The sequence below is a fragment of the Hyperoodon ampullatus genome (assembly GCF_949752795.1).
Source record: "Hyperoodon ampullatus genome assembly, chromosome: 1".
Classification (NCBI taxonomy): Eukaryota; Metazoa; Chordata; class Mammalia; order Artiodactyla; family Ziphiidae; genus Hyperoodon; species Hyperoodon ampullatus.
The window spans coordinates 219,613,767-219,757,945 of NC_136914.1; the positions used below are offsets into that span (position 1 = coordinate 219,613,767).

Below are 144,179 nucleotides of genomic sequence, written 5' to 3' on the forward strand. Positions count from 1 at the left end.
TGACTAAGTGATACAGAGTAGATTTTCAAAATTTACCCCCAGAACAATCATCTCAAGCCTGGAACTCTATCTCCTGATCATTAAAGCCAACAAGATCATCAAAAATACCTGCAAAGGGCAGGGAAGGATCAAAAGAAGAATAACAAGCAAAGCAGTACTGGGAAGGCAACCTCCTCTTAACTTGTAATTGAGTCACGTCCACTGACTCTTGTTGGGTGATATAAATTAACTCACTTAAGAGACATCCACGCTAGGGACTCTACCAAGGCCCCATGTCCGTGTGTACCCCAACTGGGAATGATGGACAAAGTCCCCTTTCATGCAATCCTCTCCCAATAGAAAAAGAAAAAACCAATTTTAACCACGGAAATAAATAGAGAAGATGATGGCTTTAAAATTAAATGTTGGAAAAACGTCATGCAGCAAAATCCCAAACCCCAAACGTGGTCGAGGATGCCGCAAACCACACACATTTGCACTTCAAGAGTCCTTGAAATAAAGATTCCCAGGTTCCACTGGGGGAGGACCAATTTCAGTCCAAAACACATCCTTATGGCTGGGTTTTTAAAGCCCAGGAAAGTGTTCCTAATGGAAAGGCTGACCGGCCTGTCCACACACCACACCAGCAAGATGGCGGCTCTTTAAGAAAATGAGATTTTCCTTTGCAACTAGGTCAACGTGGAAAGAAAACAACAGTTTCTTCTGGAAAGTTCACAGTTTTCAAATGGGACGTTAGGAAAATAACTTCATTATGGAATGGGATGCCTTATTGCTTTCTCTTTTACCTGAAGCCAGGTTAACTGGTTGAGAGAACAAAGTGGCAGAAAAACAGGAACCACCTGTTGTTCAGAAGTGCTGTCTGACGGGCTGGGAAGACAGACCCTTCCTAGGTAAGCAAGTTCTACTCAGGTGCCACAGGCTCAGGCCCACCGAGCCCAGGCAGGTGCATTGAGAAGTGAGGCTGGCCAGGTAGGGGCTGACAGGTGGAGCTCACATGCCTGGTCATGAGGGGACAAATGCTAATCTGTTCTGGCCACTGTGGCCATGTGATGCCAGTGTCACCAACCTCTGAATTTCCAGGAGGAGCTTGAGAGATGCATGTTTATGTGAAATCTTCTGAATTTTAACACTGAGAACCAAGTCCAAAAAACCTGAAACACAACATAGGCCAAACACAGCCCAGCTTGCTGGCACCATTTGAGATCTCTTCTCTCCCGTGCTAATCGGGATTGAGGCAGAATTTCAACATGTCAAGAGAAGGAAAGAAAAGAGAGGACTCGTTTGTTAGGCGCTATCTTGATACTAGAAGCCGGGAGACTTGGGTTCCTGTCCCAGCTCTTTGACTAACTCCTCGGTATGTCGCTGGGCCAGCTGCCAGCTCCCCCTTCTCCGGGCCTGTGAAAGGAGGGGCTAGGATGAGGTGAATTCCAAGCACTTGGCCACCTACAGCCTGGGATGCTATGCCCTCAGCTGATGGAAACCATTCAATGCGTAAGAGGTGTTTTCTGGGAATCAGAGGTGACCCTGAGTTAATGGTTCAGGAATTCAGGTGGGTGCAGCCTTCTGTACTCCCCTCTTGGTTTTCAGGTGATTTCTCATGAGGAATCTCCCTAACCTCCAGAAGGAAAAAGAGCTAATAAACCGAAGTCTCAGTGAGGCTCCTGTGATAGGGTGACCTGTCTTCCCACCCCTGTGTGCTCCACAGGGATTTGCTGAGGCATTGAGACTCTAGGCAATCTCATCACGCCTCAGCCTCTCAACAAGCCTGGAAGGTAGGTACCCTTGTCCATTTCTTTGCCTGCATTTTGAAGATGAGGCAATGGAGGCTCAGAAGTATTCATCATCTTACCCAAGGTCACACAGCAAGGAGAAGGCCAAGAGAAGGTCACAGTAAACTGAGGGTGGTCTCTATCAGGAAAGGCTGGCCCACCCATTTCTAGGCACTAAAATCCCAAATACTGTAAGAAGAGAGAGTGTTTCAATTAAAAATGGGCCATTTTCAGCATCTTGGCACACTCTACCCCTCCTACAATGTTCCTGGCCACATAGAGACAGCCGTGGGTAGCTCTGCCTTAGGTCCAACTTAACAACTCCTTCTGGGACCACATTTCTGTTGTTTTGAAAGATCAACCAAGTAGCCCACCCTCCTTCTAGATAACTCAGTTTAAAAAAGACCAAAACCAAAAACAAAACACAGATTCGTTACCTGGAAAGAAAATTGCTTTTTCTCCTTTCTCTTTGATGGTATTTTCTTTCAGAACCCCGGATGTGGAAAAGGACAGGATATTGACTGTGTTTGGCAAGTGCAGGGGCCAGGACTGCTGGGCCACCCTCATCCTGGGGCGTATCCTGACATCAGAGGAGACATAGCAAGTATGCCTTTTTCTCCAGAGAAATGACGTTCCCCTGTGCCCTAGGAGAACTGGGTCTCTCTTTCTTTGGAACCATGTGCCTCGAGCAGCCAGAAAGAACCAGAGAATCCACACCGCCTTGTCCGCAGCAGAGGGTCACCCGCCATGGGACCCAAGACTCATTCCGTCATGCCTGAAGCTCCCCTGTGAACTTGGGGGTCTGGGCAGAGGTATCTTCTTCATGACCGAGACCTTAAGGCTTTTTATTTACAGTCACGCTCGCAGTTACCCTTTAGACCTGTTTCTGTTTTGCCTCTTTCCAGGGCTTTCCCCAAAGTTACTTGACAACAGCTGTGTTGGGGGGGCAGGGCCAGAGATGATAACTGCCCCTACATTATAGATGAGAAACCTGAGGCTCAAGGGACTAAGTGGCTTGCCCAGGGCCATCTGGCTGGTAAGGGCTGAGCTGGGTTTCAAGCCCAGCTCCTGGACTCCACTGGGCTGGGCGGCCTGCCTCACTCTGCTCCCCTCTCACCCCCACGTGAAGGCCGAGAGGGCTCCCTGGGGTCCATCCAGTGAGGGCAGGCAGGAGATGCCAGCCCTGGCTTTGAAGCCCATGGCTACTCAGAAACTACCCCACTGGCTTGGAGAGACAGGTGTCATGTCTACAGCCCCTGGCTGAGGTCTGTGGGGAAACGCAGCCTGTATCCCTGGGGGACAAGGTCTGAGGGCTGGACATGAGACCAGGAAGAAAAGGAGAGGAGGAAGAGAGGGAAAAGGACAGCTATGGACTGAATTGTGTCCCTCCTCAACTCACGTGGAAGCTTTTGTCCCCTAATGTGACTGCATTTGGAGATAGGGCCTTTAGGGATGTAATTAAAGATGAGTGATGTCATAAGGGTGAGGCCCTAATCCAATAGGATTGGTGGCCTTAAACCAAGAGGAGGCGAGTCCTCTCTTCCTCCCTGTCCTGTCTCTGTCCCCACAGGTGTTGAGGAGAGGCTATGTAAGGACACAGTGGGAAGGTGGCCATCTGCAAGCCAAGGAGAGAGCTCTTCCCAAAACCAAATTGCCTGAAGCCGTGCCCTGGACTTCAAGCCTCCAGAGCTGTGAGAAGTGAATGTCTGTTGTTTAAGCCCCTCAGTCTGTGGTATTTTTTATGGCTGCCCAAGCAGACTAAGACGAGCACAAACTCAAAGAAGGGGGAGAAAGAGCAACCTCGCTGTGGCCAGCCACCACCCAGGGTGCATCACGTCACACTCACCCCTCTGTTTCCATGCCTGACACCCTCCCCCAGACCCGAATCTCTTCCATCTCCAGGAGGCCTATTCCACAGAGACCTGGGCTGAGATCTACCCCAGTCAGCCCAGGTAACAATTTTTTCCTTAAAACTCCCCTTCACATGGACAGATTTTCTCACTGTTGATTCCGTTGTCCACCAGAGAATGACCCTCAAGGCTTCCTCTGACCTGGGTCATGTGCATTCCTCCTCAGCCTGTTCTATGCTCCAAGAAGGTTAAGCATGGGTCACCACCTCACCCAACGCTCATCCATCGGGGAGGGACTAATTGCTGGGCAGTTGTTGGAAGTATGCATATTGAGGAAAGTCTCCCAAATCTAGAAACAGGCCAGCTCGGGTTTGGATCCCAGTCTCCCACGTGGCAGCTGTGGAACTGTGACTACACTGCCTCAACTCCCTGCACCTGTCTCGGGAGAGCGGTGCGAACATGAAAGGAGATGTTAGGAAGACCCACCCCCGCTGAGTCCCCTTCTCGCCAGGGTCAGGCAGGGAACGGGTTTACTGCTCTGTCCAGTCAGGACACCAGAAGGCCCTCGGATAAAACGGGAACCCCCAGATCCACCAACCTGATTGTAAAATTATTTGAGAGGCCACCAAGTCTCAAATATCCCACCCTCCTCCTCTGTAACGGGTTGAATAGTGCCCCTCCAAACCCCCAAATATGTCCATGTCCTAAACCCTGGAACCTGTGAATGTGAACTTTTTGGGAAACAAAGTCTTTGCAGATATCATTAAATTAAGACTTTCAAGATGTGATCAACCTGGATCGTGAAGGTGGTCCCTCGATCCAGTGACAAGTGTCCTTATCTGAGACGCACAAAGGAGTAGAGATCATAAGGAGAAGACGAGAAGCCATGGGAAGACGGAGACAGAGATGGCAGTGATGCAGCCACAAGCCAAGGAATGCCTGGAGCTACCAGAAGCTGGAGGAAGCAAAGACGGATTCTCCCCTGGAGCCTTTAGAAGGAGCACACCCCTGTTGATATCTTGATTTGGGTCTCGAATGGTGGCAGAATAAATTCTGCTTGTGTTAAGCCACCAAGTTTGTGGTAATTTCTTACAGCAGCAAGAGGGAACTATAGGACTATTCAACAATGAATAATGGCTAATACACCCTCCATCCCTGGTGCAGTGCTGGGCCCACAGCACATAGTTTGTGACTGGCTGGCTTGGTGGAGAGTGCTAGAATGAACATCTACATCGTCTCAGAAGTTGTCCCCTGACAAAGCAACTTCACGAATGTCCTTTGGGACAGTCTTAAAGGGCCATCTCTGCAGGTACCATCCCCCTTTCTCCTCACCCAATGTCAACTCTACCCAAATAGCCTTTCCTCCCCTGGAAACAGGGTGTGGCCACACATTTCTAGAATGCATCGTGACCCTTGGTTCTGCCTCATGGGAGCTAAGTGAAACAGTCCACTGGAGCCTCCCTTTGCACAAACTCTGACAGCATTTCAGCTGTGCAGGACAGACACTGCCCTGCGTTCATCCCGTGGAGCAGGACCCCGCACCAGCTGGAGTCACGCACGACTTCTTAAGGGGCAAGAAAGGATGCTCTATGTTCCTCGCTGCCTGCGAGGGCTGGGGAGCAGGGGTGGTCAGGAGTGGTTAGAAACTTGGTCTGGGGGACTTCTGGGGAGAAGGCCTGAGAAATGAAACTGCTCAGGCTAATTGGACCTTTCAGAAGAGGTGGGCAGTGGGGGGAGGGGGTTTAGGGACCTTTCGATGCCCCCTGTCCAATCTCCAAGCCCTGAAATGCAGCAACATCAACAACCAAACCACTTGATTTACATAAAAGCAGAAGGCTTGCAATGCAAAAGCAGCTCCAGACCAACTCCCTAAATCCTCAAACCACCTTCCACACCAATTTCAGACCCTCCACCAATTCTGTGAAGAAATTCTGGAACCACCTATGCCCTCCCACCTCTTTCCTTCTTAATAGGCAGTGTGCTCCTCTGTAGATGTGGAACTGATCTGAACTCTCCTAAGGTGTGCTTGGGTCCCATGGGATCTTAAATAACCAGGACGCCCTATGTTGTGGGGTGACCAGAGGAATTCGGAATATTCTTATTTTTCTGAAAAGCTCTAAAAACCTCGTCTACAATGGTGCGTGTGCACACACACAGGCAACCACAAATCCCCACCCGGCCGCTGCCCAGGGGCCCCTTCTCGGGTTCTCTTTGGGTCTACAGGTGCCATGTAGATCAGGTCAGGACAACAATGTGTACCTTTCAAGGGCTACCACTGACATCCTCGCCTTCTCTCTCGCACCCACCCCGGTCTAGGCTTTCACCCTGGGGAGCTGCCAAAGGCTCAGCTTCCCCAGAGCAGCTACACACGCCCCGGCTTCCTTTCCCAGGGGTCCCCTTCATGTCATATCTCCTGCACTTGACTAAACTCACCTGCTTTCAGGTCAGAAAAATAAGGGCTTAGTGCTTGATGTGCTTTAAACCTCATTTAGAAGACAAGGGAAAAAGCTGAAACCAGATCCAAGCATTTTTATTACCAGTCTCCTTTACCTGTATACATTTATTGCATATGTAGGTTTGCTTTCTTTTTTCTTTCTGGATCTGTGTACGTGGGAGAGTTGCTTGTTGATTTATGGGATAAGGGGCTCTGTGATTTCAAGCCTTCAGCAATCTGACCTTTAGAGATAACTTTAACTCCAGCTTTAGGGAAGCAAACAGAAGTCACGCTCAGTGATGGGTCCAGGTGAACTCAGGCAGCACCAACACGATCTGTCCTCTGATGGCCTTTGTGGTCAGGGAGAAGTTTGGACAAGAATGTGTGCCTACCATCTCATCCGTGAAAATCTTAATGCATGCGAGAACACCTGAGTGATGGAAAATAAGGTCCAGCCAACAAGACTGTAAAGAGGGCCACCCTGCCCCCTGACCACAGTGTTCCAGCCCTGCAGAGGAATACAGAGTGTGACGGTCCAAAGGTGCTCTTTCGCTGGGAGAGATCAGATTTACTTCCTGCCAAACAAGCATCATTCAAATCCGAATGTCAACCTCTCTCCTTCCCCGTTTCTGGAAGAACCACGTTATTTATTTAGGCTTTGGTTTGGGGCTCTCTGTGGCAACCTTGTTTGGAAGAGTACCGGGCATGCTGGTACACGATGCTCCAGGGGAGAAACGGCGCCAGGAAGGCTTGTCTCGACACATCACATTGGCCGCTAACTGTCTCCAAAGGATCTCAAAACATCCCGCTTGGCCAAAGGGTATTTTTCATGACTTTCATCCCCACCCGCCCAGGCCTTTCAAGTGGACCCTGATCCTGAAAGCATCCCCCAATTTCAGAACCTTGTTATTTGCTACTATCCTTGACCACAAGCCACTTGCATGGGCCTGGCATCCACCTGGTACATCATCATCTAAACCAGGGGTCCGTCAACTTTTTTGTAAAGGGTAACAGATAGTAAATATCCTAACTTGTGGGCCATTTGGTCTCTGTTGAAACTACTCAGCTCTCCGATATAATATGCACTGAAGTGGCCATATACAATAGATAAATGAATAAGCATGGCTGTGTGCCAATAAAACTTTATTTATAGGCACTGAAATTTGAGGGTTATGTAACTTTCACACGTCACAAGACACACCTTTATTATTTTCTTTCAACCGTTTAAAAATGGTTAGCTTGCAAGCAGTACAACAATAGCAGGTGGGCTGCCAGATTTGGCCTGTGGGCCATAGTTTGTCCACAAGAGTTCTGCACAAGAGTGAGACAAGCTCCCCCACTAGCCACACCCCTAGCCCCAGTAATTTCATTGCCAGTTTCTGATTTAACGTTTTGTCTTTGTCTTTTTCATTCCTGGCTCTGGTTACTACGGGGTGATGGCCAAAATGAACCAGGAACTTCTGTGTTTTGGTTAAATCTAAATCCACTTAGAAGCAACCAAAGGGCTAGTCTCATGGGGAATAAAGACCAGGCCAGGAAGGAGTCTAGGTTTCTGATTTCCTCTCCTGCTGTGTTAGTATATGCACAGATACACAGTTAGCCTTTTTCCAGAAGAGGCATCAAGTCAAGTCACAAAACAATGTAAAAAGGCAGCTCCTATTCTGAATAAAGGCTCTGGCCAGCTTCTCCCATTTAAACTTCTGCAGTAGAATTAGCAGCAATGAGAGATGCCTGTAGTCGGCCAGAACCCCTGATGAACTTCCCCACAGAACGGAGAGAGCTTATTTCAACATTTCCAACCCTGTGTGGGAACTTACGCTAACTTCACAACTGCCGAAGATTCACTGGGACCGCCCCTGAACAATTTACAATCATAATCCTTGGACAGCACTGCTTCAGGCCTCCTCTATTTTTTCCATGTGATATTTCCATTTGTCACGGTACCAGTTTTGATTTGCTTAAAACGACATCACATGCAGAGCCAGAGAGGAGCTTCCCTTGCAAAAAACCCTTCGAAACTTTTACATTTTTGGTCTGGTCTGCTTTTTTTTTTTTTTTTTTTTAACTGTGGTAACTTAAACCCTTCACCAGCTTGGCTGGTACAGTTCTGAAAGCATTGAATCGTCCCTTAAAGCTCATCCAGGGCATTGCCTAGCAGTATTTATGAGCAAATGCTTGTTTTAAAAGGGAAATATAATTAACATTGTAAATCATCTATACTTCAATAAAAAAATAAAAGGGGAACATAACAGGTTCACTGTTGTAAACATAATTTCATGATTTAAACAAATTTTGATCATTATTTTCACTGACTTAAAACTTATTTTTGTTTGTTTGTTTGTTTACAAAAGTGGGGGAGACATGGTCCTAGTGAAATTCACAATTAACTAGCAATTTCATGAATAAGTTTCTTTGGTAAAAATGACAATTATAAACACATACACGTACCTATATTTTTCTTTATATCTGTCTCTACATCTATGTCTGTCTACATCTAGATTGCTTGATCGATAGCTAAATAAAACAGCAGCTAATATTTGAGTGCTATGTAGCAGGCACTGTGTTTAGTAAAATCTCACTGAATTCAACTCTCACTTGAGGAAGGGATCATTTGTCACGCCATTTACAGACCAAGAAAACATTTCCTCCTTTATCCTTAATTTATAAATCATCAATCTGTCCCTTTCCAAGTACATTATGCTGAGGATTTTGACTCGTAAGTGATGCAGGCAAGATTCAGTTAAGTGCTGTCAACTAAAGAATTAGAGGGAAAAAGAGACTCAAAAACACACAACCCAACAGAAGGCAGTGTTCTGAGTCACAGGAAGAGAGATAGATTACTTACCTACAAATGTATTTTAAGCCTAATTCCGTCACTGAACTACATACCCTAGAATTCAACTTGGCGAATAAAAGAAATCCACTGCCTTTTATTTCGAAGGTCCCGGGAGGATGGCAAGGGCTGCTGGAGTTTCCAGATGATTGGCACTGACTGTCCTCATATCCACTGTCTTCTGGAGCACCTCATGTGACCTCTGAGACAGGCCTTGGAGGCAATTTTGAAGCCCCTGGGACACTGACACAGCGGCCAAGTTTATTGGTGCTGGGGCTGCCACAGTTGGTGTGGCTGCTTCAGTGGCCAGCATTGGAACAGTGTTTGGCATCTTCATCAAAACCCCCGGAAACCCTGAGGAAAAGAGGACACAGAGGGGCCCCATTCCAGAATGTCACTTAAGACGTGGAAGGGCTTCTGTAGTCCTGGCCCAGCCAAGTCATTTCAAGGCTTCCAAGGAATGAAATGTGAGAGAAGATAAACTTCGCTTTCATCTTCAAAAACATCAAAAAATAAATAACATCAAAATGCAGGCTGGATAAGGACGACTCCAATGTGCATACATAAGTAATAGTGCATTCATCGGTCCCAGGGGATTGCTCAAGCTCACTAGACTTTGTTTGCTATAAAACTGGGGACAGGGGGCAGAGAGGCACTCAAGGATTCCAGCCAGAAAGAATCTCTGTCCCTCTGCATGACGTGTTAGCGCTTCCTTCCTTTCTCAGTCAAGAGGAAAGACATGGAATTGATCAATTTCTCAGGCCCTCCACTCCGTGAAGCTCCACTGAGGCCTCTTAGCAATCTTGGCCAGTTTATAGGTGCAAAAGCCAGCCAATTCACTGAAATATCTTGTTTTAGAAAACCCAGTAGCTATTATGTATCTTGATCCATGATCTACGTCTTATTTCCTCGGCTATTGAAATCTTAGGAAGACCTTTTACACCCACTAGGATAGTGATAATAAAAAGTATGAACAATAACAAGTATTGGCAAGAATATAGAGAACATGGAACTCTCATACACTGCTAATGGGAATGCGAAACAGTGCAACCATTTTGGAAAACGGTCTGGCAGTTCCTCAAAGGTTAAACACAGAGTGACCCTATGACCCAGCAATTCCACTGCTAGGTATACAACCAAGAAAAACGAAAACATACGACTACACAAAACTTGTACACAAATGTTAACAGCAGCACTGTTCCTAATAGCCAAAAAGTGGAAACAACCCAAATATCCATCAACTGATGAATGGATAAGCAAAATGTGGACCTATCCACACAATGGAATATGATATGGCAATAAAAAAGGAATGAAGCACTGACACAAGCTACAACATGAACGAACCTTGAAAACATTATGGTAAGTGAAAGAAGCTAGACACAAGGCCATAGATGCTTCCATTTATGTGAAATGGCTAGAATAGGCAAATAGCAGATGCCAGGGCTGGGAGAAAGCGGGGAGTGGGGAGTGACTGCTAACTGGGACAGGTCTTCTTTTTGGACTGAGGAAAATGTTCTGGATGGTGGTAATGGTTGCACCATCTTGTGAATATATACTAAAAAATCACAAATATACAAAAACAGGTTCTCAGGAAGAGAAAACTGTTTATTAATAGAGTACCATCTGCCAGAGCTGAGCTAAGCTCCTACGGGCAGCCCTCATGGTAAGACCATGACACTGGTGATAACCAGTTTTACAGCTGAGGAAATGAAGGTCCAGATAGAATCCATGACTTGCCTGACATCACCCAGCTATAAGAAATAAACCAATCCAGTTCCCTCCCAATCCACCATCCATTGTCTTTCTCCTGGACTGCATAAGGCTGCAGCCTTGTTTACTTAGACCGTTTCCCAGCCATGTGACCCTTAGGAACCTCAAGCAGACCCTCAAATTCCTGATCTGTAATAGTGGTCTCTCTACCTAGCCCTCCTAGAGCCTCAGTTATACAGTACAAGCTAGCAGACCAACATCTTGTTTCCAGAATGGGGCCTGGGTCCTCAATCCCTAGCTGTTCAAGTCTGTCAGATGGTTTACTGTAACTGCACATTTTAGTTTCCTATGCGTGGTATCAAGGAACTTCCCAAAACATCTGGTGGAGGGAAGCTCCCTGAGGTAACAAGGGATGGAGAAGCTGAGAGTAGGAAAGGGTACCCGGTTCTCAGGGAATCCACCCAACGCCCCTGAAGGCCTAACTTCGCCGCCGTGCTTCTCCATCCGCGCATCCTGCCCAAGGTCGCCACCAGCTGGACCTTGAGCAGCCTCTCAAATCACCCTGCTTCCGGGCTGGAGACAGCAGAGTCAGGTACCCCTCCTTCCTCACCAAGATGCCTGCGACTTTTGGTTCTTCATGTCTCGATGACAATCACACTGTGTTTCGACTCATTCCCATTGTTTCCTTAAGTCTCGGGGTGGGAGGTGGGCTAAGCTAAGCCGGGCAGGGGGAAGCCTTATGCTCCAGGATTCTTACCAAGCCTTGCCCGTGTCGGTTTATTTGGGGTAGGTATCAAAAAAGAAGTATCTCCCATCCGTTTCATGGACCACATTACCTTCCTTCCCTTGATGACAAATCTAATTCTAAAACTAAAATGGCCAACAGCTAGGAGTATAATCTACCTTGTCTATTTACAATATAGCTTACATTGTAAAAAGCCGTAACCTGCCCCTTCGGTCTCAAAAGTATAGAAGATGTACCGTGGATTTACATGGATGTGGAGCACCAGCAAGTCCTTCCTGCAGCCTGGCCAAGGGGGGCCCATTGGTGTAGATGGCCAGAGGGCTGCAGAATAATCTTCCTGAACACATGTGACTAAAGGCTGCTTTCCCTTTTCTTTTTAATTTTAATTTTTTAATTTAAGTATACTTGATTTACGATGTTATTTATTTATTTATTTATTTGGCCATGCCACGCAGCTTGTGGGTTAGCTCCCCGTCCAGGGATTGAACCCGGGTCAAGGCAGTGAAAGCGCCGAGTCCTAACCACTGGACCACCAGGGAATTCCCGTGTTATCTTATTTTTTTAAATCCCATTCTTTTGGGTGGGATTATAACCCTGTCCTGATAATAAATAGCACAGGAGATTGGCAAATGCAGAAAGAGGGCTGAGGCCACGCTTCAGTTGGCTGGTGAGACCCTCACTCTACCACTAATGGCCTCAAACAGAACAAAGATGCCAAGGATGGCACCTTCTTTCCCCCACCCCACCCCGGAGAAATATTTTATTCTGAACTGAAAAGTTGAGTTCTGGCCAAGGACGGCACTTTTTAACCACCAACAGCCCCAGAAGGTTCTGAGAGCATGGCTGAAGTTCAGAAGCCAGATTGTTTTTGTCTCCTTTTCCTGGTGTTGAGGCTGGCAAATGAATATAATGAAGCCGTAAGAGTCACAGATTCACATTTGTTAAGAGGCCAAAAAAGCCCTTTCTCTCTTCAGATTCTGGGTGGCATGGAAATAAGTAAAATTATTTTGAAAGTTTGTTCAAGTTGTCTTTTTGAGATTTCGAAGCAAATTCTACATCATGAGGAAGGCAGCCTAAAAGATTTCAAGGGGCCCAGTATCCAGACCTTCTGACCATCTCCCCTCTCAATACCTCCCAGCCTTAGAACAGCTGCCCATTCGCAGAGCTCCCTCCGATGCCATTCATGTGCTCCTCTGGGAGCGGCTGGGGCCCAGAAAGGAACACGGACTCCCCTGGGGTCCCAGGGAGCAACGGAGCCAGGACTTGAACCAGTCTCTTCTGATTTTCCATTGGACCCACCTGTTGCAGGTACTGCTGGTCCCGGACAACCCCTCTGACAAGTCACCGCTTGTAGCAAAGAACAGACCTCCCCAGCTCTGCTTTCCTTCTGCACAATCACACCACACAGCACGAGTCGGCACCTCCGAACACGGGAAACCATTTGGTAAGACACGAGTATTAAAAAAATAAGCTGCGTGACATTTATTTTGTCTTGTTAACATTAATATCTGTAGAAACATTTTTATTGTCAGTATAAAAATTAACAGGCTTTATTAAATACTTTCTCCAATTTCATAGCATGTTAAAAATCAGTGTCATCTCCATTCATGCTGCATGGCTACAGCACAGTGAGTAGGTGTTTCGAAAGCAAAACACAGCACTTTCATACAGAACGGACAGCGTGGCAGTATTCTGACGCTGGCATGACGTGGGATTCTTTTGGTGAGGTCCTGCTAGGCGGAAGCAATCCCTTAAAAAGGTGGAAGGATCCCCAAACTATCAGCAGAACAACTCGGTGTTTCCATTTTCTTCGATGGGACATGAAGATTCTAAAAGGCTCCTCTGTCGCCAGTGAATCTGGAAGCCATTATGAAGATTCGCCGAAGACTACAGGCTAATCTGATCAACGTGCAACTCAGAGGCAGAAGGCCAGCTGCCGGCGAGCAGAACACTGCTAGCATCTCAGCGAAGGGCCCTCCTTGAGGAATGGACTAAGGCATCTTTTTAAGAGAACGGTGGTACCATGTGTCTTGGGGAGCCCAGTTCAACGTTGATGGGCCCAAAGACAGAGCTGCACCACAACAAAACGCCTTCTTATTAACGAGTTCTTGTTAACATGGGCCTTTAGGTGGTTTAAGAACAATCATCTGACAGCAGAGTTGAAACACAAGTAAGTCAGAACTTCCATTTTCCCCAAATCAGTCATAGTTTGTAAATATTTCTCTTTTCAAAGGATCTGATAACTAGTTAAGTCCAAGCAAGAGGTTAACTAGTCTGATGCGCTGCCGGCATAGAAATGCCACTTAAGTTACCAAAAAAAGCCAAAAAAACAAAAAAAAAACTATAAACAATTGTTTTGTATATTACCAATTCATTAATAAATTAATGTTACACCATTTTCCCTGAAAGCAAAAGTATTTTTCCACCTCTGCTCGGTGAAAATTAAGAAATTCTGTGTAAGAACAGCATTTAGCAAATAGCTATTTAAAAAAAAAAGAGAGAGAGAGAGAGAGAGAGACCAATTCTCTAGGTGCATTGGGACATCCATTTAAAATCAATACAAAAAATAATTCCTTGTAAATATATAATATATATTTATACATAATTTGAATATATTTACATACATCCAGCACCTATATACTGCAATTGTGCTCTATAAGTATGTGCTGACATATATTTTCTCCATTTATTACAAAATTCACAAGAAATGCAGAATGCACGTTTGCCTTGAGTCTGGCTGGTCCACAGCCAGTACCCACAGTGGGTCATCAGCACGTGATGGCCCATGGCGGTCCATCGCCCCAGAAACATACTTCTTCTCCTGGTGAAGATTACAAATTCTTTACACGTGTGCTGATTACTTTTCCAATTATTTACTCCTCTGATGCATATACACACACAAGCCAAGACAACAGGCTCCCAGAGGCAGGGCCTCCCTGCTCAGTACAGCTAGGTTCCTGGTGCCGCCCTGTTTGCGGACGGGGGACAAGCCCATTCATGTTTTAACACTGCCGTTTCTATGTGGATACTGAGGAAGGCAGGGTTCGTAAGGCATGGGGTCCGGAGAGAAAACAGAATCATCTCCCGAAGAGCAAGAACTCCTTGTGTCAGGGTAACTAGGTGAATACTGTTCAAGAGGCTGACTGAGGTCCAAGTATTCCTGAAAGAAGGGAAGAGAGACGTTTTATTTCATCTCGGGTCAGGATAACAAGGTGAATACGGTTCGAGAGGCTGACTGAGGTCCAAGTATTCCTGAAAGAAGCGAAGAGAAGACTTTTATTTCAAACGCAGGCTCTTGAGACGTTGATATGAGAGCTAGGACAACATGGGGCACCCCCAGCAGGTTGAGACCTGCCCTCCCCGGCTTCCACAAAGACCACCCTGAGACCCCAACTTTATCTCCTCTAGGGTGCCCTTCACTTTTCTTCTCAACCCATCTCAAATGAACTATTGGCAAGTCGGGAATGTTAACACCCAGCTGAGCAGTCACCTCGACGGGCACAGACCCAAGGACCTGCTTGTTAGACCACACGGTTCAAATCCGCACCCAGCAAAATGGAAAAAACGCAAGATGTTGTGGATGCCCGGGACCCCTTTCCATAGCTGAGACCATGAATATTTATTTCATGAATTACATTCTACTATTGTAGCTTCCAGGATAATTTAAGGGGAATATGTCTTCATTCCGCGGGTAATTTCACAGATGCAATTCATTACTCTCAGAAGCTCTCTGAGCTGAAAATGTAAACAGGTTCAGAAAAGGCTTGGATATACTCGTGTTCGTTACACCCACAGTGGACTGTTGAAGAACAGTTTAGGAAAATGCAGGTTGCGTTTTAAAGTTCGGAAGGTTGGAAATTCAAAAAGGGCTCTTCTGTGCCCTGAAGCATCCATCGGTGTTGCTGTCAGAAAGCCCACCCGATGGCCCCCAGATAACATTGCTTCCGACTTAAGACAGGGTGAGAGCTTACTGCCTGCTCTTGTGTGGCCCGTGAGCTAAGAACGGTTTTGAACATTTTGAAAGGGTTGGGAAAAAGATCAAAAGAAGAATAACATCTCATGGTATTAAAACTATGTAAAATAACAAAATTCACATTAAACTTAAATTTTAGGGTCCATCCAGTTTTATGTGAACACAGACATATTCATTTACACATCGTCCGTGGCTGCCTTCCTGCTACAACGGCAGAGTTGAGTTGTTGCTTACAGAAACCCACAAAGAGGCCCATAAAGCTGAAAGTTGACTGTCTGGCCCTTGACAGAAAAGGTCTGCAAACTATGAAAAGATTTCTAAACTGGGGAACTTCTGGGTATCACTGCCTCAACTGGGCTAGCATGTTGGGGTGCTTCTGCTCACACCCCCAAAAGCCAAGGAGAATACTATGACGCATGGTTTTGCTGAAGGGGGGCAAAAAGTGCAGACCACAGCACAACCAGCCTCAGTGTTATCAGAAAAGCGCCCACAGAATGTTGGCGACTATACATTTTAAAAGACAAAAAAAAAAAACACAAAACCCAAACCACCCCTGTAATTCATCACCAGGTTTGGCAAGGAAAAGAGTCCCCATCCAAGAATGGGGGATGTGTCAGTTCCAACAACATCAGCAGGAACTGCACAACTGGAAACAAACACGCCCACCACATCAAAAGAGAACTTTTTTGCTTACAATGATAAAAATGAAATTTTGTCCTAAATGGAACCAATTTTCTCCAGCATATGGTAATGATTTTCAGAAGGAAAGAAACTTCGATTTTTATATCCGTTAGACAATATGGCATTCTGCTTTTTAATTTTAGGATGCTAGATGTAAATTTCAGGGTGAAAATGGGCCCACTTTAAATGTAAATATATAAATAAACAGCATAGAGCATGGACACAGGATCATTAAGATGGAACTTTAGTGCTTTCCCAGTTTCTAACTGAAGCCATAAATGTTCAGATCTGATAGGGAAAAAAGAAAAAAAAAAACTAGGGATATCAGTGGATTCCAAGTCTAGGGTTAAAGGAACTTATACTAGAAACAACAATTTTGGCAGGAGAAGAAAGTTGGGTTGTTTTTTTTTTCCCCTTGAACTGTTCCTTTCAACTTCTGAAGGTCAGCTGTATTCATTTAAATGCAATCTCTCCCTTTATCAGCTACAGTCAGACGCACAGATAATATTGCTGGCTTAAGGCTTCAAATCACAACATTTGATTATTCTTTTAAAAAAATCAGCCTGACACTATTAAATGCATTATTTTAAAATAAAGGTATTCTTTTCCTTCTAAAATATTTAGGCAATTTTAACCTTTTTTTGCTGTTATTGAGACAATTGTAGGGTCCCCCCCCGCCCCGCCACTGTTTGGAGAAACACTATTCTACATCCTCATTAAATATCTCTAATTCATCCGCTAACAAGTTCTCCCTATTGTGGGGTTTTTCTGGCCTTGATGGGTTTATCATCTTTCCTGCTCAGACCACTTTGTTTCCACAACCAGAGATGACTCTGCATGGCGAAGGAGCCACTGACATGGCCGAGTGTGGACAATGAGTGACAAAAGAGGGTTTCTTTTGTTGATATAGATTATATTTTCTAGAAAATAAATATTTTAACAAAAGGTATGAATTTTCACTTAAAGATCCTGTAAGTCACTCATTAAAGGAAACTCTGTGTACATTTACGCTGTGACCAGGCAGGGCCGCATCATTATATAGAAGCTGGAATGTGTTATATAGAAGCTGTGTCATGTGTTATATAGAAGCTGGAATGGCACAACTTCAATGCATCCCATCAAGCTCATCAGTAACGGACCATCAGCAGCCCTCACCCTAATGACCAGGGCAAGGGATCCAACCAGCACAGAAACCCCAGCTCCTTCCCACGCAAACCCAAACACTGCAGTCGGACACTTCTTTCCTCTCCCCATCCTCCTACATATACGCACCCTGGACCCACCGCCCACATGCCACAGCGAGGGGCAGCCTCAGGTGGGGTCCTCTGCCTCTGGTTTTGTGAGACAGAACTCTCAAGACGTAGTTCTGAGAAAAGTCAGGATTTGGGAGGAACACATAGGTTCACTCTGTCTGACCCCTGTGGAACAAGGATAAACTGTACCCCAGAGTCCAATAGGGGAGGCTACATTTCAAAAACTGTGCTGGTCTCCCAAGCAAGGACCCTGGGCTTCTGGAAGGAGGTTCTTACCTCATTGGTTGTGAGTGTGAGAATTCGATCCAAGTCTTCTACCAACTGCTTGAAGGTGGGTCTCTGTGAGGGCACCGCATGCCAGCAGTCTCTCATCATCATATACCTGGAAGAGATGGGTTTCCTTGGTGAATTAATTCCCTAAGTACTAGGGGGCATGGCTATAAGCCAGTTTTAATAGTCAATATGGAGAGATGTCCTCAATTATGAAAATGTATCAGAACTTCCCTAGCAACTAAATTAGGGGGTGGTGATCCACCTTGCCAAAAGAGGCACTGCTTAATTCCTCTGAAAAGCGCTTTGATTTACAAAAACATCACGTTAACCAAAATGTTTTAGGAAGGTATATATGCCATCAAAAAAGACACTTCCATGTGTTTTCACGGCTGACTTCTGGTATCCCTGTGGCAGTGACTTATAATAGGGTATCACATTTCCACGGCACTTTTGGACACTGTGGGAAGAGCCCTATAGGAGCAGGCGGGAATCTGGTCTTCCCTCCCCACAGGCCCCTGCCTGGACCAAAGCTGCTCTACTGTTATCTGCCTGACACTCTGAACAAAGGTTCCTCAGTTTTAAAAAACTGAAGTTTGAAAACTACAACTTTAAGGCAAGGTTCTTATGAAATAATCTGCTGTCACTGGGCTGTACCTTCACTTCCTGATTAACTCTTGGATAGGCCTAGGTTCCCAGGCCTTATCTTGATGATGGGTTCCGACAGACCCTCTAAGGCAGCAAAAGCACCAGGAATGACAGGGAACACAATAAAACACAAGAGGGAAGAGATATGGGGACATATGTACATGTATAGCTGATTCACTTTGTTATAAAGCAGAAACTAACGCACCATTGTAAAGCAATTATACTCCAATAAAGATGTTAAAATAAATAAATAAATAAATAAATAAATGCCTTTATATAACATACTATAAAATGTGGCCATTCATCAGATGTCCACTGTACACCAAAAAGCACTCATGGGATTACTGATATAAAATCCCGTGAAACGATACCCAAGAGACCACGGTCTCTGGGACAATCCCTCTTCTTAGTCAATTCTGGGGGTTGGGAGGAGAGACTCCTTTCCAAAGCACTGACTTTACTGCACAAGACCCATGTCACCAACACAATGTAATTCCACTTAAAGTGCGGGGTAGGTTTTGCTAGAAACCAGCTCATGGTTTTAGAGTCAGATCGGGTACTCTAAGGATGGCAACTGGACAAGTTTTTAATTCTCTGCACTAAAATATGGGTAAAATATAGGTAACCAGACGCTAGTTCATTCGCCCCGAGGAATGTGGTTGAGGTCCATCTATAATAGCAATTTTCAATGGTCACAAAGAGGCTGCAGAAGCACCCATTCTCCACTCGCTGTGCAGGGGCCAGGCACAACCCATGAGGAAAGGGGGCAGCCCCACGGCTTTTGAGCTTGTGTATGTGGGAAGCCTGATGTACCTTCCTGTCACTTTGACAACAGCAAGGCACAGTACAGTGGCCCAGGAAGATCACCGGGCTCGCTGTGTGAAGCCAGGAGCCCTCGGCCGGGCAGCCCGACACCCTCTGTGGTTTAAAGCTCGCTCCATACACCTCAGAAGGATGCTCTTTCTTTTGGACAGTCAGGGCTGTCCATGGAGCTTTCTATCTCAGTTCCAGGATTGGGCCCAGAAAGTTTCAGCAATTCTTCTTCTTAGGACATGTTTAAAAAACCAGGGGCCTTAGAAAACCAAAGTATCCAGGAGAAGCGTCACTGGCGGGCAGGGGCTCCTGGGGCATCGGGAGAGACGACGGCCCTTACAGTTCATTGGTGCAGTTTGCTGGCTTATCCATCCTGTGCCCTTCCTTAAGCAGCTTAAAAAGTTCCTCCACGGGAATCCCTGGGTAGGGCGAGCCCCCTAAAGTGAAGATCTCCCACATTAACACCCCGAAGGACCAGCTGCAAAGAAGGGAGAAAACAGCATTAGTAATCCATCTGAATCACAGAGACCTAAACACGCCCAGTTAAGAAAATAAACGCCCACTTACTTCTTACATTCAAAGACAATTGACCCGGGCCCTCCTACAGTTCATCCAACTTGCCCCTTCCTGCCCCCAAAGAGCATCCCCAGATGACAACGAGAGGCTATTCGGATGGAATTTTCCATCCACAGACAAGTGATAGTAAACCCTCACTCTTTTGGGGGGCAGAGGGGAGGGTGGAGATTTGGGGTTTTTTTCCTCCTTCCATCACTCTCAAATAAAACTCTTTGTCTTAATGCAGTGTTATAAACATGAACTTCTAAACTGCAAAGCTCTTTATGCTCCTGTCCAGCTCTTCCACCGGCCTACGTGCCTGAGCCCAGGGCTGTGACCTACAGTATGAGCAGTTGACAGACTAAGGCCAGCATGCTGATTCTGAGAGGTAACAGCTGCCCAAGGTGGCCAGTGGACCATCCGAGCGCACAAAAGTTTCCCGACTTACTAAGGTCATGAAGGGAGTTAGCGCCGGGCTGGGATTAGGATGGAGGAGCCCTGTGCCCCAGACAAACTTCATACGACAGAAAGTGAAAACATCTCACAGGGCACAATTTATTCCTGACCGTGCGGAGACCCACAGTTGGATCCGGAGCCTTGATCAAGAGACTCACAATTCCTGAGCTAATCAGGCCGAGAATCCTGCATTTACCTAGGTCACTGGAAATACACCCTCACTGATTCTGTTGAGTTTCAGAAATGAAACTGCCTTTGGTTTTGTGCAGAGCGAGAAGAGCAGCACAATCCAGGCAGTGTGCTCACTGCAGAACTGGGAATCGTAACACTTTCCTTCTAGAACTGCTGAACACGACCAGTGGCTATAGCATGGGATCCATGCCTGCCCCAGAAATCTTCCCACCCACACAAACAAGAGTAGCTCAACTGATTTTTTAATTCATAAGAACTTGCAAAAAATAGAACAGAGAGAGACCCTCTGTACCTTTCACCCAGTTTCTCACAATGGTAACATCTTTCGACCACATTTCCAAAGCTGGAATTCTAAAATACCAGTTGGAGCCTGGCCCTAATAATATTTTTAAGTGTATCACAATAGAAATATTGTATAGTTTGCACTCTATTTCTGTAACATTATCAAGGATGCTAAGACAAGATCAGAATTTTTTCAACGCATAAACAGGGAGCAAGCAGGCCCTGTCGAGATCATCCCAGTGGACCGTGTCCCAACCAGCTTTCCCCTATGAGGACAAACCTAGGACGGGGAAAACAGGACAAACTACTCTCAAGTAGGAAAAGTTTAAGGGCGCGAAGAACATGCCAACAGCTTGGCAAATTAGATAGTAGCTTTGTACTTGCACATCCGTGAATTAGTTCAAGGGGGAGAACTTCCGCTCTGGCAGGAGCAGGTTAGTGGTTCCACCTCCTGTGCGCTTTGAAGCCGGGCAGATTAGTAACAGAGCATTGGTTACCAGCCTACCATAAAATCCATCCTTTCTAAGGCCAGCTCCTGCACCTTCTCTGCATGTGTGAAATGCAGCAGGGACCAAAGAATGAAGGAAGGCAAAGAATGTACGAGATTTTTACAACCCAGCCCGAGGGAAAAGGCAGAGACAAGGGATTTACTTACACATCACTCTGATGGGTGTACACTCTATCGAAAAGGGCTTCGGGAGCCATCCACTTGACTGGAAGTCGGCCCTGCAAGTGTAGAAGAAATGTACAAACCAATATATTAAAACCGATTTATTTTAGCAGGTTCAACCCGGCTGTGCCCTGTTTATTTTAAGAGCTGACACTCTAATGGTTTTTGCTGGACAGTCATTAGCGCAGAAATAAGCTCCAACTGGGACTACACAGAGCGTGGGAGATGCACAGATTTGGACACGTTAATAAAATGTCGTTCCCTTGGATTCTCATGATCATCTATCTCCCTAGCAGGCAGACACACCCTGACCAACTCCTAGGTGAAAATTAACCCAGAAACTCCCAGGCTCTAACCTTTGCTAGGAAAGTTCTTGACAAGGAGCCTTACGAAGATTCTTGCTGCTGGTTATTCTGTATATAAGACCGATTCACGTTTACCAAGAGTATCTTAACTGTAGTCTAAATGTGCTTATTGAGGAGTTTGTAAAGAGTAAGGCAAAAGAACAGGAATAAAAAGGCACTGGTCCTTCTAGCTCTGAGCAACATCTTTCACCTGGAACATTCCGTGCCACCTCTCCACCCCTTCCCACTTCATCACTGCCACAACTTACATTTGTGGTCTTTTTGTAGTAGTCTATATTGTTGATATCTCTGGCCAGTCCAAAGTCAGCTATTTTCATCACATTGTTTTCTGTTACCAAAACATTTCTGGCAGCTAAATCTCGATGAATGCACTGAAATCGAGAAAGAACTCATTTCAGAATGCTACAAGAATAAAAAGGTAACGTACGCACTTCTTATAATGCAGAGAGAAAATACATCTTAGGTCAAAAATTGGTATTTCTTTTCTAATTAAAATAAAAGACCAAGGCCCCAACTATTTCAAAGAGCAAAGGTAGATAAGAAAACACATGCCCTTTTATCTGCAGTTGACTGGCATCCTTCGTATTATGAACACCTAAATGACCTCTTTTAATGCCACAATTATTTCCTCCTCTGCAGTTCCGGACACTGTTCCTTTCTTGCTCATTTTTTTTTTCTTTTTCGGTACGTGGGCCTCTCACTGCTGCAGCCTCTCCCGTTGCGGAGCACAGGCTCCAGACGTGCAGCCTCAGCGGCCATGGCTCACGGGCCCAGCTGCTCCGCGGCATGTGGGATCCTCCCAGACCGGGACATGAACCCGTGTCCCCTGCATCGGCAGGCGGACTCTCAACCACTGCGCCACCAGGGAAGCCCTCTTGCTCATTTTTGAAACCGTCCCCCCGCTGAGTTCTAAACCCACCCCTTCTCTTGGTTCACTCTCTTTCTCTCTCCCTGATCCCTCAGATTCCTTGGCTTTAGCTTCTCTCTCCCTCAAAATAGAGGACCTGTCCCATTACTTTTGTATATTTCTACATATCCACATGGCTTCCATTCTTAGATACATACAGAAGATATGCAAATTCCTATCTCTAACCTGACCTCTCTCCTGGGATCCAGATTCTCATTTTCAATAGGACATTTCCACACTGACATCCCTTTGGCACTTTTAAATTCAAGGTCTCTACTCTATTCTTATTTTCTTGGTCTTTTTCGTATACACCTGAGATATATACACCAGAATTCTTTAAACACTCCTCCCAAGTTCTTTTGATTTCAAACCCCAAATGCCTCTCCAATTTGTCCACCCGGCTCCGTTCCCACTGCTAAGCCCTTAGTCCAGAGTCTCATCACCCTTCCAACAGGTCTCCGTGCTTCAAACTCAGCACTATTGCATCTTCTCTGCTTCCCTCATATTATGTTTCTGAAGGAGCTGATCACATCTGTTCTAGGCTTATATGAAGGCCAATGCCTGTCTATTCATATTCTCTGTCCAGTTCTCACCCAACACCTGGTCCCCACACGGGGCCCAACCTATGTCTGCCACATACACGGGGGCCAGATGCTGAGATGCTCACTACAGGGCAGCCGATTTATGGTTCCGATACTAACTCTTTGGTCTCAGAAAGCTCTAGTCGTTATCACTTCTATGTTTCCTTTCTACAAATGATATGTTTTTGTAAGCTGTTAAAAGTGTTTTAGCTGTACTTTAATACACCAAGATTTTACCAGGATACATGGTAATTAGGGTCTCAAATCATCACCTCTTAGTTTTCGAAATGGTAAGGTATAAAGAAGTGGGCAGGGCTTCCCTGGTGGCACAGTGGTTGGGGGTTCGCCTGCCGATGCAGGGGACACGGGTTCGTGCCCCGGTCTGGGAAGATCCCACATGCCACGGAGCGGCTGGGCCCGTGAGCCATGGCCACTGAGCCTGCGCGTCCGGAGCCTGTGCTCCGCAACGGGAGAGGCCACAGCAGTGAGAGGCCTGCGCACCGCCAAAAAAAAAAAAAGAAGTGACCAAACATCCCTAACAAGCACTTTTACACAGGTTCTAGGCAAAGGCTAACTATTATATGAAGGAGAGAGTCTTATCAACCGATCTGACATGGGTGAAATGGGGCTGATTTGAGATTGATACTCCACAACATGGCCCATTGAAAAAGAAGCAGACCAAACTCTCTCTGAAGAATAAATGAGGGATAATTTTTTTCTGCCCACCCTTCAACTATTCCTTGTTTTTAATCTGCTTCTGTGGCCCCCTGGATGGGCTAAGATCATTGAAGGGAAGGCAGGAGAGCACCACAGGCATGCCTGTGCCCGGCCAGAATGGAAGCAGGAAATGTGAGAGCTCCCAGAAGCTGCCCAGGGATCCAGCTGGGGCGGGAGCTGTGTTCCTGGTTTTGGAGGCCTCTTCAAATTGAACTTCCAAGCCCTGGGCCAAACTCTCCCAGTGGTGTGCTCCCTGCCGACACAACTCTGTGAGTTTGGCAAGCTGTGTGGTCAGAAGAATCTGACTCCCTGTGCGTGGGGCTCTGACCACACATAAGGGCTCAACTCAGAGTCACTACGGCAGCGACCCCCATTTTCTCCAAGAGAGCCAGAACTCAGCACCAACCTCCCGCATCCCAGGGTGCTAGGAAACACCAAAGCTCACCCTCTGGGCTGAACAAGAAGAGACTTGGAACCAATACCAAGAAAAAGAAAATAATCAAAGTAAAGCCAAATTCCCATCATCTGCAGAAATCTGAGTTATTCTCCAGTGCAAAGAGCTGACCATTTTACATAACTAGGGCTCTCGGACTGTTTGGTGTTCCATTTCTTCAATAAACAAAGGTCAACAGGTCGCTAAGGGAAGGAAAACTAACACCTCTATGATGCTGACAGTGTGCTGGGTGCCTCTGCACAGCTGATCACATTAAATTCCCACAGCAGCCTATGAGATGGGTATTATTATAGCCATTTTACAGATGGGGAAGTTAGAGTTTGCTAAAAAAAGAAAAGACAAACAAACAAAAACAAAAATAGCCGCTCGGGCTTCCCTGGTGGCGCAGTGGTTGAGAGCCCGCCTGCTGATGCAGGGGACACGGGTTCGTGCCCCGGTTTGGGAAGATCCCACATGCCGCGGAGCGGCTGGGTCCGTGCGCCATGGCCGCTGAGCCTGCGCATCCGGAGCCTGTGCTCCGCAACGGGAGAGGCCACAGCAGTGAGAAGCCCTCGTACCACAAAAAAAAAAAAAAAAAAAAAAAACAGCCGCTCAAGTTTAACACCTTGGAGGTTTAACTGGCCTTAGGATTTTGTAAAAAAGAAAAATTAGTGTACTTTGCACTGAAAATAGAAAGGCTTCCATAACTGGTAGAAGGCTCAAATCCCACAGCACCTAATTGTACTACTGTACACATCATGGAGTTTCTTAACTTGTCCACCCCCAGCGTCCCCAGGTCAAGGGCAGGACTCCAGGTTCATCTCTACATTCCCAGCACAGAACCTGACCCAGTAAACGGCCATTGAGCTGAATTCCTAATTACACTCCATCAGCAATGAACCAGATGTCTCACCCAACAGTTCCTCAGGCAGGTCTCTAACAAACTTATCGCCATCCACCGGGAGGGAATGGGTGTGACGGGGCTGACCTGTCCCCTGCTTCTTCATTTTCCACTGTCAGGAATAAGCCCTCCATTTTTGGAAGCAGGCTCCACTCGGGGGACCGTTCTTAAGATCTTGGTCTAGAACCTGCTTCAAACCTGTTCTAGGTCCTTAATTGCCGGTGGCCTTCAGCAAAGAGCTTTGGAAACACAACTACAAAGCCTCAGGAAACAGGACTCCGTCCCCTCTACCCCACCCTGGGTTAGCAAACAAAACCCCAACACAGGGCATCTCAATGGTCCTCTTCTTGGTCCAGGGAGGCAGGGAATACCTGAGAGCAGGATAGGTGGGTAGAGAACAAAAAGGCCAGGTCTGGGACCAGCCACTTTCCTCTCCAGGCTGATGAGTCCCCAGCTCAGAAAGGAGGACAGTGACTCCCTCATACCTGGGCTCGCTCAAAGCTTTCCTGGCACTTCCAAACACTCCCCTGCATCCTTATCCATAAGATGGGGATTTAAACACACCTGTTTCTGTGTTGTTCTGGGGTTATGCACGATACTGTATGTAAAATGCTTGCTCCATGCCTGGCAGACATTAAGCTCTCACAAAGTGGTAGTGATTAGTAATAATGATCATTATTATTATTACAATACTATTAAGAAGGGCATTTTCAGTTTGTCATTCTAAAATGTATCCTTTTCCCCATTTTGCCAAGTTCACCTGATTCTTAGTTCTCTCTCCACCACACCAAGCAGCTCCAAAGCAGGAAGGATCTCGTCCTCGGCTGTAGGGGGTGGTGGGGACCCACCACTGCTCCACAAGCCAGACTCCACCAGCTCCTTTCTCCTATTCCACCTTCCTGAGACTCCTCCCAGGGCCTCTGTGAACCACATTCTGGGTTCCCTCCTCCCTCTCTGACCCTCTCTGACCATGTCTCCTCCGTCTTTTCCTGTGCTTTCAGCCCATCTCTAGATTTGAGAGTTTTCTCAGGGTTTGACTCCAGGCTTCTGTTCCCCCTCTTCTCTGTCTCTCCCCAACCTCCCCACCCAAGGAAAACCCATCCATTCCCATGGCTTGAAACTACACTTCCTTCACTGGCTCCGGTGTCTAGCCCAGCCTTCAGAGCTGAGCTTCAGCCCGCAGCTTCCTGGTTGACATCTGCCCTTGAATGACCCTCAGACATGTTCAAAACGTACCTTGGATTTCCCACCAGAATCTATCCCTGCCACCGCCCCATGCCCCCATCTTCCTCATCCTGATTAAGCTGCACCACCATCCAGTTTCTCAAGCTGGAAATCCAGGAGTCAGTCTTGATTCCTCTTTTTCTCCCTCTTATAGCTACTCAATCCATTAACTGTCCTGATAGCAAAATATATCCCAAAGCAACCTACTTCCCTGGTGTCTATCGGGGCCAATAAACCTCAGCCCAAACCATGGTCACAGGAGCCAGCTTTACAGCACAAACCTGATCAAAATCGCTCCCCCTAGGTGGCTTCCCCAGAGCCCAGAACACAGGGCAGAGTCCTTGCCTGAGGCTGTCAGGCCCTGACGCCCTAGAGGCTCCACACAGCCCGTCCCTCTGTGGGAGGGCTCGACCTTCACCTCCCCCTGCAACCTCCCAGGTCCCCCCTGTTCCTGACCTCACACCGTTGGTTTCCTCCACAGCATGGTCCTCAGCCTTTCACATGCCCACATTTATTGTTGATTTCACCCGCTGCCCCCCATAGTTCCTGCTCCAAGAGGCCAAGGACTATGTCCGTCCTGGTCACCTGGCCCAGGACACCAGGCATCCGAGTCAGGAACGCTCAGGAATGTTCGTTGAAGGATTAATAAAATGACCAGGCCAGTCTCCCACCACTTTGGATTAGGAGCAGCGCCCTGCTGAGTTCAAAAAATCCTTCCTCCCTCTCCCACACCAGGAGGACAGAGGGCGACCAGGACCAGAGGCTCAGGACAGGCAGCCTGCGGACAGGCTGCCTCCCCAGGGTTTTATTTAGCAATAGTTCCAAGCTACAGAAAAGGCGAAAGAGAACAACAGCTATCCAGGTTTGCCAGATTCACTTGTTATGCTTCCTTGCTCTTTCTCTCTATACCCTGTACACACACACACACACACACACACACACACACACGCGTTTTATGGCTGAACCACTTAAAAGTGAGCTGCAGACCTCATTAGCACATACCTCCCACCTTACACAAGACCTCTATCACCACCCCCAAATTTAACATTGAAACAGTCACATTATCTACTATCCAATCACTTTCACATTTCAATTGTTCATAAATGTCCTTTGTAAAAGCGGCAGCCCCACCTCCCATCCCTCCGGGATCACGCATGTACATTCAGTTGTCACGTCTCTTAAGCCTCCTTTAATCTGGAACCATCTCCCCAGCATTTTTTGTCTTTTGTGACACTGACATTTCGAAGCAATGTCTTGTCAAATGTCCCACATTCTAGATCTGATTGTTTCTTCCCGCCAGAGACTTGTCAGCTGGCAAAGTCCTCTGTGCACACGCACGTGTACACAATCGCACAACCCTGTTTCGGTTTCCTAAAATCTATACTTTGGGACATCTTACAGGAAAAAAAAAACTCTGACTCTCTTGAAAATAAAAAAAAACAAAAAAGAGAACATGTGGTGGCTCTGGCCGTGTTCCCGCACGGCTACGGACAGCAGGGGCTGAGGTGCGGCCACCGGTCCCCAAATCCCTACTCGGTGTGATGTGACAGGGGCTGCCTCGCTCACTCATGTGACTGGCATGGCCAGGACCCAGCCCAGGCCACAAGGGGACAGACGGTCCACGCCCACCAGAGGCTCTTACTTCTTTGGGGACCAGAGGAATCCCTGATGCTGCATTAAGCTCCAGCGCAGTTAGGAACTGACCCACCTCTGCCCAAGAAGGTAGCTGTGTACTTCCCCCCAAGCGTGGGCCAGGGAAGGGTGTCTTGGGCCGTCCACAATGCCCCAGGGGATATCTGGGCACCTGTCTAACTGCTTTCACAATAACTCAGATGTTTCAAGTCCACTGCGTGTGGCATGCTCGGAATGCAGGCGATTCACCTCAGGGGACCTGGCCAACTTCTAACCACAGAGGGTCACCCCGCCAAACGAGACAAAATAAATCCAGCGGATGCCCGGCACTCGATGTTACCAAAATATTCCTTCATTTGAGCTTTGTTCTTAGACTATTTAACGTCATTTCAAACTCAAAACCATGAAGACAACACCCGAAGTCCACGTCCCAAGACTCAATAACCACAAAACACATAAAGCCAAAAAATCCTCAGAATTAAAGGCAGCGCCCCCCTAACCCAACTGCTGTCCACCTGGAGAGCCGACTCCCTGGCAGACCACGGCCAGCCGTGCCTGCGAAAAGAGACATCTTTTCTGCTCATCTCTGTGGTGTCACTACTGGTTATGAGGCTTTGGCTTTTAAAGAGTTCATTAAACCCCAATGTGAATAACGCAAGACATAGTCTCCAGGTCGTGCAAGACAGGCAAGGGCTTGCTTCAGCAAACGAGCACGTCCCAGTGGTCTGTTTTCTTCAAAGACGTGTTTCACTGCAATCCACCCAACCAAGGAGAGAGGGAAGGACTCACTTTTTGGGAAGCCAAGTACTCCATGCCCCGGGCCAGCTGGTAGGTGCACGACACCAAGTCCTTGAACGTCATCTGCTCCTCGGGAACCCGGCTGATGTCATAGGAGTACTCCATCCCGGGCGGCCTCCGGGCACGGAGGTATTCCCGCAGGTTGCCCTTTGAGGCATATTCGACTATGACATAGAGCGGCCCTGTGGACGAGAACACAGGTTGGAGAGGCAGGGAAGCCCGGATCTGCCCTGGGGCAGCTCAGCAAAGGAGGTTTACTTATTCCAACCCAGTGCTTTATCATTTTTTTAAAAAATTTAAACCTACAGAAAGCACACACAGAAATAGAACACCTGCATTCTAATCTCCCCCAAATGACAACCAACGCTTGGTCGAGATAGACTCAACAGTCTTTAAGACATAAAACAGCGATACTACAGTGAGTGTCCTTTCCCTGTCTCGCCCAGCCTCTCACCTGCGCCCTCCTGGAAAGCAACAGCTACCAGAAATTTGGTCCTTGTAGTGCATTTTAACTATTTTACAGATACCTATGTATCAATAAACAATGTATTATTTTTAATCACATCAATGAGTAATAAAGACATAGCTTTGCACCATTCCCCCCCCCACACATATTATCTTTCTGGAAGCCAGTCAGGCTGATAAAAATAGATCTAGATCATTCCTTTTAACAGTTACATAGATTCTATCATATAAATACACATTTATTTCTCCATCCCCCTATGGGTTGTTTCCGGGTTTGGGCAATTGCAAACAGGGTGCAGCGAACACCGCTATGCACGTCTCTGTATATATACGTGCAGTAATTTCCCCATGGTATAGACGAGCCTGTTTTTGTGTGTAAATGTTACTGGCACACAACGTGGCCCATTCATTTCTGTATTGTCTGTGGCAGCTTTCTCACTGGGGCAGCAGAGATGGGTAGTTGCCACAAATCCGAAAATATTTACAATCACCCTTTACAGAAAAAGTCTCCTGACTCCTGGTATAGACCTCAAAGGGAAACTGCTGAGGCAAAGACAGGCATCTTCAAGTTCATTAATGATCATCAGACTGATTCGCAAAGTGCCACAGATCATCCATGAGAGAAGCCAGGAGTCTCGCTCCCCTGAGGAAGATAATGTGCCCCTTCCTATCTATCTCCCCTCTTTCAGGCCACTCGTGGGAGCTCAGCCACCTGGTACCCATAACAAGACATGGGTTCCTCAATCCCCACTTTAAGGGAAGAACTTGTCAACCAAAATGTAGGATCTTATTTGGAGAAATCTCTCTTAGCACTTACAAAACGAAAACATAAGGAGGCTGCCTTTTCCGAAAACCCTCCAGGTTATGCCCTAAAAACAGGAGGACGCTATAGGCTTTCCCATCCAGAGTCGCCCAATGCCCACCTTCCCGCCCCCAGAACCCAGGCACAGTCATAACGTCTTCTTTGTGTTCGTGGCCAGGAACACTTCCTGACGGGTTTTGTTTTTTTGTGTTTTTTTTGGCCACACCACATGGCTTGTGGGATTTTACTTATTTTTTTTACTTATTTACTTTCATTTATTTATTTTTGGCTGTGTTGTGTCTCCGTTGCTGTGCAGGCTTTATCTAGTTGTGGTGAGCGGGGGCTGCTCTTCGTTGTGGTGCGCGGGCTTCTCCTCGCGGTAGCTTCTCTTGTTGCGGAGCACAGGCTCCAGGCACGAGGGCTTCAGTAGTTGTGGCACGTGGGCTCAGTACTTGTGGCTCGCGAGCTCTAGAGCGCAGGCTCAGTCGTTGTGGCACACGGGCTTAGTTGCTCCGCGCGGCATGTGGGATCTTCCCGGACCAGGGCTCGAACCCGTGTCCCCTGCATTGGCAGGTGGATTCTTAACCACTGTGCCAGCAGGGAAGTCCCAGCTTGTGGGATCTTAGTTCCCTGACCAGGGATTGAACCCAGGCCCTAGGCAGTGAGAGCTCAGAGTCTTAACCACTGGACCGCCAGGGAATTCCCCCTGAGGGGGTTTTTAAGGAAAACTTTAAACATGCACTTGAGAGGCCCTAGGAGCAAGATCTAAGAGTCCATCCATTTTTAAAACGATGCTGACATTGAACCCTGGGTCATGTGGATGAAAGCTCTTTTCCCTCCTACTCACCATCCTGAGTACAGGCTCCGAGGAGATTTATGATGTTCTTGTGTTTCCCAATCATCTTCATCATCTCCATCTCTGACACCAGATCAGAAAGGTCCTTCTCTGTGGCATCATCTAGGAACATTAGGTAAATTACAGATCAGTTTCCTCTAACCCCTTGGTTGCTACTGTTAGTTGATGAAAATTTGGTTGATACAGCATGAAAGTCAATTTTAGAACCAGAAAAACTTTCCAGATCATCTCCCTCATCTTACTGGTGAAGCGGGAAGGGCCCAGCACTGCCCCGCTCCGTGTCGAATAGCTAATTTGGGGTCAAGAGGGTCAAAAGTCAGAACAAATATATAGGCCTTGGATGCCAAGGCCAAATCTTTTCCAGCAAACCTCACAAACATGGGGGCATTTTTCTCTATCGTGAAATAATTCCATCCTCTGGCAGACCTAAGGTATCTGAGAGAATCACATCAAACTTCATGGGGCCTGAAAGCAACTGTGAGGACTTCCGGGGAGGAAGAGGAAGAGGAGTCTGGGAGCATTTCACATCACTTCAGACTTTCTCTGCACCACGTGCTGCTAAGCTGAGCCCTCGCAGCCCACGGAGCATTCACAGATGGATTCAGAGGACACCCCGGACTGAGGACAAAAGTGCGTGTGTGCGCCTTCTACGGGCTTCGAAAGGGGCTGGGATTCCCCTCCTGAAAAGTTAAGGTTTTAAAAACCTCTGCTCCATAATTTCAAGCAAGAATGGCTTAGGTTCTGCATACACAGGCTCACAGTTAGCTTCCAAAGAGTGGCTAGATTCTGCTCCAGGTATCCCCCCTTTGAGCTAATTCAATATGGGGGAATCTGGGCTTACTAAAAAAAAATGAGGTAAGGGCATGGATAGAAGCCACGCTGCATAAAGCTTTTTAGCTTCACAAAAGGAAGAGCAACACAACTGCCTGGAGTGTAAAATCCACGCAGACTCACGTGGAGGGCTGAGCGCCTGCCCCTCGGATGCGGAGGCTCCACTGCGCTGACACTGTGGGGTCTCCTCTAAGCTCTGAGCCACCCACTGGCTGTAAAAACGGCCACGTCATAAGGGCTCTGTGGCTAATGTCCTTCTCCATCCTAAGGGAAGGCCAGCCTTGAAATAACCAGAGAAAGAGAACTCCCAGACCTCCTTCCCCTGAGCTCCGTAAACCGAATCAGAAGCTCTGTCCACAGAGACCGGGAGCCTGGGCCTTCCGCATACTCGGCCCTGGTACATGGCCAGGGGCTGTCGGGACGGCCGGTGGGAGCCCACAGCTCACTGCACCTGCCACTCACCAAGGCAAAGGCACAGGAGGCAGGCCCAGGCCATGCAGGATGCAGGCAGAGGGCTGGCTGCCTCTGTGGGTGGAGCTGAGACACGCAGGGTGCGAGAACGCAGTCCTCCCAGGCGTCACACCCCAAAGTGGGGAGCAGCTCAAAACACCCTAGTGTGCCTTGGGAGCCATTCAGATCCATAGCTAAAAAAACAAACAGAAAAAAAGCACCCAACACTTTTTTTTTTTTTTACTATTTCCACCTTGCTCCCTCCCCTCAGGGAGAGACGTGGTGACTATCCCACAAAAACCCATGAAAGAGGGCTTCCCTGGTGGCACAGTGGCTGGGAGTCCACCTGCCGATGCAGGGGACACGGGTTCGTGTCCCGGTCCGGGAAGATCCCACATGCCGCGGGGCGGCTGGGCCCGTGAGCCATGGCCGCTGAGCCTGCGCGTCCGGAGCCTGTGCTCCGCAACGGGAGAGGCCACAACAGTGACAGGCCCGCGTACCGCAAAAAAAACCAAAACAAAACAAAAAAAAAACAACCCATGAAAGTAAGAAAAAGCCTAGCCCCCAGGGCGTCCACAATGCGTGAGGCACCCCCCCCCACCATGTCCCGAGAACAGACCTCTCTCCTCCGGGACACGTGGGGAAAACTCAGCTTGGGGTGTCCTTTCTGAGATGCCTCCAACGGGATTTATAATGCAACCATTCCCTGTAACTGCTCTCATAAAAGAACACTGTGGGAGGATGAAGTTAATGGTTAAAAGTTCTTTAAGCTCCTTGGACGCAGGCATGAAGCAGGGTTGGAAGGTTAATGCAGAGACATTCAGGCTCCCACGAACGCCACTCGACGTTTACATCCCTGGGTAACGGCTCACGCGTCCCAGAAGGCTCTGGACCAGCACCAATCCGGTGAGTCCCCTTCCAGTTTCCCAAGCGACTCCCACAGACAACGTCATCCCTGCTTTGTTCCTCCTGCAAAGGAGCAAGTGTGTCCTCCTCTCCCTGAGCCTCCCTTCTTCCTCTAAAAAGGCCAATTTTCCTTCATTTGTAAATGAAGGTTTGGGTCCTGAATCCAACATACCAACACTCATCTAAATTAATCAATTCTACGTGAGTCGATACTTTCTAAGCACTTACAAATATAAAGGGAATGAGGCTGCCACTTTCCAATACAACTGGCTTTTCTTTTTTATAAGTGCACACAGCTCAAGATAAATAGTCTGTCCGAGACGCTGATTTATACTGAAAACTTCTCAACCCCTAGGTCAGCTATGTGCTCTCTAACCCCCTGCCATGACAGAGTTCACATGCCACAAAAGGAACATTCTTGATAAGGCGCCCTCACCCCACCCTTCCCCCACCCTCCCCACCTCCACCCCACTCACCTTTCAACATCTTCACGGCCACAGTGACTGCTTCCTTGGGCTTCTCTTTGTCAATTCCCACTGCTTCAGCCATGACCACTTGCCCAAAGCAACCTTCTCCCAGGGGTTTGCCCAGCGTCAGCCTAAATGTGTAAAGAGGGGATTAGCAAACAGCATCTGGTGTAGCGAGGGAAATTCCAGAACTCAATATAAAAATCTTTCAGCGGCTTACAAAAGCATGGAGCATTTATCATATGGAACTAATGAGACTTGGGGTACACATGCGCTTGAGTATTTTCTTAGTGACGTTTTAGAGAATGTCAATTACTGCTGGAACAGCTATTGAATTTCACATTTGTATTCTCCATTTATTTTCTTTATGGACGGTATCCTTGCAAGTGAGGTGGTCAGCCTTCCTAAGTGCTAAAAACAAGGAGCTTTTGATCTTGAGCCTATCGAATTTTCATAATTTAGGATATCTCAAAGAAAACCATTAAAGCTGTTATTTTTTGTCTCTGTGATGTCTTTAAAAATCGCTATTATTCGAATACCAATGGATTTTATGGTCACATTCTGGGCCAAGTTACAAGATATGAATCTTAAACGCGTTTCAAGGGATCTCTATTTTTTCATTAAAGGAAAAAGGAAATGCTAGAAATTGGGGGAATTTTTTTTGACATAATTGTTTAGAAATCCTTATGATTACCCAAAATTAATAATGAAGAAAATCCAAAGCGAACACAACACACTAAATTTCTAAGCTCAGAAGCTCTACATACATCATACTAATAGCCATATAGACTCCTTGGGCGTTCCAGAAACCAACCGAATGGAAGAGACTTTGGAATACTTATGAATGCGTTTTTTTCATTTAAGCATAACACAGCAAAGTACCAAGCTGCCACTAGTAAGCGGTATTTTTGGTAAGTGCGCAATGGCTTGCAGAAGTCACAGCAAAGACTGAGGGCAGTGTGTGCTATGCTGAGGTCATTCCCTTTCTATCTTGAGCTAAAATTAAATTTAATATCTTGGCAGAAAATAAACATTTGCATTGGAAAAATGGCTAATTTATGTCCTACTGCCCTGCCGCTACAAGCATGACAATCCTTTCTTTGTATAACGTCTGCCTCCGATCTAATAAACTGCTTCTAAATAGGCTTCATTCATTGGAAATCTGCTTCACCTACGGTTGTGCTGAACACTATTTTGAAATGCTCTGCACTCAGATTTTCCACACTCCGGGTACCCCGGGTGGGAGCTAACAGACAGACTGCTACTGTTGCCGGTGGTGTCACAGGTGGCAAAAACTACAGATTGAACCTGAGAGCTGCAGTTTCTTAAAATATGATCACAGCTCCCAAACTCAGTCCTATATCCATAGGATGTGCACACTGACCCCCCTACTTGTTTAATCAAACCAGGGAGCTGGGAGGGCTCACGAGAAACACCCCCTTTCCACATTCTACAGGTAAAGAAATCATTCTTTGTTTTTTCTGGTACCTCACTGGTAAGTGTTCAGTAAACAAGTACTGAATGAATGAACAGTACACAAATAAAATGGAAATCATTTCCGTTAACTCTAACAGAATGATACCGGTACAATAATTTGGTTCTAACGTATGCTGCACATGAATAAATGAGCTGTTTATTATTTAAAGTAACGAGCCAGTAGAAAACAAAGCTGGCTGGAGCTGTGTGAGTCAAAATTACAAGTGCCCTGGAAGCTATCTCTCCTTCCAAAGAGAGCACATGATATCCAGCCCCTGGAAAAGCTTATCTTTGTATTTCCAAATTTGTGTATCAGTTCCTTCTCTAGTAATTAGACACTTCTCCGACATAATATCAGGGAGATAGTGCAAATGTCAAGACCAATAGGGTTGCTGTACATGAGCAAGTCAAAAGCTTATTCCAGCTGATTTGATGCAGATGTATAGTCAGCGATTTCTATCCTCCATTATTCTCAAGCTGTTTGGACTCTGATTACTACAAGAGAGACCCTGGAAATGAGCTGACAGCCCTTCAGTGACCTTCAGAAGGTGAGTCTGGGGGCTGGTAGTCCAAGATCTGTCCACTGACTCGATGCCCAGCTCTGCCATCTTGCTGAGATCTGCAGTTCAGATCTCTCAGGTTATGAAAGGAAATGGAAGGAAGGGAAATTCACATGAGCCAAGAACTGTGCTCAGTCCTGGGAGGTCTGTACCATGACCTTCATTTCATAGAAATGAAGTTCAAAGAGAATCAGGGAACTCACACAAGGTTACCCAGCCACTGGCTGGCAGAGCCAGGATTCCAATCCAGCCCAATAGAATCCAAAGTCCCTGAACTTGAAGCCAGACCAAGAGACACACAGCTCCCAACAATGCCTTCAGCAGAGCCCAGGTGGCCACACTTTGACTGAACATGTGACTGGAACACATCAATATCATCCGATAAGGAAAATACTAGGGACCACAAGAAATTCGATGTCAGGTAACATATTTGAAGATTTCTAGCCCAATATTATATTAATAACTATTAAAAACAGCAACACTGGGTGAAGATTCTTAAGGCAATTTATATGCTAGACCTAATTCTCTAAGGAAATGAACTGTAGAACAGACATGTTCTAGGAACCAGAAGTTGGAATGTCCACTCTGTTTTATAAATGGGATAATCCCACTTTTATTCCATTTGACTGGGTTTGAATTATCTAGAAAGTTAAAAAAAAAAATGCTAACAAGGTACCATTTTGTTTGGGGATCAGCCATGGCTTAGTAGCTCTGTTTTAAAAGAACTATTACGAGAGAGAGAGAGAGAGAGAGAATTAGTTCTTTGTTTTTCTTAGAGTTGGTTATTTAGATACAATCTTACCCACTCCTGTTGACATCATCACAGCAAGACTTCGGCAGTTAAGGGTAATAAAAAGAAAATGTCAGCCCAATATCCCCATTTTATACTTAATCCCCATTCAGGGATGTGCCCCATAGAAGTAAGTACTCACTTATCTCTTGGAAACTCCCATTTTGGATCTTCTGGCAGCTCGTACTCGGAGACCCCCGCCAGCATGGGGGTGTCTGCTGTTGAGGAGAGGCGAGTTGTAATCCTCACCAGTGGGGTATTGGAGTTCATGGAGGAGCTGGACTCAGCAGAAACCTGGATACAAAATACAAAGACACAGATGTAATCCTGGCTCCACCTGAGAAGGCTGGAAGCCGGCCAGAGCCCTGCCAGCCAGTCAGCTCTTAGAAAGGGGGGGAAGGTGAAGGTGGGCCAAAGTCGTGAACTTAGGACCAAAACCCTGGATTCCAACTCCTCTGTCTTCCCATCCATGCAGTATGTGCTAGATTTCATCCAAATTACATGGTCCTAAGGCCAGGTTTCCAAACAACAGTTTCAGAGAGTGCCTGATAAAAAATGTCTTCTTTCTGTCCTAATTCCTCAAGATAATCACTTGAGGACATAGAGACAGACCCCATGGGCTTCACTCTTGCCTTTTTCCCCGTGCCTGTACTGGAGCCCCAGATTATCAATCTCCTGCCCGTAGACCAGCAGGGATGGTGAATCAATGCTGTGCTTATGAGATTCCATAAAAACTTCTGGAAAATCGGCTCTTCAATCAGCTCTATCTTTTGAAATGTAAGCAGAATACCTCAAGGAACTAGCTCTAGGATTTGAACGTGAAAAGCATTCCAGTAGCTCCACATGCCTTTATTCAAGGTCACCAGAGACCCAGGCACTGGGGACCACTAATCTGCTTCTCCCTGGTCCTTCTGGGAACTGGTTGACGCCCAGGCCATTTGGAGAAAATCAACCGCCTCTTGTCAACTTCAGTTTCAGAAACTAGTGGACGAAGAGTCAAGGGAAAGAAAAATACCTCTTTATTCACAATCTCGTGGGAAAGCTCCTCTCCCCCCCGGGAAGCCTGCAGGGCTTCACTGAGTTTTCTCATTTACTCTAATCCATTATAGTCCGCATTTGATAAAATGGTTATTTCTTAAATATATCATCTTCCCTGTGCTGGTTTCTGTAAAGGAAAACACCATCGCGGGCTGCCTGACCATCACCTTATTCCAAGCCGTGAACAAGACTCTGGCCCGAGAGAGCTGGAATCTGGGGTTTGACGCGACCCCTCAAACGTGGTTCTGTCCCCTGCATGACTGCCCACATTAACCCTTCTTCCCAGCTGTGCTTACAAACACTTTTTAAACCAAGGTGGCAAGGACCAAGTAAAGATGAACATATTTAATGGAGATGAACTTTCAAGGTGGAGCCTGGACCATTCCCAAGGGGAACCAGAAGACTGTACTTTCCTGGGAACGTCCTACTTAAAAAATGTTGGTTCTCTCCTTTTTAAACACAGACTGCCCTTAAAAAGCAGGTAGGAAACCTAAGAAGATGTCCAAGAATGGATCAGGAGGGAATCATTTTAGGAATAGGAAGTTGGTTTTAGTATTAATAGCAAGAAGTAGGCAATTTTTAACACAGAATTTCTATTATCTTTTTAAATGTACATGAAAACATTTCTGGGCCTTTTGAGCAGTCTTTTGTCAAAGGTTGTTATTCCTAAATTTTATTATGCAGACAGTATGATCAATGTTTATTCACTGTGAGCATAGTAAATAATTTTTTTTTTAAGGAACTGAACAATCATTAATTTTGGAGCTGAGAGGGGCCTCATGAATAGATATGGTTCTAAGAGGCCGAGGCTTCACACCCAAGTGTCTGGGCCACAGAGGCAAAACAGCAGAAGCAAAAAGAAAAAGACGAAAAGCCCGTGCAAACGACCTCCGCAGTGCGCTGACCTCGGCTGCAGGGCCCACCAGTAACATCCTCAAGGTCTCCACAGCCTTCACTGACCACATATATATGTCTTGCGCTCCAACTGCAGAGAAGGGCTCCGAAAGATTCAAGGAATAAGTTGGGCTAAACATAATTCCCCAAATCCTAACGCCCTGCGTCGGTTTTGAGCTATGGGTGCAAAAGGAGACTGGTGTTCTCAGAGACAAAAAGGTCTCCCACGTGAAGAAGCAAAAATCACCACTCGTTGCAGTGGGAACCGGGCTTGAAGATGACAGGCAAGAAGATTCGGAACAGCAGTCAAAGTCAGCCTGGCAATGAGACAGTTACAGGCCCCAACCAGACGAGGGCTGGCAGATTTCACAGACGAACACGCCCTCCATGGCCAGCAGCGTAGCCCTCCTTGCTGGACCGCAGGGTGGCCAGAACTCCTGTGCATGGTGTGCTGCGCTCGTGGTGAGGGAGAAACCCCTGGGGCAGTGATGGGGGGAGCAGCTCTGGGTGAAGAGGCCCGTCTGGCCTTCCCTGCCATGTCCTCGCACATCACACATGGTTGAGGCTTCAGGACACAACGTAGAGGAGTAGCCTTCCCGTGGCAAGGTGTGAGGACACAGGCACTGAAAACAAGCCTCGGGAAGGACATATAAGAGCCTTAGCCGTGGTCACCTTTGGGGAGAGAGATTATAGGACGTTGAGGGACGGGGTGGACTATGTCTCATTTCAGAACTTCCTAAACCATCTGAATTTCATTCCCATGCATATGTATCTCTTTTACGTTCTACGAAAACAAAGCACTTTTCTTTAATGACAAAAATATTTTTAAGAATAAAAAGGATCTGGACTGAGGCATGGAACTGGGGGGGGGTGGAAAACAGGGCATATGCTTAAAATAAACTGACTTCTAAAATGAGTTAAAATAACGAGATCACTGCTGTCGCCCCTTCCCTGGGCTAGAGGCTGGGCGCTGGGGCGTCTTTGCGTCCTTCCATGTGGGTACCCAGTGACCTCCCCTAGCCAAGCAGCCAACCCTAGCTGGTGCCCTTCCCCTGCAAACCGTTTATAATGTGGGGCCGTGAGCCGGTGGCGGCATCCTGACCAAGTGCACCACCGTGGGCTGTGGGACCCCTGTTCCAACAGTAACTGTGAGAGGTTCAGCAAGTCACTTGACGTTCCTCAGCTCAAGTTTCCTCACCTGTTAAAGGGAGACCGGAACAGTTCCCACATCACAGAATTACCGTGATGGTAAAATGAGGTCACACCCATAAAGCGTTTGGTGCTGAGCCTGGCGCTTGCTGAGAGCTCAGTCAGCTTTCGCTACCAACCCCACAATGGTTTCTCTTAGCATGTTTTTAGAGTCATTTGCTGCTCAGGTCCAAGGGAGCTTAGATGGCCCCTCCCCCGGGGAAGCCCAAGGACTTGGAGCCCAAGGCTGTTCCGTGTGTGAGGTCCTATGACACGGTGTGCAATGGGGGAGAGAGAAACCCCACCGGCGTTAAGGGCAGGACTTGCCTTAATGGTGTGAAAGACTAGGTCCTCTGCTCACAGCCAGGATGCGCCGGGGGCTCCAGTGAGCAAAAAAGCAAACCCCAGAAATTAAGGACCCAGGAGTCAGGGCACGGTCCCAGGGCAAGAGGAAAGCTGGAGAGCAGGAAAGTCCTCATGACTAACAGGGCTTAGAGGCCGCTTCAGAAAGAAAAACGAAACATCCAGTCAGAAGTTAACTGCTCTGCGGCTAACCTGTGACCCCAAAGAAATCTTTGCCCGCAGACCGTGACAAAAGTTCACACCCATATACATCTTCCCCCACAAACAGATTGTCTCCAACAAGGTTTCAAGGTGAGAGCTTTGAAAATGGAAAACCTTTCCAAACTTAGTTGCTGTCACTATGATTAAAGTTATGGAAATTTTGCTCACATTCCGTGTAGAGGTTTAGATTCCATGTACAGATCTGGAAAATACTTTTGTAAAACACACAAAGAGAAAAAAGGTTAAGAAAATGCCCCAAGTGTAAGAAACGACAGAATTCAATCACTCTGTCTGTGGACGTATATCTTAATTTCACCTCCATGCATTTTTACTATGCTTTTAAAATCCCCTCTGAGACTGTAAAATATGACTGGCTTTCTCTTCACTCCGTTTTACTCCGCGTGCTAACGTGTTTGCAGGGCTGGCACGACCCCTTGCAGGCAATTCCTCCGTGGAACACGGTGTTTCTGGAGCTTCTCTCCTTTGGACCACACTCCTTAAGGAAATCCAATGTCCACCTCTGAATCCTACTTCTGCAGCCATGTTAGATGATCACTTTTTTTCTTGGCACAAAAACATCATCCTCCCTATCAGATATGCTTCTTCAATTCTGGGTTTCCTTTTTATCTAATTTTAAAATAGCCCATCGATAGAGATCATTTAGTTATGTACAACAGTAAACATTAACAGTCTAAAACAAGCTCTTTTTTCCCCACTCCCAAATCCTGGCAGGCACTTTTTTAGCATGTTTTTTCACAGTCTCAATTCAGCTTCCTCACTTTCCAGAATCTCTTTACCATAAATTCCTCGTGCCATAAATCAAGCCTTTAACTAAATGTGCTTTTTGTCTATTTCCACGGTACATAAAGGAGATTAAGCAAGGAAGCGGGGGTTTTTTTCTTTTCTTTTTAAAGGGCCACCGAGAAACTATGTTATCTTTTAATACTAGATTCAATTCAACAATGAGAGGGGGTCCACAGAGAACAGAGCAGACAGAGGCACAGATGCCACAGGGAAGAGGTATGAATATCTGTGTGCTTGCTTATTCTGAGGACTCACAAACGGACCACAACCAGCCAGAGAAACCCTCCGACTCTCAGTCCACGGGTTCGCATTCCCAGACCAAAGCACAAGGTCCCAGAGTTAACACAGGTTTGCTATAAGCCCTGCCCATCACTCCCCGACGGCAGGCAAAATGCCTTCACCACCTCAAGCTGAAATAAAGGTCCAAGGCGTGTGGGGATGGGATTTTTTTCCTTCCAAAACACATTTTAGGTAAAGAGGCAGGCTCGTTGATCTGGCATGCGCTTTTCTCCCTTAGCAAGTCTCCGTCTCCCCAAACCTCCCCCCAGGACTCTCCAGAGTAAACCTATCAAACCCCAACCGGCTGGTCTTCCTAGAAGAACGCACCCAGGTCCGAGCTTAGCCAAACTGTTGTGTCTTCTGGAAGCAGAGAGGAGAGAATGGCCAAATGGGGGCTGGGAGGGCCAGGCGCCCACACAAAAGGGCAAATTCCAGTTAAACCATCCATGACCATCTAATTACCCACATGCTTTCTGGAACTGGCGAGGATTCATTAGACCACTTGATGGACCAAAATACAGAGAATGTTCCGAGATCACGCTGTTTAGCTGCTAGGCAGTAAATGAGCTTCTAGAAGTGGGACTGCCCTCACAGAGTTCGGTATGTTTCACAGCCATTCATACCCAGCCCCGAGAACTGGCTCCTGAATCACACACGCCATCTTTGTCCTGTTCATGACGCCCCTGGGAATGTGCCATCTGCCTCAAAGACATTGTTATAAAACATGACCTTGACAGCCCTTGATTTTTCTCTGGCTTTCAACCTATCTGTATCGGCAGCCAAGAGGGTGAAACTGAAGTCTGAAAAAAAAAAAAAACCAAACAAACCTGCAGCCTCTTCTGAGATGCTGGTGGTGGTGAGACAGCATGAGCTATACCCATGTGTATGTCCCCACCCAGGAGCTGTGTTTATCTGCTTATGGAGACAGTTGAAGCTCCATCGTGCCCTATGCAAGTGTCTGTTCCAGAGAAAGAGGCTGATGTGCTCCCTGAAAAACCAATTCAACAAACGCAGGGAGGCTGCTCGCCTCCTGAACAGACGTCCTCAATTCCCTTCACACCCCTCCCCCCTGCCCCCACCCAACCAATCTGTGCAAAACGCGGGAAGGGTAGCCCTCCCTGTAATTCACGGATGTGCAAGGAAGGCTTCCCAACGGCCACGCCGTCCACCAGCAGCCCTGGAAACCTGCACACGAGCCGACAGGCTCACGCAGACGCCCCTCTCTGGACTGGCTCCTGCTGGTCCCCTTGCCTGAGCCCCAGCTCAGAATGTGGGAGGACCCCCGTCAAGGGGAACCAGGAGATGCCCCGTGCTACCCGCCTCCCCCCGACCTAAAAGTTGTTTCTCTTTCCCCAAACATCAAAACGCATAAAGAGTCTCAAAAAAATTCATGGTTACTGGGAAATGATCGCAAGGAATTTCTTCTTAGGTACTGGAGAAAAAGTATTTTTGTCTCAAAAACAAATAAACTCAAATGTCTGTCTTACACTTGGTAAGTCTAGTACAGATTAGTAAATGTCAATGAAAAAAAAAAATTCACAGTAGGATAAAAAATTTTTTTTAACCTTCTCTTGTTCTAAAAAGGGAGCAATGATTGATTGAGTGAGATGCGGTTTGTGCACCGGCGAGGGTCAGGGCCGAGAAGATGAAATTCGGACTCACCACAAAGACACAGAGTGCTACCGTGTGATAAAGAGGGCCGGGCACATGCAGCATGACAAGCGCCTAGCAAATGCCTGGGAAAAACCCATCCCCTAAGACATCTGATTACAGGCTCACCTGTCGCCAGGTAAAGGCATGCTTGGCATCCCTGTGGTATGCTCTCCGTCATCAACAGATCTGCCGGCCTTTCTGGGGCTTTCCATTCCCGCTACAGTCCCATAACCCCCTTTTATCCAGCTACCTGATAAGCGTCTCCTCCACCAAAGGGGCTGTGCTTATGATGGACGAATCGCTCTTTGTGAAGCATCAGGGCCTCCCATACGGGCAGCTGAGATGTGTTAACATTTCCCCAAATAAACTCCCGGAGATTTATTTTTCCAGGGACCTGGTATTTGCCCACTTTGCTCTGCTTCTGTAACAGCACTCGACCTTACGGAAACACAAGGCAACTGCATCTCAAATGAAGGCCCCCAAATGACCTTGGAGCCACGGGCGAAGGCGACGGGCCACGTCTTATATGGAACCTGGGTTAGACTTAGCACTCAGAAAATTATGAAGGAAGGAAGGAAGGAGGGAGGGATAGAAAAGGAGGAAGAGCTCGAATGTTCCCTTTCGTTACACAGGGGAGAAGACGAGAAATGGCCAACTTAGGTGGAGACAACGATGGAGAAGGGCCAGTCAGCCAGAGAGACATAAAACCACAGCCAACAGAGGTGAGTCGAGGGGACTGTACAGGCATCTGCCTCTTTTATATTGAATAGAGAGAAGAGGGCTTCCCTGGTGGCGCAGTGGTTGAGAGTCCGCCTGCCGGTGCAGGGGACACGGGTTCGTGCCGCGGTCCGGGAGGATCCCACATGCCGCGGAGCGGCTGGGCCCGTGAGCCATGGCCGTTGAGCCTGTGCGTCTGGAGCCTGTGCTCCGCAACGGGAGAGGCCACAACAGTGAGAGGCCCGCGTACCGCAAAAAAAAAAACCCCAAAAAACATGCCTTTCTTGGAACCAAGTTCCAAGTACTTCTGGAAACACTGCCTTCACACGTGTTTCCCCTTTCCATCTTCGTGAGCATGAGAGAGAATCAGAGCACTGCCTGCTCTGTCAGCTCTGCAGGGTTTTGGCTTAAAGCAGAGGTGTAGGCTGCATCTTGCCCTGTCTGCCCAAAGCAAAGGTAAACCAATCAGGAGGAACACGCAAGGAAAAAGTAACCAAGACCAAGACCAAGTGCGGGGTTAACAACAGTCTGTTCCCTATTCATTATAAAAATCATTCTGCCACCGAATCCACAGTCACAATGTTAGTGCAAACAATACACTATAGGCATACAATTCTACTTCAAGAATCAAAGAGGTGGAGCCAAAATTCAGTTAAGACAGACCTCATGGGGCAGTGTAGTTCAGTCACCTCCGGGGACAGATTTCTGACCTTGACTTAAAAAAAAATAAGTCTAAGAGAACTAGAGTCCCCTGCTTTCCAACTAGTGGCATGAGCCTGTCTCCAAAAAAAGCGTTCGATCACAGGAACAAAAGGGGCTTATGCTCTGAAGAGACCGCTGCACTTGAGCCCCACCAAATGCACCAGGGCACTGCCTCCTGGGTTATTTCCGGTCACGTGGAGGAGCTCAGAGTCTTGCACCATTGGGCTTTCTTGCCCTTGGAACTAGACTCGGTCGACCCCACTGATGCACCAAGACTTGACCCTCCAAGCTCCAGACCCTGATCAGACGGCCACTAAGAGGCCCATGGGAACCACTGGCACAGGGACACCCCCAGAAGGAGAAGATGGCACGGAGGCAGAGGAGGAAGAGACCCAAGAGCTGGCCAGGCATGAGGGAGGGGTAAAGTTCTTCAAACTCTTTATCTACTTTCTGTTACCTGTCTCCTCAGAGGGATGCGCTTGGTCAGCTTGTGCACAGCCGGCTGGCTGCTGAAGTCCGGCTTCTTGGTTGTGTTCTTCATCCGGCACACGATGACCCCCACCACCATACAGGCGATCAAGAAGACCCCTATGCAGTAAATGGCTATCTCCAGATACTCTGGGGAAGCTGTGATCTCCTTTTCTCTTACTGGAGCTAGATTGCAGATCACAGGAGAGGAACAGATAAGCAGGCCACAGAGTTAGGACACCGGACTGATGCATCCTGGCAGAACTACAGGAATCAAAAGGCGACGACCATTCCCAAGGCAAGACGGGCTTCCCGATAACTCAGCGCTGCGGGAGGGCATGGGCTCCGGGCCAGCCGTGCGCCTCTTCCAAGCGAAGGCGAATAACCAAGGGCTCCTCACTTTACCACCGGGGCCCAGGTGGTCACTATCTCTCTCCTCAACGGGCCTCTGCAACCTTGTGATCGTGGTGGATTGGCTGCCACCAAGTTACAAGGGGCAGGTTACGAGGTCACATTCTGTTAGACATGTGGGCAGGGTAAGGCAGCCAACCACAACCTCAACAAAGGAAGAGCTGTCTTCCTTGATGGTCTCTGAGGCAAACCACTGAAAAATTCTTAAATATGAACGATGCCCACTTTTATTGCTAAAGGAATGGTGCCTCAGTCTCATTTGGGTAAGCTCTTCCAAAGGAAGATGCGACAGTCATTGACCCAGATGAACACAGTTCCATAGGACATGAGATAAATATTCATCTAGTAGGCCGGACTGAAAAAGGTTTGAATTTCTTAATATAGTCCAGTGGATTATTCAACTAAACGAACAAATGCATTTAATATAAAGACTGAATTGCTTATAATATAGAATCATTACGTCCATACGATAAAAAGCTTGTAACATTCCTTCATCAATAACCATTTAAATTTTTGTGTATCTTGTTATACTGATGTCACTGCAACTTTTCTCTTAAAGGAAAAATAGAGATAATGTCGCACGTGAGGATACATATAATTACTTAAGTTAGCACATTCTCAGACCAACTTCCAATAATATCTGCTTCCTCCTTAGTGCTTAACGGTCAATCGACAAGCAGTGTATTTCCAAGGAGTATTTTTCTCAAACTGCATTCTTAGTTAATGTGCTTGTACTGTCAGGCAAATTGGTTAAGAAGTGCCAATCAGGCACTTGCAGAATGCAGTACTGCAAGTAAAAGCAAGCTCAATACAAGAGGCATCTCATTGTCTCAGAGCAAATATTCACAGAGCAGATTCACAACAAAAGGAAAAACGAATGCAATGACATTATTTAATAAAGCTTATACATCTGAAACAGAAAACTATTTGCAAGATAGTCAAAACTCTTAGCAGCACAGCACAAAACGAAATGCTCAATTTATTTTTACTAGATATAAAATAAGCATGCAGGTAGGCACCGCACTTTAAAAATAAGGAATTAATAACTGCAGTGGAACATTATGAGCTAGCAAACCATAGTCTATGCAGTTTCACAAAGGAAATGATGGAGAGACAGATGCATTAAAGGAGATAGGAATTATCAAGAAAGCTTGACTAGGATAGAGGTGTCGGTTAAAGATTCAGACAGCAGCAATGTTTAGGCAACAGGGCTTCAGTGATGTTGATTTCTCTGTAGGGTGGAAATAACATCAAGCCCAAGATGGCAACAGCATGCTTTGCAGTAAAAGCAAACTGAGAGTCCATTCCATTGCATCATGCAGCAAGCCACCGATCCCCAAGGTAGGTAACACACTGCTTCTGTACACCCTACACACGGGGGTGCTTCTCCCCGGGCACCTCAACATACACCCATCTATTTACATCTTGTTAAAAATAGAAAGCAGAACAAAAGTAATAAAAGTACTTACGGGATTTTAGCAAAATGGAATTTGACATGGGAAAAAATTACTTTGGATTTTACAAAGTAATTTCAATGTCTTCCTTGAAAGAAAGGGGGATGGGGTAAATCTATACATTGACCCAATGACTCACTAAAAATATAAGATCCCTTTGGGTTTGAAGGGTGAAATTTCACTTGATCATAAATGTGAGGGTGGGATCTCAATGTGAGTGAATTTCCAAGACAACTTTCTTATCCCTGGGGGATAATTTTTAAACATTTAAAAAAACTCTTTAGGCAAGGGGAAAAGGGGCCATTTCTGAGAACAGAAGCTGTGTTAATTTTATAGCAATCAACCAAGAAGAGGGAAAAAACCATGGAGAGAAAGAGCAGTATATACCTGGCAGAACTGTCAACCATGCAGAGTGAAAGGATATCCCAATAGAATTACCCGCCAAGCACGTATATTCCCCAGCATCCTCAAAAGTTACATTCCGAATATAGAGAACCTCAATTTCTTTGTCCGTGGTATTAACACCGGCGGCCTAGAAAACAAGGAAAGCAAGAGAAAAGGCTAGACGACACAGGAATGATTGTGGAGGGGGCCATGGAACCATGAGGCGTCACACCGGGGGCTCCGGAGGGTACCGGCCACCGGAAGATTCCGACTGCAGCCCATCCACAAAGCCCACAACCAAGAGAGACTGAGCGACACGGAGCAGCTCACCTCCACAGGCCCGTCACCACACTGGCTTCACCACCTAGACATACATGCATGCGATCAAAGGCATGGAAAAATCAACCCACAGAGATCCATTCTCTTGGCCTTTGCTTTGCTTTGCTTTGCGTTGGATATAGGGGTGATTTTCCAAAAGTATGGCACCCAAAAGTCCAAGTTGGGTTCTGGTCCTGTTGGCTGCAGACTCCCACCTCGAAAAAAGGATGGTTCTGTCTAAACTGTCGTGTCGTAAGACAGCACACCACAGATAAGCCCAAGTGGACACCTGGCACCTCCTTCCAGGCCTGTGGGAACCACCAGGGTGAAGGGAGTTTGTGCTGGTTAGCAGGCTCTGGTTATTTTTATTCCTGCGTAACCATCTTGACACACATTGCATTGAAAGAAAATGGAAGAAGGCATGATCTTGGTAGCAAAGAAACAGACTCTTTTTTTTCTTTTCTTAATACAAACATTTGAATGTGAGTCATGACAAATCGAGAAAGGCAACCTGCTGTCTTCAACAGCAGCCAGCCATACATTTACTCACTCAGATGGAATATCCTTGAATTGGGATAACAAAGTCAAGGACAGTATTCCATAAGTATCAGTTACGCAACCAGGAAAATGATGCTCTGTTGAACCAATTATATCGTGCCAATATTTCTTTCAAATGTGGGGCAGAAGAGGTATGAATTCTGCTGCTATGCAAATGCCACAAATTCAACAGGCATGCCGGTGTGCGTTTACAATGGTGCTGATGTGCAGGAATGATAGTAGATGTGCAGCCTGAACGAGATAAACCAGAAGGAACAACTTAAAAACTGGGTGGGGGTGGAAGGTAATCTTTAGAAGAAATTAGAACAAGCACTTTGAATATTGTGGGCATTTTTCCATGGCTGCTGGCATCATACCAGCTGCATCACCAAAGAAAGATTATGATGAATATACCAAGACCACAGAGTTATCCTATAAGCTGCCTGCAGTCTCCCAAAGCACCAAGTCTTTTCAGCTTCTATATCCAGCCTTCTTTAAAACAAAAACAAAAACAAAAACAAAACAAAAACGTTGTTACCTTGCTGTTTTGGCAGGACAGTGAGCCAGGCAGACTGGTTGGCCTGCCCTATATAATTGGAGACCTTACAAATATACTCCCCAGCATCCGCCTCAGTCACATTGAACAGAGCCAGCACTTCTGCATTGGAACTATTTATCCCCGAGTGCTGGAACAGACATAGGAGAACAATATAATGGCCAACCAGGAAGGACTTCACACTACCTAGGGTCCCACCACCAACACACCACAGAAAAACAACCTCCATCTCATCTAAACAGCAACATCAAAGGGCTGTGGGTTTAGAAGGAAGAAAACAAGTCAACTAGTGGACAGCAGAAGTGACCCAGTGGAGAGGGGAGGAAGGGTGGGGTCGATCCCCTTGCAGAACGGGTCCACAGTTCCCCAGGCTGCTCATCTCTTTCCAGCTTTTTGGATCCTTGGTGTTCTCAGCTGGAGAGAACACTTCATGGGTTTAATGTTCTGAGTGGAGCTTCCTATGGTCCTACTGGAAGACTGTTCTTTTAAAGGACATTCTCTATGAGCAGCTTAACGTGGGAGGCGTGGCAGGCAGTGCACTCAGAAGCATTTGTACAGACTTAACTGCTGCTTGCTATCACCATCTTGAAGAGCAAGACAGATCTAAAAAATAAAGAGGCTGGTGCTATTAAAACAAGGTCTTGCAAGGAACCAAGTAAGAACTACAAGGGGAAAGAAAGTTTCCTTGTTCAACATTACATGAGTGCAGGAATACCTTCTCAAGCTTATCACCTAAACCACGTGTGAATGAATTTCAAAGGTTAAGGGGTCTCTCTTAAAAGGAAAATCTACATTGTTTCTAAAAGGTGGCTACTAAAATGTGATCCTAAGGTCATATTAAGGGATATTAAGAGAAAACAACATCAGTGTAACGATAAACGTTGGCACAACGCCTCGAGTTTACAAAGCTCTTTCCAGCTACTTCATCCCGTTTACTCCACGTAACGCCCTGTAGGGGAGATAGTACCACTTCTATAGATGTGCAGCTAAGCCTAAATGTCCCATCTAAGACCTCAGGGCAGATAAAGAGCTCAACTATTCTGATTCCAGCTTTGGCAGTCCTCCCGCTACCCCCTGGCTCCCTTCTGAGGCGTTATCAGCAAGCCTAACGATCTGCTAATTCTTAAACACACCCTGTGCTGAACAAGTAAGAGAGTCGTCTCCTCTCAAACCCAACGGGAAGCCAAAGGACCTGTGGCCGAACCCATCAGGGAGACCCCGGCCGGCCGTGGGCGTCTTTGGATTCAGAACGTGCTCACCTTCAGAACCTTGAGGTAGGGCAGCCCGTCGGGCCCGTATTTACTGCCATTCTTCTCCACGTGTTTGATCCACTGGATGTGGGGCTGGGCGTCGCTGTACACTTTGCAGACAAACTCCACGTCGCCTCCGACCACAGCGGAGGCGTTTGCCGGTAGTCCGGCCTGGAGGATGGGCCGGTGTGGCGATCGCTCTGGGGGAGAGAGGGGTGGAAGGGGGAGCAGGGCCAGGACGGGGGGGAGAGACGAACAAATAAGTTGCGTTGTCCAGAAGGCTGACCGTGAACTCAAGCCAAAAAGGCCTCGAGCCTGCTGGCTGACTCCTTTGAAATAACACCACAGCCCGACACAGAACAAAAACGACTTCAAAGGAGACGGCTGGAGTGCGACCCTTGTGAAAGGAGTACTTATTTAGAAAACTGAGAGAAGAACTTACTACATCATGAGTCACTGGACGTCCGTGGCCACCTGACGAGCAAGGGATAAGATTTTATTCGGACAATCTAAAAGACAAATGGCGGGGAAAAGAGTGCCTCTTCTCTCATTCCACTGGGGACACCATCAGAAGCTCACCTTGGTCGTCAGCTTAACCATCCCAGGGAAGCGACAAGACTAACTTTAAGGTCGCCCTGAATTCCAAAATGGTGCCTATAGGCAGTGTCTCCCCGTGCATTTCTAAGATGCTCTGAGAAGACTCCCATCCATTGTTTCAAAAAGAAAATAAACTAAAAACGAAGGACCAAAGTTATGAACAAATGGTTTCATCTCTTTGCTGTGGCATTCACTCCATTCGGTCATTCTTTGTCCTATGCCCCCATTCACCTCCTCGATAAGTAGTAAGTGTCACTGTGCATCCCATGCTAGATGCACAGACAGACATTCCTCAGCTTATTCAGATGTGGCACCGAAAGAACCAAAAGCGACACCGGGGCTTCCCTGGTGGCGCAGTGGTTGAGAGTCCGCCTGCTGATGCTGGGGACGCAGGTTCGTGCCCCGGTCCGGGAAGATCCCACATGCCGCGGAGCGGCTGGGACCGTGAGCCATGGCCGCTGGGCCTGCGCGTCCGGAGCCTGTGCTCCGCAACGGGAGAGGCCACAACAGTGAGAGGCCCGCGTACCGCAAAAAAAAAAAAAAAGCGACACCGGTTCCCAAACCCTGGCCATGTCTCAGGCTGTCTTAAAGGAGGCCCCACAGAGAAGCTGCCAGGAATTACTTCCCAGCCTCCCTCATCTGCCTCAGTCTCTAGGGAAACTCTCTGGTTCAGAGGTGGTCTCTGCAGAAACCCTGTAGAGGCACCCACATCAAGGTGCAGGAGCAAACACACACCAGGTTCCTCAAGAATCAAGTACCAGACCAGCCTGCTGTGTGATCCTGTCTGCAAAGGCACCATAATCACAACTGGACTGGAACCTTCCTACACAGCAGCTCGGTCAAGAGTCACACACCCAATCATCCGTCCATTCACAAATATCACCCCATCCCCACCTACCTGTACGCACGGGCCACCGCCCAGTCCCCTCTCCGCACTGTGGGTACCACTGCCTTTACCCTCCAGCCTAAAACACCACCAAGGAAAATGAGGACAGGCCAACAGGCCCAACACAGCAAGGATGTCTCCATGGTGCACCTAAGTATCCCCGTGCACAGGGCGGGAAACAGCCAATCAGCACGATGGCTACCTAACCTTTTCTATATCTGGGCTTTCAGATTAAAATGTCATTTAGTGGAATGTGTTGGACAAGAGCCAGACCATGTGTAAATTGATTTTACTGCAATAAGCCTGTTGCTGGTTGTAAAAACTTAAAAAAAAGGAAGAAAGGGAGGGAGGGAGGGAGGGAAAATAGAAAAAAGAAAAAGTGCTGGCAATTACTCTGAGCACATTTCATTCCAGAACCTCCCATCACTTCACAGACACCTATATTTTTACATTAAAAAGATAAAGATTTCAGATCCCCAAAGAAGTCATTCATTTTTCACAGTATCACCCGCACAGGCTAAGCAAAGAGCCCAGAAGTCGAGGCTCCTAGTTTTTGTGGGCAGAAAATCTCAAAGCTGGGATCCTTTCAAGCATCACTAGAAACACTCACTGCTTGGCTGAGACACCATCCTAGCGATGGGCCACTGTGAGCCTCCTGGTCCAGCCTGGCAGCCAGCTGGATGCTACGGGGACCTGCCAGCAGCTGGCAGGGAGAGAGCTCTGGTTCAACCCCGGCTCGCCCCATTCACGTGAGAAGAACAGAATTAAGTCCACACACACTCTCCCCACCAGGCCTCCTCCCAAGAGATTTAAGTCCAAGGATCACTGCCCTCCGGGCTGGACACAGCCAGCCAAGTCCACAGAATAGGCGACTTTGCACCTATCAAATACTGAGGCAGTTTACTCCTTTCCACAGAGAAGTGAATGTCAGGTATCAGTTCATTCTCTGGCTCAGTGTTCCAGTTTGGCGTGCATGTGTTTGCATGTTCAAAGATAAATATTTACAGTGGACCTAAATATTTATTCTCAGAAACAAAGGCACTATAAAATCTTAAATGTCATAAGCCAGATCAACTGAATTTCAAACCAAGTCCCCTTTCTTAAACATGCTTGTTTCTCATAAATCGTTTCACAAGCAAACACTGTGCATGTAATACCAAATAACGATGCCCATGAACAATGAGGTCTTTCATACGGCACGACAGCTCCAGCCTGCGCCAGCCTTCAGCAGAGAACTTCGTCACTGGAGCAACACTGGCAGGGCCCACGACGGAGCTGCAGTCTTGTTTTACTTGTGGTCAGCGTGCTGCTGCGCTCTAGTTATTAAGTTATTCCATTGCTATCCGGACTATGTTCACCAAAAAAAAAAAACCCAAAAAAAACCCCACCACCTTTGCAATGGTTTCATGTTATTGCATTTGCAAATTACAGCGTACCAAATGTTACCGCTTACAGTCTTGAATTCATCCTTTCAAGTTTTCTCACCTTATTCAAAATAACCTCTTAGCCACCCCAACTCCCCCTCGGCCCTTTCTCACTTCGGGTACAAAAACTGCAAGTTGGATCGCTCTGTAATCGAAACCTTACACCGCCTTCCAAAACTTATTACAGCTGCCTTCAGTATAAAATGAAACCTTAGAGAATGTTATTTAAAATGTTTTTAAAAAGTCAGTAGGCCTCATGTTTCGTTTCTCCACATCAGGCTTTGATTTCCTTTGCAACCTTATTCTCTGCCCTTAAACAAGTCGGAGAATGAGGCCTGAAACATCTTGGAAAAGGTCCCTGGATGCCAGCATCTGCCGAGCACGGCGCTCCCCTTTCTCAGATCCTTCAGTGATCACTCTTCCTTGTGTCCATCAGACCCTTAAGAACAGGAATCGTTAGTGAGGGGATGACAGCGATTGGACTCCCGTTCTAACTTCTGAAAAGCTGGGGTGAAAGCAGGGTGCAGATGGCAGCTAGGAGAACAGGCTGGGTGGCAGCCCCCAGGAAGCGGGCAGCTCCTCTGAGGCCCGGCCCAGCGGGCACTTGGGAAGCACCACGGGGACAGGGCAGTGACGGTGGGCAGGAAGACCCTCCAACAGCGAATGTGTTCTCCTCGGCCCTGGGCCACACCAAAGCCCTTGGGTCTGCAACTCTCTGGGGCAGCAAGCTGATATAAAAAGAAGAATTAGTCCGTGAATTATCTCTGGATGAGAGAATAAAACCCAGAGCTGGCCCATCTCTTGTTCTTCTGCGATAACAAAAGTCACATCTTCTCCGCCAGGAAGGATTTCGTTTTAGGCAAGGGTCTCTTACAGCATGTTCAACTCTCAGATATTATAGCAAATAGATTTTTCTCTTTACCGGGGGAGTGAAATACGTATACAGAAAAGCTGACGAGCACCTCACCTCTGTGTTTTTACTGAAATGTTTAAAAATACATATTCTGGGCTCAGCAGGTCGCAGGGGCCAGTTCACGGGCCCAAAAGAGGATGAGAACTCTTAACAATAGAGATTCTAAGGTCCCTGCGTGAGCTCCAAATTAAGACAGAATGGAAGGCAGTCCAAAGGGCGTGGCTGAAGCCAATGGACAGTTGGCTGCCCTGCTGGAATGAGGTTTTACCAAATAAATGTGTAGTAAACACAGCCCAGAGTGCTTTAAAAAACACATTCTCTCCCCCGCATTCTCTCTCTCACTCCCTTTTGTCAAGTGCTCCAAATGAGTCCACTTTACCGAACCAGAAGGCCCAGCTGCTAAGAGTCTAAACATCAGATGGCCTGTCTCAAAATCCTGCTCTGAAGCTAGGACCAGGAAAGCAGGAAGAACACAGCCTGCTTCATTCCAAGGGCTAATTATTGAGAAAGAGAGAGAGAGAGAGAGAGAGAAAATACCTGAGTGACAAAGAATAAATCTTTGTTAATTGACCATTTGAAACTTTATAACATGCCCATCCTCTCCTGGACATAATAATACGTTTGCTCATAAGAGATCTACAACTTTTGCTCTGACATAGCAAAGGCCATAAAAAATGTCCACCGGGCAGAGGGGCCTCCTGTACGGACTCAGTAAATACGCATCCTGGGGATCAGAAGGAGAACCAGCTTCTTAAATCACACCCTATAAATTAATCAAGCCCAGAGTCACTGGTTTCCCAGCACACACTGGTCTTCTAAGTATCTCTCCCCAAAGTTCAGCAGCGCTTGCAGCAAAGAACCATTTCAAAACCCCGCTCTCTGGCAGCAAAACACCAAAAGACTCCCAATCACACCGCTTGCCCAGGACTGATCTGGAAACAGAAAGTCTGCTCTCGGGGCGCCCATTCATTTAAGGAACGTGAAGAACCCTGCCTTCCCTGTCTTTAAGTTAAAATCAAAATTTAATTACCTCTCCTCTGAAACGGCAGTTTCTTAGCAACTCCAAGGGCCTGAATGAGGAAAGAACATTCTGCGATTTAGAGAACAAGTGAAAACAACTGAGAATTCTTGTTTCTAAAGCCCAGCCTCCCTTTTTTCTCAAGAGGAGGCGGTGGTGGCTTTTGTTGCATAAAAAAAACCGCACTAAACCAGTTAGCATGAGGCATGGTTATTAGGGGAGCCGATCAAAGGCCTCTGAAGTTTGAGGAGCCCAAGAACCTGCTAAAGACCTCATGCTAATTACAATTAGTAGAATGAGTTCATTGTCTTGTCAAGACTGTGCCAAATGCCCTCAAACCAGACAGGCTACATCTAGCTGGGTTCTGAGTTTTGTTTTCCCTAAGCTTCCTCCAGCCTCTAGAGACTGGCACAAAAGAAGGTCAGAACCAAAAGTGATCTGGAGGAAAAGGGACAGTTAGGATATAGGATGAGAAGGAGTGCCACAGGAGGAGTACCACATTTCTTTCTTTCTCAGAAAGAATCAAAGTATGCGTAACCAGTATTTTGCTTGTCACCTTCTAGAACAGACTAGGGATGCTGGGTACCTGGAATTACTTTAAAAAAAACAAAGTGGGGGGACGGGAAATGCATTTTGGTAGAAGGTGACTGGTTTGCTGCTCTTTCTCCAACCTGCACGTAGCCTCATTTTCCTCCTGCTTGGACATCTGACTCTGGAAAGTCTTGAGGAACTGGGCTGGGGATCCATCTTCTTCTAAAACATACATGTTTCTCGGCAGAGAGAGCGAAGTCTGGGGAGCAAAAGCTAGTTTGGGAAAAGCCAAAGTGTTTTCCCTCCAGCACTGAGGTTCCTCAGTGACTTATGGAGGCTGCACCATGTGAAATGCTAGAAGCAAAACACCACTAATTCCTTTGTGTTTGCTCGATGAGGTGGAGACGCAGGGTGAAGTGCTGGCTGAGGCTGGAGGGCCTGGGAAGCCCAAAGCAGGCGGAGGCACAGTGCCTTCCTTAATTAATGTCATAGACGGTATTATTTGGCTGGGAGTTGAGTGGCTTCTACCAGCTGGGTGTCAATTTAGGTCTTCTTGGGCAAATTACAGGAGGAGGGCGGTATGTCATTTACACCCCAAATGTTTACGACACCCTGATCTCTGTGCCTTCAAAAGCTTAAACTGGAACTGAAGACTCTCTGGCAGCCACAAAGGCATGCCAATTTTAGGTTCAAAAATGCCCTTCTTTTTGTTAAAAGGAGACATAGCTTTGGGATGATGAAGAAGTTCTGGGAACGAGAGCGGTGATGGTTACACAACGATTGTACTTAATGCCCCTGAACCGCGCACTTACACATGGTTAAAATGGTACATTTTATGTTATGTGTATTTTACCACAACTGAAAAAAAAAAGAGAGAGAGAGAGAGAGAGATATGGCAAAGGTGACAATATCATAGAGTAAGATATAGTCCTAGGATCATGGAAAAGCTGCCTTCTCAATTAGTTAAGCATGTTTATCTTGTCCCATTGACTAAATGAAGGCTTTTCTCTCTTCTGACACAAAGACTCTGCACAAGGTCCCCCCCACCCTTCCCTGTATTGTGCTTGGTTTTCACGCTGATGCGAAACTCAGACAACAGTCTCCCCAGGCTCCCTCCTGAGGAGCTGGGGTAAACACAGCTGAGAGCAGTCACGCTGGGGAGCTCCATCACGGAGCCTCAGCACCCCGCCACTTGCCAGAGCGGGTGCAACATCTTTCAGGAATGCAAGATTATCAGCTGGTGTCTGCAGAGCTGGGTTCCCTTCATGGGAACAGTATGCTAGAAACAATAAAAAAAGAAGAGAAAAAAAAAAAGTCCAGGAATTAAACATACCCTCTTGTCACACAGGCAGAACTCTGATTTAGAATATCTTTTCTCAAGTGATTTGCAAAGAAGCTAAAAACCAAACCATGGAGGAGTCCCAAAGACAGCAGCGGTCAGAACGAAGTTGTTTAGGGTGAAAATGTTGATATCAAAAAAGATCCAGAAATAGGTCCTAGAAAAATATTCACCCAGGTGCCCAAGAAATAGGTGTATGCAAAGCTTGTCAATGGAGCCTCTCTGGTAACTGGAAACTAAAAAATGAACAGAAGTTAAATACCTAGCAAAAGGGGGATGATTAAATAAATTACACTCTGTTCACAACAGACAGCATACAGGCCACTAGGAAGAATGAAGCAAAGAGATATGTACAGACGTGGAGAGATGTCCACGGTAATAATTGACAAAAGTTGGTAAAAGTTGACAGTTTCATCAACTTTCACCATTAAAATCCTTACTTCTAGAGGAAGTCCAGAAAAATCTATCATGCTAATCTCTCAGATGCCTTACTTTGCTCCTGGGGCGTGTCAAGCAGAAGCAAAAGCTTTTAGCCCATCTGAGCAAACAAGAAATGCCTCCCTTTGGTAACGAGCAATAGGAGAAGTGGAACAATAAAACCTCATTTGTTTTCTTAGAGGCAAACTCAGACCCTGAAAATAAAAGTGATTTTAGATAATTCCTTGCTAATAAGCATCATCTAAAGAGAAGTTTCAAAATAGTCACCCAGATCACAAAAGGCTCCAATATGAATTCTACGTCTCTTCTCACCATCCAAGGCAAATGGGAGGCCTCAGGCCAGCCTGCAACCCTGCCCACTGCCCACTGATCACTCAGTGATGGTTCACACACAAGATGGCTTTGTTTCTTTTGGCCAAAATGTAAAATTTAAAGGACTAAATCCTTCACTTCTCAGTCTCAGTCCGGAGTGTATACAGAACCAAATAAAATGAATTCCTTTTTCAAAAAAAGCACAACTTCCAAAAGATTCCTCCCAAATAATATGCAATGCTTATCTTAAAAAAGAGCACTTTCATGCTGAGATGATAGAGAATATGTCTGGGGCACCACCTGACCTGTGATTTGCACATTTATTTGGGATGGACAGAATTCCTACAGGCCTTGTTTGAGAGAATTCTCTAAGGGGGAGGCTCCAGGAGAAAGAAAGTAAAAGGAGAAGTTCTATCAAGATCCAGGAATCTCCATCCCTATTTATCATCTTCTCACTGCGGCAGTTTGGGGTCTCTTGCACTGTGAGCTGAGAACCCCAAGAGGCCAAAGCACGTGTTTCATTCAACCAACTGTCCCAAACACCCTCTAGGCCAAGCACAGGGTACCCCATAGATAGAGGATTAATCATTACAGTACAATCAATAAAGACAATCCCTGTAGAATGCTCTTGCTCTATCTTTTCCCTCTAAACCAAGGCACTGAGGTCCTCATCTCCTCACCTCTCTCTTCTCAGAAGGAGAAACAGAAAAACTTTCCCAGAGAAGCACTAACATCCTCCCCTCAGCCATCTCTTCCCCACTTCCAACCTGACTCTGACCTCACTATGGTGAAACTCTAAATGCTGCCTTTCCAGCTCAAACCTGCTCTTGAACTTGGGAGCACACCCCTGTTACGATAGGTCGATTCTGCCCTACCTTCTCCTGACTGTGAAAATCAACCAAACACAAGACCTGAATGTAACAGCAGGGTGCTCTAAGGGAGGGAGAATCCATAAAAGCACTCTGGTGGAAGTATTGTTTAAAAGGGGAAGAATGTGTTGGCATTTCTACACTCATCTTAATGAGAGTTGGCATAATACGTCTCAACTGGGGTCTTTTGTGAAAAAAGGTGACCGGTCATTGAAGCTGTATATATAAGTTTAGAGGGGAATTCGGAAGATTCCTTGCATTAGAAGTTGCAATATGTTAAGAACCACATACCCCCAAATATAAGTAACTCAGGCTGTTTTTCTATTATTTCAATTCAGCACATACTGATCAAAATCTTGCTAAGTTCTAGCTCAAATTACTGGGCACTCTGACTGCCATGAATGAATTTACATCTTCACGCCAAGCCTACTTGCCCAGAGTCTAATAGCAACAAGCTTTCTCTCCACCCTCTGCGCCCACCTGAATTATTTCCAGCTACGACGAAGAGACCCTCTTACAAAATGCTGTAAGTCACTCACTTGTCTGTAACACTTCTTTTTTTTTTTGCAGTACGCGGGCCTCTCACTGCTGCGGCCTCTCCTATTGTGGAGCACAGGCTCCGGACGCGCAGGCTCCGCGGCCATGGCTCACGGGCCCAGCCGCTCCGCGGCATGTGGGATCTTCCCGGACCGGGGCACGAACCCGTGTCCCCTGCATCGGCAGGTGGACTCTCAACCACTGCGCCACCAGGGAAGCCCTGTAACACTTCTACATCCTCTTTGCCCACACCATAGACTCAATGCCAAAGATCAGACGAGAGCTCAAATATTAGCCCTCACCCCAGTCCCCTCAGTCAGGCCCACTGCCAGAATCTAAAACAATCCATAAGGCTTCCTTCCTCCACTATGGAGCAGAGGGCAACTGATGGCTGGCAGAGAACATGGCAAATATGCTGACACGGCAGTTCTAACATGGTCCCATCCAGGCCAGCGTGTGCCTGCTCCAACCCCAGGAGCTGGCACCCACAGGCATCACCTGCCCTCAATGCCCAGAAGGAGTAACTCTGAGCTGGTATCAGTCCTGCAGGAAAGCACTTTCTGCTGGTCAGTGCATTCGGGGCTGATGTAGCCACCCACTGGCCAGCTTTTGCCCCTGGAATACCTGTTGTGAAATAGGTATGAAAAGCCACTCTGTAGCAACCAAAAAGCTCGTTAAACAGTAGCTACCAAAGGAAGTTTTGAAATCTGCGTCCTGAAGGAAAGGAGAGGACCAACCAACCACCCCTTTAGCCAGGGCTGAGCTGAGTGTACATGTCTCGGCTTAGAGCTATGAAAGGAGGTGTGGGACCCCCTAATGACAGGACTAGACATCACTAGTGGGTCCCATTATTTAAAAGCACCGCCCTCCTACCAAAGCATGTCATCCCCCATTTTACAGATGAGAAAACTGAGGTTCAGAAGTTCCATGACTTCCCAGGCCACAAAGCTAGCAAAGGATGGAAACAGGATTTGAACCACTCACCCACGTAATTCCCACCAGGACCTCCAGAGGTGCTCAGGTGCCCCCCTGAGGGTTGATGCTGTAGCAACGGTTAGGAAGAGGAAGCGGTATTGGCTGCTGGAGCCACAAAAGCAGCAGGACTTGGGCTCCTACACAACCCCCACTACAGCCCCATCATTCCACGTCCACTTTAACAAGCCCACTTAGGAAGGCACCGCTGCAACCTATGCCTGGCATGGCACCTCCATCCATCCATTCTCAGCTGAGGGGCTTTCTGCCTTCCTCCAGCTAGATTTCACAACGTCAAGCTGGCACGCAGAACCAGTATCAGGATAAACACCAAGTCTTGAACTCAGAGCAAGAAATGGAAAAGAATTCACTGGCATCAAAATCATGAATATGGAAAATCAAATGAGGTCTGGCCAGGAAGCTTCTAGGTCAAGATGCTTCAAGTTGAGCATCCCAAGGGGCTCTGTGGAGCTGAGGCCTGGCGAGTGCCAGGGAAATGCACAAGAGCTCCAAGCTGGAAGGTGAGGGTCAGGTGTCCAATGCGTTCAAATCTCCAGATACACAGTATTGTGTAGTTTCATGCCACCTGCACTACAGCCACCCTCTTCACTCAGAGAAACAGAAGCAGTGCCCGGGAGCCATGATGTGACAGAAACTAGGACAGAGAAGGTCTTCCATACGGAGCAAGTGGCTGGGAATGGTCCTAATTTTGAGGGCCTCGCTAATAAACCAACCAGTTAATTAATGAACTAGACCACCATTTCTTCATTTACTGAAACACTACTTTGGTCCAACCTGACACCTCCCACCAAAAAGAAAGGTCCGCTGCACTGCAGAAGTGTGGTTTCAGGGGCTCGGACTTGCCTCAGTCCCCTTCCTAGGGCTCAGGGATCACACTGGGTCCTTTGTCTTCCCAGGACGGGACTGCCCCAAGCAACAAACGATTGACACCACCTCTCCCACGGGACGGGCTGCCGAGCGCTCAACGCCAGGCGTCAGCCCCTTAGTCAGGCCTATGGGTCAGCGCCCGCAATAACAGCCTTCACTCCTCCCCGACACACACCCGGGGGGTGGCAGTCAGCACTAGCACGGATTCCTTCTTGCTTTCGGGCTGAGTCCCATCACGTCTGAAGCTGAGTTACAGCGGATTGATGTCAAGGGCCAGTGGACAGCACTGTCCCTGTCTGCCGCCGAGCAAGTCAGGGCTGGCGGAGGGCCCTGGGTGATCCCCTCAGAGCCAGAAGGGACTCCTGGCCCCGACCGGCTCCCAACCAGCCACCGAGACACTGTGTGCTGCTTATAGCTCTTGCCCCGGGAGGACAAATTTCTGGAAAGTAGACTGTAGAGGAGTAGGCAAGGCTGGCCTCTGCAAATCCAGAGGCCCCGTATCCACCTCTGCTGCTCTGCTGCCCCCCAAAATACCCGATGCCAGGTGAAAAGCTCTTAAGTTATCTGATGGTCTCTGGGAATGCAGAACTGGACATCAAAAGGAGACAGAGTTCATAATTCAAAGCCAAAGAAAGGGTCTATATGAGTCAGAAGGAGCAACTGCTCTTCTGAATACTTCCATCTCTCTCTCTCACTTTTTGGGGTTTTTTGGAAACAAAGAGCTGCACATGGGGTTCACCTTTGAGTCTAGCTGCGGCAGCTGCTGACTCCACAGCAATCCTGAAACAGAGACAGCAGTGTGTGGTGCACGCAGCACGAATCCAGGATTCGACAGGACCCAGCTCTGGAGTTCCTTGGAGACCTTGGCAAAAATCACTTACCCGCCCGGAACCTGGAGGCCCCCAAGTGTAAAATGGGGTGAGAGGTGGAGGTGGAGGTCACAAGACCAACTCGATGAACTTGAAGCTCTCAAACTCTACAACCCTCTTCTGCGAGTTCAAGCAACTATCTCAGTCCTGGGAAAGCCCTGACGACAGCATTAACCAAAGATGGAAACCTCAGCAGGACGAGTGACTGTCAGCCACTGGCCGGCTCTGTCGGTCCCAACACAGCATCCAGGTTGTTCAATAAAACTTCTGGTTGAGGGCTTCCCTGGTGGCGCAGCGGTTGAGAGTCCGCCTGCCGATGCAGGGGACACGGGTTCGTGCCCCGGTCCGGGAAGATCCCACATGCCGCGGAGCGGCTAGGCCCGTGAGCCATGGCTGCTGAGCCTGCGCATCCAGAGCCTGCGCTCCGCAATGGAAGAGGCCACAACAGTGAGAGGTCCATGTAAAGCAAAAAAAAAACAAAAAACAAAAACAAACAAAAAAAACTTCTGGTTGAGTCAATAAAGGCCATTTAAGATGTCTTCTAACCCTCAGAGGAGTTTCCAAGTTTAGAAAGGAGGAAAGTAGCATTTGTTGCTAGCCACCTAGGTACCAGCTGGGTGTTTTCACCTGTTTACCCAACCGATTTCTCATAACCACTATAGTGGGTTGAACTGTGGCCCCAGAAAAGATAAGTCCACGTCCTAACCCCTGTGAACGTGACCCTATTTGGAAATAAGGTCTTTGTGATTGAGTTAAGGATCTCAAGATGAGGTCATCCTGGATTGAAGGTGGGCCCCAAATCCAATGACAGGTGTCCTTACGAGAGAAAGGCAGAGGGAGATTTGAGACAACACAGAGAGGAAGGCCACGGGAAGACAGAGCTGGAGATGGAGTGATATGTCCACAAGCCAAGAACTGCTGACAGCCACCAGAAGCTGGGACAGAGGCATGAACGGATTCGCCCTCGGAATCTCCAAAAGGATCCAACCCTACAGAGAGCCTGACTTCAGACTTCTGGCTTCCAGAACTGACAAGAGAATAACTTCCTATTGTTTTAAGCCATCCAGCCTGTGACGATGTGTTACAGCAGCCCCTAGGAAACTGATACAGCCATCACAGAAACGAGGTAAGCATCACCGCTGAGAGAGGCTCAGAGGAGCTAAGTCACTTGTCCCAGTTCGCTTGGTCCCCAGTGTGTGGGCCGACAGACCCGCTAGGCTCACAGCACTAGGCTGCCTTTATCTAACATTAGTGAGTCTCAGCACCTTCCTTTTCAGACGCGAGGAGAGTGAAACCAAAAGTTAAACGACTTCTGCCAGGCTGCTGCTTCTTGGTGGCAGGGCCCCAGGCAGAATTCTGCGCTTCAGCCTCACTCATGGATGAACTACGGGTGAACACTTGCCACCTCCCAGAGCTCACTATTTTAAGGAGAGCCCGTTTTATTATCACCACAATTACTGAGATGGGGAGCTTCACACTAATTTTCCCTTGCAAGTAAATGGCTGAAAAGTAATGGTGTCAATTTTAATGAGCATCAAGCAAGGCTCCTAAAAGGGCTCCCATAAACCAAAGCATTTCCCGCACACACAACAATGGCTTGCTATTTAATTCCAGAACACAAGAATGTCACTTAAATTACACAGCTTTTACATTAAAGTGCTTATGGGGATGCCTTTCCAAGGAAGAATTTCAATAAAAAGGTCTCACCCAGTTTGATGCGTCGTCATATCCAAACTACAAGCCTATGTATCATAGCAACAAAAATAAAACTTTGGAGAATGGGAAAGAGGACAGGACTTCACTTTCTCTGGGGAAGAGTCTCTGATATCCTGTCAAACAGAGATGTAGCTGAGAGGCTGCTATCACGCAGCCATGTATTAAACTTGGACCTACAGGCCACCAGAAATTCACTGTTCGAGCCTGAACCCCTTTTGTTTCCACTTGCCGAGATGTTCCGGATGTCTGTCTGCCAGCCCTGTAAGTCTGCCTGAGACTCTTCAGCTGACTCAATTCTTATTTTATTACCACTTCTCAAAGCAATTACTAGGGTTTTGAGCAAAGATGAGAGTATTTCACACCTCCATCTTTCCTGAAAATGTCTTATACTCCACTGACTTTTGGCTTCTATTTATAAAGAAGGTTCAAGGCTTGGAAAATTATTGGGGTTGAGCTTTAATGGATATTCCCAACCAGCACTGTGTCATTATTGGCCCACGTTTAGCTGGGCGATCTCCCAAATTTGTGACATAATCAGGCCTTTCTCTGCATTACTCCATACACTACGCTCCCTCCACATTACACCACTGAATCATACGCTCTTTTCAACAAGACTGATTGCCAGGGGATTAACATTAGACAGCACAATTCCATTATTCAGCAGCCCAATTCAAATCCAACCCTAAATTCTAAGAGAGATTTCAGGGCTTCACAGAGATGAGCTGCCAGAAAGCTGAAAGGGGAGGTGGGGTGAGGGGCTTTTGAACGTTTTACATAACAGCTCAACCTAAAACCTGCTATAAGCAAGAGCCCGCGGCTGAAGTGGCCGAGATATGACTCCTGATTCCTGGACTGGCCCCAACCAATCTTAATGAATGATTTGTAGATCTCTGCAAAGCCAGGATCCCCAAAGATGGCTGTAGCACAATGATTTTATTCCCACAATAAATGACTTTTGTCCAAAATTAACTATTTAGAACTTTTAGCCCCAAAACTTTCTTCCCTTTAATAGGAATACTTTCATGTCAAACTCAGGATATGCGAGGTCCAAAGTGAAATCCAAGTGGTGTGCTCCTCTTTTTTTTTTTTTTTTAATTTATTTATTTTTTTGGGCCGCGCCACGCGGCACGTGGGATCGTAGTTCCCCGATCAGGGACTGAACCCGCGCCCCCTGCATTGGAAGCGTGGAGTCTTAACTGCTGGACCGCCAGGGAAGTCCAAGTCGTGTGCTCTTTGATCAATAGACTTATGACACATCAATGCCAAAATAAATGTTAACCATTTTCTTCTCATGTTTGAGTGTTACTTCTCTTTGTGTTTGTTTGGTAAAATATCTGTACATAGTGATTCCCACTAAGAAACATTCCACAAATATCTCTGTGAGAAAAGAAGGCTCTTAAAACTCAGGCTTTTATGAATATCTATAGAATCTATATTATACAAAATCCTTTCAAATTTCACATTAAGGCTTCTGAATAACAAAATGTTGCTTTTTTCACTGAACACTTACAAATGGAGATAAAGGCTGTATCATGCTTTCTAAGGCAGAGTTTCTCATGGATTTAATTTAATCTGATAGAAAATTTAAATGGTTTTCTATTTAATTTTCAGTTAACCTAAAACTTCAATTAACCACATCTATGTAATTTGGTTAATCAAGCTTTTGCAAAGCTTCTTTAATGGCTCTTTGGACAATTCAAATATCTATGGGGTCTCTCTCCTCAAAGAGTTTATATTTTATTGAAGGAGAAGAAATGCCCACGTGTGAAATAATACTAAGGGCACACGCACAGGAAATGATGGCGGAAGGCCTTTGTTTATGGATGCACAGTGGGTGGGCATGAGTTTGTGGGGTTACAGAGGGTCACACTAAGGCAAAATGAATCAAGGTGAGACTGAGACTTGAGCAGGAGTCAGAAACCTGCATGTGGGGATGTGCAAACCGATTAGGTAACCCACAGCAAGGACTCAAGGACAGATGGTCACATTGAGAGTCAGGGTAGACGGCAAAGACAAAAGGTGGCTTCTACAAAGAAAAGATCTCAGCCCACCATCCCGACACGAGACACCTCCTAGGTGTAAGTTTATCAATCCTCCAACAAGACAGAGAAACAGCTTCTTCATCAGTTACAACAAAACCCATCATAATAAACCAGACTTAGGAAGAAATTTGAGTTTCCAGGACAACAAGCTATGTTGTCTTAAGATATTTCATTAAAATAGCTTATTTTAGCACTTTGATTAAAAAAAAGTACTCATAAGCCCATTAAAACAGTTCCCTTTTCACAGAAGAAATAGCTTCTAGGAATAGACGTTGAACTTGTAGTGTCTAATGACTTTCTTCTGATGGAACTGAAGGGTCCCTTGACGTTAACCTTCGTCCAACCAGCTATAAGCTCAGTCATTATAATACCTTTTCCTTTACTCTTCAGCCAGCATTATATAGTTGCCCTTCTTTCAGAAACAACGTTCTCCCACAGCCCAACTGTACCTTTCCCTGCACACGCTAACATTTTGCAGAGAAATCTCAGCTTCCAGAACGTCAGCACGTCTCACACCACATCCACATTACACAAGATGATGCCTGGGAGCCAAGGGGATCACGCAAAACACATAAAACTCAGGAAACAGAACACTGTCAAATGACAGAAGAATCCTTCCCAAATGATAGCGTGTATTTAGAAAGAATGAAGACAAACCAAGTCTCCTGAAAGCACGGGGAGAAACAAGACTCACTTTCACAATTTCAAATGAGTAAAGCTGCAGCAGGCTGGCACGTGGCTGCCACTTGGGGAGAAGCAAACTCACCAACAACATCGAGGTGGTACGTGTGATTGATGGACCCGTAATCGTTCTCCACCACACAGGTGTAATTTCCTTTGTCGGATGGGACCACGCTTTCCATGATGAGGCTCCAATGCTGGTTTCGTACCTGCAAAGATAAGAGTAAAGGTGGTTATTGAATCACCTTAGTACAGAACACCAGGAGCTTTGCTTTCTTGATTTAAAAAGAAGTTGAGGGAGACGAGGAAGGTAGAGAAGAATCACCTGAATTCTAAATTTTCCTCATAATAAATACTCAGACTGGTGACAAAGGAAAACAATAATTATCATCATGGTGAACGTCTGGCAAGCTGACATCATCATGTTAAGATACAAAAGAGTGTTTGCAGTAGGTCTGTCACTCTTATGGGTTTGCGGGGTCCTCCAGGAGCCGCCAAGTAGCCGGGGAACCTAACAGTAACCCACAGTATCAGCACCCCAGGGCAGGTGAGCCTCAGACTGCTCATCCACTGGGAGCCCTCAAACCCTACGGCACCAAGGAACTACGCAGAGCAAACGCCAGTGAACACGTACTGGAAACCAGGCACTTTCCTGAGTGCTCCTTTCCACCGCAGCTAATTTAACCTTAACGATCCCAAGGAGCCCACAAGGTAGGTGCTGTTATTGTTCCGGGAAGCTTCTGGTGTGAAGTCCTCTTAGATCCTTCCCCACAGCGCTTAGATGCTGTCAGGACATCTCAAGAAGTGTCAGCTGGAAACATAGGTCTGCCCCTCCCATCTCTGGCTGAATAGATGCTACATGTTCCTGAGATACACTCGGAATTTCAAATATGGGAGCAATGAATCCTCAGGACACTTCAGTTGTGTATGCATCTGTTTACAAACTCCTTGAGACTTTTCGAAGATAAGCAGCGCGTGAGAAAATACGTTATTGTGATTCTCACCCTCGTTCTGTCAACATGCAAACAGACTAAGATTCTAAGGTTTCCACCTTGCTTTCAAAGTATTTCAATAGACTCAGGCTTTCAAGCAAGCATGCTTTTTCCTTATCAAGGCCAAAATGCAGATTTCATCTTTCAGGTTCATGGCTTTAATATTTCTCTCCAAATCCGTATCATTCTTTAAAGGCATTTTGGACAAGGCATTCTGGAGAAATGGAAAGAAAAAATAAAAAGCCAGGGCCTACTCATCTTATTTCAGGAATTCCAACTGACCTTCTGAATGATTCCCTGAGCACTGCAACTGTTTTCTGCCTTAATCACCTAAAAAACCGATAATGCCAGCAGAGCCCGTGCAAGCACATGAGTGATTCAAGGAGCTAAATTAGAGAATAAAGAAAATCATCTCGCGAACGCTCCATTATAAAAAGGGGAGGGCAGAGCAGCTGTCCACTTTGAAAAGCAGAGCCAACAGAGGTAAGAGGTTAGAAGAACACGCTATAGGACAACTCATTTCATGTCAGCCGTTCGGTTCAGCACAAGCCATCACTGCAGAGCACAGTTACTGATGCTGAGTCCAAAAACAAGATTGCCAGTCATCACTAACAGTCTTAGGAAGCATCATGGGGGTGAAGGCTGGATTCTTCTTCTTCACAGACTACAAGCCCGGAATTAAGACTGCGTTCCGAGCAGTCACTTTGCTTCAGCTGCTGCCTGAAAACGACTCCCCCTGTAAACCATGGGGGTTGTTTCAGTCTAAGGTCCTAGAGCTGTCTCACTGCCCCAGGTGAAATGTCTGGCAGTAAATGAACATGAAGTCATCAGATCTACAATGGAGAGAGTCTGTTCTCTACATTGGAGTTGGCTGGGCCACAGACTTTTAGGAGAACCAAAACAAGAGGCTGTGTCTCCTCTTGGGATAAGCTCCTTCTTTGCAGAATGTATAAAAGGGATGCTCAGGAAGAGGAGAAGATGTGAATGCTAAAATCTCCAGTTTAAGAATTCTCTATGGAAGTCCTGGCCCCCCTGGGGGCTACCCCGGAGCTGTAGGCTCAGAGCATGGAAAAGGTGGGTGCTAGCTCCTTGATTTAACTCGAGGCAGATGAGCCCACAATGAGACCCTCCCTCTCCATAAGCGCTCAGGAGTATCAGGAATGGGACTGTCTTGGCCTCTGAGGAACCAGTCACGTGGAGGGTAACTCGGGCCGATGTCACCAAGCCACGTAATCCAGCATTTAGCCCTGCTGTAAATATTCAGTTCTTTGAGCCCCTGCTCAAATGTCATGCCCATAAGCCCTTAATCATGGCTAGTGCCTGTCTCTGGACCCCAGCCAAACTGTCAATGTCTTTCTTGTGCCTGGATCCAGATTTGGCACAGAGTGGATTCCAAATGGAGCTGAACCTGAACTGTGCAGGCAGGGCATGGTCTGCCTCTGCCCGAGACATTAAATCTTGGCATATACAGCCCCGCATGCCACTGCCTTTTTTTTTTAACCCTAGGGCATATGGTCAGCTCCAGTCTTTCGTCGGGGCTATGGCATTCCACGTAAGATCTACCAGGGCATGTGCTCCCTGGATATTTACTTCCTAGAGATGCACGACAATAATGTTAATAAGTTAACATTTATAAAATGCTTTCACAATGAGAAACACATTTACCCAACAGGGTGTTTCTGCCCTTCCAGAGACCTTGGTACTCAATCAATATTGCCCCATACAGTGCTGTTAATATTTATTTTCTTACACCGCGGCTCCAGGATTTGATTCCTTGACATAGCACCAATCCCCAATTTTATGAGCTGTGGCATTTTCCAATGGATGCCCTTGGAAGCCTCCAACAGGGAGACTAGTTGACACTTTTGTAGGGGACATCCTACCATTAATTATCGGCTGCTTAATGACAAGCTAAGAGACTACAAACAGTAACTCTACAAAGATGGGGAACAGAGGCACAAAGATTTCTGTGCTTTTTTAAACACACCATTTCCATACCAGATTCCGGGTACTCCTAAAGAAAGTGCAAAAATGTAAGATGTCACCTTCAACATGTTTTTCTCAATTCCTCAGCTTTTTAATGCTCCATTGTTTCTGCCACTTAAGTCAAATGAACATAAACCATCTTTGGTTGCACAGAAGAGGGAATGTAAATACTCAATAAACAAATGAAAAGATGCTTAACCTCATTAAGGAGCAGGGAAATGCAAATTAAAACAACGATGAGACACTGTTATTCACCAGTTGATTAACAAAAATTAGAAAGATCAATGTCATTGAGTACTCGTGAGGGTGGAGGGAAATAGAAACTCAAATTGATAACATAAGGTGAGAAAAATCTTTCTGTAAAATAATTTGCTAGTACCCAGTAAAATTAGCAACACACTTTTTTTTTGGACCCAGTTAATTCCACTTCTAGAAATCTTGCCTACACAGAAAAGAGCAGGATTACTTCAAAGCACATAATAAAATTGTTGCTTCAAGCACAGTTTGTAACAGAAGAAAACTGGAATCCATCAACAGGAGACTCATTCATAATGAACAGTTTATTCCAAAAGAATAGCATACAGTTATTAAAAAGAATGAGGTATTCTTATGTTCGGTCCTGGTAAAATATCATCAATAGTTACTGATGAATGAAAACAAGTAGCCTGAATGCAAATATGTATAGTCATGATTCCATTTTGTAAAAAATATACACACACAAGACACACACGACACACACACACAACCTTCTAGGTGCATATAGGCCTGAATCTGTAAGCATGACTTGTATACAAAGTAAAATCAGAAAGAAAACGTACTAAATTGTTAGTGATATACTTTATATAATTAAGTAGTAGGATTAAAAATGTTTACTCCTTTCTCATTTTCACTTTTCAAATTTAAACATAAATCTCACACACATACAACAAAAAAAGTGAGATAAACCCTAGGGTAGTAGTTGTTTTGTGGCAGAATCACTGCATGTGTAACTCTCAGGCAGACAGACCACAGAAGCCAGGGAGAAGAGAAATCCTGCAGTAACCAACACATGCACAATCCCTTCTTTTCATTCCTCCCTGTGGCTAAATCTTCGTGGAATTCATCAGTATTTTTCATCTGCCAAGGAACAAAATGAGAGAGCATGGGGTTTCAAAACTATGTTCACTAAAAACTTCTAAAAATAACATTTCAATACTGAAACCAAGCAGACTGAAGCTAATGGCCTCAACTCTCTTCTTACTTGTAATCCAAAAACTGGATCCACAAACATTCTACACCCTGTCATTGCAAAGACAAAAGGTGGCCCAGACAGGTTTTCTCGGAATTCCTCAGTTACCTAAAGCCTCCACGTTGCACGTAAAACCCCTAGCCTTCAGCTGACAACTGGGAATGTCGATGGAGTTGGTAGGACACCAAAACACCTAGGTGAAAGGTGAAAGGTCAAAGACCCAGCTGTCACCTGGATGTTTACTTTCCACATTGCAAAAAACTCTGAACATTTCCAAACAGCCAGGTGTTCGATAACAAGCAGAATAAACACCCAGAAGCTGGATGGAAAGTTTTGCTCTGTGCCAAATCCAGGAATGATGTGTCCACATGATGGTAAATACCCCCAACACTTCCTCCCACCAGTATCAGGGCTCAAATTATGGAGAAGGACAGCACTCCCTTTCAACCCTGGCCTTCATAAGGTGCCCCATGAACTACAATTCAACGTAGACCAGGTGTCATGAGGATGCGTAAAATCTTACTAGCCCATGCCAGATCCCCATTTTCAGCTGGTTCCTGGGGGACTCCAAACCATCCCTCTGGGATGTGTATATACAAACTGAGCATACATGTGCCAAGGGCTGTGGCACATGCTGCTTCCTATCACCAGGCAGACCTGGAGACAAACACCTGTTTAATGCTTAAACGCCAAGAAATTTGCTTTTCGGGAGGGGTCCAGAGAACAGGGCTGAGTGAGCTCTGATCTTTGAGGACCAGTGGCAGAAACTCTTCCCTCTACTCAGGAAACAATGGATCTCTCCAGAGGAGGTGGGAAGTGAATTATAAAATGCAAGGCTCATCTCTTCGATGCCTGTTCCCTGACGGTGCCCAGAAAGGTGCTCTGCGGACAGACTGCCAAAAGGGCATCCACTGCCTTTTGAACTTAACTCTTTAAAAACGTCATGGCCTTCTTTAAAAAGCTAAACACAGAATCACCATATGATCCAGCAATTCCATTCCTAGGTATACACCCAAAGGAACTCAAAGCAAGGACTCAAACAGATACTAGTATACCAATGTTCATAGCTGCATCATCCACAGTAGCCAAAAGGTGGAAACAACCCAAGTGCCCATCAACAGATGAATGGATAAACAAAGTGTGATATATCCATATAATGGAATATTATTCAGCCATTCTTTTAAAAGAAGGAAGTTCTGATACATGCTACAACATGGATGAACCTTGAACATATTAAGTGAAATAGCCAGATACAAAAGGACAAATTTCCTATGATTCCACTTATATGAGATACCTAGACAGGCAAATTCAGAGATAGAAAGTAGATTAGAAGTTACCAGGGCCTGGGGAAAGGAGGAAGAGGGAATTAATGTTTAATGGATACAGAGTTTCTATTTTGGATGATGAAAAAGTTTTAGAACTAAATGACAAATTTTATGTTATACTTTTACCACACACCAAAAAAAAAAAAAAAAATCTCATACAGGTCACAGAAGATAGAAGAACAGCATCATACCCCTCCCCCCAACTTTACTCTCAACAGTATACCTTGCATCAACTGATATTCATATGCTCTTGGGAAGCCGTTACTACCTACGTGTCTTTCATTTATCGTAACAGTGTTTTGGATTTTTTCTTAACAAAACATGGAACCATATTTGAAAAAAAGCAGTTTAATAAGGGCATGAACTTTGGAGCAAAAATTGCCTGGGTCCAAATAACAGCTCTACCGCCTAGGAGCCCCATCTGCAAAAGGAACAAAAGAACAGTGCCCACCTCTTTGGGCTGCGCAGGGGACAGGGTGCCATGTATACAGGAGGCACCTGGAACAGTCAGGACACAGGTGAGCAGACAACACATGTCAGCAGATACCAACATACACCAGCTCCTCATCACCGTCTGCTTGATCTGACATTAAAGCAGAAGTGTCTTGGTTGAAAAAAAGTTCAACATATTATAAATATATTAAAAAGCACATTAGTAGTGATTTTTCCAAAAAAACATACTTTGGGGTTAAGCATTATACTTAATAACCTAGAAAATGTAAATCTAACCTAACCATCAAAACAACCAGTTCAGTTGTGATAAGAAAATAATTTTTTTAGTTGTCTTTTCTTGGACCTGAAATGTACTTGGAAACTAATAGTCCATACTCTACAATGCTTCCTCTCCTCTGCCAGGCCACTCCGTGGGCATTCTAACCTCTTGGATGCCGTGGGCTCTTGTGCCAATTCTATGGCCATGTTGAGGGAGAGCTTTATCCCATGATCTCTTTTGGGTCTTATGCAGTTAGTACCTGGCTTGAAAGATGGTTTTGTTTTGTTTTGTTTTGTTTTGTTTTTAAGCATACAGTAGTTTATTTATAAACAATATGTAGCTAGATAAAGATATGGTCAGAGGAGTATCTGGATGCAAGCTGGCTGTCTCTGCTCAGGAGTCAGGCTACTCTCTTCTCTCTCTACTCAGAGTGTGGCCCATACACCAGCTGTGGAGCATCTCCCGGGTCTTGTTAGAAAGGCAGAATCTTGGGCCTCCCTCCACACCTACTGAATCCTAATCTGCATTTTTTTTTTTTATTGAGGTATACTTGACTTACCATTTTACATTAATTTCAGCTGTACAACATAGTGATTCAATATTTTTATAGATAATACTTCATTTAAAGTTATTACAAAATAATGGCTATATTTCCCTGTCCTGTACAGTATATCCTTTATTTTTTACAACTTTATTAGAGTATAATTGCATCACAATGGTGTATTAGTTTCTGCTTTATAACAAAGTGAATCAGTTATACATATACATCTGTTCCCATACCCCTTCCCTCTTGCGTCTCCCTCCCTCCCACCCTCCCTATCTCACCCCTCCAGGCGGTCACAAAGCACCGAGCTGATCTCCCTGTGCTATACGGCTGCTTCCCACTAGAAAGACGGTTTTTAACAGTATTCTTCTCCTCTATGCCTAAATCATTACCTAGGAATAAGCTAGCAATTGAGCTGGTCTATTAATTATCTCAGTCATCTTGCTTTTCTACATTTAATTGTAATCGCTGTTCAGAGCCCTACTAAATATCTAGCCTTAAAGGCAACCTCCTTATAAAAAACAAAATCTGTGCTGTTGTTTAAGATGAAAAATGGCTGATGCTGCATTATGGTTATGCTACTAAATCACAGGTTTTAGTGCTGGAAAGGATCAGACGTTAGAGATTTCCTATCCCATCTTCTCATCTTAAGGATAGGTGATGTGAAGCCCAGAGAGCTTAGCCAACCTTTTAACTGATGTTAAAAAGCCCAGGCATCAGCACAATTAGGGAGATATGGTTTTGCTTCAAGTCATGCTTTGTCATTATATAACATCCAGCCAGCCTTTGCCCACATACTAAGAAAAACAGTAATTTGACTCTTAATAACCTAAGAATGGCTCAGCATGAGTTCTTTGATAAATAAGACTGAAACACAGAATACCAAAGAGCTCTATGGGCCATTTTAATTAAAATGAGCTTTCTGTCCTGTTTCATAATTCTCTTTGACACTTTGTTTTGGTTTTTTGTGTTCCTTCTCCCTTCAATGGCCACATATGCATAATACAGTAGACCAGGGCCAAAGTGCCCAGCCCATAAACAGGTGGAAAGAGCTAGACAGACAGCTAGGCCACCAGAGCACAGCCATGGTTTATGGAATGAGATTTATGAAGGAGAAAAAAAAAAAAACATCACAGAAATGCACACCAAAAAATCACAATTTTGTTTATGGAAAATTTCAGGTCTTGCTTTCTGGAAAAACACATCTTGGAAAACTTGACACTTTGCTTCTTCATTAAATAAAAGAGCAAAAGGACGGCAGTGAGAGGAGGGGTCATTTGGACATCAGTCGGGCCCTCCACGTGAACAATTAGGTCTCGGCTTTGGGGGGAAGTGCCGAGGAATGGAAACTACAAACTGTACAATACGGATCCCTCAAGTCAAATGTTCAGAGACACAGTTCTTTACAAGTGTACGTAGGTAACAAAGAAAACATCAGAGGGAAAACCCCCCATCATGACCATGCTCCCCACTCTGCCCTGGAGCTCATCAGCCCAGCAGGGGTGGCCCTCAGGTGGGAGTCCACCTCTGTGACCTTTAGTGACTTCATGGCCTAGGAACCCGGGGACCTGGGGTGGGTCTAACACGTCATTAGCAAGACTTAGGCTTCAGGTAACTATATTTTCCCAGGAGGTAAGAGATCTCTGTCTTTTCCTTCAAGTCCCAGAAGCCCATTGGGCTCAATGGAATTTCTAAGGGTGTCCCATATTCCCAAAACGAATGACCAATGCCACAACTGTTGTGAATCCAGGTTGACTACCCTTGCAATGATGCGCCAAGCCCCCAGGCCAGTCAGGCCCACCGTCCCAGCCTCTTTCTCCAGAGAGAAAGGCCAGCTGGGCAAGAGATGCACCCCCATCACGGCCGGCCAGCACTCCCCACCCCCCGCCCCAAAGGTGTAATACTCTCCCTTTTGTTTGCCCTTTGCATTGAAAAGCAAAACAGTTTTTAGATTTTTCTCCCCACACGCTCAAATTCCATCCCTCTTTCACTCCAGAAATGACTCGAACATCAAACAACAAAAATACTTGGGTCATCTGTGCCTCCCCGGGAGGAGGCTAAAGGTTCCTAGTTTTGCTTTTAGAACATAGTTGCCCTTCATTTAGTGGGATGTTGTCATCAATAATCAAAACCGAACTGCACCTGTGAAAAATCAAGCAGTGTTTCCTCATTCGGCACCCTTAGTCTTCCAGCGCGTTTGTAATCACTAATTCAGGTTTGCAAAAAGTTCCTTATCCATAATAATGATGTCGGTCCTATTTATTTTGAGACCAGGAGCTTCTGGAGGTTCACTGACCCTTTGCACTCATCCCAGACTTTCTTAAGGAAGGAAATGAGTTAACCACCAAGATTTTGACCACCCTTCTTATACTTAAATTGTATTTAAATAAACCATTGGAACTGCATCAGTTATGGTTTCAGAGAACGTTTGGTGGTTAGAACAATCCCAGGGGCCCCGATTTTAGTGGTTTAACTCTTCCTTTACAACCAGCATCACCTAATGAAATCTCTGTCTATTCATTCTTAAAAAAAAAAAAAAAAAAAAGCCAACCTCCAATCTCATTGTACCAGTCTAAGGACTGAACAAAGAGACAAATCGTCCTCCTGCTACTGCTTCCCCCAATGAGCAGGAGCCGTAGAAGACAACCCAAGTATTTCTACTCCACAGCTTCAAAGGCATCCACCTTCCAGCAGATGTGTTTCACATCTGTTTCACACATAAACTGCCCACACGTGCGCTTAGAAATTTACTCGTAGGCTTTCCCAATTATCCTCTGGGTTCTGGCTTCTAGAAAGTAATTTTTCAATGTTAAAACAAAAGTCAAAAATTCTTACAGACGAAAATACTAACCCTTTCAAGATGAGTAACTGTGTACAGTGTTTCAGGAAAGGGCTCCAGGGCACCTTGTGTGGAGGGAAGCCCCATTTGAGCACAGCAGGGATGGGACAGGGACTCACGTGCCTTCTAAAGTGATGTTGCTGTGTTAACACAGGTAAGGGGTACATCAAGGAAAGTCCTCCTGGGTATCACACTGCTGCCACCAAGAAATCCTCTCCCACATGGTTCTTAAGGACCTGGGGCCTGAGTCGATGCATATTCTGTTTCATCCACTGTGCAGGTTTCTCCGATGCTCCAGTGATGCCCATGTCTCCTGATATTCGTGCCCTCAATAATCACCTCCCTTGGTGACTTACTTAATGGCAGAAAACAGCAAAAGTGGTGGGATGGCACTTCTGTGATTAGGTTACAAAGGCTGTGACATCTGTCTTCCTCATACTCTCCTCTGTCTTGTCTGTTCCCCCTGAGGAAGCCAGCTGCCATGCTGTCAGCTGCCCTATGGAGAGGCCCATGTGGCAAAAGGGTGGCCTCCAGCCAACGGCCAGTGAGGAACTGAGGCCCCCAGTCCAACAGCCTGCAAGGAAGTGAATCCTGACAACAACCACATGAGTGGGTCTGGAAGCAGATTCTTCTCCACTGACCCTTCAGATGAGACCCCAGCCTTAACTGAAACCATGATTACCGTCCTGTGAGAGGCCCTGAGACAGAAGACCACCTAAGCCACACCTGGATTCCTGACCCATGGAAACTGTGAGAGAATAAATGCTGTTATTAAAGCTACCAGGTCTTGGGGTAATTTGTTACAAGGCAGTGGGTAACTGATACACCCATTCATGTTCCAAATGCACCAAAGAATTTCACAGTAAGGTCCCTTAAGTCATCCTCATATACTAAATTCGTAAAGTTCTCCCCTTCCACACTAAATGATCTGGAGATTCCATATCACTCTTCTGAGACAAACTTCCTTCAAACTCAGCCTAGAATCCTTTCCTGATTTACCTTAGTCTCCCAAGGAGCCAACATCACCTCTCTGCACATCCACAGCACAACATACTCTTCTAACTTCACCCATATCAGTGTCTTGATTGCCAGCTCTTTTGTCTGCCTTCCTGCTCGACGAGGAGCCCCGATAAGCTAGGGCTGTGCTTTGCCCAGAGCCTAGGACGGTGCCTGCTACGAGGACACTCGATTGACATTTGCTCAGTGGATGAACAAATGCCTGAAGAGGCATCTTCAGGGAAATGGTTGTCAATTTCAACCTCCCCAGTGAGTGATGAGACTATATTTCACCACATTCTATAATGGGCTCTTCAGAATCCTTGAGGATGGAGGACAGGGAGATTGCCTCTGTCATCTTGGAAGTGTTCTTTTTTTTTTTTTAATTAATTAATTTAGTTATTTGGCTGCGTTGGGTCTTCATTGCTGCGCACAGACTTTCTCTAGTTGCGGCGAGCAGGGGCTACTCTTCCTTGTGGTTCACATGCTTCTCATTGCAGTGGCTTCTCTCGTTGTGGAGCACGGGCTCTAGGAGCACAGGCTTCAGTAGTTGTGGCACACAGGCTCGGTAGTTGTGTCTCGTGGGCTCTAGAGCACAGGCTCAGTAGTTGTGGCGCACGGGCTTAGTTGCTCCGCGGCATGTGGGATCTTCCCGGACCAGGGTTCAAACCAGTGTCCCCTGCATTGGCAGGCGGATTCTTAACTACTGCGCCACCAGGGAAGTCCCGGCAAGTGTTCTCTCTTAATAAGTAGTATTTCATACCCCAGTCTCTCATCCAAGTCCATCCACTGTTCATACAATCCTGCTCAGATAGGGCAACTGTACTTACACTTCTCAAATTCTGCTCCAGTTTTAGTTTTACAGACCATAAAACATATAGAAAACAGACTCTCAACTTTCGACCCTTCTATTACTAAACTCTCTTCATATAAAGAACAACACAAATGGGGACTGTACTTTAAAATTACATGCAAGTCCAGGGTAATTTTTTAAAAATATCAAACATGGAAATGATCAATTATGATAATTACTGATTTTTTTAAAAAAGAATATTCCTTCTAGTTCCTGCTAATTTTTGACTACTTAAAAAAATAAAGAAATAAAAATTTAAGAAATAGAATATTTTGAAAGCTTCACTCTACCTTATAGCCGCCAATGCGATGTTCCTGCTTAAATTCCTTCCCGTTTTTCAGCCACCTCATCGTTGGTGTTGGATTCCCCCCAGCTGGACAGCGGAACTTGACAGTGTTGGCTGCTGGGACGGCGTGCAGCCGTTTTTCCATCTTTTCTGTGTTGGTCCAATACGGTGCTCCTGTTTTGGAAAATGACATTATAATGTACATAGATGGATAGCTTCATCTCCATCATTAAACTCCTAACAGGTAAGATCATTTTCTTTTGTATGTGAACGATCTGACGCTTTCAAAATCTTTGGGTAATATTTACATTAGGGAAACATTTTCTGAAGTCTGATCCAGCTGGCCTCCCAGAAGGTCCCTGGAGGTGGGCTGCTTGATAGTTTATAGTTTATGTCTATTAACAGGGAACCTTCTCTCCCTGTTCTTAGCGCCAGAATATAAATTCATGAATCATGTTTTAAAATGCTACTTTAGACACACAGTGACAACACACACCATAACAACAGCTGAGTCCCCCTCAAATGTATCATTTTAGATCACCACACCTATGAAAGGATCACATATACACATAAACAAGTTGTGCCCAAAAGCCCCATCAATTTATCCATTGGCGCTTCACAGGGTAATCAATAGTATAACTTATCTCAGTAGGGTAAAATAATTCAGGGAGGCATCATTAATTTCCCAGCACTTTATATGACAAGTCAACAAGCCATGTTACTAAATATGTTTTAATTTTTAAAATGAAAAAAAAAAAAAGGTTTCTTTCCTCTCCAATGGTGGTTGTGAATGCCCATAATTCTACCAGCATGTCTAAGCAGGTAACTTAATAGGAAGCTGCCAATTAAACATTAAAGTTGTGCCCTCTAAGTAGCCCTCAAAGACAGGGACACTAGTGATTTTTTAAACTCAAAGAAGACACTTTTTCAATTACCACAGGAAGGACATTTTTTCTAAATTAAAGTCACAGCATCAATCGGGAATTCTGCCATAAATTCTTCAAGCCTGCTAATAATGGCTCATGACCACTATTGACTGGGTGCTTCTTATTTGCAGACAAAGTCCCAAAAGCTCTCACGTGTTTACTGTATTAATCATGACACAGTTAAATTATAATCCCTGCTTAGGGATGGGGAAACTGAGTCACGGAGAAGTAATCTGCCCACAGCCACAAAACCAGGAAGAAGCGCAACCAGGATGTGAGCCGAGGCAGTTTGATTTCAGGGCCCACTGTTTGTCTCCCCTACCTACTCTCCAAAGCATTGGAATCCATACCTTTAACCTCTCTGAATGTGCAGGACTGGCGTCCAGGACAGACAGCCTCAGCTGAAGGCACACTGCCTCCGTTATTACTGCCCAGGATTTCCAATGAAATCTTATACAGCAATTTAACTTTTCACATGCGTGATTCTGTCTTAGCAAACAGGTAACCAAAATCCCTGTATCCCCCCACACCAAAGCATCCATCAGCAGGGCCTTTAACATCCTAGAACATTCTAGAACACTAAAACTCCTGAAGACTGATCCATAAGTGCTTATTTCTAACAAGGGTTAGACTGAGCAACAGCACACACCCTCCACAAACCAGAAGCAAAAATGGGCGCAGGAAGGGGCTTTGTCTACGATGCAGATTTAGAAGTCTCCTCCTCAGTTCTGTGGATGACACAGCTTGTTCCTGGCAAGGTAACAATGCCCTTCACTCAACAGCCAGGCTGTCACGGTGGAATCAGAAAGTGGAAAAACTGCATCCAAAACACCTACCCTTCTCTGACTCACCCTTGCTCTTAAAACCTGCTATAAAAGGTGAAACAGGGATTTCTTAACAGGGACATGCTGTATCTTCTTTATCCTTCTGCTTATCTAAGTGTCAAGGTGGTGGGGTATAGGTGGTATCGACATGACGCCAAGGCAGAGCAAAGTGAGGCAAAACTTGTCAGTCATGTGCACCAGAGAGAGAAAGGCCTGTGGGAGGGCGGGAGGGGAGCCGGGGGAGAAAATAGAGCTTCCCTTCTTTCTCTGAATCCAGTTGCGTCTGTAATGAGTAGGCAACTTGGTAGCCACTTGACTTGGGGTGTCAAATGCCCATAAACACACCTATTCTTTTGAGGGTTCCCCAGGGAGTACTCAATTCCTATTTATCATAAGTCTCCCAGGGCCTGGCATATACAGAAACAATTTCAATCATCTTTCATTTTAGAAGCTTCTACTTAGAAAATTCCATCCACAGCCACTAAAAAAGAAAGCATTGAGAGCACAAAATAAATAATGAGCTTTGTCGCTACACAAAGACTTTTACAAATCTGACCTAAATGAAAAGCATACCTCATGCTGTCAGGTGTCTGCATTCATGTTATCTGTTTAAGTAAACACAATAGCCTATTCATACGAATTAGCTAAATATTAATGTAGTAGCTCTTTCAGATACCATCAATTACAGCTGCCCTGATCCTGTGGAATGTCTTTTCATTTTTATATAAAAAGAAATCAAGAGACATGTGCTTATGTACCAATAGGCATGATTTCCATGTTCCCTATGTTGAAAAGCAGGACTCAGCTTTAGCAACTAGGAACGCTGCGCTGCTCCTCCCTCACTGGGCTAAGCTGCTGGTGAGCCTGCAACCCACATGGGGAACCCCAGGCCACATGGGCCTGTACGGTCTTGGCCTGTGGCAATAGCACACTGGCAACCAGCACCTTTTTCTTGGAGCCTGAGGAATTATTTAAGGACAAGGGTGAAAGAATTTGGTTAGAATTTCTGGCAGGTAGCCACTTCCCTGGGGTGAAATTTCAATCATCAAAACTGCACCTATAGGGCTTCCCTGGTGGCGCAGTGGTTGAGAGTCCGCCTGCCGATGCAGGGGACACAGGTTCGTGCCCCGGTCTGGGAAGATCCCACATGCCGCGGAGCGGCTGGGCCCGTGAGCCATGGCCGCTGAGCCTGCGCATCCGGAGCCTGTGCTCCGCAACGGGAGAGGCCACAACAGTGAGAGGCCCGCGTACCACAAAAAAACAAAAAAAAAAATTGCACCCATAAAATCTGTTTGTGCAAAACAGACACACAGCCATGCTCCTCATCTAAAGTCTATGGGCTAATTCAAAAAGAGTCACATACCACAATGTTCACTGCAGCACTATTTACAATAGCCAGGACATGGAAGCAACCTAAGTGTCCATTGACAGATGAATGGATAAAGAAGATGTGGTACATATATGTACAATGGAATATTACTCAGCCACGAAAAGAAATGAAATTGAGTTATCTGTAGTCAGGTGGATGGACCTAGAGTCTGTCATACAGAGTGAAGTAAGTCAGAAAGAGAAAAACAAATACTGTATGCCAACACATATATACGGAATCTAAAAAAAAAAAAAAAAAAAAGGTTCTGAAGAACCTAGGAGCAGGACAGGAATAAAGACACAGACGTAGAGAATGGATTTCAGGACACAATGAAGGGGGAAGGTTAGGGTGGGATGAAGTGGGAGAGTAACATTGACATATATACACTACCAAATGTAAAACAGATAGCTAGTGGGAAGCAGCTGCATCGCACGGGGAGATCAGCTCAGTGGTTTGTGACCACCTAGAGGGGTGGGATAGGGAGGGTGGGAGGGAGACGCAGGAGGGAGGGGATATGGGGATATATGTATACGTATAGCTGATTCACTTTGTTATACAGCAGAAACTAACACAACATTGTAAAGTAATTATACTCCAATAAAGATGTTAAAAAAAAAAAAAGAAACCAGAAAAAAATTTTTTAAAAATAAAGTCTGTGGGCACCATGTGTCTCATCTAAAGGCTCAGAGATCACAGGTGGGTGAGGCGCCATGAAATCTAATCAACAAAGTAGAAGCCAATCACCTACATGACTGTCACTGGAAACCTGAATTCACAACATTCGCCTTCTCTGAATAACGGTAAAGCTTGACTCAACAAAAAGGGCCGTCAGGCCAAGTTTTCGAGGTTCCCTGAGTGGCAGTGATGGGTCACCACCAACTCCGTGTCCAACACCACTCTGGGTGCTAACATCACACAGGCACGATGTGCTTTCATGATGAGGCCTTCCTTTAAGAAGTCAAGCTCACGAATTTTTTTAAGAACATGATGCTGGAGGGGAGGAGTTATTTTATTATTTTACAAGGGCTCTTTCTGAAATAAACTAGTTTTATGGAAAACCTGAAGAATCTGGAAGGTCCAGAAAAATAATGACACTGTAGGAACAGCCCTGCTGTGTTTCCATCATCAATGGCCTATGTCCTCTGCAAACTCTTCCTGGCTTCAATATTTCCTGCTATGTTTGCAGTATGGACACATGGAAATGCCATGGTCCCCACCTCAAGAACTACAATGCAGCTGGAGAGAAACAGGAACCAGGCTCCTAAGAAGCTCCTCTACCTAATGAGGCCTCTCTATCCCAAGGCTGTGAACAGCATTAACAATTTTCATTTGGAGGAGGAACTCACTTAACAAATTAATGATCAAAAGCAGAGAAGACTCTAGCACACAGTAGATACTCAATACGGATGGCCAAGGCCACATCATGTTGCTTGAAAGAGGTGTACGGCATCCACTTTGTACACCTTCCCTGACATAATCTTAGGGATATATTTAATAGAGATGGAATTGTGGTATAAACCCCTGATGGCATAAAACAAGAATTATACTTAAATCAGGAGGAAATAAGTTGACCTAGATGATAGGTATGGCCCCTTCTGCTCTGACACTCTCAAATCTTCTGCTGTAGTATGTAGCAAAAGAACGACATTCTCTTAGTCATTAAATACTAATAACGAGCAAGTTAAGGGAACAGTAAGACCTAGCCAAAATAAATAAATAAATAAATACAAGCCCACCATCAAGGTTTAGCGTATTGACTCATTATCATTTTCTACACCGAAACAGATACTGTATATTAGTAATAATACCAAGTAAGTAGAATTTTAATTTAATACAACAGAAGTCTCTTAACTTGTGGCTGGTTAAGCAGATTTATAACCCCACAGAAACTTCCCTCAACGTTCCCTCAACACAGCCTTTCTTAAACCCCCTTCAACCCACAATAAAGACTCATCATTCCTTCTCTGGTCCACCATCTTCTTGGTTATTTATGTCTGTTTCCATATCCAGGGTGTTTCTAGACTGAAATATATTCCTCTCAATGTCTGCTGACCAGTAAGGGTAGATCACCTGGAGTGTACAGCTTGAGCCATCTTCAGACTATGAAGCAGGCACTCAAGTGTTTATTGAACAGATGGATGGATGGATGGATGGACAGACCAGACGGACAACTGTTAAAAGCCTGAGCTATAAAATGAGGGAGCTGAACTGAATGTTCTGATAAGGCCCCTCCCCGTTCTAACATTCTTTCCAGGTATCTATCTATATTCTACACAGATATTGATTCTGTCAACGAATGATAGGATCAGAGGATTTATTTTGACCCTGCAACCTAAACCTAAGGAGAAAACATGGGCTGCTGAGCCAGCTCCCACGAAAACTCTTACGTATCCCCACCCTGACATCTAAGGTTTAGGGTCTTTTCTTTCTCTCTCTCTCTCTCTCTCTCTCTCTCTCTCTCTCTCTCTCTCTCTCTCTCTCTAACCAAATAGAGAGAATACAGCCTGGTGGTTTAAAGGAAAAACATGGGCTCAAATTACCACTGTACCAAAAGGGACCTCAGTGACCATCTGGCCCAACGGCTGGTGTGATCAATGTCATCCAGAAAGGTTAAGTGATTTGATCAAGGTCACGTGGCCAGAGGCTGGGCTGAGGCTAGACCCAAGTCTCCAGCTCCCTGAGCAGTGCTCTTTCAACCACTCCATGCTGCCCTTTGAACTCTCCCATGGTAATTAAGTCAAAAGTTCAAGATTTATGTGAGCTGTGGCCGCTGATGACTGCCAACTGTATTTTTATTGATGTAAAAAAAAAAAAAAACAGCCTGTTTCAGCTCTTAGATTAAGTCTCACAAACTCTCTAAAGCCTCACTAAGGCCTCTGTCTTAAGTCTATAATTAGTGCCTTTAAAAATATCACTAATCAGGACATTTCAATGCTTTGACCCCTGATGAGGGAAGGAGGCACGTCTCTGAGAGCTCCACCCCATCTTTGCAGTAGACTGCAGTTCATCTGTCTGCAGTTTTGCACAGAGAAAGAGAAAACAATTCTAACAAAATATGGAGATGTCAGTGAAGGTGTGACTGTGGGGCTCAGGGGAGCTTTATTTGAGAAATCTCATTAAAACAACAGCTTGCTGACCAACAAGGCATTCAATAAGAAATACATTAAAACAAACCAGGCAAGGGACCCACATGTGAAACGCCTAAGTCCACTGGGAGACCAAGTGGCTTGCGGGGAGTTTCCAGGCTCTGCCTTCAAAAGAGAACCCACTAGTGGCCGGTGATGCTGCTGGACCAGAGGGGAGGCCGAGAAAGAAAAGACACTCAGTCTGGCCGAATGGATGGAACATCATCACTGGCCTTTGTGATAAAACACCCAAACCAACTTGTAATGAGGTTTTCACTGCAAAGGTGTTTCAAACACTTTAGGCAGCTGGTACATTTTCTAAAAATTTGTTTTCTTCAGTTCCTGGAAACTTCAACACAACTAAGAAACCAGCATTTACCAACTTACGTACGATCTCTTCCAAGGAAAATCCCAATTAGAGCCAAGGAGATGGCGAACTGTTACTATCAGCAGGTCTCTCAATGAAAGTTTAGAATCTCAGGCCAAGAACCTTCATTTCCCCCAGTTGCTTACAAAAAAAAAAAAAAAATTGCCTTTCTCCTTAATACAGAGGATGGGCAGCTGCAGGTCTGAACGAAAATAAAGCCAAAATAGAAAATTACCTTCTCTCTCCTCATTCACTAGAAAGAATCACTGCACCTGATACGTCTTACTATCAATTCCTCTAGTTAAGCAGCCAACCTGCACCTTCTGTTACTCGTGCCCTTCCCAAGAAGTCAGGCTCAAGTTCTCCAGAGACAGTAATCACTTAAACACAAGCCGGAGGTGATAAAAAGTACCTCGAAAACAACGGACAGACATGTCTATTTATTTGCTGCCAGATAACCCATTAAGATACCTAGTACCCAGGGAAGGCAAGGACTAGTTAAGTTAGGCTTTTTTAAGCTAAAGCACAAAGCTTGAACCTTTTCAAAATCCTCAACCTGGATGCATTTCAAAAATTAGCATTTGGGGCTTCCCTGGTGGCGCAGTGGTTGAGAGTCCGCCTGCCGGTGCAGGGGACACGGGTTCGTGCCCCGGTCCGGGATGATCTCACATGCCACGGAGCGGCTGGGCCCGTGAGCCATGGCCACTGAGCCTGCGCATCCGGAGCCTGTGCTCCGCAATGGGAGAGGCCACAGCAGTGAGAGGCCCGTGTACCGCGAAAAAAAAAAAAAAAAAAAAATTAGCATTTGAAATCACAACTTTCTGTCCGGAGAAAGTCTCTTTCACCAAAGGGCATATGTAGCAGCATTATTTCCTGGCAGCCGGGCTTGTAGTGACATCACAAGATTCTTCCACTCAGGGAAACGTCTAGCACCGGTCAAGTGTGAGGTCATCAGCTAGTCAGCTGCTAAAATATGACCAGAGAATACCCTTCACATCTGTGATGGAAGAACCTGACTTAAAGGGGAGGAGGAGTCAGATCAATCAAATCAGCCCATTGCAGGGATTTTCAAAGCACGTGCAGCAGGATGTGAATAGATGCTATATTTTAAAAAGGGTCTTACAGTCAATAAGTTTGGAAAACCCTGGAAAAGGACAAAAAGAAACAGATGTCTTACTACAGAACTTCTCAGAGCTTGTAACAGGCTGATAGACACTGTAAGTCTTCAAGAAAGGTCACAGTATGAGGTATTTTCCAAATTCGTTTCAAAATACAACCCATTTTTGGCAGAGAATTATGCTGAACTAGGGTTCCAAGGGATACTCTTTGAGAAACACCAGCTGATTCTCTTAATGTACAAACCAAACCTGAACGCTGCTCTGTTTTTAATGGGATCCGTAAAAGATATATGTGAGGACGGTAGTTCCACAAAATACTCATTCAACATCCAGGCTAGTCCTTGCCCTCCAGAAGCAATCTACCAGAAAAGGCAGGTCTGAGATACTACATGATACTACACGTGATACAATGTACACTACCTGTGATACACTGTATCACAGAACCCGTGAACAACAGTCAAAGCCACTCAATCGCCCAATGTAAACAAGGAAATCCTGTACAGAGGAGCCCACTTTTGAGCTGGGTCTCGCAGGATGAGGTTAAGTGTTCAGATCAACCTGAACATTGCAGTACATTCCTATAAAAATCAAATCGGACCTGGAGGTTAACGGATACCAGTTTCACGGCCAAAAATGCAACAATCCTGCCTTAATTTTTGACTGTTCTTTTTGCCATTATATTTGACTACCACACTTTTTGTACTCTGTACAGAATCTAAGAAGAACTCTACCAGGCAGATAAACTTGGCTTAACTTGAGAGTTAACTGACAAAATTAGATAAACAAGAATACCAGCAATGAGAGTAACCTACAATCTATTTTTGGAGTCACTTGATGGAGAAGTAACATAGACCAATCCTAAAAGAGAAAAACCCTTCTCAGAGAAGCTCAGAAATATCACTGTCAGCACAGGGCTACGGGAGCATCATTTGTTAACTTCACTGAAGGGGAACTTTCAAAACACACCCCAGTGGCATCTCCAGGCAATCAGAAGGAACCGAAGGAATCAATTTGGACACATGAGTGGTTTCCAGGTGGCTGAAAATGCAAAGAATTCAGTGCTTCTACAATTTTCCCTATTAATCAGGTCAGGCATTTGACACTCGAGGTGGCAAAAAATTGTCTTAATGGCAACATCCCCTTCCCCGCCTTGCCAATTACCCTGGCCATGGCATTCCTCTGTCCACGCAGGCCACAGCTGCTTAATCTCAGCCGCCCCCGGCTGCACCTGTGAATCAGACCGGCCTAATCATACTAACAGATGGCAGAGGCCAAGCAGCCAGCTAAGAACTGCTATCACTTTAAATCGCATCTAATGTTTCACAGGCACCAAACAGAGGCAATTCCCGACAGCAGTATCTGCCTGGTACAGCTAACACCAGCCCTTAATCACCACAGAGCACCCACTTCGGGGCAGAGCTGGTGTCATTCGAGAGCTAATTACAAAGAACCCTGGTTGCAAGGTGAAGGCACGGCAATCCACTCAACGTGGGCTGGCGTTCCTTAAATGCAACACGCTACTACCTGGCCCTAGCTGGGCACTGAGCATCAGGACTAGTATTCAGGATGAAAAGAGAGTCATCAGAGAGAGATTCAGTTCATTCAGCCTACCCTGCTGTTACATTTTATAACTTCCTGCATATTCCGGGTAACACGCTATTAGGCAGGGGACTGAACAACACGGTTCCCAGGCATGCCGACAGAACCGCGCTGAACTGGTGCCCCAGTCAACAGCAATGGCTCCCGCACACGGGTACCACTTTAGAGCCATAAATGACTGTGCGAGCATCCTCCCTTCAGCCCCATCATCACCCTGAGTATTGGCAGAGGGGCGCTGTGACTAGACATGCGACAGGCCTCTGACTGAACTGCAGCTCTGCTTTGGGCTCACTGAACCACAAATTCCCAATGAAAAAAACACAAACAACTCCTCTCTCCACCTTATCTGGTCGTTGGGGGCACTGACTGAACCCGCAGCCAGCCCAGAGTCGGCCCAGAGCAGACCCTTTTCATCACTGTCAGGGTCACTGCCTCTCCTGCCAGAGCCAAAGAACTAATAAGAAGTGAGTGGCATGTTGTAACGTACCAGTGTTTTATTACTAAATCGCAAAGATAATAACCACCTCATTAGAAGGCTGGTACTAATCACCGCCGAAGACACTTTCACTCACCTTATTACCCACTGTTTTACCAACAAGATCTCTAACAATAAACTCCTTCTGGAAGCAGATCTGCATGTGTGAATCCCTAAGCCAGTGGTTCTTACGCTTACTGTGCATGAGAATCACTCCCGAAGTTTCTAATTCGGTGGGTCCGGGGTGGGCCCTGAGAATTTTCATTCCTAGTAAGTTCTTAAGTGACGCTGATGCTAGTGGTCCAGGCCGCAAGCTTTCTCTTGCCAAAGAGTGAAAACTATACAAGTCAAAATACCTCCCTTTTTGCCTAAGCTGCTAGGAGACTCAAGAGACAAATCCAGGGCTTCCCTGGTGGCGCAGTTGTTGAGAGTCCGCCTGCCGATGCAGGGGACACGGGTTCGTGCCCCGGTCCGGGAGGATCCCACATGCCGCAGAGCGGCTGGGCCCGTGAGCCATGGCCGCGGGGCCTGCGCGTCCGGAGCCTGTGCTCCGCAGCGGGAGAGGCCACAACAGTGAGAGGCCCGCGTATCGCAAAAAAAAAAAAAAAACAAAGAGACAAATCCAGTTCCCCACTTAAGCAAAACATGATCCAGGTGCCGGACAACATGGATTTTTCTCTTCTTCCTTGAAAAAGCCCTGGGTCTATTTTAATAACGAATGATCTTATTATTTAGGCCTTGTTTAAAGTTATTAAAGTAATATCCTTTTGAGAAAACGTAGAATATAACATCTAAGCAAAGAATGCCACTGACCAATGCAAAATCACTTTGGAAATATTCCAACCATGTTATTGGAAAATACAACTTGCTATATTTGATCTTCTTTATTGAATAAACACTCACAAATATTTTTCTGAGCAATGTACAAACATGGACTCACTAATCCTCATAACCCCAAAAGATACTGTGATTATTCCCATTTTACAGATAAAGAAACTGAGGCACAAAAGTTAAATTACTTGCCCAAGGTTACCCCACTCAGCAGTGGTGGAACAGCATTTGAACCGAGGCTGCCCAGCTCTGAGAGGCCACATTCTCACTCACCATGTAAAGGCCTCCTAGTGTCAGTTACGGCAGTGCTTTAACTGCCTTTAAATACGCAAACAGCATTTGTTGCCCCCCTTTTCTACCTGCAACGTAAGACACTTCCCTTATTTCTGCTCAGCAAGCAATAGTGTTTCACAAGGCCATGGTTTCTCAACCTTGGCACTATCAACATTTTGGACCAGATAATTCTTTGTTATGGGGCTGCCCTGTACATTGTAAAGATGTTTATTAGCAGCATCCCTGGCCTCTTCAAAGCCACTAGCATCCCCCCACTTCCTGTGCTGAGACAACCAAACATTGCCCAGTGTCCCCCTGGGGAGGGGGAAGGAGGAGAATCACGCCCCCATGGAGAACCACTGGGACAAGCCAAGCACCGTCGACGGTTGTGAAGAAGACCAGGATGTTCCATGGCTCTACTGGCTTTACATCTCCAAATAGTGAGAAGCCAGAGGAAAAAGGAAAATCAAGGAAAGAAAAGTCGTAACTGCTTTCAAAAGAAAAGTGGCTATGACACAATAAGAAAGAACAAACAGTAGAGAAGGGTGTACAGTAACACTGGTTTATTCTCAGATTTGAAAGTCAACAGAGTAGACACAGCGGAGAGAGGTGGGGACCGCAGGCAACAGCATCCCGAAGAGTCGACAGGGAGACAGCTTAGAGTCAGGACTTCCCACTGAGCTCTCCTCTCTCGGGGACCTTCGGAGACAGCAATTACTTACTCTTGCTGTTACTGTTCTCACTGACAAAATCCTCCGAGCCATCTGTGTCGTCCTCATCATCCCCGGATGAGATGGCATCTGTATTCAAAAGAACATAGCCATGGTTGTGTTTTTGCAAAGCCAAAGGTTGCAATCATCTACAACTTAGTCTTTCTGGAAAGGGGATTCAACAACCCAGGAGCCCAGGCAAGAAGTCTGAGACCATGTTTAGTTAAGATGGTTTTAATGGCTTAAATTTTCACTCCATGATGATAGTTCGTCTATATTATGATTCTCAATGTTTTTTGCGTTCACATTATTTAAACATGCTATAAAATTGGATATACTGAAACTGGATTTTAAGCTTCAAATGGTACTCGAGTCCCCAGCGAACTTACTGACTGTGTAATATCCAAAGATTCTTTCCAACACAACCTTTCAGCACTCGGGGTCTACTTCAAGAAAGGAATTAGTCGCTAGAAAAACTTAGCCCCCGTGTGGCCTTCTAACCGTTTACTATTATTCTGAAAGCGGAACTTTAAACTTGGCTGCAAAAGGGGTCCTGTGCAGTCCCTCCTCACCACATGGAAGAAAAGTCAAGGAGAGAAACTCAAATTTTAACAAAAGGAAGCAGAAATCTTCAGCATCCAAATTTCAATTCTATGTTCTAAATGCCAAGGATGCCAGTGGTATGGGGGTAAAAAAAAAAAAAAAAAAAAAAGATGTGTTTTTACTTATAGGAAAGTGTGCTGTCTTCAAAGAAAAATGTTACTGTGCACATGAGAATCCTGTCATTTTTAATGACCAGCCTCTCTGATATACCAGGTCCCGTAGAAGAACTTCAAAAACAGATCAATCACAAACTGTGAAGTTCTGTGCCTGGCATCCAATTAGCAGATCCCACTATGATTTCACTTGTCCAATAACACTTTACCCAGAAAAATGGCTACAGAGAAGAGAGAGAGCAGACAGCTGGCAGGCCAACTCACCTGTGACATTGACCATGAAGTAGACAGTCTCACTGTCTACATTCCTAGCAGCAGTACAAGCATAGAGGCCGGAGTCTCTAGGCGTGGCACCTTTTATCTGCAAGTACTCCCCAATTAGCACTGTCCTATTGTTGGGCCCCAAGTGTACCCCATCCTTAGTCCAACTGATCATGGCGGCATCTCGCAACAGGCAGCGCAACTCTAGCGATTCCCGGGGCGCAGCCACGTAAACTTCTGGTTGGGAGATTTGGTATTTGGTTGATGGCTCTGCAGAAAGGTGGGAGAGAGAAGACGGAGACAGATGGGAAAGAGGGAAAGGAGAGAACGTCCAACAAAGGTCAGTGGAGGCCCCTTGACTCCCAGGAGAGGCAGTTCATGCTTTGCAAATGGCCCCAGGGGTGTCTGCTTCTCCTTGCACCCCCAGAAGCCGCCCTCACCAAGGAGGAGAGGAACATCCAAAACCAACCAGAGGAAGCACCCGGCAAAAGCTGCCCCACTGAGTTTCCGCAAACTGTAGAGCGTTAAACACAAACCCCAAACCCAACTTGGAAAGACACTATACAAGAAAAGTCTGAAGTCGATTATCAATCCAAAGCCTGCTTACACTGTAACCCCCGGGAAAGTCTATCACTGTGGCGTTTTTAATCTGTGAGAACGTGTGTTTTACAAATGGTTTCATTCCACATGGCTGCATGGCTGTATACACACACGCACACACGCACGCACGCACACACACACACACACACCCCTATTTGTTTGTGCTGACTCTGCCTGTTGTCATAAATCTGAGCCTCTTAAAAAGAAATGCCTCAAACTCTCAGGCTCAGATCAGAACATTTCTGGTCTGGAGACTTAATTCTGTGCTGGGTGAGCTGGGATACACTGCTTTCTCTTACAATGATAATAGCCTGGAGGCGTTAACGTCAAAACAGAAAAGAGAAAAATGCCCCCAGTGGGCCAAGAGGCGGTCCCCATTACACTTAAATGGATCCTGAAATGAAGCTGCTGAAGGCTGCAGGCCTGTTGCTCCATTCGGAAAGCTGGACCGCTCCCTGCCCACAAGCCCCCGCCATACACCCTGGGTTTCAGCCTCCTCAGGCCTCGGCCTCTGTCTCCTTTAGGGCTGTTCCTTCCTCCCTTGCTTCCACACTAACACCAACCTGTCCTTCAAGGCCCAAATCACTCGTGCCCTCCCGGATGAGGGTGTGCCACCAGCCACCCTGGCCCAGAGTGCAGCGGGTCTCCCCTCGGAGATGCCAAGATCCTGAAGCCAGGGCTGAGGTCTTGTGGCTCTCTGTGAGCCCCTCCCCTGCCCCAGGCAGACACATGGAAGGTGATCATTTCGGACAGGATCACAGTCCCCAAACCTGCAGGGCAAGATGGGACCTGGCAGGATCCAGCCTCCGCGAAAGGAGTGACAAGGAGCCATGCGTCTTTAAGAACAGCCGGAGCTGCCAGCCGGGACCCACGAAGGTCTATGAATCGGCTTTCATCCTTCACAGTGAGAACTATGAATGGTACCCAGAGTCCCAGGCCCAGCAAAACACAAAGCTTCCCAGCTCTGGGACGGTTCCAAAGCTGGGCAGCATCACAAGGCAATTGTTTTGTCCTTTTGAATGTGGTCTGAACCAATCTCCCACATAAGATTGAAAGAAAATTACTTCACGTTTCAGTCCCTGTATCCAAGGACCAGCAAGAGCCGCACGCATCTGGTTCTAGAAAAATCCTTCTCCCCACCACCACTGCCAGCCAACATGGAGGGCCAGGGCCCCCCAAAGGGGCACCCCTAGCCTCACCGAGGCATCCACACCAAGAAGGGCCCAGACGTTGAACAGGATGGGAACATAAAGAAGTAACCACACAAAGAGAAGAAAATACAAGTCATATTTAATATGGAAAAACACACCCCAAAACAAGGGCAGAGAGCCCCAGCTGACAAGCAGGTTACATTTCAAAAGTTTGTTTTTCTCATTCAACAATTATTTATTGAACACCTACTACGGGCCATGCTGCTTTTTATTCTGGATGCTCAAGAAGCAACAGGAAACAAAAACAGTCCTTGCACTTATGGGATATTAATTACAGTGGGGTGACAGACAATAAATACAACATCTACAAAATTATAAAGTATGTAGGGTGGTCCTAAGTGTCAGGGAGAAGAATTCAGCAGGTTAGTGGCACACCCAGAGATGGAGGCTCTGGGCTCCAAAGCAGGAGCTGGCAAACCACAGCTCCCGGGCCAAACCCAGCCATCGTCTGTTTTTGTAAACAAAGTTTTATAGGCGCACAGCCATGCTTACATATTGTCTGGGGCTGCTGTGATGTGACAGTGGCAGAGCTGAGTAGTTGAAACAGAGATCTAATGGGCTGCAGAACCTAAAATATTTACAGTCTCGCCCTTTAGAGCAAGTTCACCAACTCCTGTTGTATAGGATGGTCAGAGAAGTCTTCTCTAGAGAGAAGTGAAGGGCAAAGCAATGCTTAAAAGATGTTGCTGGGAACTTAGTTGGAAGGTCCTCAGATGAGGCCTCCCGAGGCTAAGTCATAATGCTGCTGAATTCAGGGACTAATAAAAATGTTTTGAACTCTGGATCCTGAGCAGAAATGCTGGTAAGAGGGGAAATGGAGAAGAACAAAGAAATCAGTTTGGCCCGTAATCTCAGAGCATCTCCCACTTCCCACCTCCTAGAGTCAGAGCCAGTCAATATCCGAAATGACGGGCCCCCAAAGGCCACCCGGCCCACCCCTTTCACAGCTGGTCAAGGCCAGGATCAGATGTCATTTGGGTCTTGGGTCTCCAACAACTGATTACAGAAACAGCACCCACAATGTTAGAATGAATTGCCAGTGGCTTAGCCTGGGTCATAAAATAATCGATATTTATTACAACCACATTGTATGATGAGCAAGTTACCAAGAATGTTGTGGAATTTGCTTTCCTCTGAACCAGAACTGGTCATCAAGAGATGACTGAGCAAGGAAGCAGCTGGTCAGAAGCAGCAACACTTTCCTCCCTTAAAGCAGGGCCCAGGACCCGTAGGGCCAACCTGCTCTGTCCTGGCCCTTGGATAAGGGGAAGCCATGTCCCTATTTCATGGAGGCATTGGAAAGCTCTAATACTGTTTGGTTTTTGTTTTGTTTTTTTTGTTTGTTTTGTTTGTTTGGTTGGGTTTTTTTTTTTAAAAAGCAAGACACTTGCAATTATGATGCAGAAAAATGTCTCTCTGGACCAAGGTGGAATTATGATTTCTCCACTTTTAAAGGAAAGCATTTTGACTGAGAAGCCTTTCCTTCATCTGAAATGGGTAAACCACAAAGTCTTGCTGAAACCAGGAGTATCTGAGATGCTGGACCAACATCACCAAAAAGACACCACCACCTGCTGCTGTAGAAGGAGGTAACACGGGGCGGTAAGGACCACGTCCTGTTCAGGCTGGACACACAGGAGATGCTGGTTAAGTGCGTGCTGCCTGCCTGGGAAAAGGATGAAGCCCTGAGGTCCAAGCCCACTCTGCTCCTACCTAACCTCTCAGCCTCAGCTTCCTCATCTCCTGAGAAGCAAGAATGCCCCCCAAACAGGATATTATCTTGAGACTCCAACAAGCCATTCAATATGAACCTGATCTTGCAACTATACCTTGTTGGGCCCATGATGGTCACTATCTCCGTCGTTCTTCAAGGCTGAAGACACTACCACGATCTCGAGCACCACTCTTTTCGGAGGATCATCAGAGAGACTCCTTGGATTTGTATCGTCATGGATACAGAATGATGCTACTAATGATGGGCTCCCAGGTCAAAAGGGCTGGTAAGGTGACTTGAGATACTAAGAGTGGTTTTAATTTCCAGGAAAACCAGGTCAAAACTGTCACCCAGGGCTTCCCCGGTGGCGCAGTGGTTGTGAGTCTGCCTGCCGATGCAGGGGACACGGGTTCGTGCCCCGGTCCGGGAGGATCCCACATGCCGCAGAGCGGCTGGGCCCGTGAGCCATGGCCGCTGAGCCTGTGCGTCCAGAGCCTGTGCTCCGCAACGGGAGAGGCCACAACAGTGAGAGGCCCATGTACCGCAAAAAAAAAAAAAAAACCTGTCACCCAGTTTTCCAATTAGGTGATAAGCTTCAAGGATAGTAAAATAATTCCCCAAAATATATCAATAAGATAATGATGTTCATTCATAACATTAAGCCATCCACCTTCAAGGTCTGAAACCAGTAACTACTACCAGCGGGAAATTCTGAAAGTGTGTGCCCCCACCCAGCTGATTATTTCACAACAGGCTCATCTGGGGGTCTGTGGCGGCTTTGGGGAACCCCAGCAGAACCCAGCAACACTCCTGAGTAATCTAGGACTTCAAGCGCAACTTAGGGAGGATGGGAGAGTGAACAGAAAGGAGGGGAAAGGCAGAAGAGGTTGGGGGTAAAAAGTCGAGGAAGACCAGGGGGGCACATGGTGGGGGTGAGGAGCAGAACGACACGCCCATCCCAGGCCACCCAGCAGCTCCGCGGCCCAGCTCGCAGGTTCCTGCATCAAAGACATCCCAGGACACGGACACTTAGCCCGAGACCCAAACCACTGGCTCAGAGGAGGCAGCTCTGGCCCGGCCCCTCCCACGCGGCCACTGGGGCTTGGTTTCTCTTCTGTGCCGCTATCCTCCACGACTCCCTGCCACGTGCTCCCGAGTGCTCAGCGGACACCTGCACAGTGGTACCGACCTCACTTTGCTCCGTGGAGACACGGGCCGGTTCCCTCTGACCTCGGTGATGCTGCATCTGCGGTACCCTACCCACCCCTCTAACTGTGATGTGATCACCTCCCAGGGTCACAGGTCAGTGCCTCCCCTTGAGTCCACCAAGGTGCACGGCCTGCTCTATAAAATATGATGGTTGACATGGGGCAAAGTATTCCCTGAGGGATTTAAACGGTACCTTTTAGAGCAATATTAATATTTCCTGCATTTATTTTTTTCTGGTACTGTAGCATCCTTTTTACTCTTTCTTAAAGACAGGAGTGGAGAGATCCATGCAGAGCACACACACAGCCCAACGCTTCCCTCATCTGTTCTCACCGAAACACAATGAGGAGAAGGCTCCAGAAGCCACCCTGCTCTACACCAACTGCTCTTCCAGAGGCTTCCACAGACAGAAGATGTTTCCTCATATCTTTCATAATATAAATTGCAATCCACAAAGAAGCAAGAAGGCTGCAGCGCACACACCAGTGCTGGACATTCTTTGTCTCTGTACCTAAAAGCGTTAAACAAACAAGGCGCTGAGTGTACTTTCTGGGAAGACGAAAAGGCACGTGTTTCTACTTGCTGAGGCCACACGACTGGCGGGGACAGCTCGGCTGTGCAGATCTTTGGTTGCATCAATCTGAACTTTCTCCCCACAAGTTTCAAACACTTGAGAAGCACCAGTGGCATCTTATCTCACAGCTGCTTTCCAATAAATGGACTAATCTGATATTAAAAAATGAGAGATGGGCATCTCTACAGCTCATCAAAAAGTGAATGGTGTGACTAACAGCCGCCACTGCATACGGTTGGTGTGTGATTCCTGTCCGGAGCTGCATCTCCTTCCCACCCCTAAGAAACTCTGAAGCCAGGATGCCTTGGGAGCTACTGGAATGTAGAACTGAGGGGCTTCCAACTGGGAAGAGAAGACTGAGGTTAGGGCTGCCTGACACCCCAAGTCCCGCAGTGGATCAGGGCAGAGGTGTGACATCACGCTGATGTCACCAGCTTTACTTCACAGGAAATCAACACAGGGAAGCCAATCCTTGCTGGGGGTGAGCAGAGCCCAGGGAGGGGGAAGTCTTGTAAAAGTCAGAAAAGGCTGTGGTTTCTGGGACTTCGCTGTACACGACCAGCTGGATTCTTCCCTGGTGTCATCGGGAGGCTGTCTTGAGACAACTGAAGCAAGAGAGAATCTGGAACAGGGAGCTATTTCAGGTAACACTTGATGCTGCCGTACCAGCCATAGCAGCACTTCAGACTGTCACTTTTTATAATGTTTGCCTATAAACTTTTCCCGTGTGGTTTTTGAAATGGCGCCCAAACGCAAACAGAGAACAGATGGGAAACCCACGTCTTGCCCTGTCCAATCATTTCGTGGAGAATGGATGACAGGTTTAAACTGTTAAGGAAGAAAAAAGCCGCATATGCCAAGGGGACAACTAACTACACAAATTCAGCCTTTTCTAGGGTTTCCTAGGGACCAATGTCTTTTCAAAGGTCAAAATGATCACAGGTAAGAAATGGGAAGCCCAGCTTCAAGGATGCAGGGGGGTCACCCCTGGAATGCATCCCCCCTGAGGTCTCTCCATCTGAGAAAGTCAGGGGCATCCAAGCCCTAAAGACATTCCTCCAGGAAGGGGAAGAAATGGAGAAAGAAATCCCTAAACAGATTCCTCAGCAAGAGAGGAGGAAGGAAGAGAAAGGGAAAGGGGTGTCCTGCTAGGGGGTATGGGTGGCAGGCCTCCCCGGGAGCTATAACACCAGCATGTGGGGCAAGAGTAGTAAAACCTTGGTTTCCTGGTGCCCTCCCGACATTCTGCCACCTTGCACGAGAGGAATAAATATCACTGCTGTGGGGCTGCCACCGTCTTGACAGAAGAAATACACAGGACGCAGCTGCACATGTCACCGCAATGTCACAGGGCACAGAGCAGGTAAGTGTCTGTTTCAGACTCGCCCTCCTGGTCTTCACGATGGCCCGTAGAGGCCACACTCCGGTCCCGGTAAGAAGTTTCAACTGGCCAATCCCCCATTTCCTGTCCATAGGAACAGAATACAGAATTCCTCACATGCACAGCACTGCCAAAGTACTTTCTACCAGCCGGAATGGAGGGAGTCTGGACAGACAGACATCTATATCGCATTACTTTTCCGTAATCCACGATGTCTTAGAGCACAGGGGCTTTGGAAGAGCAAAGCCCACACTTTTCTATGGCACAGTTTCCATCTAGGTGGCATCAAAACTTAGCCGTAGAAAGATTTAAAGGTCCTGGTGTCCCTGCAATCAAGCCAGAAATGACCACCCTTGCGTGCCCTAGCACGGGGGTTCTGCAGACACCCAGAGGGCAGCAGCAGAGCTGGCTGTTTTCAGCTCAGACAGGCTCGAAGCTTCTCCTTTACGAGAACGGGCTTGCAGAAGACAAAATCCGGGCCTCAAACAGAGGCCTTATAAGGCCTGGGTACTACTTGTTCCTTAAGGGGGGAAGGGAGAGACAAATACTCTGCACAATATAAAGATGAAAGTTCTCTACCTCAAGAAATACTGCCAACATAAAAATGGGGGCCTCAAAGAATTCAAAGCGCTGGAACACAGATAAGTAAACAGGCTGCAGTTTTCTCTTCCAACTCTTTGTCGGGGTGTCTTGCAGACTCACGTCAGGACTTAAAACTCTCCTTGGCGGTATCACGGGGGCCAGAACAACCACTAATAGCTGTCTCTGCCACAGTAGCTTGACTGTTCCAGAAACTCTAGCCTGGCTCACATTCCTTGTGATCAGATGGGATAATGGCTAATGCTTCCAATATGGTAACCATTAAAAAGTATATATTTAGGCACACCCCTCATATAATTTAGGTCTGTCTTTGAGAAACATGGTGAACGGCTCTCCAGGTTTGACAAGAAATGATGTTGTTACCTAAGAGAAAATAAAAATGTGGAAATAGTAAAGTGCCTAAGAAAGTACCCATTTAAGAGTGAGTCACCATTATTGCCCAATATTCGGACCCAAAACGCGGAAATATTCACCCCGTATTCTGTCAGCATCCCATCTTCTTTTGATCCAAGGTTTTAGGCTATTAATTATAGTGTCCTCCGAAAGGGAACAAGAGGGACACAAAAGAGGTCTTCTCCTGGTCACAATGCGTGCATCGAACTCACGTTCGGGAGAGCAAGATTCCCACTGGACCACCAGGATGAGGGTATCGAGCAGAACCACCTGCATAAAATCCCAAGATATTGGCAGCTTTGCTTGAGCAAGAACTTCAAAATTGAGCCCTTTGTTCAAAAACCATTTCCCAGAGAGACAAGCCATCAGGGTATCTAGTGCCTGGGAAGCAGAAACGGGCTCTAAGAGTTGTGTCAAAGTAGTTCCCCTGCCCCAGGTCGGATATACAGTGAGCCTACGTGCTCAGCCACCTGGTCATCCAGGCCCTGAGCCTGCCTTCTGGAAACACGCTTGCTAGACACAGCGGAGGAGGCTGGCCCTTCTCGAAATCTAGGCTTCCTAGGGCATGCTGTTCTAGGAAAAACCACATCATCAAAAAGCTGGCCCTGCCGACTGACTGAGACCACTGGAAAATCTGTCTCTTTTTCTCAGCAGAAGGTTTTGTACTCCCTGTATCACCACAACCAGGAAGGGAGAAGCGGGGAACGGGGATGGGGGCGTCACGAGGAGGTAAAGGAATGAAGGCATGAACGGGATCTGCCTGAGCGTTATCAGCACCCTCGCTAAGGTCAAGAGTGGGCTTGCAGAGGCATCATCGCCTGTAAAATGAACAAACATCATCATCCCCGGTCCTGAAAAACGAATCCTCTGCCCCCCAGAACAGTTTTGTCCCCACGTCCTCGTGGCAGCCGTTGCCCCCAGGCAGCCCTCTTCACTGTACAGAGTGGGAGGCCGCCTTCCTCGTCCGATGCTCCTTCAATTCCTGGAGCTGTTCCCCTGTGGTCCCCTCCCCGGTGACTCTTCAGAAAAGGCAAGGACAGGCTGGGGATGTTCAAAGACCAGACTTCGAACAGGCCTGAGTCTCAACTCTGCCACTTAGAAGTTGCGTGACCCAGGACAGGGCCCTGAGCTTTCTAATCACTTCGTCGTGCTTCCCCCGCAGACCAGGAACAACCATAACTGACAGTGCACGGAAAGCACCCAGCACAGTGCCCAGCACTTAGCAAGCACTCCAAAGTACCAGCCGTGGGGAAGAGCTTGTGGCTGAAAGCCTTACTCCGGGGCTGCAGTCGGCTAACCGTGAAAGGAGGAAACGCCCCTGACCAGGTCTCCTCAGCGTGGAAGGCTGGCGAGGATAGAAAAGGGAGAGCCCCTAACACACAGTTTAGCGCCTGTTTACCTACGGCGGCATGCTGTTTGCTGCTGGCGTGTGTGTGTGTGCGCACACGCGTGTGCACATGTGTTCTCAAGAACAGGAACGTGCCTGGAGACCTTCCTGCCCTTCTGGGAATCCCCTCCCCGCCCCGCATACCTGTGGATACGCTCTGAATTCCACCCCCAGCTTCTCTGGTCCTTTTCCCTGCATTCTGATGTCCTCCATCTCTGCAGCTTTTCCCACCCCTACATGGCAAGGCCACTCAAGTCCCTGCTTGCAGGTTCACATTTCCACCTGCCCGAGGGAACACATGAGCTGGGTGTCTAGAGAGGTCCTATCTAAAACAGGCAGATGACCTTCAACCTCGTCCTCCTCCTCTGGCCTCTTGCTGAATGGAGTCACCACGTGCCATCAGCTCAAGCTCCAAACCCACCCTAAAGCAGCTCTGTTCCCTCTCGCCTCGCATCTCGTCAGTCCCCGCATCTCCTCCCCTATTCAGTCCGTCTCTGCAACAGCTCTGGAAATAAAGCAAGGGTGGCTTTCGGTCCCACGGGCCCACTACTCCAGGCCTCTACCATCTCTCCAAAAGAGCTCTGCAATCACCCCCAACCCATCACCCGTGGGCCGTCCCCTGTATCCTTCATGAGCCACTAGAGCAATCTTCTGAAAAGCAAACCTTACCACTACTTTAAAAAAAAAAAGGCACAGGGCTTCCCTGGTGGCGCAGTGGTTGAGAGTCCGCCTGTCGATGCAGGGGACACAGGTTCGTGCCCAGGTTCGGGAGGATCCCACATGCTGTGGAGCGGCTAGGCCCGTGAGCCATGGCCGCTGGGCCTGCGCATCCGGAGTCTGTGCTCCGCAACGGGAGAGGCCACAACAGTGAGAGGCCCGCGTACCGCAAAAAAAAAAAAAAAAAAAAAAAAGGCACAGACCATTCCATACTTCGACAGGGTAAAACCCAAAGAACGTCAACCACACTAAGGCCTTGGTTGCTCCTGGCCCCAGATCCCGCTCTACCCTCTCTCTCATACCCGAGGCTTGTCTGTTCACATGGGCACTGTTCCCTCTACCTGCATCCCCTGTCCCGATACTCTGCGTGGCAAACTCCTATTCAGCCTTCAAAGCCCAACTCAAATACCATCTCCTCTGATTCCCATTATGCATGGCTTTACTGCATAATGCATGCATTACTGCATGGCTCGCATCTCCAATTCATCAGGTCTTTGTTTATCCAAACAAAGCTGTATTCCCAGCAGAATACAGTCTGCCTCCACCCACCCACTCCAATTGAGAGCTGGGGGGCGGCGGGGGGTGTGTGTGAGGAGGGGGGCTCTGCTTCTCAGCCTTTATTTTGCATAAAGATCAGCCAGACACAGCTTCCAGGGCCCCCCTTCCAAAGTTTCTAGGTCAGGAGGCCTGAGGTGGGGTCTGAGATTCTGGATTTCCCACAAGTTCCCGGGGAATGCTGATACTACTGGTCCAAGGGCTGCCTTGTGAGAAGTTCAGCTCCAGTGTCTAAGCACAAGCTTGAGACCTGCTGCGGCAGTGATGAACTCTGTCAACTTGGGCGGCCCCTTCTCCTCCCTGAGCCTCAGAGTCCTGGTCTGTAGAAGAGGCTACCTCCAGGCTAGGTCAAGGTCACCACGGGGACAAAACCAGAGACTGCCTGGGAAGGCTTTTGTATAGTGGGGGGCACACCTAAGAGAAGCCTCCACCCCGGCAGGGGTGCCCTGGCCTGCCTACCCCTCAGCACTGGCCAGAGCAGGCCAGGCTCCTGCTTGTGGGCTGTAGCTTGATACTTTTTTTTTTTTAATTTTTGAATTTTATTTTATTTATTTTTTTTATACAGCAGGTCCTTATTAGTCATCCATTTTATACACATCAGTGTATACATGTCAATCCCAATCTCCCAGTTCATCCCACCACCACCCGCCACCCCCGCTTTCCCCCCTTGGTGTCCATACGTTTGTTCTCTGCATCTGTGTCTCTATTTCTGCCCTGCAAACCGGTTCATCTGTACCACTTTTCTAGATTCCACATATATGTGTTAATATACGATATTTGTTTTTCTCTTTCTGACTTACTTCACTCTGTATGACAGTCTCTAGATCCGTCCACGTCTCTACAAATGACCCAATTTTGTTCCTTTTTATGGCTGAGTAATATTTTAACTGATCAGCAGATTACATTTTTCCAATCACATGGGAACCTCAATTTGAATTTGTCTGATTTTAAAAAGGGGTTTTCTTTCAAATGAACAAATCTGCCACATCATATATATGGAAGTTACCAAAATGGGGATTTCTGGAATGTTCCCAAATGGAACTAAACATCCAAGGATCTTGTGAGAGTCGTCGTCATCAACGGCCATGTACAACACCTGTTTGATTACTTTTGTAAGGGAAGAAGCCTGTGGCTTATTAAAATACCATTTACTATTCATCCATCCAACAAATTTGAGATAACTGATATTTGTATGGGGGGCACGGTAACCCCCAAAGAACTCCCTAGAAAAGGGGATCCCAGCTGAGCTCAGGGATGACTCACCGCAACCCGACAGCAGGCCATGAAAACCCCTGAACGCCAGACCCAGAGGCCACTAGCTTGAGGACCTGGGCTCCAGTGAGTGGGGTAGTTGCCTGCGTTGCAGAGAGCATGCTCCAAAGCCAGCAGTCTGACTACATTCAGAAGCAAGTTTTCAGGGGCGGTCGCCTTTCCACCTTAGTGTTACCTGTGGCTCACACGGCCCCGTTACTGACATAAATGGTGCCAACTCCAGTGGATACACTTGCCTTCTGAGTCCCGTGAAGGTCAGATCAATGTCCAAATCCTAGATCAATGTCCAAATCCTACTGGACATTTTCCCGAGCCCCTCCCTCAATGAGCACGTTCTGAATACATGAATACTTTTAAAGCGGCCCCAGCGGCAAACGAGAGGGGAAGAAAACGGGAAGCTTGACCGAGGAGAGGGAGGTGAAGAGTTACTCCTTGAGGGCAAGGTTGCCTCGGGTTCTGCAACTCAGGACCTTTTGGGGGTATTATTCAGCAAGTTTACTTAAAGGGCTCGGCCCTTCTTCTCTCAGCAGGACCCCAGTTCCAACACCCGCTCGGAGCCTGCAGATGTGTCCCCAGTCTGGTCCCCCCTCCAGCAGCATCCCAGCCATTTGCAAATGAAGGGAGAGCAGCTGGATACTGGGAAACAGATGGGCCTCCTCATCTGAATGGGTTTGATCTGGCAGCCCGGACCTCAGCAAGTTCAGGCCCGGCCAGCGCTGAAATCCTGCTCAGGCAGGCGAAGGCACAGATTCCTAGCCCGAGGGGTCTTTAGCGAGCAGCTCGATCAGAATGGCCCCTGGGAGAGGTCTCCCTGAAGTCAGAGGGGGCGGGGAGCCTCTGTGGTGGGCAGGGCCCATTCCCAGCCGGGCTGGGCCCAGAAAGGCAGGACAAGCCACAGGGATCACTTTTTTCCCGTGATACGCAGAGAAAAGAAAAAGTCTCCCTAGGGGAATCCTGTGCCTGAGGATTGAAACCACATTCATTCAGGAAATTCCAAATTAAGATAGGCGCCACCGTGGTTAACCTTTCTCCCCAACCCTAAGCCGCCTATTTGCAGAGAGGTAAAAACTTCAAGGAAACAAACTTTGAAGAGCCCCTACCTCCTAAGAGAGCCCCTTTCAAAACCCTCGGGAGCACTTGCTCTTGGAAAGGCTGTGCATGGCTCCCCCACATCTTGGTTTCCCAAGACGTGGACAGGGCGTACCAGGTCCTTTCTTAAGCTGAGACTGTGCACCCCTCTCCATGGAAAGAGGAGGAAGCCTTGTTTGAATCTCTGAGTCCCCAGGTGAGGCCCCCAAGAGGGGACCAGAATCGTGTTCACTAGGTCTCCCTGGCTCCCCGGGGCCGTCTCCCGGCATCCACGTAGGTCTGGTAAGGAACTGCAGCTCCAGACTGTCAAGGAGCGAGGAGATGCCCCACTCAAGTGCCAGCTGAGGGCTGCCCGTGACCTCCTTACTCGCCATACCTTTAAGGGTAGGTACCTCTCACCGGACAGCAGAGAGGTCAGGAGGATTCCCAAAGTGGGCACAGAGCAACCTAGCCGGCACACCTGGCCGGGGCTGACTAGGGCCAACGCGGTGAACTTGCCAGCAAATCAAGGCGGCACCCACTGCCTTCAAGACCAGCCTCAGGAAGGTGCACGGTTGGAAGACCCAGAAAAATCCTTAACGTGGCACATAGGCTGCCTCCAGCCCCGCCTGGCCTGGCCTACTTCTGCAGCCCCATCTCTAGCACACTGGCCTCCTCGGGGCTCCCCGAATCCCTCTGAGACACACCATGCTTTTACTTCAGATTACCTTCACCTCCGATTGGAAGTGCCCCCTCGTTTTTTGCAAGTATTTGACGAATGCCAGTCCCAGTCCCCGCCCCCTGTCCCTCCCAACTCAACAGGACTTGAGACTTCTCTGCTTGTCATTCTATCCCCACAGAGCCCGGCACACAGTAGGACATAGTAGGGTCTCAACATCATTGGGGGACAAACTCAAAGGAGCCACGGCAATTACGCTGCAGTCGGAAAGGTGATCCGTAGTAATGACCTTGGCTCTGGAAGCTGCGGCCGCCCCAGGGCTGAGAGGCTCAGAGGGAACCGTGCAGTGTCACCTTCCAGCCAAGCATCCTACAACCTCTCACCCACACGGGGCCCCCCTTCTGAATGCCTGCGTCTTCTGCGTCACCGAGCAGGTGGCCGGCGCAGAGTGCAACTGACTGAACCAGGCTTCATTCACCTCCACGTCGGGCTGGAACCGCTCAGAGTTCACTTTCTTTTTTTTTAAAACCACCAAACTGAACTCTGTTTGCTTTAAAAATGGGCTCTGATCCTCGGCCTCTTTTTTCCCTCGGGACACCCTTCCTGGCCAAGGCTACAGGAAGTGTATAGGTGTTGCTGCTCCTGCCCTTTCGTTCTCGGAATCTTTTTCCCTCCCCCCACCTTTTATTTATTTATTTATTTATGCTTTCCTAGCTTCTGACATTAGAAGGCCCAGTATCTGTCCATGACCACAGGTTGCAGAAGCCCCAGGTATACCAGTCTGCAGAGGTAAGCCTTGACCCAATCTCAAACCAGAAATGCTGAAGAAAAGCTTGACACAATGTCAAACTGACAACCAAAACTGAACACAGAGTAGGTCCCAGGGCAGACCGCCTGAAGCACCTGGGACAAGGAAAATGGGATGGCCTTGTGCTGCTGCCTTGTGGGCCAGCCCTTCCACCAATAAATTTACCCCAAGGCCTGGACACACACTCACTAACTATGGGGACTTGGAGGAATCATTTCACCTCCAAGAGTCTCAGTCAAGAGCCTCAGCCATAAAATGGGCATGTGGATAGCTGGGGTCAGCTGCATTACTAAGATTAGAGATGGTGGCGGGAGGAGGTATTGGAGGAAGGTGGTTCAGAAGGTACAAAATTCCGGTTAGAAGGGAAATAAGTACCAGGGATATAATGTACAGCGTGATGACTAGAGTTAACACTGCTCTGTGGTTGGTATATGTGAATGTTATTAAGAGAGTTAATCCCAAAATATCTTTTTCTTTTTCTTTTTTGTGTCTGTATGAGATGATGGATGTTAGCTGAACTTATTGTGGCAATCATCTCACAATACACGTAACTCAAATGGTTATGCCATACATCTTAAACAGTGCTGTCTGTTGTATCTCAATAAAACTGGGGAAAAGAGATTAGAGATAATATGTCAAGGTACCTAGCACAATGTCCAACACACAGCAGGCACTTAATAGATGGTAATAAAAATTACTGTTACCACCACCTGCATCCTCAGACTCTCAAGGAATGGGCTAATAGAATACGACCCCATCCACACTGCGCACCCCAACTCACACCCCCAGTACCATAACAATCTCCTTGAGCTCCCTTCCATGAAGACTGGAAGCCCAGCCACCTGTGCACCTAAGGAGGGCCCAGCAGGCTGCCCGGGGGAAGTCACTACAGGCCAACCTGGCAGAGCCTATCATAACATGCTATGGAGCTCCCCTCATGGGCCAGGACAAAAGCAGAGCCTGTGACACCCCCCTTCCCTGCCAACCAATCCCATAAACCTCTCTCCATCCTTCTCTTTTTTTTTTTTTTGGCTGCGCCACGTGGCATCCAGGATCTTAGTTCCCTGACCAGGGATCAAACCCGTGCCCCCTGCAGTGGAAGTGCAGTGTCCTAACCATTGGACGCCAGGGAAGTCCCTCTCCATCCTTCTTCACAGGGCCTCTTGACAATCCTTTGTTTGGAAGCCCCAAGCACAGAACTCCTTGCCAAAATATATTGCTCCTTATGAAGCACATATCCTGCCGTTATTACATAGCCGCAACTGACTTTTTTCAACAGGGAAAAAAAATGTCAACCCTGAACCATTTGGACTGCAAGCAGCAAGAGGACCCCATTTCTAAGGTCCAGACTTGTAAATGCCCAGGATAATAAAAAGGGTTGGATAGGCTCCCTTTCTACTATAATTAAAGTAAATGACTCTCATCAGAAGATCTGTCATTGTATATCATAGGGTAAACATCCCAGAAATATTGGTTTGACATCCTATCTCAGGTTTTTACTTCTACAAGGAAGTGGGGTGGGGCAGGGAGGAAACCAGCACTTACTGAGCACCTACTATCTGCCAGGAACTACTGTACGGGCTTTACATACACTTGCATTTGATCGTCATGGTCCCCCTCTCAAGATAGATGTTATCAGACCCACTTTTAGATAAAGAAAGAGAGGCTCAGAGAGGTTATCTAACTTATCCAAGGTCACAGCACCAGTAGATAAAGGAAAGATCCAAATCTGCTTTGTTTAGCTCCCAAGGCCAAGTTCCTTCTGTGAGTTTCTGTCCCCAGAAAGCACATTACATACCACTTTAAATGATTTTATTCATTTCTATGAAAAAAAAAGTCAGATGCAGAATTTAGGTTAATTACATAGAGGATTCCTGGTCTTTTAAAGATCTGAGTGATTTTCTGTTTGAACCCTAGGATGTATAGTTAATTGTGCACCTACCTGGGTCAGCTAAAAAGGCAACAAGTTTTGGTCAAGATCCAGGAGGCTTAGCGGGATGGGAAGGAGGTGCCTTTTTTTCGGCGGGGGTTAGGGGCGGCCACCACCTGTGCAGCCAGCTTTCGGGATCTTAGTTCCCTGACCAGGGACTGAACCCGGGCCCTCGGCAGTGAAAGCGCAGAGTCCTAACCACTGGACCGCCAGGGAATTCCCGAAGGAAGGAGATGCCTTGAAGGCAGCCACACTCCTTTGGGGCAAACTCACTGTCTACTCACAATCTGAAGTGTAAGGGTCTTCAAAGAGTTTAAACCCTAAACTCGCCACTGCAAAGATCTTTCTATTCATTTTATAGCACCTCCCCACCTCCGACCCCCCTGCCCTCTGCAACACATAAAGTTGGCCTTTCCGATGTCTTGATATTCTTAAAACATTACAGCCGGTTATGTATGGCAAAACTTCACAGTAAACTGGCCTTTAAAAAGAGGTCACACATAGTAACTCAGAAGAAGTTAGAAAATCATCATGACAATATATACAGAGTTTACTGTATTAATGTCAGAGCTCAGAACTGGGTTCTTTCTTTCAAGTAAAGTGCTGTATATAAATCATAAAATATATATGTCCCTTGACCTCAATTCTGAATCTGTCAGTATTTTCCTTATAAGCTATTTTTTTGACTCCTCCATACAACATGTTCACCACGACCCGACGTTCTATATATGTGCATTCCATTCAGACACGACTCGGAATTTACCATGCTTTAGTCGGACAGGGGTTAAAGCAAAGAGTAGGCCACACCTTAGCTCCCTGACTGAGTACAGTCAAAAAGAAGTTGACATTTTTAATATTCACATGAAGTGGCAAAAGTCCAGAATGGGACGTAACTACTTATGGTATTCCAAAGTGGAATAAATGACAACAGCTCACACCCAACATCTTAAAACTCCAGCATGGTACAAGTTTCCTAAAACCAAAATTACTGAAACTCTAAAGCATGCCTATTTTACTTGATTTGCACTCTTCATGGACAACAGTGGTCTAGCCTGATAATTAAAAATATCCTTTTGCATGATTATATAAATGGTAAAAGCTTGACGTTATACAAAGAGAGGCCAGTGAAAGCCTGCAACCACCATCTACCACTGATGTGGCTACCATTTTGGATTTCCTGTCATGCCCAAAAATGAGGTAGTAACAATCAGAGCACGGGGGAAAAAAAACTTGGGAAAAGTGTGACCTTTGTTAATTTCAAAAGGCAGCATCTCCAAGACATGGGGGACCATCATAGTGAAAAGGCCAGCAGCTTGTTCAACCAGACTTCTTTACAGAACTCAGCCTCAGCTCCCTTCCCCACCTCCTCACATTCCCTGATCCAGGAAAGCCAGGGCTGAACCTGGCTAGGTCACTCCAGGTCTATCTGGGTAAGCAGGAGGAAGTGGCCGGTTTGTGCAGACTCTCGGGTTGCCAGAAAGCCTTAAGGCTTCCCATGAAGATAAACACTGTCCGCAAAATGGAACACGACTTGTGCATAGCTTTAAAAACTCAAGTTCAAGAGCCTCTAAGCCTCTAAGAAGTCAAAGCTGAATTCTTCGGGGTTTGTTCATCTTGGATATAATGATCAGAAACCCACCTCTCTGGCTTAAGGCCAAATGTTCAGCCTTTACATTGGGTTCACGATTCAGCCACATATGGCCTTCAGCACTGTCACCATCAGTTAAAAGAAATTACTGCTAAGATGGCAAGGCAGAGAGAAGGACGTGGGGTGAGGGTGTGGCATCAGGCACTGCAATGCCAGGGAAGCAGGAAAAGCAGAGCCATCTCTAAATCTCACTTGGATATAGCAAAAGCATAAAAGGGATGCAAAACCTAAGGCTAAAGTCATCCCTCCAGGAAAACAAAATAATAATAAAGATAATGGGCCTTTTTGCACAGCCTCATAAAACCCACTGGATCAGAATCATTTGTGGGACAGCCTGAAAAACTTCCAAACAATCACTTCTGAATTGCTTACCAAGGCAAGCACACCCTGCTAAGAATCAAACCAACACAGCGGAAAGTAGCACACTAGCTGTATTTCCTACCGAGCCTAAGATGCTGGCAGCCAAAAATCAATTTCCCACGTTTTCCTTTAAAGACTAAAATTAGACAGCATTTTTAATGGAAATGTAAAACTAAGCCAGACTCTGATGAAAGAGGGGGGTAGCCTTTTAACAATTACCCTGGATAAGTAAATACCCAAACAAGAGACTACAAATGGGAGGGCTCCTGGGCACATTTTATTGGGAATACAAACATTAAACAAAACTCTTCCTGTTTAAACACTACCCCAGTTATTTCATAACCATGTAATTATTCATTAAGTCTGATATTGGAAACATCTCATATTGGATTGCTCTAGTTATTTGAATTCTCACCCTCCACTGAGTGGGAAACACTTGAGATCAACAAGTCTTCAGTTATGGCCTAGCAAGGACTGAGTCACCTAGTAGGTACTCAGTGTTTTAACTGGTTAAAATAAAAAGGCAAAATACAAACACACACACACACACACACACACACACACACTTGGAATTTGGATGAGAGCGAGCCAGTATAGAAAGTATACAAATACCAATTCTCTGGGCTTGCCAAATTTTTGCTCTAGAAGTAATATTAAACACAGCTCTTTGTCTATGAATTGTGAAATACTTTATATACTAATAAAGAACGTGTACTTCATTGTGTATTTAACTGCATAAGCCTACGTTTGGTTTAATTTACCAAGAATAAGTCCTTGTTCCTAAGCTATCAAGTTACAGTCAACTCTTAAATATTAACACTCATATTGAGAAACAAAGATGCAGATAATACAAAACAGAAGATTATTTTAAATCATTCATTCTTGGTATGCGGATATATTCTTTTTTTCTTTTAACTTGCAATTAAATGCGTATGGCTGATATCATGGCATTTACAATACTTCTAACAAAGGACTTAAACCATGCTGGAAAAATCTGAGGTAAGGAGGTCTCCGTGTGGACCCCCTGCTACTGAACTTCGGACCAACTCACATCAATCAGTCAGCATTGCCTTGCCCAAAAATTGATTACAAAAAAAAAAAAGAAGAAGAAGAAAAAAAGGCATATACTTTCTTCCCAGGTTGTTGCTTTTCAGAATGACACTTTGTGGAGGGTGGAAAAGTAATTAAGGGTTTGGGGTTGGAAAAGTCCTTTTATTTTAGCTCCTACTGGGCTGATGTAAACAAAGATGTGGATAATGTCAACAATGACTTAATTAACCAGAGTAGGTGACAATGTCAGGAAGAACTTGAAAGTAAGAGTCGCCTCCACCCCAGGGTAATCAAGCTTGACTATACTTTAAATAATTACAATCTTAATCAACAGAACAGTACTTGGCATTGAGGACTGGCCCCTTTGAGTCAACTGAGTTTCAACCCTTCGCAGCTGGTCACCTACAAAAATGAATGACCAGCTGAAAATATTCGTTTTTAGTCTGGAATATTAACAACTAAAATCTTCTAGAGATTATTTTCTTCTTAAGTCAGCTGAGTAGACCCAAACCTACTGCTACCACTTCAGAATGTGTCCAGAGACAAATGATATATGACCGATGATGGGATATATGATATGATGATACATGGTAGATGAGATGATGTGATACATGATATGATGATGGATGGGATAGGGTGATGATAGATGACATGATACTGTACAAAGCCGGGACAATTGGAAAAGGACCCTCAAGCGTTAGGGCTCAGGCTCCTTCCTGGAACTTAGTCACCTTTTTCTCTGGACAAATTTTCCTCTGGTCCAGCCCAATACACATTATCTAAACTGAGCTTCCCAATTAGCAAACCAAAATTAAGATAAGGCCGTGTGCACTAGAAGGTCAAGGCTGAACTTATTTTAACCAAAGCTACAGTTAAACTCACCGCGGAAGACAGACAGGGACTGATGACACACATGGATGGGGGACTCTCTGTCTGTCTCTCTCCAATTCGCTGGTACCACAGCCTAAACTGGAGCTGCCCTACTTAGCCTGCTTCCAGTTGCCAAAATCTCCTCTTCCTCATCTATAATTAGATTACCTTCCTAACACCCTCGGACACCGAAGCAAAACTCCGGCATTGGAAGAACTCATCTTAGGGCTCAAATCAGTTGAAGGGGGAAGTACAGACCCTGCAGAAAGCAAACACAGCTGCCTGGAAACAAGAAGGGCCTCCTCCATTAGACAGCAACCTTCTTCTCAACTGTCTCCAAAAGCCTAGATGTTTCCTGACACTGTGGCAACTGACCCAGCCGGCCCACGGGACCAGGAAGATGCATGTGCCCAGCGCACTGGGAACAACGATGACAACACATCCCAGGTGCTCATTAGACGCCAGGCCCCGTGCTAACTGCACTTTACGTCCAGGCCCACCTAAATCTCCCAGCAAGCTTTTGAGGCAGGTCATCAGAAGGCTTCTGAGGATATAAATATTCATTTAGCACGAATGAAGAGACCCTGAAGACTGTCTTATCCAACCCTCAGGTGACAGAAAGGGAAGGAAACTGAGGTCCAGGGGTTTGTGTGCTTTTCCAAAGTCACCTCTTTGCAGGGTTTTGTGGGGTCCACTAAATCTTTTTTTTTTTTAACCTCTCACAACTCTGGACACAAACCTCATAGGAGCTATGAACCCCGAAATATGCAAAGAAGGACATCTGCAAAATATGACCCACCATTTCAGGGAATTCAGGCATCTCCCCTCAACCCGCAAGTGCATCCACAGATGCCAAGTTGGGAAGACCTGCTTCCAACAATACTCACACTGTTGGATGCACATTTTTAACAAAGAACCACCGTGGGGACTTCATCCCTGTCCACTGCTTTTCCCCCTCTCTGCCTCACCTCTTTCTTCCAGTATGTGCACACTTATTTTAAACTCTCTTCAATAATTAAATATGATAAAAAGAAGTCCTCCAGGACCATTTTACACTTTATGTTGAAATAAACTCCCAATAATACTGCCCTGAAAGTCTAAATGAAAAATGACATTTTCTTCCTAACCTGGGCCGTTCCTGGGAAATCCCAGCTCAGCTGCCTCGGTGTGGGCTGAGCCACACACTCGGGGGAAAACTGGCAATTAGAGAAACATCCATTTTAATTATTAGCAAAATTAAAGAAGTACAGGCATGACTTTCAGAAACCAGGACCCTTTTCCCTCAAGTTAAGCCCTTTAAAAATGCATCACCACTGCACAGTACAGCCATGCTTATGTCACAAGGAGGCAGCCACAGACACAAGCTCCTACCACATTTCCTTCCCGGAGATCTGGAAACCTCGGCGATGTCACCACACCTGTTCATTATAAAGCCTCCGTAGCTCTGTGTAAGAAAAAGGGCACGAGCCTCATCTCACGACTGCTGGACTGCTTCCGGTAAGAAGTCCCTCCGTCTTAGAAAAAGATATGCCTTTATGCTTCCTGACTCAGGGCCTCAGCGGGAGCCCCCCTCGGATGGGGACACAGCCCTCCCTCCCGCGTGGTCCTAGACGGGCTTGCGGTCCTCTTCTGTGCTGGGTGCCTTTCCAGAACAGCTGAGCTGACCCCAGCCCACTCAGGGCCCCGAGCTCAGCAGGCACCAGGTGGGCTCTCAGCAAACAGGTTCATTAAGTGGCGATGAGTGCTAGGATCTGCCGTTTTATTCTCAGATTACCACGTGAAAAATAGCTCAGCTACCAATATTCCCTACTGATGACAGATTTCAGTGCTGCACCAAGTCAAGGCTTGGCTACCGACGTCTCCGAAGGACCTGGGGAAGAGGTTCCAAATCTGCCCGGCGGGATAATTCAGCCCTGTCTGGTGCTCACAACTGGCCTCATGCCTTTCTGTACCTTCCAAAATGCATAATGTGTTGCCTTCATGCAATTTCCAAAGCTGAAACACCAACGCACACCCTGTTAGATCTGGAAGTTCTCAGAGGTTCAGGAAAGGCCCAGGTACACTCCAAATTGACTTAAAATAGAATCTGCCGCTTTGTGACGTACTGCTTAAGTATTATGAATTACAATGGCTCAAAAGAATGTAATGTGTCAAGCATCTCTGTGCTGAACTTCAGAGGCTGCTTTTTCTCCTTAGACAATGAAAATAAAATGTCAGCATTTCAGATGTTGGCAATTTCCCTTAGTGACTCCTTTTGTTAGAAAACAGCAATTCTTTACATTGGGAGCAAGACCTTCTCCGGGAAGCATGCTCCCGCAGGAAGCCCTAGATGGCATTCAGCTGCAAGCTCCCCTTCCACGGCTCTCCTGGGCACTGGATGAACTTGCCCGCTGTCTCCCTCACCCAGCTCAGAGAAACGCACATGCCGAGAAACCACCAAACTACACCACTCTGCCTGCAGTGTGACAGCTGGGAACCTTCTCTCGCAATCTCTGGCTTGCGGGGAGCAGACAGCCCACTCTCCCTTGCCCTTGGAAGACTCACTTACAACGCAAGGGGCAGCTGATTCTCAAACAGGCCTTGACCTGAGTGCCACTTCCCCGGACAAATCCCAAAACAAACCTGGTACCCTGAAAGTGAAATTAAACAACTTACCTTCCGGCTCCACCGTGGTATCCTCAACTAAATTGAAGGAGGGCCGGGCCAGGGACAAGGTTGCCATGGTGACCACAACCAGGCCGAGGAAGCGCCCCCAGCTGACCATGGTTACGCTGCCAATCCCCCGTCCTCTTCCATATCTCCATGTGGACGTTAATCCCATCTGCACACTTCCTCTATGAGCATGGACTGCCTGCAGCAATGCCTTCAGCCGGCGGTGGGCTCGGGAACCAAGGTGCTGTGACAGCCTCTGCTGGCCCTGCAGCCACTTCTGCTGCTGCTGTAGCCTCTAGAGGAGAGAGAGTCGGCAAGTCAGTGAAATCTTCCCCAACGCCAATTCATTTCAACCCAGTTCTTTTTCATTATCTGCAAATGCCTTCCATCCGCACGTGAGTCCCAGGGGTTTCCACCAGACCGGTCCACAGAAGGTGTCAGGCTGATTGTTTAGAAGGCCTACTTTTAAGAAACAGAGATTAAAAAAAGAGTAGCTACAGGACACAGATACGTGCGGCCACTTCAGTCAGGCAAAGTGTACTCTCTTCTCCTACCCACTGTCACCTCTACAGCCCTCAAAAAGCAGAAGCAACGTGACCTTAGTTTCAAGGGCAACTACAAAGCAAGTTAATGATGCTCAGGCTGGCATACCCAGCCTCTCGTTAACTTCTCTCAGGCCAACTGGGCTTCAGAGGCATCGGCTTCTGGGGGCTGGAGGCCTCAGGAAGAAGGGAGACCAGCAAAGTAAAAAGAACCCCAGGAAGGCGACCAAAAATTCCCACCAGTTTACACTTGTCGAGATTCATTTTCAAACGCAGAAATGTATTTCAATCTTTCGCCAAGCAGTCACTTACAAAGAATGAACGGAACTGCAATACATTCAAAGCAGCTGATCCAAAAAAGAGATTCGAAAGCTGAATCCCGTTCCACTATGATTAATGGCAACCCAGGCCTAGCGAATGCCTTCAGACAGAGCGGGTTAAGAAATGGAGCAAGTGCAAATTCTGATGAATATCACAGGCATTTATTAATGATGCTGCTTCTGATGATATGTAAATTATTATCAAGGTATGTGATTGGGCCAAGAACTTTCAGTATGCTAACCTACTGGCTAAAATTTCAGAGCAGAAATTACAAGGGGGTGCCCAACCTGCTATTCTGTTCACTCATTTGATCCAAAGGCAAAGAAAAGTTTCCACACTTAAGATACTCCAAATAACTTTAAATTTGTTCGGTATCAATTACTAAGTATAGAACCGAAATGCACAAACTTTAAGAGAATTTGATCGACACAGTCAGATTCTGTGAACTATATATGAATGAACCACATTTTATAGGATTGAGGGTAGGGCTGAGAACTTTCTAAACCCCACGCTTTTTGCATGACTTGATATTTCGAATTATGACTACGATTTCAATACTGCTGGAGCCTCCCCAAAGCTACATGAGAAAAAACTTTTAGCCTTAACTAAGGATTAAAGTGGGTAAGGGAAAAGAGGATGCTGCACCACTTCCAGAGGAGGAATAAAGAAAATCTCTGCTTCAAAGAAAGCACATGTGAAATGGTGTGATTCACAGCACAAGCAAGAAAAGCATGTGTGCCCACCCTGTTTTCAGACTGCTTGAAGGATTTTTTTGGCCAACTTTTCCTTCCTCTTCAAGTTAAGAGCCTCAAAAGATAATTCCATATCTATTTCTACATACACGTGGGAGGAAAACACACAAACATTCTCATTGATTTACTAAGCATTTCCAGAATGCATGGGAATTTTCTGCCTCACAGGAACAATCTTAAATCCTAGCAGGAGAGTGGGCCCCAGGCTGCTTCCCCAGCCGCCTCGCCCACCTGTCCCAGCCTAGAGGAGCTTCCTTTGCTCTAGGCAGGGAAAGGTGGACAGTGAGTGACCTCAGCTAAATCCCAAACCATTCGTTCATCCCATCAGCTTGCACCAGAAACTGACTTTTAGCCATTTCCAGGTCCAGGCCCCGCGGCCACCCCCTTCCCAAATCTCTGGAAGGTGGAGGCCTAGGGCGGCAGGTCTGCACAAGTCCTCTCCAGACTGGACAAAAGTATGGAGGGACCTCCTAGGCAGGATAACGAGGTCCCCAGGCTCGGTGCTGGGAACACAGGCCCAGCATGCCGCTGGCGGCCACAATCCCGGCTTCCTGCCTTCAATACCATAATCCCTCCTGGAGTCTGAGCCTCAGTGAAAGCCCCAGCGTGTTTATTTTTCCCCTTGAAAGGGAACTCTCTTCTCCACCCGGGCGCGGGAGGAGTTGTCACCCTCCCAGTGATGGATGGCTCTTCAGGGCCACCCGTCCCCCTGGTCCATTTTCACCTCGGCACAAGCCTGCCCCCAAAGACAGGCAGAGTGACAAGCGAGAGGGCTTGGCTGGGGAGTGGTCCCTATGCCAGGTCGATGCTGGGCTCCTCGGTTTACCAGAACATTCCCCAACACCCCCCCACACACACACCCTCCAAGAAGACAGCCCATACAGCGCCCGCCTTACCTGAGTTTCTACCCCTAAGAGGTTGTCTGTCTGCCCGCCCGCCCATGACGAGCACTTGGGTGTTTTGTTCCCAGTATATTTCACATCAGTCAAGAGAGCCAGGCAAGGTTGGGGGGGGGGGGGTGCGCCCAGGTCCCCCAGGGGGCAGATCCACCTCCTGGCTCAGAGCCTCCCTAGCCCCCCTTATCCCCACAGCTAACAGGGCGGGGGCCTCTCAGGGGGCCAAATGCGATGGGTGTGGGGATTCCTCAACATACTGAAATCTCAGAAAATACAGGCTGACCTGGGACCACCTTCTCTTCCCTGTTAACGCTGGCAAGCCAATGAGGACTTGCCGCCGCTTCGGGAGAACTGAACACCACCAACCCGGCTTCATTGTAGCACTTCTTTCATTTGTTTGCTTGGAATATCTGATTTTCTCCCCCTTCTCCGGGCGCTAAAGAGCTCAGAGAAATCTGCATTTTAATTGACATTCCACGGAGAAAGAGGTGGGGGCTCCCGATTGCTTTTCTATTCAAACTAAACAGTCTTTTCAGATGAAAATGAGTCGAGGCCAGTGGAAGATTTACAGGGATTTGGGACCAAGGGGACAATGGGGTTTTAAATGTTGATAGCGTTTCACACCAAACACATAATGGGTGAAAGCAGGTTTGCCTTTAAGGGTAGGTTTTATTGAATTGGGCGAGAGGAAGGAGGGTCGCGAGAAGAGTCTGCAAGGGAGCGGACAGCGAGGGGAACTGCGGAGACTCATCGCCCCCGGGCCGGACCTCTGCGCCTGGCCCTCCGGCCGCGAGGGTCGGAGCCAGCTCCTGACCCGGCCCCCCGGCTGATTCCCCGGCGCGGTCCGGCAGCCGAAAGAATGAGCGCGCAAGTTAGAACTCGCCTGCGCTTTCGACATCTCCGAGCTGCTGCCGGCGGAGCAGGCAGCGAACTAGAAAAAGTCGGTCCAGTTCGCCCCCTAGCCCCAGGCGCGCCGGGCTCCCTCCAGCGCCGACGGCGGCTGCGGGCCAGGGGCGCCCGGCACTGCAATCGGGGAACCGGAGCAGCCCCCTCCCCAAATGTGCCACCCCCGAGCATCTCCTACCCTACAGAGGTGTCGCCGGCCCCACCCCAGCGGCTCCCTCCCGGGGAAGGGCACCCCCGTCGGGGCCTGGATGGGACGGGACGGGTGCTCCCCGGGGCCCGGAACGAGGCACCCCGAAGATGCCCCTCCGAGCTCCGGACCTGCGCGGCTGTGCCACCAGCGAGGCAGCCCCGCCGCTCGCCCGCCAGCTCTGGGGTCGGAGGATCTCGCCGGGCTGGCGGGAGTGCGCCATCCGGAGTTTGACAGGGGGGCGGGTGTGAGCGCCTGAGGCAGATGTCAGCATCTGGATGGGGGTGGTTGAGGCAGAACTTCCCTAACGCCAGCCGTCAGCATGCACCCAGCTCCCCCATCACCTATGCCGCCAAAGAGGGAGAACAGGGAGCAGCCTCCACAGTGCCAGCCCTCCGCTCGGGGGCCGTGCACCCGGCGTCCCGGGCTTTCACGGCGCCCACTCTCCCGTCCCGCGAGGCTCCCCAAGGGGCCCACCACGGCGGTTACCTTGAATGGCAACGATCCCCGGCGACCGGCTCTGTCCCCGCGCCCGGCGTGGGTCGGGACGGAGCAAACGACGAGCTCCCCCCAAAAAGTGGTCCTTGTGTCCTCGCCGGCGCCAAGGCTCCGAGGCTTCACGCGCACCCCAGGTTGCGGAGGCGCGCGGGCATGACGCCCGCAGGCTGCGCTTGGATTTGGGGGGCGAGAGGAAGAAAGGACTCAGGCTTGGCGTTTCCTCCAGCAAACTTTGCTCGCAACTTGCGAACGCTCGGAGCGCGCAGGAAAGCCGCGGCCTCGGGGCGCCCGGGGCTCGCGGCCGGGCCCAGCCAGCATGGAAAGGAGTCGCCGCGCGGGGCCAGCTACGCCGCGCGCAGACCCCGCGGCGCCCGAGCTTTGTGGCGGCCGCGCTCGATCGATCGCTCGCTCGCTCGCTCGCCCGCCCGCTCCGCACCCGCCGCCCGCCCGCTCGGCTCTCCGCGGCGCTCTCCACTGCCGCCGCCGCCGCCCGCGCCGCCGCCGCCGCCGCCGCCCCCTCCCGGCGGGTCACGCCCCCGCTGAAACCCGAGCCGTTTCCTGGACGGCGGCGCCCGCTCTGCCAATCAGCGCCGCGCGCCCCGACCGCCCCTGCTCCGCGCGGCTCCCGACGCCTGCGAGCGGCCCCAAGACCCCGGCCGGGAAGGCGAGGGGCCCGGCCAGAACCGGGACGGAGAGAGGCAGCAGCATCCTCGGTGAATCAGGCCGGGTCCCGCGCCCCCGCCCCCGTCCCCTTTCTTCGGGAGCTGGCCTGACCGACGGTTTGCCGGGCGGTTGCGTTACGTTGTCTTATTTCAAGTCAAAACAAATGACAGAATGCCTGCTCTACCCCCGAAAGAGACTTTAAAATGCGTCTGCGTGGTATTGGGGGGAGAAATGTAATGAACAAACTGAGAGGAGAGGAAGCAACTTGGGAATGGTTGCTGGACGCTACACTGCTCTGTCCTTCAAAGCGAGAGCAATGAGAAAAGAAACGAATATTTATGGAGGCCCTGCTATGGGTGGGACACACGGAATAGAGTCTTCTTTTGAATCGACACTGCCACCCTGCAGAGTAATAGTCCCAGTTTCTGGTAAGGAAAGTGAGGATGAGAGAGGTTATTTGTCCAGGGTTAAACAGCTGGTTGCTGGCAGCCGCTGAGCCTGGCTTTGAATCTGGATCTCTTAGAAAAAGTTCAAAACTGGAGAAAAAAAAAAAAAAAGTGTTGTTTGGTAATATATATTTGGATCAATAAATTCGGAAGATTCTAAAGACTCAACTCTGCTGTAAGTAGCTGTACGACCTTGAGCAAATCAGTTCCTCTCTCTGAATCTTAAGATTCTTCAACCAAATGCCAAGCTGTAACTGGTTAAAGTTCATATTTTCCATTTACCTTTTCCACTAGGCTGTACCTACCGGATAATTTATTCTTTAATATACTTTCTCTCCTATCTCACTCATCCAGCTCCTAAGCAGTGGTGCCTTAAGTCCAAGAAAATATAGATAAAAACCTTAATTATTTTTCCTTAGCTAAGGTCATTAAACCCAGAAGTGCTTTTGAGTTCTGAAGATGGATGGAGCAGCAGTACCAAAGTGACCTGGGAAATCGACTTTTCCTGAATTTAGAAATGCAGTTGCTCCTGGGTCATTGACACTGCACACTTCATAACATTTACGGAAATATTTTTTCAAGGTGCCACGTCATTAGAAAATCATTTTTCTTCACAATACATCTCAGAGAACTTTTATGTAAAATTCCCTAAAAGCCAGGAGTAACAGATCCATTGAAATGCTTCAGGCAAATAGCTATGAAATTCTATTTTGGAAATGTGACAGCAAAAGTAATAGTCTGACTCTCAAGCAAAACAATCAGTTCATGTATATGATTGGGGGAGGGCTATGCGTTTTGGTCAAGTCTTCAAACCCGGATCAGTCCCAGAACCTTTTAATTCATGGACACCTCAGCCAGGTGACCCTCAGCCATCCACCACACCTGAGTTGTTGTGACCACATCAGTACCTTTTCAACATCTCAGACCAGGGGTCACGGAAAGAGACGTGGCTGAGCGTCTGCCTGCTCAGAGGCTGGCACTTACGTCTTTATATCCCCTGCCAATGGGGAACTCAAGTGTCTCAGTACAGATTCCTTTCCCATCCTGCAAGGAATCCATCAGCCATTGAAAATGCTGTTAACACATTCCCACATAAATTAGTGGTGCAGGAAGCTGCCGTCCCTGTCCCCCATTCATCAATGGCTCTATGTACGTCAAATAAAAAGGAAGCCTTCCGCTGAAAATGACAAATAAGAACACCTACTTCAACGTCCAGATGCAGTTTGCAGAATTTATTCTTTATAGGGATGAAAAGACACCAATCCATCAAAAGCCCCTTATTCCCTTAAGAGTGTCCGTTTTTAAGTGAGGGAAGCCCGCAAGCCCACAACAGCAAACTGTTTGGTTTTGAGAAAAGCAAAAGCATGTTTGGAATTTAAAAAAAAAAAAAAAAAAAAAAAAAAAACCAATCCTGTCATCATATTTAGGCTTCGAGTGACCTCAGAGGGTCTAGGAAAGCTTTCACACCAGCGAGGCTTCTGAATGAGAAAATAATCTCTTTACAGTTTTTTTCTCTTCCCTCTTCAAGTGGCTGGAACCTCTTTTGTCAATGGCCTCCCGTGAATGGTGTAGCTAATAAGCCTATTAATGAGCTTCCACAGCCGAGTGTGAATAGGTAAATAAGCCCCAATCTGTTGAGGTTCAGAGCCGAGGGCAGAAAAGCCAGAAAGAACTAAAGGTGACAGTTTGAACTGAACCACGAACGCCAGCACCAGGTTTCAGCTGGAAGAACCGCCAGACAAGGCCCCATTCACAGCCCCTCCGCCCCCCACTGAGGCCCCTTTTCCTCGCAATTGCCCCCCCCTTTACAAAATGTCTTGAGTAGTCACCCTTTTTTTTTCAAAAGCCCTCGAGACGCCCTTCTTTTTTTTCACTCCAGTAACGATACGTCAATGGAAGGACGGAAAATGAGGACACCAGAACTCCAATGCCCCATAAGCTTCAAGGAACAAACTGCTGCTCGCCCATTGGTTCTGCGAAGAGGAAGGGGGAGGGGGTGGGAGCGCTAGCTGCCATGGGCCTCTCTCCTTCAAAGAGTTAGAATTTCTCTTTTAATAGTTTGTTTTTTTAATGGGTGGCTGTTCCTTCACCCGATAGAAAAGTTAGAGGAATAAAAAGGCTACTGACATTTAAGTGCTAATGAGCCCTTTTAACGTGGTTCTGAGCGCCCTGCAAAACTATGAATTTCATTCTTTAAGCGACATCTCAAGAATGTCCGTAGCATAAAAGAAGCATTCGAAAGGAGAAATCTACAATAGTCCAAGGACTATGGTAAGAGTTGTTAATCCTAGGATGGGCTGGTGGAGGCGGGGGATCGGAGAGCTTGGACCCATCTTCAGGGAGCTTATGACATTTTAGCTGAAGCAAAATCAGGAACCCCAGCACTGATCATCATCAATGATTCTAAACTTAGAACAGGGCCTGAACCTCCAAGCCAAGACTTCCCTGGAGAAAAACTTAAGTTATCTGAGTCTTCCATGTTCTCAACTATAAAATTAGGAAAACAATGGTACCTATCTTGTAGTACAGTAAGTCCCCTACATCCGAACCTTCAAGTTGCGAAGTTTCAACGATGCAAACGTATTACTGTTACAGTACAGTACTATACAGCTGATTGTGTTAGTTGGGTACCTAGGCTAACTTTGTTGGACTTACAAACAAATCGGGCTTAACGAACGCACTCTCGGAATGGAACTCGTTCGTATGTAGGGGATTTGCTGTAATTTAATAGAGTCACTCAAAGAATTAAATGAATTAAGGTGTGACAAGCATTTAGACCTTTTTGTCCAGATACCCCATGGTTCTAGAGCAACTCTTGGGCACGTGGGAAATGCAATGTGCTTGCTATGATTACTATTAGCTGTTAGTGTTATTCCCACCTCCTGGGACTACTGGAAAAATTAAAGCGATTCAGTGAAGAGCCGAGAACCCACTAGCACCACGTGGATATTATTTTGAACCTGGTTTTAAGAGAGTCTGGAGCCAACACTGCTGGATTCCCCAGTCCTCCTCTGCCCCAGCTGAAAGGCCTGGAGGTGCCTACCCAAGACCCCCCTAAGATGAAATGGCTGGAAGGCAGCCAAGTCATACAAATGGCCATCCAACTGGAAAGCATTACAACGCTCATTGGTACCCACTGCCCAGATGCGGTCCCAGGGAGTGGCGAGGAAGATACAGGGGGTGGTGTTGGGCAGAAGGCACTTTTAACACCAGTGAACAGCTTAAGAAAGAGCTTCTTTGAAAATGTGAGGAGCATCTGAATAAAAATTGCCACTATGCCCTGCTCTGATGGTTTGCTGGATTTCCAAATGGCTTGAATGACATGGGTAGGTCTTCCTAGGGAGACTGGGTCCAAAGGTGAGGAAGTGTGTATTAAACCATCCTGTTGACTCCCGAATTTTACAGGGGAGGAAATCAGGGTGCAGAAAGGGGAAGTGATGGGCTCTAGGCCACCACGCTGGCTGATGGCAGGGAAACCCAGAAATCTGTTCTCCCGATCAGGCTGGGATTCTTTTCAGTGGCCACGAGAGCAAGTCAGCCACTTTCATCTGTTTATGCCAGGTGATTCAGCTCAGTATAGAACTAAGATATTTTGAGTAGAATTCACTGCCTCCCAAAATGTTAATATGTCCAGAGAAATTACCCACTCCCCATGGATCCAGCCCATTTCTCCTTCGTCAGGTGTTCCAAGAAGAATCTGGGACTGTTGTGTTATGTTTCAAAGAACCTTCAAGTTCAGGTGCATGAGATTGTCTGACATCTCTTTTGCACACGTACAGTTTCATCAGCTGAATGTGCATAGTCTTCAAAACAGGGGAAGAATTAAAGGCCAACATTTTTGGTTCGTAAAATGATTCTTATCAGTGATATTATAAAAACAAATGGAAATGGAAGATTCTGAAGAATTGCTGAGGCTTGCGTTTGAAAAACGAAGGCTTACAAATCCACCCCACATTTGCTATTTGCATCTGGGTAACTGGGTCTGTTACTCAAAATGCAATTGAGGGGCAATTCAGGAACTTTGACTGTGTTCTGGTTCAAGAAAAGCAAAAATCGCTGTAAAAGATAGTGGGAGAGGACATAACGGGAAATTTTACTCTGGTCTCAACACTGTCCCCTACTGCCACCCCCATAAGCTGCAAGTTCCTACCTGGTGTCTGCCAGTCTGAACACGTGAAGGAAATTTGATTGATCGATCCACTGGTTGGCCAAACCAGCCAGATGTGATATCTGTGAAGCCCAAAGTCACAGGGCATTTGACAGACAGGCAACCTTGTACCGCAGAAACAGCACGAGGCCAGGGCACCCAAGACCTGGGTTTTCATCCCAACGTTGTCAGGGACTAACTGTCTGATTCCAGCAAAGTCATTGAATGCGCCCGCCCCGCCACCCTTGGCATCACCCACTTTCGCATACTTGAGGTCTCCCCCTTCTAGCTGCAGAGATCAATTTGTCTATGATCTCCAGCCCCTCCCAACTCAGAGCACTCCTTGCCTCTGGAGAAACAGAGAGAGGCTGTCATTTACCCATCGCTGAAGAGCGAACTGGTTACAGGAAGTCAACGTCCACTTTAAAGTATTTTGAAACCATAGTCCAGGAACCCTGCTGTTGACCCCTGTCTGCTAGTAACGGTATCTGCCGGAACAGTCCTCTAAGCCCCGGCCCATTGCTGCTTAAGAGCAATTTACGGCATGTCATTGCTTGGCTGCGGGACTCCGTGCTCTCCTTCCACTCCCACCCCGCCCTCAACCACCACCTCTACCACAACGCCTCCAAGCGGACTGGAGAGGAAACACGCAGGTGGCTTTAGCTGGTGCAGGGCAAATTAGAACGCGATCAACCATGGTGTCCTATTGCCACCTCCTGCCTCCTCCCACTGCACCCTCCGTGCCCACTGTCGCTGCTTGGAGCTGTGCTGTCCAATACGGCAGCCACCAGCCAGTGTGGTTAAGTTAAATTAATTAAAGTCAAATAAGACTTCAAGTTCAGGTCTTTGTTAACACTAACGCCATTTCAGGTACTCGAACGCCACCTGTGGCTAGGGCCACCACATTGGACAGTGAAGATGTTAGAGGAAATTGCCATCATGGCAGAACGCTGTATCGGACGGACTTCCCTGGAGAGGCTCCCTGCCTTCCCCCTCCTCCTCCAAGAGGATCTCTTTAGCCAGGGGAGTCCCCCGGATCTGCTCCTGCCTTTCTCCCCCCAACTCCCACTCGCTCTCCATCGTCTTGTGCTACCGGCAGGGTTTATTGTTATTTATTTATAATTTCTATTTATTTCATTTTTGGCTGCATCAGGTCTTAGTTGCAGGAAGCGGGATCTTTCATTGTGGCGCACGGGCTTCTCTCTAGTCGTGGCGGGCTCAGTAGCTGCCGCGCGTGGGCTTAGTTGCCCTGCGGCATGTGGGATCTTAGTTCCCTTACCAGGGATCGAACCTGCGTCCCCTGCACTGGAAGGTGGATTCTTAACCACTGGACCACCAGGGAAGTCCCTACCAGCAGGGTTTAGGGATAGGAATTCTACCCTTCGGAATGGGAAGAGTGACAGAGAGACCCAGGGTACTCTTTGATGGACAAATACAATATTACCGTTGGCTGAATGAAAGTGATGAGGTGCCTGTAGCATCACCTTCTGATTCCAGGGCCGTGAATCAGAGGGAGAAAGGCCGGCTGAACCAAGATGGCAATGCCCTGGGAGAAAGCCCGGTCGAATTTGACCTTGGACAACAATTTGGGGATAAAAGGGTTAACTGGGGGTCACTAAATCATAACACCCAGAAAAGTCCAGCCTGCCTCTCCCATCTCGCAGTCCAGGGCCTGGCACACTGCCTGGCTGGTTGTGGGCAGTTCATGAGCTGCCTTTGTGCCTACAGGCCCTCAACAGGTACCTGGTGATGGATGGTGATTGAACTTAGCCTCTTTTGGGGCTTCCTAATTAAGACGTCTGGGGACATCTACATAGGGTTTTGCACCTAGTCCATGAAGTATATTCAGAAGTTAGAGAATAAAAGCCGTTTTAGGGCAAGGCCCACCGAGCTGTGCAGTGGAAGTTACCTTTCTCCGCAAGACGCGATTTCCACAGTGCCTTCCTCCTCCCCCTTTTTCCTCTTGATTTCTGCGTTTGGTTTGGTTTGCTATTTCCCTGAGGGTGTGAGTCTACTTCGTCCAAACGAGAAAAGTTCACTTTAATAAACCGAAGGGGAGAAGAATGATGCGGCCAGGATCCTGGTCAAGTCGGGGAAGGAGACGGAGAATACAGAGCAGAAATCGTAAAACCACAAGCCCAGTAACACTTTTAGAGTCCCAGAGCTCTTGTATTTTGTCCCCAGGCTGGGGAGAAAGACCATCAAGGGGGGAGCGATTTCTTTAACAGATTTCTAAGAGCGGCGCTGAACCAAAATTAACTCCTTCGCGGGAGCCGGATGCCGGCGTGGCGCTCGGCCCGCGGCCCCGGGAGCAGGTGGCTCCAGGTGACTGAGGCCAGGGTCCCCAGGGCTCCCTTTGTTCTCCGGACTCTGCGCTGAGGCAGGCGGCGGGCGCCAGCGCCCCCGTGTGGCCAAGCGCGTCCCGTGCGCGCAGAGGGTGGCTGGGTGGGCCGGTGGCGCCCCGGCACCGCGGGGCCGGGTGAACGAGGGGCGCAGCCCGGCCCGGAGCAGGGACGATCCCGCCTGCGCCCGGCCTCTCCCGGAAGTCGTTCGGGCGGGTGATGAGCGGTTAACGTCGAGGCGTGTCTGCAGCAGGAATCCTGCTGGGACGGAATGTCTTGCCCCGATGTCTGGGGTTCGGGATGCGGCAAGGGGAGCGGGCGGCGCGGCCTCCACCGGGCCTGGCCTGGCCGAGCGTGTCCTTACCTCCGGCTTCCAACGTCCACAGCGTGGCCTCTCCCCCACATTTCCAGTTTGTGGCCGCATCTCTCCACGTGGATCAAGCCTGAGAACCACGTCTGCACGCTCATCCTTACACCAGCTCCGACGTCCCGCCCCCTGTTTGGGCTTCCGGCCCCAGGGCCCACCCGGACTGCCACCCTCCAGGGTGGGGATTTCCAGCTCCCCTCCCACCAAAGCCCGTCCGTGCCCAGATCTGGGCTGTCTTTTGAAAACCATGCACACCCCGCCCCCCTTTCGGGTTTGTTCTTTCCTAGCATCACTGCAGCTGCCCTGGATCCCCAGTCCCTTGGGATTCCGGGGCAGCGTCTCCCGCTAGCCTCTGCCCTCCGCCACCCACTCTACCCGGAGGTGGCGACCACAGTCCTGCTCCTTCATCACTCAGAGCCTTGGCGGCTCACGCATTTGCTAGAACCATGACCCTGCCCTCGTCGCAGAGCGGGTGCTTGGTGGCTGACATTTATTAGGCGCTTGCTCTGGTCCAAGCAAATGTGATCATGGCCTTATGGGTTACCCCCTATTGATTATAAGGATCCTGTGAGGTAGGTACCACTCTGACCCCCGTTTTACAAATCAAGCAGTGGAAACATGGAGAGTTTACCGAAGTCATACAGTCATGAGGTAGGGAGCCTGGCTTTGGAGCAGATGCTTGTCCCTTATGCTGCCAGGATTCCCTGAGCAGGCGGTGGGGGCCACATCAAGTCCAGGGTGGGGCGGCAGCCTCAGCTGGTGGATGGAAATGGAGGCCAATAGGGCCGATTCTTCTGATCCTTCCAGAGAGCTTGGCCATCCCATTCAGATTATGACAGTTGTGTCAATTTTTGGACTGGCCCCTCTTTCAGCTGGCCTGTGGGCCTGCAGGTTGCGCCCACCCTTGCTGTCCTGGAGTGGCTGGGAGCACGGGCCCTGAAGTCTCGAGCTCTGCCTGCCGTGGGCCTCACATCCGCACCTTCTTTCCACATCCTCCTCTGTCAAATGAAGTAATACCTGCTTAAACGAGTTTTTGTGCAGATTGAATGCGGGGCTTCAGGTAAAGTGCTTGGCTCATGGCAAATGATCAGTACATGTTAGCTGGTGTGATTATTTCCAGTCTGAACGAAGAGGCCTTCAGACCTCCTCCTCTGTAGCTCTGTCTTAACCCTGGCTTTGTTTCCTGCAACTTCTCTTTGCTGTGTTACCATGGGCAAGTGACTTGGGCTTTCTGAGCCTCTTGTGTCCTTATTTATAGGTGGCGAGTACTGGATGTCACCATGTTCAAGTTTCACCCCGAATAGCCTTGATTCCAGAAGCAGCTCAAGCTGTCTAGGGCAAATTATTGCTCACTTTCTTCTAAGGGGCTTCTCAATATCACATAGAAATTCATTCCAGTGTTGGCTCATCATGACCAACTGCAGATTCTTGGTTTTATCCCACTGAGGCATCATTTAGTCCCATGCTCGGGGAACAAGGAAAGAACCCATTCACTTCTTTGTAAGAATCCTCTGTGTGCTTCAAAACAGGAATCAAGACATTTGTTAGCCTCCTCCAAATAAGACAAGACACCACTGGGTTAGCGGTGCCAAATTTAGCTATTTAATAAAAATACAGGACACTCAGTTAAATAGGGATTTCAGATAAACAACGAATACTTTTTTGGTGTAAGTATTCCCTAATATTGCATGAACAAATATTGCATGGAACATACTTCTATTAAAAAAGTATTCATTGTTTATCTGAAATTCAGATTGTGGCGAATGTTCTGTATTTTATATGGCAACCCTACACTGGGTAGAAGGCACTCCCACAAGTTGACTGGGGCAAGTCCAAGAGAGCTGGGCGTTCTTTCCAGAGGTCGTTGGGAACTAACTGCCTTCTCCTTCCGTCCTGGACCTGATTAATTTATGTATTGGGAGTGCTATTTGAATATTTGGAGATAAAGATAGTAATCTATTATAAAACCATGCTTCCTCTTGAATGAAGCAGTAACTACAGTATTGACTGCGCTATTGGAGAAGACATGATGTTTTGCCATCAAGTGTATGTGACAGTCCCTGGGCACTGCAGCTTGCCAGAGGTCACAAAGCCTGTGGTGACGGGCCTCTCAGCCACTGTGCTTCCTCACCTGATCTCTGCCATCCTACGGGGAGTTAGTTGATGGGCAAAACACAACTTTGGTCCAAGATGGCAGCAGACAGGCCCTCTGCTACAAATATGTCCCCGCACACCTGGGCCATTTTTCTGGCTGCTGTCCGGTGCCAGCCCTTGCTACTCTACTTGACTCCATTTCTCAGAGCCAATTTTTCTGCTCAAGCCTGCTGAATTCCCAATGCTTTCTCGTGACCCCACCAGTGTCAGCCATCTGCTGTGGGTATCACCCCAACACCAGCCCCAGAGATCATGAATTCCACTGCCCATCCCTCCCATCCCCTCTGCCAGCCCCTGTCATGTCACATCATGCATCAGGGCTCACTTTACCGATCATCTGCCTCTGTCACCAATGCCTTCAGCTTCTGACAGGTAAGCCACGGATGTTGGTTTCAGTCAGACCTGGGTTCCCAGGCCAGCTCTTCCACTGAACCACTCTCTGAACTTGGACAAACTCTCTCTGTGTCCGTTGCTACATCTGTTTTCTAGATGGCGTATTAGTTTCCTACTGCTGCTGTAACAAATTACCACAAACTTAGTGGCTTGAAACGACACAAATTTAGCTAAGCCACAGGTCTGTGGTTCAGAAGTCTGGGTGGGCTCAGTTGAACTCAAGGTGTTGGCAGAGCTGTGTTCCTTTCTGGAGACTCGGAGGGAAGAACCTGCTTCCAGGTTCATCCAGGTTATTGGCGGAATTCGGCTCCTGATGGCTGCAGGTCCTGTTTCCTGGCTGCCAGGAGCCCCTCTCCACTTCCCTCTTCCATTGGTAAAGTCAGCCACAACACAGAAAGTCCCTCCCACACTGGGAGTCCCTCTGACTTCTTCCCCTCTGGCATCTCTTCTGCTCAAGCCAAAGAAAGTTCTCTGCTTTTAAGGGTTTACATGATTAGATTGGGTCCCCCCCAGTTGATCTCCTTATTTTAATGTCCATAACTTTAATCCCATCTGAAAAATCCTTTTACCAGATTCTGGGGATTAGAGGATGGATGTCTTTGGGGCAGGGGAAGGGGGCGGCATTATTCTGCCTACCGCAGAGGGGGTAGTGATGTTGTAGGGTAAAACAAGGTGCATTCGTTTCCTAGGGCTGCTGTGACAACGTGCCACACAGTAGATGGCTTAAAACAACAGGGATTTATTGTCTCACAGTTCTGGCGTCTAGAAGTCCCAAATCAAGGTGTCAGCGAGCCATGCTCCCTCTGAAACCATAGAGGAGAATCCCTTCTCTTCTGTCCTAGCTTCTAGTGGTGGCTGGCAATCCTTGGCGTTCCTTGCGTTGCAGCTCGTCGCTCCAATCTCTGCCTCTCTCGTCACGTGGCCTTCTCCCTGTATGTCTGTGTCCAAATTTCACTCTTCTTATAAAGACACTAGTCATCCTGAATGAGGGTCTACCCTAACGACCTCGTCTTCACCTGATTCCATCTGCTAAGATCTTCTTTCGAAATTAGGTCACATTCACAGATACCGGTGCTAGGACTTCAACAACTATTCTGGGGGGGGACGCAATTCAACCCCAACACAAAGTAATGCCAGAAAGGCACCAGGCGTGGGGCCTGACCGCTGGCCGGTGCTTAATCAATAGTAGCAGTTGGCATGCACAAGTGAAGTCTCAGACACACTGGGTGACCATGGCCATGGACGGGGCCAGCTGGTGCGTGTGTGGCAGGAGCCTAGAGATCACACTTCCTTCTGCCCTGCCGTCCTGACCGTTCTTTCCAATCTTGTGCTCAGCTTCACCCCTCCCCCCAGCCCTTTACTCAGGCTGCTCCCTTGCCGGTGATGCCTCCTCCCTTCTCCCAGGCTGTCCAAATCCACATCTCGGCCGCTCTTCAAGCCCCACCTGTTCTGGAAGGCCACCCCCACCCCAGGTGGCTGTACCCATTGGTAGGTGGGGCCAATTAAAGATGGAGACTGGAAAGGCTATTCCATCCCGAAAATCCCGCTGCTCAGCTGGCTGGAAAAAGAGCCTTCCTATCAGGCAATGCAGGTCAAAAACTCAAGGGAGACACAAAGATAAAGCAAGATGCTGACTCAGTGGCAGAAAGGTTCAGAAGAAGAGTAATTTTCAGGCAGGAAATTGCACCCTCTGCCTATCCTGGTCTGATAATAATCCATCTTGTAAGTGCGAACTGCTCTTCCTAGAAAGAAGAGCAATTAACATCCAAACACCCTGGCCAAGATAGCGTTCCAGGGCCATAATTCTTTGGGGGTCTGCACTACATACAAGTCACTGGGTACTGGCTGATTACCACCCTTGCACATTTGTTAATATTACGTTGGCCTGACTTAAAATGCAAAGGAGGAAAGGTTTGATAGATTCCATCAGCAGTGCAGGAATCTCACTCCATTTTTTTTGTACCTCCATGTTTAATCAATTAGAACACGTGCAAACGCAAAGCAGTCCCCAGCCACGGCAGAGTCTGTGGAGAGTGCAGGCCTCAGCGCTCACTCTCTAGAACGACTTCCAAACACTTGAGCGTCCTGACCTCTCCTCGTTTCCGGAAACATCCTTAAGCTCACTTCCCCCAGCACAGATGGGAACAGAGCTGGGCGGACGAGGGACAGCTGTCGCTGCCGGAGGAACAGAAGAGACAGGCAGTCTTGTTTGGGGCTGAAAGATGCTCCAGAGGGAAGTCACCATCCCCCTCAAGACACGGCCCCTCAAGGCTCTCACCTGCAGGGTGAGGGGCTCCCAAGGGCCAGGCGGATCACCTTTGCATCGCGAGGATCTAGCACGGGGCCTGGGCAAGATCACTATGGGTTGGCTGAAGAAACAAATAAACTGAAGACCTGGGATTCCAGGCAGCCAGAGAAGATTCTGGAATGTGCCCCTGCTTGCAGTCGAGAGTGGGTCTCAGCCCCACCTGAGTCCCAGGATGCAGGCCTCCACCTCCCATGGTCATCACCTGGGCTGGCCCAGAGCACAGCAGGCAAGAAATGCAGCCACCTTTCAGCTGTAGGCCCACAGCTCAGAGCCGAGTGCCACAGCCCCGTGGGGCAGCCGGCGGGGCGGGGTGGGGGGGAACCGTTTGCAGCTGTTTGTATGATGTGTATCTGGTAGATAAATAAACTTCATTTTCCAGGGCTGCCAATCTCTAAACATGCAGAAATATACATTCGCTCAGAAACTTAAAAAAAAATAAACAGACGTGGTGATGTTTGAATCTTCCTAGCATCAGGGCCCTGGGTCCCAAGCTACTCGCCTTTCAGCTGGTGAATAAACCTAGTTTATGGATCCCTCTTATAGGCCTGCGTGTAAAAGTTCTGCTCGGAGGAAACGCTCCCTGTTAGGACGTGGGGGAGGGACGGCGTGAGCAGCAGGTCCGCGTAGTGCATCTCCAGGCAGGCCCACGGCACAAGCCAGGCGACCCTTCGCATAGCCCAGGAGGCGGCCCCCAGCATCTGCTGCTGCCAGCCTCAGCTCACCCTGACACGGGGGAGTCAGGTAAGCCAGGTGAGAAGCCACCCAAATCTTTTAAGCTGGGACCCCCCACCCCCCGCTTTATTGTGACTCCGAGGCACCTTAGACAGGCGTCTGCCTGCCTCCATCCCTTCATGGGACACGCAGACAGGAGAAGGAGGGAGAAGATTCGGTTCTGGGCTTCACCCCGTCTCCATCTCAGGCTAGAAGGTACCTGGAGATGCCCTCGCCATCTCTCTTGCTCTGAGCCGTCACAAAGACAGCAGGTTTATTCTTATGGTGCCGGTCCACAAAGCCTGTTCCCACAGCAGCCCCCGGGAGGCCCACAGGGTGGCCGTTCTTTCATTCATGCATTTGCCCACTGGTGCATCAGGTGACTGACAACCTGATCAGGACCGGTCCTGGTCCCGGCGCCCATCACACAATGCTGAGCAAGACAGTAGCCTTCAAGGGGCATAGAGTCCAGAGGACCCAGAGGCCTGGTTTCAGGAACTGGAAACCCAGAGGTGTCAGGGAATTGGACCAAGGTCTCACCTAGTAGGTGACAGAAAGAGACCCAGAGTCTGGGTCCGATTCCCCGATGGAGGGTCTTCCTACCATTCAGTGGAGTTGCATCCTAACCACGGGGTTTTGTGTTAGGAAAGGGGAGTCGGTCGAGAGGGGGAACAGGGTCAGAAAAGAGAGAGGAAAAGAGAGAAGTGAGGGAAGAGTGGAGGGGGAGACAGTTTAAATGGCTCAGGCCACACGCCCCACCATTTGAGGCCTGAGGTGACAGACAGGTCACACCGACAGGTCACACCGTTCCCTCCGTCATGATCCTGGGCCCCTGTCACCGTGCCAGCGCCTCTCACTCCTGAGGTGACACCCCTTCCTTGTCCTTCTCGACAACGTGGCTCCAAAAAGCAAACCCACCACTCCCTCTGGTGCCCAAGGCAGTAGAGAACAGCTCCAGCCCTGGGGACAGCCTGGTGGTGGGGGACTGACAGAAATGGCGCAGTCTCCAACCCTTCTCCAGGGATCTCTGAGGGTCCTTTCACCTGCATTGTCACATTCGCCACTAACTTTGGACCCTAACGCCTCCCGACCCACACGCCCAGGCAGCAGAGGCCACCAGGCTCCGGCTCCCGGAAGGACACCTGGGCCTGCTGCCTCTCCTGTCATTCCCCCTGGCTCCTGTCACACAGCCAGGAGCACCTCGAGGACTTCAGTGGGCCCGGAGGAGCACCCATGCCCCCTCGGGACCGTGGGCCTTGCTTCCTCAGCCTCTGTGAGCGCCGGCAGCCTTGGCTCTCAGCCGGGCCCCCGTGGGGAGCTGGGCTCCACTGCAGACGCCCTCCCCTTCCCAAGGTAATGTCACCTCCAGAGGCAGCCCACGTCCAGTGACTGGGCGTTAGAAGGGTGGCCCATTAATTTGGGGGCTGAAAGTCCACGTGCCAGGAGCCCCTCAGTCCCGCAAGAGTTGGCCACCATAGCTGTCGCACAAGGTGGGCACCAAAGGCCTGGCCCCTCAACCAGCAAGAGACGGCTCTAAAGGGCCACCCTGGCCCCAGAGGCTCCTGAAGGGCTGGCTGAGGCCTTTGCTGTGGCTGCGTCGGAGCTCACTTTGGCCCCGTCCTACCTCCGTCGCTGCCCCACGGATGCGGGTCCCAAGGACACGTCCAGTAAGCTTCCTGTGTGCCTCGGAGTCTGTTTCATGGGGATCCGACCTGAGATAATAGCGAAAGTTGAAGTTTGGTTTGGCAGTGCCAGCTGAAAATTGTCACTCGCCGTCTGCCTCTACAAGGTCACTAGCCACTGCAGTCGCTGACCTTCCACACCCCCTGAGAGGAATTCAGGGTGGAGATCAGGAATGAGGCCCTCTGTGCTCTGGGGAAAACTGGCAGAACAGGGCTTCAGAGAGTGAGATATTTTTCAGGAGGAGGTTTTATGAGCCCATGTCCTGCATCTCCTCAGATCTAGAAAAGCACTAAGATCATGAACGGAGACATCTGCTCCTCGTGCCCAGCAGCGGCCTTCTGCTGAGACGTGTGCTTGACTGCACACACCCCCTTCACTGAAATCATATGTAACACTGACCTTCCGCCACCTCTTCGGAGCAGTTCCTCGGAGCTCTCTGAGAGGCTGGCTCCCGGGCTGTCGTCCTCATTTTGCCCCAGATAAAACTTAACTCACAACTCTCACGTTGTGCGTTTTTTTTTTTTTTTTTTTAAGTTGACAGCAGTCACAGATGTCACAGCCAGGCTCTCCCAGGGGCAAGAAGGAAGGCGAGATTCCTAGCCTACTTTTCCCCTTCTAGAGGCTTCTATTCTTCCCTCCGTGCCTCCTTTCCTGCCCCGATAATGCAGGCTTACTTGACATAAAACTGGATAAACTCTTACTCCATTTAGCTCTGAGCTGGCATCCCTAGGATTGGCAAAGACATCTGGAGTGTTGCTAAAATGGGCCTGCAGACATGAGACAGTGGGGAACAGCATGGAGGTTCTGGGTATCCCAACCCTGCCTGATCTTCCCTCACGCCAAACACAAATAAAGAATACCTTTGGCACTTTGTGGCCATAGGTACCAAGTTTTGACTTAAAGAAGCATCTGGCTGGTTGGAGGTCGAGGCGGGGAAGGTATGTAAATACCAGGTAATCCATATTACAAAAATAGTTTGAGAGATTGGCTGAGGGAAAGAAAGGCTTCCGGATGCCAAAGTGAGGACGGGGATTGCCAGGTGACACTGGACCAGGAGCATCACTGCCTGTGTAGTAAAAGGTGGATGACAGGGTCTACATGGTTCTCCTGGTCTCTGACACTGAAGAATTCACCAACCAGAGGAGTTTTCATTAGAAATTCACATCTTGGCTAAACACTGCACTCTATAAGAAATGGGGAAGACACATTCCCAGCCTTCAGAAGTCTTGTCAGTAAGCCCATCTTCGGGTCGCTCAGTTATCCACTGTCACATAACAGCCCATCCCAAAATGTACTGGCCGTTGTGTGGGCTGGCTGGGCTCAGCTGGGGGGTTCGTCTGCTCTGTGCTAGTGTCACCAGGGGCTGCACTCATCTGGAAGCTGAACTGGGCTGGAATGACCACTCTGTCATTCACTCATGTGGCCGGCCATCTGTACTGGCTATTGACTGGGTGCTCAGGTGAGCTGTCCACAGAAGCACCTGGGTTCCCCGTCCCCCCACCCCCAATGCATGTATGTGGCTGCTCCATAGGCCTCGAGCATCTCACAGCACAGCACGGTGCTCCAAGCAGGAGCTCTGTAAGTGAAAGCAGAAGCTGCAAATCTGTGAAGACCCAGCTTGGAGGTTCCATGGCATCACTTCCATCACATCCTATCAGTCAGAGCAAGTCAGACCAGTCCAGATTCAAGGGGAGTGTAGAGCGTCTTCACCTCTTGATGGGAGGAGTGGCAAGGAATTCTCAGCCCATTTTTAATCCATGGGGATGGAGAATGACACTCCACTTTGGCCCTGTCGTTATGGTGCAAAAGACACCAGTGTGTGGGCTTCAGACTCACAACAGCCTGGGAAGAAGGATCAGTTACATGCCTGTCCTGGATTGACATGGAACTGGCAGGGAGACCAAAGGCTGGAGGCACAAAGTCACGGGAATGGCGGAACATCTCCATCTTTCCCTCAGTGGCTAAGAAATGGCAGGGGGAGCGTGGCTTGGCTGTGAAGCCCATTGGCCTGGCCATCTTTTTCTTTTCTCCTTTTGAGTCTGAACATTCCTGATGCAAACAGGAAGCCCTCATTGAACACGGATGCCTACTTTAGGTCTACTGGTGAGATGAGACTAGGAAATACCCTTCCTCTCTGCACTTTTCAATCCCAAGCTCCAAACACATTTCCAACACCTGTTTTCTCTGTGACAGCACTGGATCTAAAGAAAGTGGAGCTTAAGCCTAGGGTTTAATTCACCTGTAGTAAATTTAAATCAACACAGATAGAGAAAGGAAAGAGAGAGCTGCACACTTGCTTTTGTTTTTGTGTGTGTGTGTGTGTGTGTGTGGTACGCGGGCCTCTCACTGTTGTGGCCTCTCCCATAGAGGAGCACAGGCTCCAGATGCACAGGCTCAGTGGCCATGGTTCATGGGCCCAGCCGCTCCGCGGCATGTGGGATCTTCCCAGACCGGGGCACGAACCCGTGTCCCCTGCATCGGCAGGCGGAATCTCAACCACTGTGCCACCAGGGAAGCCCTTGCTTTTGTTTTTTAATTCATTTTGCCCATTTCCACCTGATTTCACATAAACAGACTGCAGGTAAGGCACCTTCAGCCCAGCAGGGATCTCTGAGCTGAGCCCCTAAGGAGCCCCCTGCATACCCAGAAGGCCAGTCCAATCAATTCCTTAGAAAAGCACAGGGGATAGGTATGGGTGTCAGAAATAGCTTGAAATGCTCCCCAAACTAGTAGTGTGAAAACCACACCAGATTTCCAGAAAGAACGTTCTCATCCCCAAGGCAATTGCAGAGCAGGTGACGGCAGAGCTGTAGACTACGGCCCAGCGGGGCTGGACAGCCAGCCTGCTCTACGTCTCCACCCTCCACAGTGCCAAGTGGTAAGCCAATCTGCTGTCTCAACGTATTCTGCTTCCTTTCACAAGGTTATCCCAAAGCAAATTTCAAATCAAACCAAATGAAACAAAAAAGGTGGTCAGTCTCCACATCAAGGCATATCTGGGAGGTAATTGGAGCATTTGATAAAAAGGCATCATGTGGACCAACATGCAGTAAATAACCAAGAAACTGCAGACAAGTTCCATTGACTTGTAGCTGTGTGTGTTTAGTCATTCAATCGACATTTATCCAGCACCTGGGTTGCCAGAGCTAGGGACAGCGGTAAACACGAGCAAGATATCCCTGTCATCTCAGAGCTTGTGGTCAGGTGGGAATGCAGGTGATCACTAAGTCATTACGAGCGGGAAGAGGGCCACAGAAAAGAAAGGCCCAGGGCCATGTGAGAACGGCTCCTTACTGCAAAATTTCATCATGTTATCCATCCTGTGTATCACTGAAAATCACAGCAATTTGGATTCTGCAGGTATAAACCAAAGTCCTGGGCTTCCCTGGTGGCGCAGTGGTTGAGAGTCCCCCTGCTGATCCAGGGGACATGGGTTCGTGCCCCGGTCTGGGAAGATCCCACACGGAGCGGCTGGGCCCGTGAGCCATGGTCACTGAGCCTGCGTGTCCGGAGCCTGTGCTCCGCAATGGGAGAGGCCACAGCAGTGAGAGGTCTGCATACCACAAAAAAAAACAAAAGACAAAAAAAAACAAAGTCCTATCTGAACAAGTAATACATTATGAACAAATAATTCCAGAACTAATGCTGTCTGCTGCTGCGTTTTGATTGACACAGTTCCACACATGATGAAATGACCCCCAGCTACAAAATATCATACAAAGATTTGGAATTTCACACCAGTAAGTGGACACTTGACCACAGAGAAAAACAAGCCACCTCTCCATGACCCACCCCTAGAGCCCATCATTCCAATGACCCCACCTTAGTCCACTCGGTCTGCTGTAACAAAAATACCACCAACTGGGTGACTTAAACAACACCTATATCTGGAGGCTGGAAGTCCAAGATCAAGTCACCAGCAGATTCGGTGTCTGGTGAGGACTCTCTTCCTGTTTCATAGACAGCCGTCTTCCTGCTGTGTCCTCACGTGGGGAAAGAAGAGAGGGAGTACCCTGGGTTCTCTTTTATAAGGGCACTAATCTCATTCACCAGGGCTCCACCCTCATGACCTAATCACCTCCTAATATTACTTAGGGATTAAGTTTCAACATATGGATTTGGGGTGGGGGGACACAAACCTTCAGTCTATAGCTCTCACCAATGCTTCTCATTTTTCTTTTGCTAACAGACAGGGCTAGCCTGGGGAGGTAGAGGCAGGGCTGTCCCAGCTCAGCCACTGGGGGCCAAAGGCAGGTCACTGCCCTTCTCTGGCTGCAGTTTTCTCATCTGCAAATTGGGTGGGGGAAGGACTGGTGGACCACGTTCTCTCACTGAGCAGGTCTTCAAAGCAACAAGGAGGCAGCTGCAGGCAGGGGAGGTTTCCCCTGGAGAGCAGGTCCTGATCCCCCAGCCACACTGTTGTCCTAGGGACCATCCTGCTGTTGTTACCTGTTTCGTAGGACAAAATGCTCACCCTATATGGCTGGGGCAGGTTGCTCTGCCTGCATCGCTCTGTGCCCTGACCATGGAGCCCCATCATGAAAGGCAAGCAACAGGAGAGCTTTGGGCTGTGCTCTAAAGAAGGCGAGGGTCAGAACAAGAAGGCTCGAGCTGAGAGTGCCCCCAGGCCAGCCCCCAGCAGAGGCTGAGGAGGAGCACCCTGCCCCCATGCAGGACACCTGGTGGGGGGCCCTGGACTGGGTGTGCCAGCGTCCCCTGATCTGGAACCCCAGGGCGATGAACACCGGATGACGTGTGTCATCTAGGTTGGGTTTCCACATCAGACTTCATTTACAAAGAGTTTCCCTGCTGAGACAAATGTGACAAGCATGGCGCTAGGTGACTGAAGGATCCTTCTGATGAATCTACACCCATTACAGTTAACCTGTGAATGCCACACATTTCTATCAATGGACCTTTGTGACAAATAGTGACAAATAGTTCACAGGTGAGAGCAGCTGACAAGACCTGCTTTAGGAAACGTCAGCCAACCCACCTCCTCTTTCCTTCTTTAGTGCCCTCTCTCCATATTCATTCATTCATTCATTCATCCAACCAACTATCCAACCCACTAATAATTTTTGTGCACCTGCCTTGTGCGGGGCTCTGCCCAAGGGCCCGAAGGATCCAGTATCGAATAAGACAGTATCTTTGCTGCCCCCTAAAATTTACCTTCTGGAGGAGACAAAGCAATAAGCAAGTAAATAAATAAACACAGCAATTGCAGCTTGGAACAAGGTGGGGAAACAAAACAAAGTGATGAAAGTCACTTTGTTGGCCTTGTCGGCCTCCGAGCCTCAGCCTTCTGGGCGGGCAGTCACCGCTGGAGCGGGTCTCCACTCACCCAGCAGAGCCTCTGAAACTTCGGTGTGCACGTGGAGCCTGCTTGTAAAAATGCAGAATCCGATTTGGTTGTTCTGGGCTGGGGCCTGAGATGCTGCATGTCTGCCTAGCTTCCAGGGACCACAGAACACTGAGTACTCCCTGCAACCCTGACAAAGCAGCTTGTCCTTAGCAGCCCCCCATCACACAGGGGCTGTGGGAGAGCTCAGAGGGGTCTCCACCAGGTGCCAGGACCATCAGGAAACTTAATTAAATTTACCTTTGCCTGAAAAAATATTCTGTTCCAGCTGGGTGTGTGGCGTGGAGGGACAGCTGAACCATGGAAGGTGGATTTGTGATGGACTGCTTTGTGTGAACTGAAGCCATGAGACACATCTCTGCCTCAGCCATTTTACTCTCCTTCGATCTGCCTCTTTTCATTCCTGAGACTTGGAGAGCTGAATTCAGTCCCCGGGTCCCCCAGGGCGCTCTGCCAAGAGCACCAATTTGGACTCGATGGCACTCAAGCCTCGGCTACATCACTGATGAGCATCCAACCTCCCGGCCCTGGTGGCCCATCTGTACAGGGGCCAACATCACCTGCCCTGCTTTCCCATCAGAGGAAACAGACATCATTAACAAAACGAGCAGTCAGGTCTAGAAGCCTGGAAGGGTTTACCCAGACTTGAAATAGACAGACCAGAATCCTTAGTTAGGGATTTGAATGAAGGTGGTTGAGAGTCAGCCGTGGCTTGTAGTTCTAGGGGACTTGGTGCAGCATAAACAAATCTGCAGCAGTTAGAGAGAAAGACAGCGATCGGGAGTCATAGAGAAGCTTTGTATAAACATCACGCAAAATGGGTGTGTAGAACAGTGCCTGACACACACACAGGGGGCTCTACTTCAATGACCGTGTAGGAGCATAGAACCAACATCTCCCCACCTCTCACCTTCATCCTCCCATGGATCCTACAGGATCCCTTATTTTTTCCTTTGTCTCAAAGTCCCCTTGTTCCGGGTTGAGCCATCCAGTTGTATCTGAAAAGCTGTGCTGTCTCTTTAAGCCCCTGGTAGGTCTCCCTGATTTTCTTTGGCATCAGGGTTGGGCATCTCTGGGAATCTGACCCCCATCTGGGTGTGATAAAGAACAATTATCAACCTGGAACATACCCTGCACCAAACATACCTACTTAACTGGTGCTTTACTTAAGCTAACATTTCACATTACTTTGGCCTCCCCAAAGCATCAAGTAGAAAAGGCAAAGCTCGTTTACTGCAAGATTCCTTGAGGCATGGATGGGCCTTGTATGCACCACACATGCACAAAAGCCTCCAGTGTGTGCCATGGGCACGGCCTAATTAATGATGCTTTTACTTATTAGCAATAACCAACTTCACATGCAGGGCTTTCTGAACTGGTTTCTGGAACTGTCTTCTGACCCACAGGACCAGAATAGAATAACAGGCACTCTGTAAAGATTTGTTGAGTGACGGACAATGTGGAGGCCGTCAAGCATGGTGGCTAAGAGGGATTGAGACTCTGGCTTCAGACAGACCTAGGATCTGGGTCTGGGTCTCAGTTCTGTTTGTCATTCATTACTGGTGTGACCTTAAGTTCTCTACACTTGTGTCTTCATAAACTTAGGTGATTTGATGAAAGTACAATATTAAATGAAATCACATTTATAAAGCACATTATCTGGCAAACAGTAAGTACCTGAAAAATGTTACCTTTTAAAGGTGCCCGAATACGCTATTGCCCAAACAGGGACACTTTTAGCAGCGAATAGGGAGCTATCATGATTACACCAGAACAGCAGGCATCAACCAGGACTGTCCAGGCAAGCGAGGGCGTCTGGTCACCCTGGCTGTTCCTGTCTCATACAGGAGATCCTTAGAGATCATCAAATCCAACCTACTTCTTTGACACGTGAAGCTAGTGAGCTGGTGAGCCCTGGGGAGGTTAAGAGTGACCTGAAGTGACACTGCTTCCTAGCAAACCCCAGGTTCAGGGTCACACTGCAGATGCTAAGTTCCTTGCCCTCAAGAACATGAGCACCGCTGAGAGACGCTGTAAGGCACTGGTCTCTAACTGTCACTACGTTTCTGCAAGACCCCATTTTGCAAAGGATGACAGTGAACCTCCGAGAAGTTAAGAAACTTGCCCGAGGCTACACAGCAGTATGTGCAGGTGCTGGGACTGCAGACATCTCCCAGACTCTCGTCCACTGAAGTGTAAGCCATGGCTGCATGGTCTGTACCAGCACGAGTGGCGGTGAGCATGCTGACGTCGGCTGTGATACCAGTGACGTACTTTGAGTTCACCCATCTTCTTTCAGTGTGTCTCAGAGCTCACCAATTCATCCTGATTATTGGTGCGTGACACAGACATCCCAGTCACAATTCACTGCTCCCTCACCTCGCTCCCATACACGTCTCTATCATCGTATAATTACCCGTTCCCCGTGTCTGTTTCTAAAGACTGCACTCTATAGAGAAGGATGCTGCCCACAGGGGTGTTAGGCTGAATGTCATTGTTCTCAGTATCTGTCACATTGCTGACAATCCAACAGGAACTACCAGTGATGCAACTTTCCCAATTTTCAAGACATGAAAATTCTCAGAAAGGGCCCCATGCATCCCTGCTGTGATGACCTACCTCCAGTGCAAAGTGACGGGTGAGAGTTCCTCCTGAACAACTGAGCCTAGTTTACACCTAATTGGTTTCCTCATCCAGGTCTTTTTTCCTCGTGGACATTTGCATTTCTCTTTTAAATCCGGGAGAATCACCATTTATCTCATACATGTGAGGGGGCCGGCTCGGCCTGGCTCACAGGAGCCAACTTTGTGCTACCGTTGCCAAGGCCGCATACAGGGAGTTCACGTGGATGGCTTGAACTTGGCCATGGTGGGAGTATTTGCACCACAGAAATCAGCAGATGCTATAAATCAGGGCTGCTTCTTCTTCTTTTTTATTCTTTTTTCTCGGAGAACCAGTGGTTTAACGTTTACAGCTCACCACTGCGTATGTGGCACCAAACCCTGCCTGATTGCTCACGTCACGTGCTTTTCATCACCTCAGTCCCCCCAAATTTCTACCAGCTCTCCCAATTCCTCTGCCCTTCCCTGGTAACTATGGTCAGTCAACGTACCGCGGTTACAGAAGGTACACGTATCATCTGGAACAGAATCAGATGAGTCCGTTTAGCACGCTGCTTGTAAAACTGTGTTTATAGAACCTCTTTCAGATCCAGGCCCAACACAGGCCTTTACTTGCTAAAAACATTATCCAGTTCCCCTCCACTCCCCCTCCCACGTCCTACACCAAACGTGATCATCACATTTTGTACTCTGCAGCGCGCCCTGGGTCTTGTCAGGGGTCCACACATGGACTGAGTTTCTTTTAAACAGGCTAAAGTTTCCCAGCTCTCAATTCCGTCTTTAAGCATCTGATGAGGGTGACAGGCACACACCACTTCCAAGCGAGGCTGCCGAGAAAAGGACAGGCAGAGCCCCGCAGCTGAAAACCTCTCCTTCTGCGGAACGCTGATTTACGGAATTAAGTTACGACCTGACTGTTTCAACGCATGGTCACAGGCTGTGGCAAACCTCTGAGGCTGAAATTTGAGCTGCCGCTCTGCAGCGCGCGTCAAGATTTCTAGCAAGCCTGCTCCAATCGCCCGCCCCGCATCTCAGCACGACCTTGCATTTTGGTCAGTTTCCAAGCACCAGGGCTCTCCGCGTAACGAAACATCAAGGCTGGGCTTCAACTGCCTTTCTCCACAAACATTTCTTTATGGTGGTTTTAAACACCAGAGATAAAGTTGACCTTGAAGAGAAGTCTTTATGTAACTCCACGGTCCTCCCCGCTGTTCTGACTCTGTTAGAAATGATGGTTTGGGGCCCTGCCTGTTTCCATAAGACGATGCAAAGCCTTCTAAAGCGATGAACCAATCACGCCTTATTAACTTCTCTGTAACTCAATTATTTTGGAAACAAAATGAAGAGACTGGAAAAGCTTACTAAAAATAGTAAGCCACTGCGTTTCAAGAGCTGGCTTTAAGACAATTAATTATGCAGCAGCAGTAATGTTCTTAACCATCTCTAAAGGAAACTATTTGCTCACAGTACTGGAAGAAACCAAGCAAGCACTTTGCCTTAGCTCCGCATTCTAAGCTCATTATGTGGGGTCATTTCGGCCTGGCTGTTTCCTGAGTCTTACTGAGGATGCGCTGAGTGGGACTATGGGAGGTGGAAGCCGTATTTGGGCCACCTGGGTGTCATATGAGAGAAAGAATTCAAGCACATGCCTTCGATGGTTGGCTTCCTTCAGTGGGGAGGAAAGTCCCAATACCCACCCGATTTCCCCTGCTATCTGTGAGGATGCACGGGCAGAGAGATTCTGCTTCCAGGGATTCATTGTGTGTGATAAATTTGGGACCCAAAGTGAACACGCTCATTCATATCACAAGTGTTACCATAATTTTTCACCATCATCCTGTTTCAACACTTACTACATAGATGGCTTGCATTTATTGAGTGCTTGCTGCATACCAAGTACAAGTCTAAGCACTGTATGCACATCCACTGTTTTTTTTTTTTTTTTTTTTTTTTTGCGGTACGCGGGCCTCTCACTGTTGTGGCCTCTCCCGTTGTGGAGCACAGGCTCCGGACGCGCAGGCTCAGCGGCCATGGCTCACGGGCCCAGCCGCTCCATGGCATGTGGGATCTTCCCGGACAGGGGCACAAACCCGCATCCCCTGCATCGGCAGGCGGACTCTCAACCACTGCACCACCAGGGAAGCCCACAGTTTTTTTTTAATTGTCGTAAAATGTACACAACAGGAAATTTATCATATTAGACCTTTTTAAGTGGACAGCTCATTGGTGTTAAGTTCATTCACAATGGTAAGCAAGCATCACCTACCTTCAGAACTCATTCATTACCCCTAACTACACACAACTACTCTTTAAATCCTTATCCCCAATTACGGATGGGGAAACTGTAGCAGAGAGTGGTGCAGTAACTAGTCCAATGTCCCACAGCTCCTAAGTGGCTCTGACTAGGGACAAACATAGGGTCACACACACCCTCACAACTCTAAGTAGACTGTGGCCCTGAGAAGGAAAGGACTTGTCCAAAGTCACCCAGACCATCTGTGGTGGAGCTAGACCCCCATTGTCACCATCTCTTTCTGTCTCAGCATTTTGCCCCAAAAACAACACTTTGAATTCAGAGATGCCTGAATATGGGGGGATACAGGTTGTGAATTAATGTTCTGATATAGAGCTGTGCCCCCCTCGATAAAAGCAGCAGGTTTTATGTCTCTAAACCAGGGCCCAGCAAACTTTTTCTGCAAAAGGCCAGCTAGAAATACTTTAGGTTTCGTGGGCCATATGATCTCTGCTGCCACTTTTCTTTCAACCCTGCAGTTGTAGCAAAAGGAGCCATAGACGATCCTGAAGTGAATGGGCGTGGCTGTGTTCCGATACAACTTGGATTTACGGACACTGAAATTTGAATTTCACATAACTTGGATTGTGGTAAAATAGACATAACATAAATTGACCATTTTCACCATTTTTAAGTGCACAGTTCAGGGGCATTAAGTACATTCACATTGTGTACAACCATCACCACCATCCAGCTCCAGAACTAGTTCATCATCCCAAACTGAAACACCGTGCAAACTAAACAACAACTTGCCCCTCCCCCAGCCCCTGGCAATGACGCTGCTACTCTCTGTCCCTATGAGTTTGACTACTCCGGGTACCCCATGAAAGTGGAATCATACAACATTTATCCCTTTGCGTCTGGCTTATTTCACTGAGCGTAATGTGAATTTCATACAATTTTTGCATGTCACATAATATTATTCTTCTTTGGACTTTTTCAATGATTGAAAAATGTAAACCCTTTCTTACCTCACCAGCTATACAAAAGCTAGATGTGACCCGTGGGCCACAGTCTGCCAACCCCTGATCTAAAGAAGGTTTTCACAAATACAAGTCTGACCGTCTGCTCTTTACCAATCCCTAAACTAAGGCACAGAGAGTCCGAGCGATCTGCCTGTGGTAACACAGCTACAAAATGGCCAGATTCAAATCGGAAGCTGGGAATCCACACCCCCAGTTTGGTACTGGAACAAAGAAGTAAAGTTTGGATCCCTGAGTTTTCTCCCCCAAAGTGGTTCCATGCTGAGTGATTCAGTAGCAGTTACATCGTTGCTGGGGAACACACAGAGGAGGTCTCTCCCAGCCGCCCATCCTGGAGGCGGATTGGCAACGCATTAGACACTCTGTTTGAGAAGAAATGTCAAGTACGCACTCATCCTTCTGACTGTCATTCAAGTCAAACACACTGGGCCAGACAGTGAATAGTCAGCTTTATTCACTCAAACCCTCCTTTCAGTGGAACATGCATTACTTTTATATACGGTGACTTGCCACATGCTTAAAAGACACATTTTAAAGAATAACAAATGTTCCTCGGTTCCTTTCCAGTGGCCCAGGAGATCTGGGGTTTACAACACCAAATTCTCAGCAAACCCAGCCTTCTCCTGGCTTTCTTCCCCCCAGTCAGCCAGAACTCGCACACGTGGGCTTTCCTTCAGGCAGCCCCTGTTGGCGGGACCCTGTTGGAGGGTGGAGGTCGGCCTCACCCACGCCTGCGCAGTGACCAGAGCACGCTGATTGCTTGAGCTGGGTTGTGAATGTAGTCCGACAGCCTGTACTTCTAGGTCAGTGCCAGCGAGAAGGGCAGGAAGACCTTATGTGCAGGAAAATAAATAGTTCAGGTTTATTTTCTTTTTTTTTTAAATGTTTATTTATTTATTTCGGCTGTGTTGGGTCTTAGTTGTGGCACGTGGGATCTTTAGTTGCAGCATGTGGGATCTAGTTCCCTGACCAGGGATCGAACCTGGGCTCCCTGCATTGGAAGCACGGAGTCTTACCCACTGGACCA

At 47.5% G+C, this 144,179-nt stretch overlaps 1 protein-coding gene across 5 annotated transcripts; it reads right to left on the bottom strand.

The window, feature by feature from the left end:
* Positions 1-14,336: 14,336 nt before the first annotated feature.
* On the bottom strand, positions 14,337-116,799 carry FGFR2 (fibroblast growth factor receptor 2; the record flags this gene model as incomplete). Of its 5 annotated transcripts, XM_079708450.1 has the most annotated exons (18): positions 116,671-116,799; positions 112,581-112,872; positions 89,903-90,169; positions 88,935-89,012; positions 77,310-77,479; positions 65,630-65,753; positions 49,522-49,712; positions 48,245-48,392; positions 44,592-44,788; positions 36,438-36,589; positions 33,479-33,600; positions 30,807-30,917; positions 28,684-28,874; positions 21,748-21,870; positions 21,120-21,190; positions 19,320-19,457; positions 17,525-17,630; positions 14,337-14,501 (listed from the first exon to the last, which is right to left on the bottom strand). In XM_079708450.1, the coding sequence occupies exons 2-18, from the start codon at positions 112,744-112,746 to the stop codon at positions 14,337-14,339; spliced, it is 2,520 nt and encodes an 839-aa protein (XP_079564576.1). In that variant the 5' UTR covers positions 112,747-112,872; positions 116,671-116,799. The 5 variants fall into 5 exon arrangements, with proteins under 5 accessions (XP_079564576.1, XP_079564573.1, XP_079564574.1 ...); XM_079708447.1 differs by lacking the exons at positions 48,245-48,392; positions 116,671-116,799 and adding an exon at positions 46,855-46,999 and having other exon boundaries at positions 112,581-112,867; XM_079708448.1 differs by lacking the exons at positions 48,245-48,392; positions 89,903-90,169; positions 116,671-116,799 and adding an exon at positions 46,855-46,999 and having other exon boundaries at positions 112,581-112,867.
* Between the last annotated feature and the right edge of the window lie 27,380 nt (positions 116,800-144,179).